Source organism: Sciurus carolinensis, chromosome 10 (genome assembly GCF_902686445.1).
Source record: "Sciurus carolinensis chromosome 10, mSciCar1.2, whole genome shotgun sequence".
NCBI classification, from domain to species: domain Eukaryota; kingdom Metazoa; phylum Chordata; class Mammalia; order Rodentia; family Sciuridae; genus Sciurus; species Sciurus carolinensis.
The window spans coordinates 751,038-893,583 of record NC_062222.1 but is presented as its reverse complement, the minus strand read 5'-3'; the positions used below and the strand labels follow the sequence as shown (position 1 = coordinate 893,583).

The 142,546-nt window shown below is 50.7% G+C and overlaps 2 protein-coding genes across 6 annotated transcripts; both read left to right on the top strand.

Annotated features, from left to right (window-relative positions):
• The first annotated feature begins 11,145 nt into the window (after positions 1–11,145).
• Positions 11,146–16,911, top strand: Mad2l1 (mitotic arrest deficient 2 like 1). The gene is given in 5 exon segments (XM_047567033.1): positions 11,146–11,293; positions 11,612–11,758; positions 14,265–14,397; positions 15,446–15,549; positions 16,174–16,911. Coding segments are annotated over 5 exon segments (630 nt in total). The 5' UTR covers positions 11,146–11,220; the 3' UTR covers positions 16,347–16,911.
• Positions 16,912–50,396: 33,485 nt separating this feature from the next.
• LOC124994892 (mitotic spindle assembly checkpoint protein MAD2A-like) lies at positions 50,397–126,339 on the top strand. 5 transcript variants are annotated; one of them, XM_047567196.1, is made up of 4 exons: positions 50,397–50,546; positions 50,832–50,978; positions 98,415–98,478; positions 125,874–126,339. In XM_047567196.1, the coding sequence occupies exons 1-4, from the start codon at positions 50,474–50,476 to the stop codon at positions 125,977–125,979; spliced, it is 390 nt and encodes a 129-aa protein (XP_047423152.1). In that variant the 5' UTR covers positions 50,397–50,473; the 3' UTR covers positions 125,980–126,339. The 5 variants fall into 5 exon arrangements, with proteins under 5 accessions (XP_047423152.1, XP_047423153.1, XP_047423156.1 ...); XM_047567197.1 differs by lacking the exon at positions 125,874–126,339 and adding an exon at positions 99,468–99,510; XM_047567200.1 differs by lacking the exons at positions 98,415–98,478; positions 125,874–126,339 and adding an exon at positions 58,656–59,224.
• Positions 126,340–142,546: the final 16,207 nt, after the last annotated feature.

Below are 142,546 nucleotides of genomic sequence, written 5' to 3'. Positions count from 1 at the left end.
GCGTCAGAGTCGATCAAAGCTGGCTCAACTCAAACGGGCACAGATGTCGGGCCCTCAGACAGCCCGTCCTCAGGCACACCAGGGTCCTCAGGCTTTCTGGGGCCCCACACTCACCTCAAGAGGACACAGAGCATTCTCTTCAGCTCCGTGTGGGCACAAAGCAGCCAGGCTTTGACGAGGCCTGAGGAGCTCCAGCCGCGCACGAGCCAAGGGCACGCTTCTCCTCTTCGCAACCCAAACTGCTTTCCAAACTGCGATGTGAGGCACCTCCTGCTCCAGAGATTGATTATCCCGGGGCCTCCCTGATGGAGATCAGATATGGTCTCTGCTCTGGACAGCACAGTCCGCCCAGGGAAAAAACAAGACCAAAGAGAGCAAATCTCTTTGTAAACAGGGGCACTTTTCGTCCCCATTCTCTGTGGACAGAGGCACACAGGCCCGCGCTCGGTGAGGTTCCGAGTTGCAGATCCAGGGGGCTCGCCAGGGTGCCTTCTCAGTCACAACCGACACATTTGCTTTCCCCACGTAAACCACACACCCGTGAAACCTCTGCCCGTGCCAGGAGTCGGTGGCCATGCCACAGACTTGCACACTGCTGGCCGTCCTGCAATGGCATCCCTGGGGTTCCTACTGCAGCAGGCACCCACTTTCCCAAATGCAGCTCCACCCCATGGCGGGGCTGACTGCTTTTTTTCTCCCCAGCCTTTGGCAAGCAGGCCGCTATTCGTGCCATTCCCTTGCACGCCAGGCTCGGGTCGTCCATCCAAAACCCGACAAAGGAGTCGACTCCTGTGAAAACCCGCCCAGAGCAGGCCCCTCTGCCTGTGGGACACGCTCATGGCCCTCCCAGGGCCCTCACTCCCTTTGTTCCTTTAATCCGCCCTGCATGGAAAGAGTGGCCATTCAGAGGCTGCAAAGACCCAGGCTCTGCCTATGTAAAGAACCATGCTGCCCGCTGACCATGAAGTCAGCACAGCCAGGCAGCCCGCGCTGGCTGAGCCGAGGTGCCCATCCTGAACCACAGGGCTTTCCACATGCTCCCTCGTCCCTCCTTCCCCCCTGCAGGTGAAGCCAAGCTGTCTTCTTTCGCTGGAGACTAAAAGGAGAAAGGCTTCCGAGCCCAAGTGTGCCAGTATAGTGCATTTGTGGCTCAAGTCAGGGTGCCCTTCGCACTTCCTTCCTGCCCCCAGCCTCATAGCCAGAAGCAGCCATAATGAGGCATCAGGGACAGTGGCTGCAGATGCAGGTGCCACAGGGACAGAACAGGAGTGTGCGGCTCTGTCCACACTCCAGGAGTCGGGCTCTGGCCATGGATTTCCCATCCCTTCTATGTTCTGACCTCACGTATTTCCATATGCACCGCTTTTGGAACCATGTCATGCAAGGAGGGTGGAAAACTCGTTGAATACAAAACCATTAATCCAAAGAGAATCAAAAGCAACATTTTGGTATTTAGGGAAAATTAAAATTAGTATGCATGAGATTCTGATCCTAGATTTAAAGAATTTCAGATTAATTGAGTGAAACATTAGTAAGACGTGCAGACCTCACAGGAGGCCATGTGGAGGCACCGGACGGACTCTGCTCACATGCAGAGCCACACCACACTCACCTGCTTGCTGTCACTCGAAAAGGCCCGACACTCTGTCGAGCTCATGCAACACAATGACACACTCCTGGGCACAGAAGGGCAGCACAGATGCAAACGTCCCTAGATGGGGAGAAAGTGCTCTGCTGAGGAAGGGAGGCTCCCAATGAACACTGGGCCGACTCAGTGAGTCCACCAACACCAACACAGGAGGCACACACAACACACTGGGTGGACTCAGTGAGTCCACCAACAACAAGAGAAGGAGGCTCCCACCCACACACAGGGCAGAGTCAGTGAGTCCACGAACACCAAAACCAGTGGCTCCCACCAGTAGCTGGGCCAGACTCACTAAGTACACCAATACCAAGACCAGGAGGCTCCTACAGCACCTTGGGTAGACTCGGTGAGTCCACCAACACCAACACCAGGAGGCTCCCACCACACACTGGGCAGACTCACTGAGTACACCAACACAACACCAGGAGGCTCCTACAGCACCTTGGGTAGACTAAGTGAGTACACCAACACCAAACACAGGAGGCTCCTACAGCACCTTGGGTAGACTCAGTGAGTCCACCAACACCAACACCAGGAGGTTCCTACAGCACCTTGGGTAGACTCAGTGAGTGCACCAACACCAAGACCAGGAGACTCCCACACACTCTGGGCAGACTCAGTGAGTCCACCAACACCAACACCAGGAGGCCTGCACCACACACTGGGCAGACTCTGAGTCCACCAACACCAACACCAGGAGGCTCCCACCACACACTGGGCAGACTCACTGAGTACACCAACACCAAGACCAGGAGGCTCCCACCACACTGGGTAGACTCAGTGAGTCCACCAACACCAACACCAGAGGCCTGAACCACACACTGGGCAGACTCTGTGAGTCCACCAACACCAACACCAGGAAGCTCCCACCACACTGGGCAGACTCAGTGAGTCCACCAACACCAACACCAACTCCAGGAGCCTGCACCACACACTGGGCAGACTCAGTGAGTCCACCAACACCAACACCAGGAGACTCCCACCACACACTGGGTAGACTCAGTGAGTCCACCAACACCAACACCAGGAGGCTCCCACACACACTGGGCAGACTCAGTGAGTCCACCAACACCAACACCAGGAGGCTCCCACCACACACTGGGCAGATTCAGTGAGTCCACCCACCAACACCAGGAGGCTCCCACCACACACTGGGCAGACTCTGTGAGTCCACCAACACCAACACCAGGAGGCTCCCACACACACTGGGCAGATTCAGTGAGTCCACCAACACCAACACCAGGAGGCTCCCACCACACGGGTAGACTCAGTGAGTCCACCAACACCAACACCAGGAGGCTCCCATCACACTGGGTAGACTCAGTGAGTCCATCAACACCAACACCAGGAGACTCCCACACTCTGGGCAGACTCAGTGAGTCCACCAACACCAACACCAGAGACCTGAACCACACACTGGGCAGACTCTGTGAGTCCACCAACACCAACACCAGGAGGCTCCCACCACACACTGGGTAGACTCAGTGAGTCACCAACACCAACACCAGGAGACTCCCACACACTGGGCAGACTCAGTGAGTCCACCAACACCAACACCAGGAGACTCCCACATACTCTGGGCAGATTCAGTGAGTCCACCAACACCAAGACCAGGAGGCCTGCACCACACACTGGCAGACTCAGTGAGTCCAACCAACACCAACACCAGGAGACTCCCACACACTCTGGGCAGACTCAGTGAGTCTACCAACACCAAGACTTGGTTGACAGGGCAACTGGGCACTTGCTGGGCCGTGCCCAGAGCATGTCCCTGGTGTTCACAGCACTGGTTGGGACAGAGTCGCACCAGCAGAAGGAGCTCCTTTGCCTTGGTAGCCTCCCCCCTGACCTTCTTGCTGTTAATTGGACACCCCTTGAATCACACGTTCCTTAGATTCAGTGCCTTCCGTTGGCACTGATGCCTCCCAGGATGCTTGGAACCCACAGCTGACCACATGCTACACAGGGCTCTAGGTGAAGGCCCAGGTGGTGACCCGATGTGACGAAGACAAGGAGACCACAGGGGAGCCCTTTGATGCTGCCACCTGGGTTCCAGTGGTGTCTCCCTGCCATGAACGCTAAGGACTTTTCCTGCTTTCCTTTTCATGGCCAGAGTGGGCACATGCTCTCCATTCCACTTCCCCTGACCACCGCCATGACCTGACGGCTCTCAGCACTGCTCAGCCCCCAGGGTCACACCACAGGGCTCAGCCACCACAAGGACCGTCTGTCACTGGGGTGTATAGTGTTTGGGTCCTACTGCTCGTCGTCACTCACCTGCCACCTTGTAGCACCAGGCCGAGACTCAGCGTGCTCGCAAGCGTCCACTGAGAAGAGGTTTCCACTCCTCTGGGGTGGCCTTGCCCTCCAAGCCCCCTGGACCACCGGCCAGCCCTTCCTCCCTCAATGCTGTGTCCCCACCTCCTGCCGCCCTCACTGCCTGCTCCACTGGAAGCTAGCTGGCCCCTCACTCAGCTTTCACAAAGCAGAATGAAGCCTCACTGGACCTCTCTGCCCCAGCCCACCTCCGAGGAAGGTCCTCTCTAGGCTTGCCCCTCATCTGCGCACTTGCTGGAGTTCCAGTGAAAGGTGACCGGGCAAGACCCACCCAGCCCCGCATGGGCCTGGCAGCACTTCTCTCCCGAGCCTGCCTGGCCTGCTGCCAGTGGCCTGCCTGTGATCCGCCTCCCTGCCCCATCCTGGACCTTTCCTCTGCCTGACCTGAAACCAGCAGAGGAAGACACCAAGCCATAAGCTGGCATCACCTGCACACCCACAGCTCCTCCATGGCCTTGCAGGTCCCGGCGCATCAGAGGACAGTCACACATCCAAGCATCTCCAAACGCCTCCCAAACCCCACCGAGCGGCATGTCCTCCAGCTGCCAGCTCACTGCGCCTGGCAGGGCTCCTCCCTTCCTGGCTGCATGACACCCACGACCTGCTGATGGGCACCTGGGTGACCCCACACCTCGGCTGCGGGGCGGTGCTGCAGGAAATGGGGCACGCAGGTGTCCTGTGGCTGACCTCCTCTGCGTGTGCTCTGACGCAGGGCCACCTCCTGGTTTTGAGGAGCTGCACGCTGCTCTCCAGGACGGCTGTGCTGGCCACATCCCCAGGGGTGCAGCGAGCCCTGTTCTGCCGTCCTCTCCAACACCGGCGGTTGCTTTTGATAACACTGATCTACAGGGGTGACCGGAATCTCATCCCAGTTTTCCTGTACATTTCCCTGATGGCTAACAATACGGAACAATTTTGCATGTATTTGTTGGGCACTGGTATTCTTCTTATGAGAAGCATCTATTCACATCAGTTGCCCATTTATTTATTTATTTATTATTTATTATTTATTTGCAGGCTGGGAATCGAACCCAGGGCCCTGTGCTTGTAAGGCAAGCACTTTACCAACTGAGCTATCTCCCCAGCCCAAGTTGCCCATTTTATAAATGGATTATTAGGAAAAAAAAAATTGTTACTGCAGGTTAACCATTCCAGATTTACCAGGCATTTTTCTACACAGATAACAACCAGTACTGCGCTAGAAGGATTTCAGAAAAATTAACTCATTCTAATTTTCAAAGACTTTTTGAATGAGAAAAAATGGTTTTTTAAAAGACATTCATATTACAGAGAACACGTTTGTGTGAACTATTTTTAAAAAATTCCCAACTGCACAACTGAAAAAATTGGTAAACAGATTTTTCTCATCTATGTAATTTTTCTAAACTACAGATTAGTTACGAAACTAATGAAAAGGTAGAACTCATTACTCTGATTGGCTCCTAAACCAGTATTGGCTATTTTTAACAAAACTATTGGCTATTTTTAACAAAAGAGTGAAAAAAACCTGCTTACTTCTTTGTTTTTGAACTTTAAATTTTTTAAAATGCATTACTTATTAATTGCTTCATAAGAACACATAATTGCACCAGAAAAAATGGAAATTTAATAAGCCCTTTTTAACAAAAACTTCGTATAACCGCTAACACTGGTAAATAGAAATAAAGAATCAACAATGTATTTTTTGGTTCAGAGTCTCACTTTATAACAAACCTTCAGTTTGATGACAAGAAAAAATTCCCCCAAACAAAACACCTGGCATTACAAGGTGAAGCATCAGACTTGCAAATCACTCCTTCAAAGATACTAAACCAAGATTCAAAAGAGGCAAGTTTGCCATTTAAGTCATGATATAGCTCCTAATAAGTGGGGTGAAATTTACTTTCTAATGATGTGGTAGGAAGCAGATTTTAAACAGGTCTTTATCTCATCTTTCTTAGTTTTTAACTATGTTTATTTTTTCCACATTTTTTATTGGTGTATTGCAGTTATACATATGGTGTGGCTTGTTATTACATATTTGTACAAGCACATAACATAACAATATGATTTGGGTTCAGAAGGAAATATGGGGGAAAATGGAGAATGATATTTTGCAATTTAATTATAAAGCATCTGAAAATATATACATGTACATACATGTGTAAACACACACACACATACACACACACACACACACACACGTATTCACAGAGCTACAAAATAAACCCCAGGTAATCAGTACATAAAATTACTGACTCAATCCTTGTCCTTCACTTCAAGTGAAAAATAAGAAGCAGAATAAGCCTAACATTTTATGACAAAATACTTTTATTTTTTACAAAGCAAATTCCCCAACTGACATCATTAAATTTCTTTCTTGCAAAAAGACTTTTTCTAAAAACCTGGGAGATCAAAGTCCTATTAAATCATCATGAAGACCAACATCCCCATGTTTCATGAGCTTTAGAATAAACTGCTTTGTTTCAAAGGTTGACTTCAAAAATAAAACAACCCCCACTATTTAATGGGTATGCGCCCGAGCCCATGACAAGAATGACCTGATCACCTAAAACTTTTCTTTCTCCATGAGAACAATTAACGCACAAATTCAACGTCAGTGAGAACACACGGCCCGTTTCTGCAGCTTTTGGCTGCCTGTGCGCACCTGTGTGAAGGACACCAGTCCTGCAGTGCATGAAGACTCCTCATCCTCACCTGCCAGGCACCAGGAGCCCCTTGGAGACAGGAACCTTCCCAGGGCAAGCTGCCCTGGAGCAGGGGCCCAGTTCTGAAGGCCTAGGCAGGACTGCTGTGTGCACACTGCCCCCTCCTGGCCGCTGCAGGGACTTGTGCGCTGCACAACTGTTGGTCTGTCAATGTTCTCTTCTCCACACCATGTGCAGAGGGTACTGAGGGTAAAATCCTTAGGCTTAAATCAGTTCTTTTTTTCCCCATAAAAAACCTTACAGAAGAAAAAGCATGTCTCGCTATGTTTTCAAATAGACACAATTTAATAGGACACTAGGTCAAGAAGTCTAGATGCTCAACTAAATCTTCCACTAACTAGACTTCAATCTTAGACTGACTATAACCACTTGGGAACTCAGTTTCCTCATCAATACGACTATTTAACTAGGTCATTACTGAAGTTCTTTCAGTATAAAATCCCACGTTTCTAGCTTTAAAATATATTTGAGTAAAATATTTTGAAAATGTTTCAACCCCTAATGAGCAATATAGGCCTGTTTCTATTTTTCCAGTTAACTCTTATGAGTGAGTGTTTAGCTACCAGCTCTGCTTTTCTTCAGAAAGGAAGCCTACACCCACATTCTCCCTTCCCAAAACACCTCAAGGAGGTTGCATCACATGGAGAAGAAAGTAAACTCACAGAACCCAAAAGAAGCCTCTGAAACACTCTGAAAAGTGTGCACCCTTTGGAGAGGAAGGGGTCAAGTCCAAACCCAGCCTCAAAGCTTCTGCACCTCATGTGGCCACCGGGAAGCGCAAGAACAGACGAGTTTGGGCAGCTTCTCTACCACAGCGTGGACGGCACCACCCTGGCCCAAGACCCCTCACTCTTCCTCCACCTCCCCTACCCTCAGCTCAGCTTCCCTCTCAAGGTGTCCTGTTCTGATGAATCCCTTCTTACAACCTCTCTGGCACCATTCAGTCCTGGATCTCAGCTTCCTACCCTGAATACTGAGGTATCTCTCACAGGTACTCCCTCAAACAGTGGCCTAAGTACCTGCATCAGAATCCCTCGGGGTACTGGTTAAACACCGCTCTTGGCCCATACTGCATCCAGCCTGTCCAGCAGAAGCAGAATACGAGTCCCGTGTGCCATTTTAAATATCCTGCTAGACACTTAAAAGAAAGGAAAAGAAGTGAAACTATGTTTTTAATCCAATGCATGTACATATATTTTGATTTGTAATCAAGTAGAATACATACTGTGAAATTTTACATTTTTGCCCTTAGTCTTTGAAATCTGGTACTTTGCACCTGCAGTTTATTTCAAGTACTTAAGAGCTGCCTGTCACTGGTGACTTATCAAATTGGACTGGACTAGACTCCTTGGGAAGGAGGATTAGGAGCCAGGAATTTTCAAGTACCCAGGAAATTCCACACACTCAATTCTGAGAACCAACACTCTAGACTTCCCTATACACAATCCATCCTTCAACCACCACTGACTAACATTTCAACCAAACATTCCTTCAGCATGTCAATCCTAAGAAATCCCTGGTACCTGCAGTTCAGTCAACTCAGATGGATATTCAAACTTCCTAAAAGTGGCCTCGCTCCTCCATCCTGCCTACTCTCCAATTAGAAAATATCTTGGGCTCTTCCATGAGTTTTCCTAGATGACCATTCAAAGGCTCAATCTTTCAACAAACACTTCTAAACATTTACAGAGGAATGCCATCAGTACGGCAGTAAGAGAAAATACAAAGAGGAGGTCACAGTTTAGACACACCCCAAGGCCAGGTGCTCACAGCCAAACTACATCATCCAGATTTCCCCAAAATGCTCTCTCCTAATCACAAAGACTCAAGCTTCATAGCCACGTGCTTGGCAGTAGGAGTCAGTGAAATAAGCTAATGAACTACAGACAAGTTTAAAAGCTGTTGGCCCTAACGATCAATCACAGTGTGCAAAAGACAACCACAGAAAAGGTCACAGCGCTTCCTCCTGCCTGTGCACACAGCACTTCCAGCCTCTGGACACACTTCCACTTGGCTAAGTCTCCTGGACACAAGCTTTCAGACTCACCCCAACCTGGTGTGACTTCTGACATACAGAGAAAACACAAGTGACCCTTTATGCAATTGTTAACAATGAAGGAAATTCTCTGAAGCAGCCTCACAAGGTGCCAAACTTCAGGTCAGGTTCCTACACAGTCTGGGGGTCCAAAGAAATCTCTGTAATGCTTAGGGTGACGACGTATAGGTTAAGACAGATGTAAGCCAATTAGGAATGGGAACAGAGAGAGTGAATTCCTAGCCAAAGCAAACCACTGCAGAACCCGGGTGGAAAGCCCAGAAGAGCCAGGAGGAAGAGGCAGTAGAGGGCCAGCGGGCGGTGGGCACAGGTCATGAGAAAGGCCATGTGTGAACCTGCTCATCTCAGGGTGGTTGGACAGCCTCTGAGCACCTGCGCTTCACACCCGCGCACACCACACAAAGCAAAACGCGGTGGCACCTGGGTAACTCGCCAGTTGAGCATCTGTGCCCCTGCAGTACCTCAACAGAAAAGGCACAGTAAATACTAGAGAGGATCTGCGCCCTCCATCGTGCTCCTGGGAGACCACCTGTTTTTAGCAATTCCTATCAATCAGGATGCTGTCATGCTGCACGTGACAGTCCTCCGAAAAAAGCCACCCAGGCTGGCAGGAGACAGAGGGGTCAAGTTACTGAAACAAAAGTAGGTTCCACGCTCTTCCACAGGCACAGCCTGTATGTCCTACCCCTACTGATTCCTTTCATCCCCTCATGCAGATACTTAATGCAACTTCCTCTACGGACACAGACTGCATCTTTTGTCTACTTTTAATCTCTAGATCTCCAAGTTATAGTAATAACTATTAGCATTTGTAGATAATTACAAATTATATTATCCTAAAACCCAAGAAATCTTTCCTGAAGTGCTGGGTATAGTATAAAGTTTCTTAAAGAGGAGGCAACTTCATAAGGACAGGTGAGTTCCATGCTCCATCACGGCGGAGCCAGAATCCTGGTCTGGACCCAACCTCTAGTGGAAGGATCCATGGACATCCCAAGTCCGAGGCCCCAACTTTTCCAGGTCTCACTGCTCTTCACACCCAAGTCTGATTTACACACACAGACTTAAGGATGTAAGGAAATAGTTTACTAGGTCACGACAGTCCAGTGAACCTGTTTTAACTCTTCAAACTGACCCAAACCTGACATGCGATGTATGGTAGGCAGAATTCTAAGATGGTTGCTCAAATCCTGGTCCTAGTGAGCACACTTCCCGGTGAGGGTGGGCAGAATATGAGGGGCTGTCAGTTCAGAGTTAGGTTCAGGGAATGGGAGAGTCTCTGACCTGATCTGATATAATCAAGTGAGCGTGTACAAAAGGGAGGACATCTCCCCAGCTTCATGGCGTGTGGTCTCTAAGGCAACGAGACCACAATGCAACAAACAGGGACCTGAAAGGAACCCACACCCCAAGGAGAGTTCCTCTGGCCTGAGACAGGGAGGCCTGGCTCTGACCAGACTCCTCCTGCAGGGCTGATCCCTGGGGATACTATGTGACAGAGCTGCAGCAGGCCTTTCTCACCTGGCTGAACAAGAGTCTGATAAAACTAAAGTTGCTCATTTAGCAGACAACGTTTTGAACTGCTTTGACAGTTAAGGTCTTCGGAAGCGGCCTTAGACACAGAACCTCCTTCACCCTGTGCAGACACCTATCCCGAATGCTAAGAGCAGGCTCCAGGGGCCCAGGACGCTGCCTCCTTCACCCCATTTAGATTCCTGTCCCAGCTGCTAAGAGCAGTCTCTATGGGCCCTGGACGCTGCACCTCCTTCACCCTGTGCAGACACCTGTCCCAGTTGCTAAGAGCAGTCTCCACTGGCACTGGACACTGAACCTCATTTACCCTGTACAGACACCTGTCCCGAATGCTAAGAGCAGGCTCCAGGGGCCCTGGACGCTGGCCCTCTTTCACTTCTTCACCTCCCTGCCGCCTTCCTCCCCAGAAACACTGCAACCCTGGAGCGCGGAGCCGGATCCCAGCAGCGGACTGAAATCCCCTGGACTTTGCCGTCCTGACCAGGGGCGCTGTCGCCAGGACCCTCTGCAGATCAGTCAACAGCCAGGCGCACCCGCCAGCGCCTGCGAGAATGGACTCTCAAGTTTGAGCAGAGGGCAGAAGGCAGAAGGCACAAGGCAGAGGGCAGGCGTGCTGCGTGGGCGGGGCCTGAAGGTTCGCGCGCGCTCTGGCTGGGCGACGTAAGGGGACCGGCGGAGGAGGGGGAAAAAAAAAAAAAGGCTTGGGATTTCGCGCCTGCGCAGTGCAGGCGCGTGGGAGGGGGCTGAATTGGGTGGCTCGCGCTTGCGCGTAGCCGTGGTGTAGGCGGGGCTTGGGCGTTCGCGCGTGCGCATCGCTGACGGTATGGGCGGGAGCCTGTGCCTTCGCGCGTGCGCAGCACACCGGCGCGCTGCGTCGTTACTTTTGAACCGGGTGGCGGGAGCCGCGAGTTAGTGCTGGCCCTGGTCGCGCACTCGCCATGGCGCGGCAGCTGTCCCGGGAGCAGGGCATCACCCTGCGCGGGAGCGCGGAGATCGTGGCCGAGTTCTTCTGTGAGTCGCGGGCGGGCGGCGGCGTGTGTGGCGGGCCGGGTGCTCCAGCGGCCCCGCGGGCCGAGCGCGGCCCGGGCGCGGCCGGGCGTTTCCGGGCGGAAGGGCCGCTGGCGTCGCCCGCTCGCCCCGCGCCGCAGGTGGGCTCGCCGGGGAAGCCTGCGGGCGGCGCAGGGGCGGGCGCTTCTGCCGCAGCGGCTCGCAGGACCCGTGCTGGGAGCGGGTGCCCAGACCGCAGGCCGCAGGCCGCGCGTTGCGCCTGCCCTGCCTCCGCAGCGCGCGCGGAGCGCCGGGCTCACCTGGGCGTCCCTCTCTTTCCAGCGTTTGGCATCAACAGCATTCTCTACCAGCGTGGCATCTACCCCTCGGAAACCTTCACTCGAGTGCAGAAGTACGGGCTCACCCTGCTGGTGACCACCGACCCGGAGCTCATCAAGTACCTCAGCAGTGTGGTGGAGCAGCTCAAAGGTGCGGATCGCTGCTGACGTGTCGGTGGCGTGCGGGGCCGTGTCCTGCAGCTGCCGGCAGTGTAGGTGGCGTGCGGGGCCGTGTCCTGCAGCTGCTGGCAGTGTAGGTGGCGTGCGGGGCGTGTCCTGCAGCTGCTGGCAGTGTAGGTGACGTGCGGGGCCGTGTCCTGCAGCTGGAGGATGCACCCGTGGATTGCCACGGAGGAGAATAAAGTGGTGTCCCACCAGGAACTAAAGTGCCCCCCCCAAAAATAGTGAATAAGTACTTCTGTTGCAACACCCAGTACGCTTTTCTCATTTGTAAACTGTTTCCATTTGGCTTTTTAAAAACTGTGCCTGTGATCCAGTAAGCCTTTTATCTGTCGGCATTCTCTTGTGAGTCGGTGCTCATTCTCCATCTCTTCCATCTAGAGTCCTTACTAGTTTTTCTTCCATCTTTCTCTCCACCTGGGATTCTTGAGTATTTTGTGTGTGTGTGTTGTAGGTGTTTCTCCCCATTTACTTTTCCAAAATATTAGTTCCAAAAAGTACTTAGTGACCCCCTTTTTTTTCTTTTGAATTTTTAAATTCATTGATCATTATTGTCTTCAGATTGTCTTTGTTTCAACATAACTTCATTCTTTATACTGTAGTTCTGTACTGATTTCAGTTTAAGTTGATCTTCAGTGAATGGCCACCAGATGGTGTGTCTATTTTAAGCTGCATTATGCCCAGGTCAGCTGTCAACCCTCCCATCACATCTGCAGGAGTGGATTTCCCCATACTTGTGCAGGTGGGGCTCAAGACTGACAGCCAAGGGAAGGTTTATTCCCTAGAATAGGTTTTCTCAAGCATAGCACTGCTGACATTTGGCCTGGATATTTACTTAGTGTGGTGTTCTTTTCTGTGTATTATGAGATGTTTAGCACCATCTTTGGCCTCTAGCCACCAGATACCAATAGCACATCCCTAACTCTGAGAACCAAAGGAGTGTATTGCCAAATGTGCTCTGGGGAACCAAGTGGCCTTTTCTTGGAAAGTCTGTCTAGTTGGTGCTGTCCGAATAGCAAGATTCTCAAGACCTCTGTTGGGGTGTGAATTGCATTCAGAATGGGGCTCAGGACTGAATTGCCCATGGTTGTTCATAGGGCTGCACTCAGATTGTTGGTCTCATTGCTGGGAAGGAAGCCTTGCCTAAGCTATTGGCTTTCTTGGGGGTTATTTCCAGTAACATTTTACCTTATGTTTGTCTAGATCTTTATTTAGCTTTTATTTTAGTTAGAATAGAGGAATTATTCTTCCGTAATGTCAAATTGTTGGTTGTTTTCAATTCTACTTCCTCTATCCTTTGAAGGACTTTGTCCTATTTCTTCTCATATTTTTGCTTCTCTGTTTTGATTTGAATTATTTCTGTTGCCTTTTTCTCTCTGATTTTAAAAGAATGCATTAGTGCTCACTCCAAATCCTTCAAATTACCACCCAGTCTCTTTCTTTTCAGTGAAATAACAAGTTGTTGGTATGTGCCAGGAATTGCAAAACCCGTGGAACAAATCTAACAGGTGCTTGTTTTTGTTCTTCCCACTGGAATGTTCTTGGTTTAAATAGCTATATAAAGTGGAATATGCCACAGAGACCCAAGTGGTCCCTGAGCCTAACACTCAACCTGAGGCTTCTCCTTTCACAGCCCCTGTGGGCTCTGTCATGTGCATAGCCTCACCAACAACTTTCCTGCAGTTGACTCACAGTCATACCTAGCCCAATTCAGGATTGTCTCCAAGATTGTAATTGTCCATTCAGAAATGTGATTGTAAACTTGGGAGCTACCCCTGGCGTGTGCCTCCCCTTTCCCATATCTACTTCAGTAAGTCTTTTAACAGTTTTACTGAGCAGTGTCTTCATCTCCACCAGCTTGCCCCCCTGCTGTCTTCTCTTCCTCCTGAGTTACTTGGTGTCCTTGACGCCCTGACACACCTCCCGGCCACTTTCCTCATCAGCCAGGGTGGCAGTTTATAATACAAGTCTGACTACACCATGCCTGCTTCACACCTAGCACAACCTCCCTGGTTCCTGAGGCTGACTTCTTAGGCTGGCCTCCATGGCTTTGCATGTAGTTCATCCTCCTTTTCTTCATTGAAGTGTGCTGGGCAGCTTGTGCCCTCTGAGGTCACATGCTCTTCCTTTTTAGTCTAGCCTGTACTTCCCTCTGTTTTGCATATTTAATGCTGCTAATGTTTAGAGCTAAATCTAGTTCTTCTGTCACCTCCCTAAATGGATTGTATGTCCCTATCGATGCTCTCATCCTCCTGTATCTTTCTCTCCATGGCAACCATGACAATTACACTACCCCCCAGCCTGTCCTCAGCACCCAGGATCACACCTGCTCCCAACACTGAACATGTGAGAAGTAGCTCGATTCTTGATAGGGGAGTTTCTCACAGTGGACTAGCAGCAGCGGGCATTGGCTGAGGAAGGGGAAGAGCCCAGGGAAGGGCTGCTCTGGAGCGTGAGGACACCCGGTTGTGTTGCAGATTGGCTCTACAAGTGCTCTGTTCAGAAGCTGGTGGTGGTCATCTCCAACATCGAGAGCGGGGAGGTCCTTGAAAGGTGGCAGTTTGACATTGAGTGCGACAAGACTGCAAGGATGACAGGTAAATAGAACAGGTTGTTCCCTCTGATGCATATTTTTGGAATTTTATTACCATATGAGTTGTAATTATATTGAACCATTTTCACAAAAGTATAGATATTAGCGACTCAGTTTTCTGTGGAAATTTCCTTTGCTTGTTTTAGTGCGTCATACATGCGTATGGATGGCATGCTTTTCACAGTGGGCTTTAGTCTAAATGGGTGAGTTTGAACTTGAATATCACAGTGGGATGTGCAGAGCCTCGTTGTACACTGGGTGGCCAGTTAGTCAGTTGCTCAGAGGTGCTTTCACTGAGGGGGATGATCTAGGCTATCTCCCAACTTAAGATGTAGCTTGTGGTGCTTCGTTTAATGTCACAAACCTTGTAAGACACTATAAACTTTGAGGCTCCTTACATGGGATGTGTCTCTGAACCATTTTTCATTATGAAATGTAGTTTGCTTTTGAAGCTTTTAATCTATTTCAGGATTTTTTTTTGGTAGTAGGATTGAACCCAGTAGCACTTAATCGCTAAGTCATATCCCTAGACCCTAAGTTGCTTAGGGTCTAAGTTGCTAAGGCAGACTTTGAACTTGAGATCCTCCTGCCTCTGCCTCAGCCTGGAATTACAGTCATGTACCACTGTGCTTGGCCAGGAAATTTTTTAAACTTATAAAAATTCTCTGATATTACAATTTAATATTTTATTTGAAACAATAGGGTAGATATTTAGGCATTACCCAAACTGGCAAGGTGATTATTCCAATTGAATGTATACTACTCATTTTTATTTTAATAGAACTTGAAGTGGTTGGCAGATTTTCTAGTCATCTCATAGTAAATGACCTGACTCCAAGACCAGCCCTAAGTGATGCTTGGATATATGAACAAAATCATCAGGATATGTTTCATGCCCACAGGGTTGTATGTCCTGAGGATACCTTTTCTTTTATTTGCTTAATCTTTTAATGCAGCACATATTTGATTTTGGAAGCATTTAATCAAGTAAATGCTCCTACTTGCTAATGCTTTAAGTCACTTGTTAAAACCTAAAATGCATTGATTGATTGGTTTCTTTGATAGTGCTCCCAGAGAGAAGTCTCAGAAAGCCATCCAGGACGAAATCCGCTCAGTGATCAGACAGATCACGGCGACAGTGACGTTCTTACCACTGTTGGAAGTTTCTTGTACGTATCATACCATCAACCGAGTCCCGTTTCTTGGGAACAGCTGAGCTAGTGCCTGCAGAGTCGCCCCTTGTTGACAGATGGTCAGGCCCTGTTGTGTCCTGTGTGTCCGGGCGCGCCTACTCTCTGGATCCCTGGGAAATGCAGAGGAGAGGCAGCGTGGCACAGCAGGCCCTCTTGGAGGTGGCGCTGGGATTCCTCCGCTTGTTGGTCTGCATGTTGCTGTGTGCAGCCGCGCCCTGCCTGCCCAGCCCGGTCGCTCTTCCTCAGACCTTCGCCAGGTGCTCCTCTGCCAGGCACTGTAGAGGGCACTGGCATGCTGTGACTACACCCAGGTGCTGGCTGTCCTGTGGCTTGTATTCAGAGTTGTCACGTGACTGTGCTCACTGTATCTTCAGTGACTTTCAACAAAATTTAAGAGCCCTGAATTTTTCTAGAGTAAAATAGAAGACTATATATAATCTGCTGAAGTAAATTTCCATTGATGGAAATAGTGATCAGAGACCAGGCTAAACTCTCTTTTCTAAAAGTGGGTAGTTTAGGGTGTGGCCCTGTAAGAGAGGGAAGGAGGGCATGTTTACTTTGGGAAAATGGCATATATAAATGATCTCATCTCCCATTCAGGTTCATTCGATCTACTGATCTACACAGACAAGGACTTGGTAGTACCTGAGAAGTGGGAAGAGTCGGGACCACAGTTCATCACCAATTCTGAGGAAGTCCGTCTGCGCTCATTCACCACCACGATCCACAAAGTGAACAGCATGGTGGCCTACAAAGTCCCTGCCAACGACTGAGGCGGGACGAGGCACCGCACTGCGAGCTCAGCCTGGCTTTGCTGGGGCCGAGTGACGCAGCTGACGACGAGTTTCAAGGGTGACTGTAGCTGGGGCCGGCACCTCAGGGAGCCGTGTGCCCAGCGACCTGCCACAGTTGTTGCAGTGAGGACGCTGCACGTGGTCCCGGCTGCCACAGGTCGTGTCCGTGCTGCATGGAATCCCCTGACGCCATCTCGCAGGTGGAGGTCTTTTGCTACCAAACTAATTACTCTTCTGGGTTGTTTTGGTCAAGTGATTGACTCAGAATATAATAGATATTTGAGTGTAAGATAATATAGCAACAGAGCACTGAACACTCAGAATCTTTGTTCAGCTCCTGAAGTGATGAAAAACTGCTTTACTGGGTCCTTTGTCATTTATTATATTGTACAGTTCCCACAGGGACAAATGCTGTTTGGTTTTAATATCTAACTTGAACCCAGAAGCAGTTGGTAAGTGTACTGTTTGATTCTTACGATGCAGAGCTCTCACATCCTCTGATGTTTGTGAATCAGGTTTCAAGTGATGATGGTGAATAAAGTCAAGCTGTATGTTTTAGATCTGTGGTGAGCATTCTGGTTCTGGGTGAGGCGCCCATGCCGCTGCGGCAGAGCAGTTCCTGTGGCACGCGGTTTCCCTGCTACTGGGCTGCACGCGGACGTGGAAGGCCCTGCGGAACTCCAGCCTCAAGCTGGCTGCTGGCTCCTGGGCCCAGCAAGCTCAAGGGAGCCTTGCTGTGCTGGCAGGCGCTGGGCATGGTCACCCTCGGGGCTCACCGGCTGTGGTGCCTTCTGTGCCTCGGCCTCACTGTGACTCTTCTAATGTCCTGCTCAGTTTGGCCTCACTGTCTCCTCGGCTCACCGTTCCAAGCCCTGTACCTGTGCTGACTCATGCCACCTCCTCCTGTGCAGCAGGCGCCCACCGTCACCACCGGTGCGGATCTCAGGTGGTTAGCGGCTGCTGCGCCCCACTGTGCAGAGTGCTGGCATGGGAAGGAGGCTGCGGAAAGTGCCGCAGAGAACCAGGAGCACCCACACGGGTCTGCCAACATGCCCTCTCTGTCCATCTGGGCGGACCCTCACCTGGGACCCAGCCAAGCCTCGGGCCCCCGCCTCCCCGAGTCTGTGCTAGCCGGACGGTGGTCAGCGTTGAAGGTGAGTGTCGCGAGTGCTGCTGAGAAAGCCGTTTCCTGAGAGCTGAGCTGCCTGGGAGCCTGGGGGCTCTTGAGAATGGTCGGCCACAGTGTCACTTCCTCTTGGGGATGCTGGTCATGCGTGAAGGGAAGTGACATTGTCAAGTCCAACGGAAAGCCTGGGTTTCTGACGGTGTCTCAGGCAGTGGCGCGTGGCCGTTGCTACACCTGAACCCTCCCTGCGTTGCAGGGACCGAGCGCACCTGCGGGGAGGAGGAGAGCAGGAGTGGAGCTTCACTGAAACGCGCAGGTGGAGATTCTGGGCCTCTCTTTGGAAATATATTTGAAAATGGTTTAGATGACAGTTACTTTCCAAAAGCATCAAATGCTTTGCTGATCAGCCTCTTTGCTAATCACTAGAATGTTTTCTTTCCCAGAGATTCACCAGTAGCAGCATCTTACATACTGCTGATGACACTCAGATGTCCTGTGTGGCGGACTAAGAATGACCTCCCCGTCACACATCTGGTTTATTCCAGTGCTGACTTTGCCTGTAGGAGCTCAGAACAGGGATGGATGTTCTGGGCCTCAGCACTGGTCTCAGGTAGGAGCTGGGAAGTCTTGCCTGCAGTTCACTCCACCGTCCCAGCACTGCCTTCCCTCAGCCCTCGCAGGGCTCGTGGACGGCCATGGGGAGATTTCCCGGAACATGGCTCATGGCACAGGGAAGTAGAGCCAGGCTCCACGCAGGGAGCAGAGTGCTGCAGGGTCCGAGGCAGGTCCTGCTCCTCCAGCGTCTGCAGAGAGCGCACAGTGACGCCACTCAGCCTGGTCCGTCTCGAGCCACAGTGAAAGTTCTGCGCCCAGTCTAAGTTTGGGGGGTAAGAGGGTTCTGGAAATAACTAAGGGCTGAGCATAAACTTTGATCATTTTTTCTCAGCTAACATTGTTAGGGCTGAGTTCTTAGATATTTGTGTCATTTGCATGTTAGTATTTTGGGATACTGAGGATTGAACCCAGGGGTGCTCTACCACTGAGCTACACTCCCAGCCCTTTGTATATTCTACTTTGAGGCAGCATCTCACTATGTTGCTGAGGCTGGCCTTGAACTTGGGGTCCCCCTGCCTCAGCCTCCCCAGTCAGTGGTCTCAGGTGTGGCCACACGTTCCTGTTTGCTGCCGTGGAGTTTCTGAGGAGCCAGTCTGACCTTCGTTGCCCCTTAAAGACACTGTCAGTTAAGAAGTAACATTTGGAGTTGCTGCTTTGTTGGTAGAGATAGAGCAGGAGGCTTTGGCCTCTGGCCCCAAGTGGACTTGTCCTTCTGCTTTCTACCACCAAGGCTCTTCTGGGGAGAGGTGTCTAAACCAACAGTTGGGGGAACTGTGACCAGCTTCCATGCCGCATAGAGCACAGAAGCCAAGGTTCCACGTCTGCTGGGCTCTGGACCAGAGCTGGACTGAATTGGTTTTGCCTTCCATAGGTAGAGGGATAAAGAGTGGTCCAGTAAGCCCATCGAAGTCTGAAACGAGAGTCCAGAAGGGACCGAGCCATGCCTGGTCTTGAGAACCCTAGGGCTGTCCATAAAACTTGGAACCTCCGAGGGAATGCTCAAGCAAAGATGGAAGCATCCTCTGCCAGCCTTGGCTGCACAGTGAATCAACAGCAAGCCTTTTCCTCATGACCCTCGGCCTCAGCTAGGAAGGATCTGTTTCACGCGTCTCATTCCCGCATTGGAGAGCAGCGGCCAGCCAGGGCTCCTGAGGCTCAGCCTCAAAGCTTTCGCACTGACATCTCCAACATTCTGCCAATCAAAGCATGTTTGGCAGGCTGACTTTGGATGGGACCAAGAGTCCAGTGGACCCTGCAGACAGCAGAACCTGTGGAGACTCAGGTCCCTTATAAAATGGGGCACCATTTGCAAATGACCCCCACACACTTTCTCACCTTAATTCACCTTGATTACGTATAGCTAACTAAACATGAGTCCGATGTGTGCAGTTGTTATACTGCGATGTTGAGGGAATGATGAGAAGAAATGTCTGTACGCTCAATATGGACAACGACTTCTTAAAAATAGTTTTGGTGAATGGTTGAACCAAGAGATGCAGAACTGCAGATAAGGAGGGGTGACCATTCTCCCACAGTGAGGGCTGGGGCAGCTGCCCGTGGTGGGGTGGTGCAGTGAGCAGGGCTTGGCAAGCTCTGCAGGTGGCCAGACTGGGCAGTGCGGCTTTGCTGGAGTGCTCGCAGCCCCGGCAGCCAGGCAGAGGTCAGCAGGCTGCAGGCTGTGCTCCAGCGCCTCGGCGGCCCGGATCTGGCCTGGGGGCGTTTGCCGGCCACGTGTGGGACCACAGGTGCTCCCTCGAAAGGTGTCCTGTGTCATCTCCACAGCAGCTCAGATCGCACGTCCCTCCTGGTTTTACCTCAGTTCCGTTTTCCCTGCAGCACACTGGCTATTTTTTGAGGTACTGTCTAGGAACTTCTTTGGGGAAGGGAGGTTCTTTGGCACGTGATAGGTAACAGACTCAGAATAGCAGAAATGATCCGTGATTCTGTCTCAGATATTTCCACCGTGTAACATGCACGGTGAGAGGATGCGCTGTCAGCACTGAAGTGCCGCAAGTTCAGTCACCACCTGTGTTTTGGAACATAGACTCAGAGTGTCGGCACCCCAAGGTGATACTCTGCTACACAGTTTTTTCCTGCGTCCAGTTGGCTGCTTGGTGTGTGAAGCTCTTCTCAACATGACGTCATGACAGCTGTCAGGCTGCCCTGTAGCTTCCGTGTCTTCCACACGTGGCACTAGCGTCTCATGGTGGCAAGAATTCCTCTTGACTCCAAAGACCACATTTAGCTTTTCTTAGGGGAATTTCTGCATTAAATACATCAGCTTTCCATGGCCACGTGCTGCCCAGGAGTGAGTGAGTCCCTGGTATTGGGTGGAGGTGGAGCCGCAGGGCCAGCGGACACACGCTGTGCTTCTCCTTTGGGTGGCCGCCGCCTGCCCCTGGACAGGACACTCTGCCTGGCTCCCTAGCAAGCATGACAGAGGAGTGTCCACAATGGGCCTCCTGAGGAGTCCCGGAAGCCCCACCACCTGTGAGGCCTGACCATGGGTGGGAGGAGCCCAGGACAGGCTGCCTTCGCCATCTCGTCTGGAGAATGAGCCGGGCGAGCTGACTTCACAGCCAGTCAGGGCTGTTCATGGAGCAACCGCAGTCTCTAGGGGACCAGATTTGGTTTAAGTAGTAAGTGACTTCTCACTCATTTTTATTTATGAAATCATACTTCAAGTTGTATTCTGTGAGGTTATAAAGAAAGTGAGAACTGCCGAATTTCAGACTTTGTTGTTTGTATTAAAGTCACATCTTTAGAGAGCGTTCCATTCTCCTTGATTGTGGCTTTGAAGGACAGCAGCACTCACTGGTGCTTAAAGCTTAAGTGGGGCAAATTGTCACCTCCATAGAGTGCACATTCTGCTCCTGTCTGCAGACGCTGGTGACCCTGCACAAGCCTTGGGAGGCGGGAGGGAAGCCATCAACTGGTCCTCCACTGCAGGGAACTGCAGGTGTCTCGGGCCACCTGTATGTCCTCTGCGTCTGACCAGCTCTGTGCCAGGGATGCCACTCCACTGCAGGGAACCGCAGGTGTCTCGGGCCTCCTATGTGTCCTCTGTGTCTGACCAGCTCAGTGCCAGGGTTGCCACTCCACTGCAGGTGTCTTGGGCCACCTGTGTGTCCTCTGCGTCTGACCCGCTCTGTGCCAGGGACGCCACAGCTTCTGTACTCCACCAGTTCACTTCATGTGTTTACCTGGCCATTTTGCCAAGCTGCCTGCATCTGACTGAGGGCTGCATTGTCTTGGAATCTCCCTCCAGATGTAGGCTGGACAGGCGCACTCGCCTCCAGGAGAGGAAGCAGAGGTCCTTGCTCTCTGGCGAGGCGTGTCCCCAGGGGTGTGAGACAAGGAAGCGGGCCTCTGAAGTGGCAGTGTGGTGGCATTAGAGTGTGCGAGGCCCGACATTCTACATCTGGAAGGCAGTCCTTGGGTCACTGTTCACAGTAGAGCACAGCTCTAACCAGGCCGCGGGGTCCAGCCTGTCAGTGTGCTTCACCCCCGGACGCCCGGCCCTTCCAAGTGAGCGGAGGCTGGGGCTCCTGGCGAGGTGAGACCTAGACCCAAATTTGGGCCTCAGAAATCACTTGATGTGGGGAGAGACTCAGGGAAGCGATGGAGCCCCGGATGAGTCCTCTGGACCAAGGAGGAGCCCAACACCAGTGCAGGGCAGGAGGGAGCAGGACGTGAAGGGCTCGCTCCGGAGGCGGGGCCCAGAGGACAACCACGAAGCCACCAGTGGGAGGGGGGCATCCTTGTGGGGCAAGCAGGGGCTGGTCTCAGATGAGACCCCAGTCTTCACACAGCCCCGGCGTCCAGACGGTGCAGAGCTGGCCCAGACCAGGAGCAGAGAGAAGCACTGCCCTCCAGCTCCTGCAAGTCTGGGGACGGTTGCTGCTTGGGATGGAGTGAGGAGGAAGGTGGGAAGGGGCCCCAACACGCCTCCCTCCCTCCACTGCCATTGAGAGCGGCTGCGAGGGGGAAGGGCAGGGTCTCGGCCAACACCCACACCTTTCCTGTGTGCGACGCGGGCCTTCCTCGGTCTCGAGTGGATCTCACTTCAGGTCGCATGCTGACGGGCTTTCAAAAACAATGGGTAGCTCACACATTGTAAGACGTGGTTCATCAGGAGATGGGTTACACCAGAGCTTTCACAGGCACATAGGAAATGACGCCCTCACGCAACTAGGTGAGTCGGTGACACCGTCCAGCGGAGTCAATTTGGCGCGGGGGACAAAAGAGTAGCGAGGCTCTTGAATTCGGAACGGTTTATTGATGAATCAGGAAACCTGGAACCTGGAACCTGGAACCTGGAACCTGGAACCTGGAACCTGGAACCTGGAACCTGGAACCTCGAACCTCGAACCTCGAACCTCGAACCTCGAACCTCGAACCTCGAACCTCGAACCTCGAACCTCGAACCTCGAACCCCAGCACTCGATGAGAGCCAGCTTATATCCCCCCCAGGAGGTGAAGGGTAGGGCTGACACCAATTATGCAAAGATTAGGTGAGGAGCTAGCTGCCCAATCATGGTAAAGGTCAAAAACGAGTAGGCACGATCAGGAGCACTCGGGAACACCTGTGCACGCGCTGTGTGCGTGGACTTAATTGGATACGGCCAATGACAAATCACCTGGGTGTGCTTATGTTAATCAACCTCCTCACCGCCGTTGTGATCAAAGCAGCCTCTGGCTGGCCACCAGGTGCCATCCCAGCGCCCTCCGCGCGGCATAGCCCCCAACAAGTCGGGAAGACCTCAGGCTAGGAGGGAGCAGGGCAATTCCTGACCCCGGCCAGGAGCAGCACAGAGGAGCTGTACTGTCCCCACCCCAGGGCTCCTAAGCCTCTCCTCCTGCCCAGTCTCGGGAGCTCTGAGGGCTTTCCACATGTCCCTGTGACGGACTAGCAAGGCGAGTCAGACAGCCCCATGACGTGCCTGGGCAGCACGGACATCCCGGTTCCACGTCCCATGACTGGTGGTGCCAGGAGGTGACCAGGGTCACTCACCAGAGGCCACAGAAGATCACCAAGACTGCATCAGTAACGAGAATGTCCCGAGCTGCACAACATGGAACTCTTCTCATTGCTCAACTTCCTCCTAAGCAAATCCCCGTCAAGGATAAGCCCACGGAAGTTAAGTACAAGTTCTGCCACTCCAGTGTGCGGTCGGCTGGGTCTCAGCCACGGTCTCGCCCAGACGCAGGGTCCCTGACTGCAGCTGTGTCCGGGTCCACTTCTTTGGTTTCCTCAGAATTAGTGAAGCTCTCCAAGGGTCAGACGTCTCAGAAGGAACTGCCGCTGTTCAGAGGTCATTACAGAGTCACGGTGGGTCAGAGAACGGAGCGGGAGTCTTCCTGGGAGGTGTGACTTGCCAGCAGAAGAGGGAGGCGCAGGACCTTGGTCCCTGTGCTGGGCGGCGGGCCTGAGCACTGCCAGCTTTGGGCAGCTCCAGCCTCACGTCGCCCCCCAGGCCCGCAATCCCCCAGACGGGGTGCTCCCAGGGTCTTCACTGGGTCATGGGAACAGCAGAGCGCCAGGAAGGGAAGCCTGGCCTTGGGTGGCTGCAGGACTGGGCAGGTGGAGGACAGCCACAGCTCGCCGGGCTTTAGGTGGCCGGCGGCTCTGCATGTCGGCTTTGTTTATATGTTGATCTACTGACTGACGCAGCTTTCACGTTATTCCAATTTCCAAAGTTTTTCTTACCAATGAACCAAATAACAGAGATCTACCTACTGAAAATGATCTTACGCCATTAACACTAGAAGACGCGCGTCCTGTGTTGGGGACCCACGGAGTTCCTTGAAGTCGACCTTGACACCCACTGAAGCACATGCCTGGCAATGTACGTTTTCCTTCTAGGAAATTCAACATGAAGTAGCAGACATCTGTTCCTGATTCGGAGCCACCCGTTTTTCCTTTGACACTGAAGACGTGGCTTTTTAAAATCAGGTTCTCTTCTCTCCTGTTTAGGTTCCATGTTCCGCAGGAGTCAGCCGTGGACGGCGTCCCTGGGATCTTGCGTTTCTGCTGTGGTTTCTCTAGACTGAGTGTCTCATCCACGTGAGGAGAAGGCTGATCCGTACAGGCTGTGACTTTCCGCCGTGGCCCTGGAGCGCCCTTCCAGGAGGAGATGGACCCCGGGGCCAGGCGTGTGGTTCTCAAGGGTGCATTTAGACATTCTGCTCATCCTGTATGTGTACGATTGGCTCTTTAAATATCGCTTTGAAATTGCATGTGTCTTATTCACTCTGGGGCTCCCGGCTCTCTCACTGTGTGCCTCCCTTGGGCCAAATGCCAGAGAGTTACATACATGTCCCAGCTGTGGTCAGCAGCGGGCAGAAAAGGGCAGGTCTGGGTGGCCTCCACTTTTTACAATCAGTGCCTGGGAAGCAGGGGTCCAGGGTGCCAGAATCGGGCGTGAAGTTCCACAGTGACAGTGGCCCAGGTAGAGCTCAGGCTGAGCAGGGAGTGGAAAGGGCTAGTCCAGGGGAGCCCAGTGCAGAGCCTGGTGTCTGCCTGGAGGTGTGAGCGGCATCCACGGGCCTTCAGCAAGTGGTGCTGCTGTTCCCAGCCTGTGGGAAGCCTGTCCTGGTGCAACAGGCGTCCACCATCAGCCCAGGCAGTCCGAGAAGCCTCCTGCTGAGAGCTGGGCATGGCTCTTAACAGGCTTGACGGGATGGTGGGAGCCGGCTCTCCTTACAGACGCGGCCTCACCCATCCAAGTGAACGGGGAGACGGGATCAAGGCGGCCGGGCTGGGCTGTGGCTGGTGCTGGAGCGCTCGCCTAGCACACGAGGCACTGGGTCCAGCCCTCACACCACACAGAAGCAAATAAATGAAACGGGTAAGGAAAGGAAGATGGTGGACGTGCTTCCGTGTGGGCACTGTTGGCCTGCTGGTACCTGTGCTGCCTTTCCTGTTTGATAGGTAGGGTGAAAAGTTCAGTGTTGAATGAAGTACGGGAAGGCAGACTCCTGAGGACCATACTGTGACCCCGGATTCCTATGCAGAGCCCTGTTGCTCCGTCCCCACACGTCATGACAGTGAGAAGGTGGCTGTCCACAGGCAGGGAGCGAGCCCTTACCAGAGCCCACCCCGGAGCTGTGCCAGGCAGGGCTATGCTGAAGCCGCCGGCCCGTGGCCTGTGGTCACAGCAGACAGAGCCTGCTGAGACGCAGACCTCGTCGCCCTCATTCCATTTGGAGGGTTTCCATTAGATTAAAAGAAAGAGCAGTGGCGTGGTATTGGCCTGGACCTTCCCTCCTTCCCCGTTCCTTGCTGTGGTGAAGTACCCACAACAACATCCCCCATTGCATTGTGCTGCTGTGTGGCCCGCACGCCACCCTCTCCAGAGTTCTTGGAGAGCAGACGCTCAGAGGCCTTCAACACTGGCCCCCGGCCTCTCCGCCGGGCAGCCGCCTTGCTCCTCCTGTCTGCTGGTTTCGGCCACCCCAGCACCTCCGGTAGGAGGACCCATGCAACCTTTCTTTTGTGACTGGCTTATGTCGCTTAGTGCAGGGTCCTCGGGTCCACCCTGCTGTGGCACGGTCAGAACGCCCTCCTTCCGCAGGCTGAGTTACACCCGTCCTGTGTGCACACCTTGATCACCCATTCACGCCCCAGTGACACGCTCGCTGTGTTCCAGCTGTGCGACTCTTGTGCTGTGTGCAGGAGTCTGTTGAAGAACACAGTCACCAGAGAGGCAGCCTGCAGAATGGGAGACAGTATGGGTCACCTCCCAGAGGTCTCACAGCCAGGACACAGAAGGAACTCAAAGAACTCGGCAGCGAAACTGAGCATTCCATTCACAAATGGGCAAGTGATCAGATCTCTTCTCAGAAGAAATACCAACGCCCAACAAATATATGAACAAATGCTCAATACCATTAGCCATCAGGGAAATGCACATGAAATTAGGATTATATCCGTAACGCCAGCTCCTCAGGAGGCCGAGGCAGGAGGACAGCAAGCCCCAGGCTGGCCCAGGCGACCCTGTGGCAAGATGAAGTTTGTAAAGCGGGCAGTGAGTGTGGCAGTGGAGTGCTGCCTGGCTTGCAGGAGATCCTGGGTCAATCCCCAGCGCCATGGCAAAACAAGAGCCAGGCTGAGGTCCTCGCTCCTGCAGTAACAGCTATGTAATGCTAGAGGGACGCGCAGGCAGGGTGGTCAGCACAGCCGGCCAGAGAGCAGTGTGCAGCTCCTCAAAACCAGGAGGTGGCCCTGCCGTGGGGTCCGGTTGCCCAGCGTCACAGCACGTGCAGAGGAGGTCGGCAGCCACAGGACACCTGCGAGCCCGTTTCCTGCAGCACCGCCCTGCAGCCGAGGTGTGGGGTCACCTGGGGCTCATCAGCAGGTCGTGGGTGTCATGCAGCCGGGAAGGGAGGAGCCCTGCCAGGCACAGTGAGCTGCAGCAGGAGGACACGCCACTCGGTGGGGAAGCCGACACCGCAGACAGGTGCCGCGTGCTCCCCCTCCTGTGGAGCCTGGAAGACGGACCTGGAGGAAAGCAGCGCTCAGTGCACCAGGGCTGCGCAGGGACTGCAGAGCAGAGGGGGCACAAGGCCGGTGCAGATGCCACGTCCACGGGAACCATCCGCCAGAGCCGATGGGATTTAAAAGCTGACAGAGCCTCTGGAGGCCACAGTCTCCTGCCCCCACTGGGCCTGTTTGGGTTTAAGGGGAGACGCTTCAGTCAGGTCTCAGAGGACCAGTGGTCTTACTGGGCCTGCCCACCTCCCAGGATATCCTGGGGCCAGACTGCTGCGGAGCCCCATTCCAGGGTTTAGTCCAAATCACTCAGGGCCTGACTGCTGCGGAGTCCCATGCCAGGGCTTAGTCCACAGCACCCAGAGCCTGACTGCTAGAGCCCCAGACCAGGGATTGGTACACAGCACCGGAGCCTAATTGCTAGAGCCCCACGCCAGGGCTGAATTCCACAGCACTCGGGGCCTGTCGGCTAGAGATCCAGGACAGGACTTACTCCACAGCACTCAGGGCCTACAACTAGAGGTCCATGCCAGGGCTTAGTACACAACACCTGGGCCTGTCGGCTAGAGAGCCTGCCCAGGGCTTAGTCCATAGCACCCAGGGCCTGACTGCTAGAGTCATAGCACAGGGTGTAGTCCACAGCACCCGGGGCCTCACTGCTACGGAGGAGGAGAGAGAGAATGAGAGTGAGGAGGACAGACAGTGAGAGTGAGGAAGGGAAAGAGAGAGGAGAGAGAGAGTGAGAGTGAGGAGGAGAAGGAGTGAGAGTGAGGAGGAGAGAGAGTGAGGAGAGAGAGAATGAGAGAGAGTGAGGAGGAGAAAAAGTGAGAGTGAGGAGAGAGAGAGAGTGAGAGTGAGGAGGACAGAAAGTGAGAGTGAGGAAGAGAGAGAGAGTGAGAGTGAGGAGAGAGAGTGAGAGTGAGGAGGAGAGAGAGAGAGTGAGAGTGAGGAGGAGAGAGAGAGAGTGAGAGTGAGGAGGAGAGAGAGAGTGAGAGTGAGGAGGGAGAGAGTGAGAGTGAGGAGAGAGAGAGTGAGAGTGAGGAGGAGAGAGAGAGTGAGAGTGAGGAGGACAGAGAGAGTGAGAGTGAGGAGAGAGAGAGTGAGAGTGAGGAGGAGAGAGAGAGAGTGAGAGTGAGGAGGAGAGAGAGAGAGTGAGAGTGAGGAGGAGAGAGAGTGAGAGTGAGGAGAGAGAGAGTGAGAGTGAGGAGAGAGAGTGAGAGTGAGGAGGAGAGAGAGAGAGTGAGAGTGAGGAGGAGAGAGAGAGAGAGAGTGAGAGTGAGGAGGAGAGAGAGAGATTGAGAGTGAGGAGGAGAGAGAGAGAGTGAGGAGGAGAGAGAGAGTGAGAGTGAGGAGGAGAGAGAGAGTGAGAGTGAGGAGGGAGAGAGTGAGAGTGAGGAGGAGAGGAGAGAGAGGAGGAGGAGGAGAGAGAGTGAGGTGAGTGAGGAGGAGAGAGAGTGAGGAGTGAGGAGGAGAGAGTGAGAGTGAGGAGAGAGGAGAGTGAGAGTGAGGAGAGTGAGAGTGAGGAGAGAGAGAGGTGAGAGTGAGGAGGAGAGAGAGAAAAGTGAGAGTGAGTGGGGAGTGAGAGTGAAAGTGAGGAGTAGAGAGTGAGAGTGAGGGAGAGAGAGGAGAGTGAGAGTAAGGGAGGAGAGAGAGTGAGAGTGAGGAGAGAGAGAGTGAGGAGAGAGAGAGAGTGAGGTGAGGAGGAGAGAGAGAGATGAGAGTAAGGAGGAGAGTGAGAGTGAGGAGGAGAGAGAGATAGTGAGGAGGGAGACCTGACAGTGAGGAGAGAAGAGGAGTGAGAGTGGGAGAGAGGTGAGGAGTGAGGAGGAGAGAGGAAAGTGTAGAGATGAGGGGGAGTTGAGGGAGTGAGAAGTGAGGAGATAGAGAGTGAGAGTGAGGAGGAGGAGGAGAGAGAGGAGGAGAGTAGGGAGGAGGAGAGAGTGAGAGGTGAGGAGAGCGGAGGTGAGGAGGAGAGGAGAGAGTGTAGCGGGAGGAGAGAGAGAGAGTGAGAGTAAGGAGGAGAGTGAGAGTGAGGAGGAGAGAGAGATAGTGAGGAGGAGACTGAAAGTGAGGAGAGAGAGAGTGAGAGTGAGGAGAGAGAGAGTGAGAGTGAGAAGGAGAGAGAGTGAGAGTGAGGAGGAGAGTGAGAGGGAGGAGTAGAAATGTGATTAGATAGAGGGAATGGCAGGGGGGCTATTCTTAAGTAGTTTTCTTTCGCTGGCTGATCACACTGCACCATTTGCTTGCGGGAGGGCTCATGGGCTTACAATCCGAGCCCAAGACTTGACTCGGAAGATTGCGGGCTAGCAATCTTTTTTGAAAATGCATGTGGTAGTGAGAATAATGGTGGCAGCCATAAGGCTGATGTGATGCTAATACTGTCCCTCTCCCCCTCCCCCCTCCTCCCTGCTCCTTCCTCCCTCTTCCTTGTCCTTGTTCCTCCTCCCCCTCCTCCTGCTCATTTCTCCCTCCTCCCCCTCCCTTCTCCTATCCTTTTCTTCTGCTGCTTCTTCCCTTCTGTCTCATTTCTATAAAATAATCTGATAGAATCAGGGATTGAAGGTGAAGAATCACCAATGGGACCCCAGGAGAATTCAGGGGCCTGTAAAGCTGTACTGTAAAACATCTGAAGTGCTTCCAGTCACCTCTAGCCTTGCTGACTCGATGTCATGAGATCTATCCCTCACTCCCACAGGTGGGAGCAGTGTCGTGAGCAGCCAGGTGGCTTTGGGAAGGAAGAGCTGTGGTGGGGTGGTGGAGACAGCCTTCAGAGGCCGGTCACACTGTGGGTGCCAAGGCCAGTGCTGAGTGGAGGTGGCAGCAAGGGGCCTGGATCAGACCTGTCTCTGACGTTTTGTTTTGTTGGGTTTTTTTGTACCAGAGATTGAAGCTGGTGGCACTTAACCGCTTAGTCACATTCCCACATTCCTAGTGCACAAAAGGATGGGATGCAGACCTTACCGGACTCAGAGAAGTCTTTTTTCATTCTAGGACTTGGGCACTGTCGGGCCCATTTTCTGATGCAAAGTGGCCGTTAGTTACAGAGGGGATTTTGGTTTTATAGGGTAGGACTAATTTTCCTTGGGGGAAGGTCAAGGATTAGGGCCCAGCATTCAGTATTCTCCCTTTCCTTTAGGGCCCACTGTTATCAGGAAAGGATTTGCTGGAGGTTAATTCTTGGCTAGTTTCCCTCCCTCCTCCAGAGCGGCACCTCTCTGTTTTTCTTTGGTGGCTGTCTTGCAGGAATATTTTCCATAACCCTTCTTTCCAGACACTGAAAGGGGAGAAAGAATTGGGGTGTCGGGTCAGATCTCGCTTCTTTGAGCTGAGAAGGAGTGAAGTGGGGGGACCCTCCTTCCAGAGTTCTGGAATACAGCATGGAGATCCCGGTGGGGAGGGTTTTGGGGAGTAGCCTTGAGGTCGTCCTGGGCCGGGTTCCCCTTCGTGGTCTCTGTGGGTCAGGAGGTGAGCAGGAGAATGGTGTCCACGTGTCTGGGAGGCCATCGGGGTCAGCAGGCAAGCTTATTAAGAAATGGTTCCCATACAGAATCAAGAGTGGGCAGGGGAAAGGTCATTACAAGTACAGTGAGATCAGGCGATCATAAGAAAGGGGACAATTAACTGATCTGGTGATACTAAGGGAATAACCACAGCAGGTGATGCAGCTGGGACCCTGTTGTCCTTAGGGCCTGGGACCTCACTCAGATTTAGGGAGCACTCTCCAGTGTTCCAGAGTGTGGGTCCTTGGGAGCATAGCAAGCAGGCTCGACCTTGGAATCATAGTTTCCTGGTGCTCATCGTTTCCACCCTGCTAGACAAATCATGCAAAACAAGAACAGAATTAACAGGATAGTTACAACCAGTAACCCAGCTCCATTTGTAGAAAAGTATGAAACAGGGTTCAGAGGAGAATGAGTTGACCCATTTTTCTTGATTTTTCCTTGGTTTTCTCTATCACTTTCTTTTCCAGTCCCCTGGCATGGGGTGTGTCTTCCAGCTTCCAGGTATTGACATTTCACCTGCAGGGACAGGATTCTCCTTGAACTCATCAGCTGTTTATGTCTCACCTGTTTCAGGTCCAGAGTGGCTGTTGTGGAGTTCAAGACAATATGCAGAAAACACAGAGAGAAGAAAGAAATTTGGGTGGGGGTGAAGTCAACAGATGTCCCTTGAAGCCAAAGATCCCAATGAGGCCTGATGCTTGAGAAGGAGAAAGATGAAGGGGGTGAATATAGTAAATTTAATTCTTCTCTGAGTGCTGTCAGGAAAAGGTGAAAGGCGGATGGAGAGGGGACATTGGGAACTTGGGGTGTGTGGCTCAGCGGCTCCCTCAGGAATAGCAGGAAGGTGGGCACTGTGGAGCCGGTGGGGTCTGTAGGGAGGGAGTGATGGGCGGCATTAGCAGGAACGAGCTTCGAGTTGCTCAGGTGCATCCAGGAGGGGTGGCCTTCTGACTTGGCTGCAGGGGAGTGGTTAAAACACCTTGAAGGGGGTCCGGTCCACTTTTCTGTAAGGCGGCTACAGGTTGGAAGGGAAGAGCATAAACTAGATCTCCTGTGGAAATAGGAGGGAGGGACCCCCGAGATTGGGGCTGGGAAGATTGGAGTGGGCCTGCTTGCAGAGGGCCGCCCTGGGGCGATCTAGGAGGGGTCTCAGGACCTCAGGAGGAAGATGGGTGACTGAGGTTGAATGGTGGGTGGGAGGAGGGGTGGCCCTATAAAGAAGTTCAAAGGGGCTGAGCATAAGGGGCTTGGGGCGAGGAGGGCCAAAGGGTGAACTTAATCCAGTCTGAGTGTCTATGGAAATTTGGTTAAGGTTGACTTCTATTGTCCTCCAACTTTCCTGAAGATGGGCGGTAGGGAACATGGCGGGAGGCTTAGTGGGGCGCACGGGACCAGATCCAGGCCAGTGTGTATTAAGAAGGTGGTAGTGGACCATTGTGTTTCATAACAATCTTCAAATACACAAATAGTTTTTCAGTTTGACCAAATCTCTGGGAAATGGTATGAACAAAATCTTAAGAAAGGAAACTACGCTTGAGATATGTTTTAGGGTCCCTCTAATCCAAAGTTTATACTTTAAGATGTCTTTTTAAAAGTTACATTTTTGTGAATAATGCTGTTTTGAATGTTCATGTACCCCTTAACTGCTTTTTAGGGAAACAAGACAATAGAAGACAAATGACTAAATGGTTCTCTAAAAGGCAGTCTCTTTCACATACGAGGGTGGTCTATTCTCAGCACTGACACACAGTGAAATAGCAGACTGCGTGTGGGAGCTGTTGGCTGCTCTCACGTAGTATCCACATTGTATGGCAAATAGGAAATAAGGCTTATAACAGATCTGGCTGTCCTAGGTATAAGAAGTTCTTTAAGATCCCACTGAATGCCCTGTGGGTGACCAACTGTGTGGACCCACATCTCACATGCCAGCACAACCTTGTCTTCTGGTCACATCTTGCTTTTCTGAATTATTTTGCATCTCTTCCAACCCATAATTGACCTGTTCTAAGTCTGTTTCATATGCTTTTTTTTTTTTGATACAGGGATTGAACTCAGGAGCACTCAACCACTGAGCCACATCCTCAGCCCTATTTTGTATTTTAGAGACAGGGTCTCACTACATAGGGGCCTCCCTATCGCTGAGGCTGGCTTTGAACTTGTGATCTTGCTGCCTCAGTCTCCTGAGCTGTTGTGCCTGGCCTATTCATATGCTTTTAAAACTAACATAACATATATTGAAAATACTAACAACACTGATGATTTTTCAAATAAGCTACTCCCTCATTCACAGTAGTTTTAAAGTGATATGGAAGGGCTTTCAGACATCTTGACCAAGTGGCAGACCAGATCCTACCAATGAGTTCCAGGTTTAAAGCCAAGTGTTTGTACCTGCCCAGATACCCAGTATAGGAAGCCCCTGACATCTTGAGTTTTGCGGTCTGAGTCCACTACTGGGTTCTAGAGTGCTTTCCTCCATTGTTAGAGTATAAGTGGCACAATGTACAATCAATGAATCCAGGATGACTTTGTTTATAAAATTCAGTTGACTGGACTGGGGTGTAGCTCAGTGGCAAAGACGTGCTTGGTATGTCCTGATTCCAGCACTGCATGCACGCACAACCGTACGAACAGTTCCAGGGCCAGCTGCCCTATCAGCAATGAGGCCATAATAAAGAAAAATAAAACCAAGGGAAAGCAATGACTTATAAGGAGGTTTTCTGTCAACTTAGCTGCTTTCTTCATCAAGAGCTGTCTATCAGAGGACAACCCCCTGAGGATTCTCTAGTTGAAACACTACTGCCAAGTGAGTTCTTAGCACTTACAGTCTCACTTATGCTAATGTCTTGGAATTCACGGAGGTTCCATGGCATTCGCTCAGACTCCCACTGATTCTTAGCAGGTTACTCACACCACAATCGTCTTCCTGCTTTCATGGAGTCGTTTCTCAAGGACAGTGAAGTAGAAAGATAATCTGGGTCTCATATTCACAGGCAGAGTTGGAAAGAGAATTTAAATTACTGAAACTTTGGTCTTGATTCCTGGATTTGTCCGTCTCAATAATTTCAACAATGAAGATCCAAGAAATGGTGATGCCTGACCCAGAAGGGGCCCACTGCTAGTGGCTTCTTATAACCGTCTCACAGCCAGCTCTTGTTCTGCTTTTGTTAGGGTGGAATCCATGCTGTGCAGGGAAGCACAGCCTACTGTGCACCCAACCTTGGAAGAGGGAAAGTGGCAGGCCCCTCCCTCAATCCCCCACTGTGGTATTAGCTTCTTGGTGTGGAGGGCCAGGCCCTGTGTCCCTGCTGAGGTCCTCAGTTCTTTTTTCTTGCTATGCTGCGCTATTTTGAGTACCACAATCCTTTATTTTAAGAAAAATAGGTTTTTATCAAATTCTTTGTACTGGCTTTGTGCTGCGGAAAGAATGGGAATTCAGCTGGAATGCAGGGCTGCCCCCAACACATGCTCGGCTTTCTGAATGCCTGAGAACCATCTTTGCTTGCAGAGTATGGACTATGATTTAGCAGGAGTTACATAATCATTGCTTTAAAATTCTTATAGCGATTTTCTTCTTCTTTTTTATAGTGTTTAACTATGACAGTAACAAATTCAGACAGAATGCATGATGAGATCGGCCAGTCACTCCCGAAGCTAGCAGTAAGTGGAAGGAAAAAGGCTGTAACCATTTCTCCCACGATTCTATCCCCTCCTACACACTATTTTTTAATCTAGATTGTTAATTTCCTCATTAGTCATTGGTCCAATTAGCCCGTGGGCTTCCACTACTTAAGGGTAGTTCCCCTGCTATTGGGGCTCTTTCTCTTTCTCTCGTCCTTAAGGGCAAACACTCTGCTCATCTGCTTAATAAAGTCTCTTGCGTGAGTTCCCGCGTCCGTAGGGGTTTTCTGGGTGCTCTCATTGGTGCTGTGACTTGGATGGGCTCTTCTACCACCACTTAGGTGGGTGGAATCCCATCTCATGCCCCAGACCCCGGATGCTGGTCTCACCTTCCATTTGCCCGGACGCCCAGTTCCACATCCACCACCGGCCTTCAGATTGGTGAGTTTCCCCTAGGTGGACATAAACTCTCCTCTGCTGACCTGAGACACGATCGTTGATCGTCTTGTGTCCTCAAGGCAGTTGAGGGGTGGGGGCTCCCCCAGCCACAACTTCTACAGTCACGGCTGACCCCCTAGTTGGCCTTATCTGTCGGGCAGGTCCCCGATCTTCATGGTGGAGAGTCCCTCTCTGGGTTGAGGCTCCTCTTCACTTTTCTTCTCAAACTTCCTGGCGCAGGTCCTCAACCCCCTCGGCTTTTGCCTGCACACACTGACAGGGGTGATGACTCCCCTCACTGTGCTGCCTCCCCATCTCCAGTCAACTAGTCTGTGACCTCAGGACGCCTTGGACGCCGACTCGGCTGTATCAGTCTCCACCATGGGATCTGGGGCCTCCATTCCGGCAGGTTCACCCCTGGGGTGTCTACTAGACAATCTTAAGCCCCTTCACCTGACCCCCGACCTAAAGCCACCAACACTCATTTGCTTGTGTAATGATAATTGGCCACAGTATCCTTCAGATAATCAACCCAATGGCCACCTAATGGTACCGTGGATCCCGATGTTCTACAGGACTTAAATGACTTCTGTGAGCGAGTTGGCAAGTGGAGAGAGATCCCTTACCTCCAAACGTTCTCTTTCTTTCTTGCACACTAAACCTGATCTTTGCTCTTCCTGCAAACCCAGACCCCTCCTTCTGGCTTCTCCTCCCCCTCCCAATCCCTCCTCCTCCTCCGACTTTGACCCAGATAATGAACCACCCCCACACCCGTCTCCTGTGGCAGAGGCCCCTCCGGTCCCTGCTCCTCCAGCTCCTTTGCCCTGTTCTGTTTCTGCTGCTGCCCCCCTGCCCAGCTCACCCAGTCCTCCGGTCACGCCATCCCATGCACATGTTCTAGCCCCCTTACGGGAGGTGGCTGGTGTGGAGGGAGTGATCAGAGTTCATGTTTCTTTCTCGCTTTCTGATCTTTCCCAGATAGAGAAATGGCTAGGATCCTTCACCTCCAACTCCACAAACTTCATTAAGGAACTTCAGTATCTCACTCAGTCTTATGACCTTACCTGACATGATATATATATGATCATGTCCAACTCCTAGACCCCTGAGTAGCATAGGAGAGTCTGGGAACAGGCACACAATTATGCGAATGAGCTTTACCAATCCACCCTGACCCACGCCATTGGGGCTGAAGCAGTACCAGATGGGGAACCCCAAAGGGACTATAACATGGGGACCAGGTGTCTGCGGCGGGACAAGTTCCAAACCTGCATCCTTGCATGTCTCCGAAAGGCCACCATTAAACCCATTAATTATGGTAAACTTCAGGAAGTCATACAGGACAAAGCTGAAAACCCACCCACCTTTCGGAGTTGCCTCACAGAGGCCATGCTCAAGTGTACTAACCAGGACCCCAAAACTCCAGTGGGATGACAGCTACTCATGATTAATTTTTTTCTCAGAGTTACCTGGACAAAAATGCTAAATTGAGGTGGTTGGACAGGGGGCCCTTTACCCGACAGCCAGAGGTTTTAGTGGTGGCATTCAGAGTGTATAATGGAAGCCAAGGAAAAAACCTAAAATAGCTAATGCTGGCCAAAGCCTTTCAGCCAGCTAGACCTGCCCAGCCGGCCACCACTAGGGACATGCTCGTTCCCAAAAGACCTCTAGGCCCATGCCTCAAATGTGGAAAAGAGGGCCACCGGACACAAGCCTGCCCCAACCCCCAGAAGGCTCCAGGAACTTGTGCAAAATGCCACCAACCAGGACATTGGGCAGTGGATTGCCCTGGTGCTCAGAGAAGTGCCAGCTCACCCTCGTCCACTTCCCCCAGTGACTTACTGGGATTGGCAATGGATGACTGAAGGGGCCCAGGACTTCTACACCTGACGACCATCACCGTCCAGGAGCCCTGGGTGACCCTACGGTGGCAGGCAGGCAGCTCCCTTTCCTTATGGACACTGGAGCCACATCTCAGTGCTGAGGGAGTTTTGGGGACCCACTTCCCCTGCCAAATCCTCTATTGTTGGGGTAGGGGGAAAACCATATAATCCCTTACAAACCCCTCCAATAAGTTGCCATATCAGACAAATTTGCTTCATTCATTCCTTTTTGATAATTCCTATGTGTCCCTCATGTTTGTGTGTGTGTGTGTGTGTGTGTGTGTGTGTGTGTTTCTGTGTGTGTGTGTGATTTTCCTTTGCTTCAGGTGACCAGTCTCACCAGACAAGAAAGAATTTCTAGTTCAATAAAGAATCAAGGTTATCTGCTTATGTACGTGTGCCTGGTTGAAGGGATTCTAGACCTAGCATATATGAAAATATTTTAGTAAACCTTACTTCCTATTTGCCATACAATTTTGAGCAGATTTAGCTCTGTGTGTGTGTGTGTGTGTGTGTGTGTGTGTGTGTGCATGTCTGTGTGAGAGAGAGAGAGCAAGATAGAAAGAGGGAGAAACCTGGAGAGACACACACAGGGAGGGAGGGGAGAGCGGGAGGAGGAGAGCACCCAGAACTGACTGCTCCCTAGGGACAAGGCTGGCCAGGAGTCAGAGGCCTGCAGAGTACTGTCATCAGCACCTCCATTTGAAGCTTACTCTTGCTTCAGCCTCTCCTGTGGACTCCTTGAGGTAATTCTGCAGAATCCATACAATTCAGATTTGTTGCAAGTGGGATTTCCAGTATTATCAGGGATAACTCCACTGGGAGTAGCCTGTTTTCCAGGTTCCTTTCCTTGTTTCTTCTTTCTCCAGGATGAACTTGTCTGCATGGTACAACTGCCTCGGGGCATTTGTCTCCTCTTGCCCAGGGTCCCGGGGACCCAATGTCTTCCAGTCTGTCCTTTGCTCAGGCATGATTGTGGTGGACATGTGACTGTGGGCAACAGTTTGGACTGGACAGGACACACAGAAGCCAAACAGAGTGTCCTGTAAAGTCTGGAGACATCAAGGGACAGGACTGCTGGACCAGACTTCTCCCTAGCGAGCAGCACAGATGTGATCTCTGGCTGCACAGGCCACTAGGAAAGGGTGGGGTTGCCTCATCAGAGGGGGAGGCTGGGTCTGGGGTGCTCTACTAGAGGATGTCCCCTCTCTCCTCTGTCACTCTGGTGTTGGCCATTGGTGTCCCCGTTCCTTTTTTTTTTTTTTTTTTTCACTTTTTTAAAATTTTGATTCATTGTACACACATGGGGCACAACTATCATTTCTCTGGTTGTACAAGAAGTAGAGTCATACCATTTACGTAATTATGCATGCACACAGGGTTTGTCTCATTCTATTTTCTTTCCTTCCCAACCCACTCCCCACCCCTCATTTCCCTCTACAAAATCCAGCCTTCTTCCATTCTTGTCCAGTTAAGTGGCAGAACCAGGAGCCCACCCTGGCCTCTCATCCAGCATTGTGAGCATGGCCAGTGCATGTGGGCATGTGCCACACTCAGTGTCCCAGGAAAGTCACACGAATAGGTTCCTGAGGGTATTTGGCAAAGAGTCACTCAGGCTCACAACTTGACTTCTCTGTTGGCTGTTTGGCTTAAGTTAAGTGAGTTAATAAGGTGCTGAGGTACTGGTGAGGAAAGTGCCCATTGCTGAGCAGCAGAAACTGACTCAACCTTCCAGTGTGAGCACATTTCTCTGAAAGGCTCTTGTTCTTCTGTGTGTCTTCGGCAGCGGCTGTCAGGGGCTAACGTCATTCTGTGTGGAATGTCAGGGATTCACAAGAACATGCCACCTGGGGTCCCACCATGTATCTGAGGACACACACACAATCATCTGCAGAGCTGCCTCTGGTGACAGCCCTCCAGAGTGAAGGGCAGTGGTGGAGGGCAGGGGTCAGGCTGGCCACGTCAGGCAGATCCCACGTTCAGCAACCCGACAGGACACTTGCGAAAGGAGGTGATCATTGGATCTGCCACCTGAACCTGTGATCACATCAGCTTCAGAAATTGTGTGTGGTGTGGGGTGAGTGGCATGCCGCTGCAGGGCTGCTGGAGGTTGACCAGGCGGAGGCTGTCCTGCAGTCCCCAGGCCCAGGGAAGAGCAGCACGCACACTAGAGGCGAGGGAGGCTCAGATGTGGGGGCGACAAACACTCTGGGCCAGGGTTCTCTCCCAGCCACTGCAGCGAACATGCCACTGGGCGGGAACAGGTGGGCAGCATAATCACTGCACTGATGGTCTCGCTTCCTCCCCGGACTGGAGTAGAAGACAGCCAAGAGGCTATTTCATGAATTGGGTGTTTCTGTGGGCTCCAACCCCTGCCAGGACAACCTGAGCACCCCAACAGCCCACAGACAGCTGCTGCCCAGTCCTGGTGGGTCACGCTGTGGGTCTCCTGCAGCCCTGTGGAGCAGAGGAAGGTCGGGCGAGGGCTCCTGGGGGATGCCCAAGCATGGTCAGCACCACTCCAAGAGCACAACTGCTGGAGGCTGTGCTCAGGTTGAGGCTCCTCCACCTCCAGCAGAGACCCACGCGCCCTGTGGGGTCTGAGTGTCCAAGCCCCCTCTTCTCCACCTCCTTGAGCACACCCAGGCTCTGCTCTCCTTTTGATTTGTATTTCAAGTGCTTAAGCAAAAGACTTCATCCTCTGGTATCTATTAAATCTTTAATCCTAGCAGAATGTGACAAATGAGAGCCAGCTTTGACCTTTGTTCTTCAAATTGTGCTTTAAATGACCCCGGGCAGCATCACTGCAGACCAAGCATCTATCTCTCAGCTCTGTTCCAGAGGGGCACAGGTCACCTAGATGTGATGCCTCCATCTAGCTGGGTGCGTGCAGGGTCTGCCCCGGGCCTGCCAGCTCTCACAGCGGATAGGTGCAGCTGTGACCTCTAGACCTCCATTTCACAGAGGGAATGAGAAAAGCCTCGGGCCAGAGACTGCCCTGGGGAGAGGCCTGAACCTCAGGGCCTAGAGAGGAGTGGGAAGCAGGAGAGGGCACTCCACAGGGGCCTCTGGACTGAGAAGATGATTCAGAAGTGTCCATGACTCCAAAAAGGTCCACTTCACAGAGGGAATAAGAAAAGCCTGGGGGGCTACTTGTGTGCCCAAGGTCACACAGCAGAGAGCCGCAGGCCTGGTGGCAAGTCCCTGGGTTACTCGACTCCAACACTTGGCTCTCCTGTGCTGAGCCTAGGGCATGAAGGCAGCAAAAGGCGACCAGGCTGGTGGGAAGCCATCAAGGGGCTCCTGCAGGAGGCCCAAGCAACTTGAGGGAGCCTAGGAGAGGCGGGAAGTGGGAGTGAGTGTGTGGGCACTCACAGGAGCATGGCCAGAGACTGCCCTGGGGAGAGGCCTGAACCTCAGGGCCTAGAGAGGAGTGGGAAGCAGGGCACTCCACAGGGGCCTCTGGACTGAGAAGATGATTCAAAAGTGTCCATGACTCCAAAAAGGTTCAGAAGTTTCCAGAGTAGGAGTGTACAATGAATCGGTGGGAAGATAATACATTTAGAGGCACCAAAAAACATTCCAGTCCACTTCATTGCTTCAGGCCCAGCTCTGGCCAGAGGGGCACAGAGCTCTGGGCCTGTGGACACCAAGGCCATGTGCTCTTCCCCCTCTCTCCCCATGGGACATGCTCTCCTCGATCTACCAGACAGCAGACAGGGCTGCTCCGCAAGGGCATCTTCACAAAGCCCACCAGCATGCACTCCTGCAGAACGCTGAGGCAGAAGCTGGACACAGGGCCCGTGTGGACCTGGAGGACAATCTGTCCAGGTGCTGGCATCTGTCCTGCAGGTAGAGGAGGCTAGCACTCCCGGCCCACATGCCGTGTCCTTCAGGGTGACGGCTTCGCAGCAGGGACAGGCTGACAGGGCAAAGCCCTGAAGAAGCTGCCACTTTGTCTCTGAGACCCTGAGTGTTTGGCTGCGTCCCTCATTGGCTCACTCACCCTCCTGCCTCCCTCCTGAACAGAACAGAACAGTGGCCAGCATCAGTGACCCAGTGTCAGCCCGCACACCGACATGTTCTGCACCTTGACCCTGACCTCCTCTGCCCTCCGAACAAAGGCAGAGTTTCCACAGGAGACATGGAAGAGCTCCTCTCAGTCCTGTGTCCCATCTGTCCCCTCCACCACTGTGGGGGGACCTGCGCCTCCTCTCCCTCAGCCCAGGGCATCCTCTTGCCACATCCCCACCAGCAGCTGATGGCCTACTAAGTGTCATCAAGTCAGTGATCTCTATGGCCATCCTATCACGGCCAGGCTGGGCCATGGCGTCTATACCACAGTGGCAGGTTTGCTGGGGCCCTCAGTAAGGTCCACACGCAAAACTGACATAAGAGTTGCCCGTCTTCAGGCTTTCAGAGCTTGGCCTTGGAAACACCACCTCAGGTAACTGGCCAGCTGACCTAACCCAGACGGAATATCCCATCAGGACCACACTGGATTTTCCCACAAGCGCAGGTTCAACAGCAAAGCTCTTGGTGATTGTGTTTGGGACACATTCTGACTTCACCACCCAACTCTCCAGGTACCCTGCAGCACAAGTGCCCCAATGCACCAAGTTCAGCACACCTTGGACCAGTGCTCCTGAGCCCTCCTGGCACCCAGGGCCTGCCTCAGCGCCTTCCCTCCAAACCCTGGGACCACATGGGAAACAGGGAGCTGCGTGCCCACCAGAATGGCTGCTCTACCCAGGACTGCCACTGTGTCAAGCGTCTCTGTCCCCAGTACTGAATGGTGGTCGCCAGACTGTAACTGCCGTGGCTGCCTGGGCCTTTACGGAGATGGTCCAGTGAGGCCATAGAGCCAGGCAAGCCTTTGGAGCTAGCAAGCTGACTGACAGCCTCTTTTCATTCTTGCACAAAACAATCAAAGCTAAACAAATGTTAATAGGCCCAATTTTATGGTATTAAGACTTGTTAATCAGCTGTAGAAAGTGACGTTTTCCTGGCCACCACTTCTCCAGCCCTGGTACCCAGAGTGCCAAAGTTGGGATGGATTATTTATTCTGTGGAGGCGTATACATGTCCCAACCCAGGGGCCTGTAAGGACTAACATGCAAGCTTTCTGAGGAATCTCCACACTGCTTTCCAGAGTGGTTGCACCAATTTGCAGACCCACCAGCAATGAATGAGTGTGCCTCTTTCCCCACATCTACACCAACACTTACTATTACTTGTGTTCTTGATAATAACCATTCTAATTGGAGTTAGATGAAATCAGGGTGGTTTTGATTTGCATTTCTCTAATTACTAGGAATGTTGGGGACTTTTTCATATATTTGTTGATCACCTGTATATCTTCTTCTGTGAAGTGTTTGCCCACTTCCTAAGCCCATTTATTGATTGGGTTCATTGTATTTTTGGTGTAAAGTTTTTAAAGTACTTTATAAACTTTGGAGATGAGTGCTCTGTTTGAGGTGTGTGTGGAAAAGATTTTCTCCCACTCTGTAGGCTCTCTTTTCACATTATTGATTCCTTTGCTGAGATAAAGTTTTTTAGTTTGAATCTATTCCATTTATTGATTCTTGCTTTTATTTCTTGTGCTGTGGGTCTTGTTAAGGAAGGCTAGTCCTAAGCCAACGTGATAAAGATTCGGGCCTACTTTTTCTTCTATTTGGTGAAGGGTCTCTGGTCTACTTTCTAGATCCTTGATCCATTTTTAGTTGAGTTTTGTGCAGGGTGAGAGATACAGGTTTAATTTCATTTTACTGCATATGGATTTCCAGTTTTCCCAGCACCATTTGTCGAACAGGGTATCTTTTCTCTATTGTAAGTTTTTGGTACCTTTGTCTAGTATGAGATAACGGTACTTATGTGGATATGTCTCCGTGTCTTCTATTCTGTACCATTGGTCTACCTGTCTTTTTTTGGTGCCAATACCATGCTGTTTTTGTTACTATTGCTCTACAGTAGAGTTTAAGGTCTGGTACTGTGATTCCTCCTGCATCGCTCTTCCTGCCCAGTATTGCATTGGTTATTCTGCGTCTTTTGTTCTTCCAGATGAATTTCATGATTGCTTTCTCTATTTCTATGAGAAATTTCATTGGGATTTTAATTGGAATTGTGTTAAATCTATATAGCACCTTTGGAAGTATGGCCATTTTGATAATATTAATTCTGCCTATCCTAGAACATGGGAGATCTTTCCATCTTCTAAGGTCTTCCTCAATTTATTTCTTTAATGTTCTGAAGTGTTCATTGTAGAGATATTTCACCTCTTTGGTTAAATTGATTCCCCAGTATTTTTTTTTTTTTGAGGCTATTGTGAATGGAGTTGTTTTCCTCATTTCCCTTTCAGATGCTTCATCTCTTATGAATAAAAATGCTTTAGATTTATGCGTGTTGACTTTATATCCTGTTATTTTGCTGGATTCATTTATGAGGTCTAGAAGTTTTCTGGTGGAATTTTTTTTATCCTCTAAATATAGAATCATGTCATCAGCAAATAGTGACAGTTTGACTTCTTCTTTTTGTATTTGTATCCCTTTAATTTCTTTGGTCTGTCTAATTGCTCTGGCTAGTATTTCAAGGACGATGTTGAATAGAAGTGGTGAAAGAGGGCATCCCTGTCTGGTTCCCGTTTTTAAAGGGAATACTTTCAGTTTTTCTCCATTAAGAATGATGTTGGCCATGAGCTTAGCATAAATAGCCTTTACAATGTTCAGGTATGTTCCTACTATACCTATTTTTTCTAGTGTTTTGAGCATGAAGGGGTGCTGTATTTTGTCAAATGCTTTCTCTGCATCAATTGAAATAATCATATGATTCTTAACCTTCAGTCTATTGACATGATGGATTATGTTTATTGATTTACAGATGTTGAACCAACCTTGCATCACTGGGATGAACCCTACTTGATGATGGTGCACTATATTCTTAATATGTTTTTGTGTGCAATTTGCCAGAATTTTGTTAAGGATTTTTGTGTCTATATTCATCAGAGATATTGGTCTAAAATTTTCTTTCCTTGATGTGTCTTTGTCTGGTTTGGGAATGAGGGTGATACTAGCTTCATAGAATGAGTTTGGAAGGGTTCCCTCCCTTTCTATTTCCTGGAATACTTTGAGGAGTATTGATATTAGTTCTTTTTTGAAGGTCTTGTAGATCTCAGCTGAGAATCCATCTGGTCCTGGATTTTTCTTGGATGGTAGGTTTTTAATGGCTTCTTCTATTTCATTGCTTGATATTGATCTGTTTAAATTGTGTATGTCCTCCTGGTTCAGTTTGGGAGAATCAAATGTCCGTAGAAATTTGTTGATGTCTTCTAAATTTTCTACTTTGTTGGAATATAGATTTTCAAAGTAACTTCTCATTATGTTCTGTATTTCAGTAGTGTCTGTCGTGATATTTCCTTTTTCATCATGAATTTTAGTAATTTGAGTTTTCTGTCTCCTTCTCTTTGTTAATGTGGCTAAGGGTTTATTTTACTTTTTCAAAGAACCAACTTTTTGTTTTGTCAATTTTTGGAATTGCGTCCTTTGTTTCAATTTCACTGATTTCAGCTCTGATTTTAATTATTTCCTGTCTTATGATGTTGTTCTTTTGATGTTGTTCTGTTCTTTTTCTAGGGCTTTAAGATGTAATGTTAGGTCACTTAGTTGTTGACCTTTTATTCTTTTCTTGAATGTGCTCCATGCAATGAATTTTCCTCTTATTACTGATTTCATAGTGTTCTAGAGATTTTGATATATTGTATCATTAGTCTCATTTACCTCCAAGAATTTTTTTTTAATCTCCTCCCTGACATTTTCTGTTATCCATGCTTCATTCAATAGCATATTATTTAGTCTTCAGGTGTTAGAGTAATTTCTGCTTTTTATTTTGTCATTGATTTCTAATTTCATTCAATTATGATCTGATTATGATCTGATAGAACACAAGGTAGTATCTTTATTTTTTTTGCATTTACTAAGGACTGCTTTGTGACATAACATATGGTCTATTTTAGAGAAGGTTCCATGTGCTGCTGAGAAGCAAGTGTATTCACTTATTGATGGAATATTCTATATAAGTCTGTTAAGTCTAAGTTATTGATTGTGTTATTGAGTTCTATGGTTTCTTTGTTTAGGTTTTGTTTGGAAGATCTATCCAGTAGTGATATAGGTGTGTTAAGTCACCCAGAATTATTGTATTGTGGTCTATTTGATCCCTGGAATTGAGAAGGATTTGTTTGATGTATATGAATGCACCATTTTGGGGGGCATAAATATTTACAATCATTATGCCTTCCTGATTTATGGTTCCCTTAAGCAGTATGAAATGTCCTTCTTTATCCCTTCTGACTAACCTTGGCTTGAAGTCCACTTTATCTGATATTAGGATGGAAACCCCCCCTTTTTTAACTGAGTCCGTGTGCATGGTATGTTTTTTCCCATCCTTTCACCTTTAGTCTGTGGATGTAATTTTCTATGAGATGGGTCTCTTGAAGGCAGCATATTGTTGGGTTTTTCTTTTTAATTCAATCTGTCAGTCTATGTCTTTTGGTTGATGAGTTTAGTACATTAATGTTCAGGGTTATTATTGAGATGTGATTTGTATTCCCAGTCACTTGGGTTTATTTCTGGTTTTTAACTTGACTTGGGTACTCCTTTGATTGGTTTTTCCTTTAAGGTTCCTCCCTTTGCTGACCTACATTGTTGTTTGTCATTTCCTTCTCATGAAATATTTTGCTGAGAATATTCTATAGTGCAAGCTATTTGTAAATTCTTTTAACTTTTGTTTATCATGGAAGGATTTTATTTCATCTTCAAATCTGAGGGTTAGTTTTGCTGGGTGTAGGATTCTTGGTTGGCAACCATGTTCTTTCAGAGCTTGAAATATGTTGTTCCAGGCCCTTCTGGCTTTTAGGGTCTAGGCTGAGAAAACTGCTGATATCTGTATTGATTTCCCCCTATATGTAATCTGATGCTTTTCTCTCACAGTCTTCAAAATCCTATCTTTATTTTGTATGTTAGGTATTTTCATTATAATGTGCCTTGGTGTGAATCTGTTGTGATTTTGTGCATGTGGTATTCTGTAAACCTCTTGTATTTGATTTTCCATTTCATTTTTCAGGTTTGGGAAATTTTCTGATATTATTTCATTGAATAGGTTGTTCATTCCTTTTGTATTTCTTTGCCTTTCTCAATCCCAATAATTCTTAAATTTGGTCTTTTCATGATGTCCCATAGATCTTGGAGATTCTGTTCATGATTTCTTATCATCTCCTTCATTTGTTCAACTTTATTTTTGAGAATAAATATTTTTCTTCATTGTCTGAGGTTCTGTCTTCCAGTCATCTAGTGTGTTGGTGATGCTTACCATTTAGTTTTTTATTTGATTTATTGTTTCCTTCATTTCAAGGATTTCTGTTTTGTTGTTGTTGTTGTTGTTGTTTTGAGAATCTCTATCTCTTTGCCAAAATGATCTTTTGCTTCCTGCAGTTGCTTTTTCAACTGCTTATTGGTATTATCATTCATTGCCGGAATTTGCTCTCTTATCCCATCCTTTGCTTCATGAATCATTTTAATCATGTATAATCTGAAGTCCTTTTCTGACATTTCTTCTACCATGCTGTCACTGGATTCTATTAATATAGAATCTAGATTTGTTTGGATCATTTTTTTCCCTTGTTTTTTCATGTTGTTCACGTATCTTCCCCTCTAGCAGTGCAGATCTGGGGTATTGCAGTTTTCCCCCTATAGGCTTATAGTGACCCTATAGGTTTCCAAAACCTCTTCTTTAAGGGGGTGATCAATATCAGTAGTGCCCAGTACAGACAGTACACAGTCCTAAACCAAATAGCCCCTATGAAGACATTAACAATATTGTCATAATAAACAGAATGAGTTCAATTATTACCTACAGTATAACAAATAGCTCTGCAATAAGGTCTGTAGTTTCTAATGGAGGACAAAGAGTATGGGGAGGGGTATAGGATATAACTGTTAATGGGATAAGAAAAAAGTATATAGATGTTCTAGATCATAAAAAGTGTGAGAGTGTAATCAAAAGAAGTTGGTTGTTAGCATGAGAAAAGGGGGAAAGAGACTGAGGAAACAGGTAAACAAAAGGAAAATAGAGCAATAAAAGTAAGAAATAAAAACTTTAAAATTTTCTAAAAGGAGAAAAAAAGAAAAAAGAAGAGAAAAGAATCTACACTCTAACAGTCAGAGTATTCAGACCTCCCAGTCTTCAGTAGACTGATGTATGAGAGTGCCTGACAGTGAGCTTCACGTCTCCAGCAGGCGTCTCAGGATGGGATTTGCCCCACCTAAGAATGGGAGCTACTGCTTCCAGGGTGACCCAAGATGGCCACTCTGGCTTCCAAATGTGTTGGCAAATGGGGTGCTGCAGCTCGGGGTGTGGGTGTGGTAGGCCAGGGTTCCTGTAGGTAGGGTATGGTTGGTCGGGCTGCAGGGTCCTGGAGATGTGACTTGGTCAGTCTGGCGGGGGGTCCTACAGGTCCTGGTTGTTGTCTCAAAATGGCTGCAGCCATGTGTAACCACATCTGCAGGTTCTGTGACAGTGGACTTCCAGGCAACAGCAGGCAGCTGGCAATCCACTGGGGGGTCTGTGGTCAGTCTGCTGGTTACCAGTGGATGATCAGCAGGTGGACCTTGGGTGGCGGGTGATGGGTAGGTAAAAGGCAAGCAATGGGCAGGCAAGAGGCAAGCAAATGGCGGATGATAGGCACCAGTCAGTGAGCAATCTGCACTCAAAACTAGTTGCTATGCTGGCAGACTGCAGGTGCTCACAGTGGACAAATAGAGTAAACAGCAGGGGATCGATAAGCAGCAAAGACTGCCTCACAAACAAACAGATATCCTCTGCTTGAAACCCAAGTTATGGAGCGATAAGGAATGCAGCCTCCCTCTAGTCCACCATCTTGGATCTCCCTAAGCTGCATAATTGATGATGAAATAAAAACCCTCCATGATAAACAAAAGTTAAAAGAAGTCACAACTAGAAAGCCTGCATTACAAAACATTCTCAGTAAAATATTTCATGAAGAAGAAATGAGAAATAAAATTGAAAATCAGCAAAGGGAGTAATTATATTAGACAAATAGCCAATCAAAGGAGCAACTAATTAAAATTAAAAACCAGAAATAAATCAAAATGGAAGGGAATAAAAATCCTTTCTCAATAATAAAACTGAATGTAAGTGGCCTAAACCCATCAATTAAAAGACATAGACTCAGCCAGGCATAGTGGTGTACACCTGTAATCCCATTGGCTCAGGAGATGGAGGCAGGAGGACCATGAGTTCAAAACCAGTCTCAGCTACTTAACGAGGCCCTAAGCAACTCAGTGAGACCCTGTCTCTAAATAAAACAGAAAAATGGGCTGGGGTGTGGCTTAGTGGTTAAATACCTCTGGATTCAATCCCCAGTACCAAAAATAAAAAACAAGACTGGCAGATTGGATTAAAAAACAAGAGTCAACAATATGCTGTCTTCAAGAGACTCACCTTGTAGGAAAAGCCATCCACACACTGAAGGTAAAAGGTTGGGAAAAAGCATATCACTCACATGGACTGTGTAAACAAGCAGGAATTTCTATCCTCATATCAGAGAGAGTGGACTTCAAGCCAAAGTTAATCAGAAAGGAGGGAAGGACATTACATACTACTTAAGGGAACAACACATCAACAAGACATAACAATCGTAAATATTTATGCCCCAAACAATGGAGCATCTATACATCAAACCAATCCTTCTCAGTTTCAAGAACCAAATAGACCACAACACAATAATACTGGATAACTTTAACTTGCCTCTGTCACCACTGGATAGATCCTCTATCCAAAAGCTAAATAAAGAAATATAGAACTAAAAAACAGAATTGATAACTTAGTCTTTTTTCCTTTTTTTTTTTTTTTTTTGTGGTACTGGGGATCGAACTCAGGGCCTTGTGCTTGCAAGGCAAGCACTCTACCAGCTGAGCTATCTCCCCAGCCCGATAACTTAGTCTTTACAGACATTTATAGAATAGTTCGCCCGTCAATGAGCGGATACACTTTTTCTCAACAGCACACGATCCTTCTCTAATACAGACCATGCCATGTAACCTATCACATGTGTTGGCATGCAATTATAATTACCTTTGTATACTTTTGGCATCTATAGGGGTATTTTCATAGGTCCCCTTCCATTGATATTTTTGTTTTTACTTTTTTCTTGATTTGACTTGATTTTTATCAACTTTAGCTATATTCTTTTCTATTTCATATATTTCTGCTCCTACTCATATTTTCCTTCCTACTACCTAATTTGAAAATAATGTTAATTGAGCTTCTTTCTGAGAAGTTATAAATGTTCATCTGAGTACTGATCATCCCAGAGATTCTTATATTTTAAGCTTTTACTATCACTTAGTTCAAAGCACTTTTTATTTACTTTTCTGGTGCTTTCTTCTGTGACCTGTGAGATATTTATAACTACGCCCTTTAATTTTGAAGTAGTTGACATGTGGGAGTGGGGTTCTATATTTCTTAAGGTGATTGATTTCTGATGTAATAAATCATGCAGGAAACATGCTGCATGATTTCAAATTTTAAAAAGTAAAGGAAATCTTTTTATATTGATTGTATTGGTTACATACATGTCAAAACTGATCAAATTGCATACTTCAAATATGTGCATTTTATTGTACTTCAGTTTTACCTCAATAAAGCTATAGAAAAAAAAATGTCAGCTTATAGTTCAGTTTTATCCACTAAAATAGCTGCCAGGCCTGAGGGGTCTGGTCAGGCCACGTGCACAGTCAATGCTGAGGGAGAGGCATACCCCCTTCCTGAGTATCAACAGGGAATCTGACCTGCAAGCATATCCTGTGTGTAGGACACGGGCAGGCAAACCGGTGGCCCAGGAGAGACTTCAGAGGACCTCAGTGTCCAACAGTCACTGGCCAGAGAAGTCCAGTCTGGCAGGAATTGATCAGTGAACAACTTGTGCGTTCCCGCCTGGAATGAGTCGCTCAGATACAGGGCTTTCACTGCTGGACATCATTCCAGAATGACTCCGTAAAGATAAAGGCAGATGTTTACACTTAACTGTTTAATTTTATTGGCAAGCTTCAGCTGGGTACATTCTGGAATATCTCAGGAGTTTTAGATTTATTTACATTAGATATTAATAAATTTTGCCCAAGTTAAAGCACACTGTAGTGATTTCAGAGAGATATTTTTAGGTGATACATTTTTAAGGCGTTCTTTCTGTTGCATTTTCATCGGATTAAGTGGTATACAAAAACAAAACAACAAACCCCAAACACACTGCTGCCTTCCTCTGTGTCCCCAGCTTCCCGAGTGAAACCACTGGCGCTGCAAGGTGTCCCCTCCGTGGGGTCTGCCAGAGCAGCTGCCTGAGCCAGGCGGGCCCCCGAGGGCCTCCGGGCGTGCCTCACAGTCCAGCTGCGGGCCGCCCAGCCGCGTGGCAGCCGCTACCCGTGGTGCGTGGCCCCAGCCCGCCGTGCCCGCCGCCTGCCGCTCGGTCCGGAGGCCCAGACACCAAGAAGGCAGAATGCAGCAGGGCCGCGCTCTGCGACCTGAAGCCCAGGACAACTCCCAGGCCCGCTGTTCTCAGCGCACACTCGAGTTCCGTCCCTGGAGGTGGCAGAGCCACTTGTCCTGTCCTGGTGGGGCGCGGAAGGGTGACTGTTGTGGGAAGTCACTTCTCTCCCACTCAGAAGACGAACGCCATCTGGACTAAGCCCCAGAGAGGAAGGCGGGGAGGTGGCAGGAGAGCGTGGGCATCAGTGTCCCGACTGCTGTTCGAGCTAAGTTCTTCAGCAGCTGCCCTGGACGCTGCACCGCACTCGCCCTGTGCAGACACCTGCCCGGTGGCCAGGAGCAGTCTCCACGGGCCGGACGCTGCTCCTGCTCAACTCCCTCGTCGCCCTTCGTCCCCAGCGCGGGGACACTCGGCAACTCTGGAGCGCAGCCAGCTCCAAGTAGCGGCCTGAAACCCAACCTGGTCCTGCTGTCTTGAGCAAAGGAAAGCGCCCCCAGGGGCCACCCCAAAGCCAGCAAGAGCCATTCGCAGCCCACGCGCCTGCGCAAACGGCCTCACAAGTCCAGGCAGAGCTGGGGCAGAGCTCAGGCCCGGCTGCGTGGGAGGGACCTAGAGTTCTCGCCTGCTGAGGGAGGGCGGCATTGGCCGAGCTCCGGCGTACGCGCGTGCGCAGGTCAGGTGGCGTGGGCGTGGCCTGAACGCTGGTGTCTGAACACAGCGGGTGGCGTGGGCGCGGCCTGAAAGTTCGCGCGTGCGCATGGCTGACGTTGTGGGCGGGGCCCGTGCGTTCGCGCGTGCGCGCTCTGAGCGCCCTTACTTTCGAATCGGGTGGCGGGAGCTGTGGGTTAGTGCTGGCTCTGGTCGCGCACTCGTTATGGCGCGGCAGCTGTCCCGGGAGCAGGGCGTCACCCTGCGAGAGAGTGCGGAGATCGTGGCCGAGTTCTTCTGTGAGTCGCGGGCGGGCGGCGGCGTGTGTGGCGGGCCGGGCGCGACCCGTGCGCGGCGGGGCGTTTCCCGGCGGAAGGGCCGCTGGCGTCGCCCGCTCGCCCCGCGCCGCAGGTGGGCTCGCCGGGGGAGCCTGCGGGCGGCGCAGGGCGGGCGCTTCTGCCGCAGCGGCTCGCAGGACGCGTGCTGGGAGCGGGTGCCCAGACCGCAGGCCGCGCGTTGCGCCTGCCCTGCCTCCGCAGCGCGAGCGGAGCGCCGGGCTCACCTGGGCGTCCCTCTCTTTCCAGCGTTTGGCATCAACAGCATTCTCTACCAGCGTGGCATCTACCCCTCGGAAACCTTCACTCGAGTGCAGAAGTACGGGCTCACCCTGCTGGTGACCACCGACCCGGAGCTCATCAAGTACCTCAGCAGTGTGGTGGAGCAGCTCAAAGGTGCGGATCGCTGCTGACGTGTCGGTGGCGTGCGGGGCCGTGTCCTGCAGCTGCCGGCAGTGTAGGTGGCGTGCGGGGCCGTGTCCTGCAGCTGCCGGCAGTGTCGGTGACGTGCGGGGCCGTGTCCTGCAGCTGCTGGCAGTGTAGGTGGCGTGCGGGGCCGTGTCCTGCAGCTGCCGACCGTGTTGGTGACGTGCGGGACTGTGTCCTGCAGCTGCTGACCGTGTCGGTAACGAGACGGGTCGTGTCCTACAGCTGCCGACCGTGTCGGTGACGTGCGGGGCTGTGTCCTGCAGTTGGAGGATGCACCCGTGGATTGCCACGGAGGAGAATAAAGTGGTGTCCCACCAGGAACTAAAGTGCCCCCCACCCCAAAAAATAATGAATAAGTACTTCTGTTGCAACACCCAGTATGCTTTTCTCATTTGTAAACTGTTTCCATTTGACTTTTTAAAAACTGTGCCTGTGATCCAATAAGCCTTTTATCTGTCGGCATTCTCTTGTGAGTCGGTGCTCATTCTCCATCTCTTTTCCATCTAGAGTCCTTACTAGTTTTTCTTCCATCTTTCTCTCCACCTGGGATTCTGAGTACTTTTTTTGTGTGTTGTAGGGTGTTTCTCCCCATTTGTTCTTCCAAATATTAGTTCCAAAAAGTACTTAGTGACCCCCTTTTTTTCTTTGAATTTTTAAATTCATTGATCATTGTTGTCTTCAGATTGTCTTTGTTTCAACGTAGCTTCGTTCTTTATACTATAGTTCTGTACTGATTTCAGTTTTAAGTTGATCTTCAGTGAATGGCCACCAAATGATTGGTGTGTCTCTTTTAAGCTCCATTATGTCCAGGTCAGCTGTCAACCCTTCCAACACATCTGCAGGAGTGGACTCTCCTATACTTGTGCAGGATTGGCTCAAGACTGACAAGGGAAGGTGTGCGCTCATTCCCTAGGATAGGTTTTCTCAAGCATAGCACTGCAAAAGTTTGGCCTGGATATTTATTGAATGTGGCCTGCTTTCCTGCCTATTTTGAGATGTTGCCTTAAACGTTAGAGATTTTCTTTGGACCCCCGGACTATTAGGAACCTGACCTGAAGTCTGCTTCAGAGAATTTCCTTCATTGTTAACAATTGCATAAAGGGTCACTTGTGTTTTCTCTGTATGTCAGAAGTCACATCAGGTTGGGTGATTCTGAAAGCTTGTGTCCAGGAGACTTAGCCAAGTGGAAGTGTGTCCAGAGGCTGGAAGTGCTGTGTGCACAGGCAGGAGGAAGCGCTGTGACCTTTTCTGTGGTTGTCTTTTGCACACTGTGATTGATCGTTAGGGCCAACAGCTTTTAAACTGGCTTGTCTGTAGTTCATTAGCTTATTTCACTGACTCCTACTGCCAAGCACGTGGCTATGAAGCTTGAGTCTTTGTGATTAGAGAGAGCATTTTGGGGGAGATCTGGATAATGTAAGTTTGGCTGTGAGCACCTGGCCTTGGGGTGTGTCTAAACTGTGACCTCCTCTTTGTTTTTCTCTTACTGCCGTAATGATGGCATTCCTCTGTAAATGTTTAGAAGTGTTTGTTGAAAGATTGAGCCTTTGAATGGTCATCTAGGAAAACTTCATGGAAGAGCCCAAGATATTTTCTAATTGGAGAGTAGGCAGGATGGAGGAGCGAGGCCACTTTTAGGAAGTTTGAATATCCATCTGAGTTGACTGAACTGCAGGTACCAGGGATTTCTTAGGATTGACATGCTGAAGGAATGTTTGGTTGAAATGTTAGTCAGTGGTGGTTGAAGGATGGATTGTGTATAGGGAAGTCTAGAGTGTTGGTCCTCAGAATTGAGTGTGTGGAATTTCCTGGGTATTTACAAATTCCTGGCTCCTAATCCTCCTTCCCCAAGGAGTCTAGTCCAGTCCAATTTGATAAGTCACTAGTGACAGGCAACTCTTAAGTACTTGAAATAAACTGCAGGTGTGAAGTACCAGATTTCAAAGACTAAGGGCAAAAATGTAAAATTTCACAGTATGTGTCCTACTTGATCACAAATCAAAATATATGTACATGCATTGGATTAAAAACATAGTTTCACTTCTTTTCCTTTCTTTTAAGTGTCTAGCAGGATATTTAAAATGGCACACGGGACTCGTATTCTGCTTCTGCTGGACAGGGCTGGATGCAGTATGGGCCAAGAGCGGTGTTTAACCAGTACCCCGAGGGATTCTGATGCAGGTACTTAGGCCACTGTTTGAGGGAGTACCTGTGAGAGATACCTCAGTATTCAGGGTGGGAAGCTGAGATCCAGGACTGAATGGTGCCAGAGAGGTTGTAAGAAGGGATTCATCAGAACAGGACACCTTGAGAGGGAAGCTGAGCTGAGGGTAGGGGAGGTGGAGGAAGAGTGAGGGGTCTTGGGCCAGGGTGGTGCCGTCCACGCTGTGGTAGAGAAGCTGCCCAAACTCGTCTGTTCTTGCGCTTCCCGGTGGCCACATGAGGTGCAGAAGCTTTGAGGACCCTGGGTTTGGACTTGACCCCTTCCTCTCCAAAGGGTGCACACTTTTCAGAGTGTTTCAGAGGCTTCTTTTGGGTTCTGTGAGTTTACTTTCTTCTCCATGTGCTGCAACCTCCTTGAGGTGTTTTGGGAAGGGAGAATGTGGGTGTAGGCTTCCTTTCTGAAGAAAAGCAGAGCTGGTAGCTAAACACTCACTCATAAGAGTTAACTGGAAAAATAGAAACAGGCCTATATTGCTCATTAGGGGTTGAAACATTTTCAAAATATTTTACTCAAATATATTTTAAAGCTAGAAACGTGGGATTTTATACTGAAAGAACTTCAGTAATGACCTAGTTAAATAGTCGTATTGATGAGGAAACTGAGTTCCCAAGCGGTTATAGTCAGTCTAAGATTGAAGTCTAGTTAGTGGAAGATTTAGTTGAGCATCTAGACTTCTTGACCTAGTGTCCTATTAAATTGTGTCTATTTGAAAACATAGCGAGACATGCTTTTTCTTCTGTAAGGTTTTTTATGGGGAAAAAAAGAACTGATTTAAGCCTAAGGATTTTACCCTCAGTACCCTCTGCACATGGTGTGGAGAAGAGAACATTGACAGACCAACAGTTGTGCAGCGCACAAGTCCCTGCAGCGGCCAGGAGGGGGCAGTGTGCACACAGCAGTCCTGCCTAGGCCTTCAGAACTGGGCCCCTGCTCCAGGGCAGCTTGCCCTGGGAAGGTTCCTGTCTCCAAGGGGCTCCTGGTGCCTGGCAGGTGAGGATGGGGGAGTCTTCATGCACTGCAGGACTGGTGTCCTTCACACAGGTGCGCACAGGCAGCCAAAAGCTGCAGAAACGGGCCGTGTGTTCTCACTGACGTTGAATTTGTGCGTTAATTGTTCTCATGGAGAAAGAAAACGTTTTAGGTGATCAGGTCGTTCTTGTCATGGGCTCGGGCGCATACCCATTAAATAGTGGGGGTTGTTTTATTTTTGAAGTCAACCTTTGAAACAAAGCAGTTTATTCTAAAGCTCATGAAACATGGGGATGTTGGTCTTCATGATGATTTAATAGGACTTTGATCTCCCAGGTTTTGAGAAGAAATCTTTTTGCAAGAAAGAAATTTAATGATGTCAGTTGGGGAATTTGCTTTGTAAAAAATAAAAATATTTTGTCATATAAACTTCGTCTTATTCTGCTTCTGTTCACTTTAAGTGAAGGACAATGATTTTGTCTATAATTTTGTGTACTGATTACCTAGGGTTCATTTGTAGATCTATGAATGTGTGTGTGTGTTTACGTGTGTGCACATGTGCATATGTGTGTATGTTTTCTGTTGCTTTATAATGAAATCGCCAAATATAAATCTCCTAAATCACCATTTTCTCCCATATTTCCTTCTGACCCCATGTCATATTATATCATGTGCTTATGCAAATATGTAATAACAAACCCCATGTTATGTATAACTGCGATACACCAATAAAAAATATGGTAAAAATAAACATACAATTAAAAATTATGATGCATGAGATAAGACCTGTTTGAAAAATACTTCCTACCACATCATTAGAAAGTAAATTTCACCCCACTCATCATATTAGCAGCTATATCATGACTCAAAAGGCAAATGTGCCTCTTTTTGAATCTTGGTTTAGTATCTTTGAAGGAGTGATTTGCAAGTCTGACACTTTAGCTTGTTATAATGTCAGGTGTTTTGTTTGAGGGAATTTTTTCTTTTTTTTTGTCATCAAACTGAAGTTTTGTTATAAAGTGAAAATCTGAACCAAAAAATACCTTGTTGATTGCTTTATTTCCATTTACCTGTGTTAGCATATATGAAGTTTTTATCGAAAAGGGCTTATTAAATTTCCATTTTTTTCTGGTACAGTTATGTGTTCTTATGAATCAATGAAAAGCTAATGCATATTTAAAAATTAACTAACCTATAACTTAGAAAAACTATAAATAGATTCGAAAAATCTATTTCCCAATTATTCAGCTGTGCAATGTGAATATTTTTAAGTAGTTCACACAAACGTGTTCTATATAATATGAATGTCTTTTAAAAAACCATTTATTTACTCCTTCTATTAAAAAGTCTTTTAAAAATAGAATGACTTGATTTTTCTGAAATCCTTCTAGCATGGTACTGGTTGTTACCTGTGTAGAAAGAGGCCCAATCTGGAATGGTTAACCTGCAGTAACAGATTTTTTTCCAATAATCCATTTACAAAATGGGCAACTGATGTGAATAGATGCTTCTCATAAGAAGAAATACCAGTGCCCAACAAATACATGCAAAATTGTTCCGTATCGTTAGCCATCAGGGAAATGCCTAGGAAAACTGGGATGAGATTCCGGTCACCCCCGTAGATCAGTGTTATCAAAAGCAACCACCGGTGCTGGAGAGGACAGCAGAACAGGGCTCGCTGCACCCCTGGGGATGTGGCCAGCACAGCCATCTGGGAGAGCAGCGTGCAGCTCCTCAAAACCAGGAGGTGGCCCTGCTGTGGGGTCCCGCTGCCTTTTGTCAGAGCACACGCAGAGGAGGTCAGCAGCCACAGGACACCTGCGTGCCCCATTTCCTGCAGCACTGCCCAGCAGCCGAGGTGTGGGGTCACTCAGGTGCTCATCAGCAGGTCGTGGGTGTCATGCAGCCAGGAAGGGAGGAGCCCTGCCAGGCGCAGTGAGCTGGCAGCTGGAGGACATGCCGCTCGGTGGGGTTTGGGAGGCGTTTGGAGATGCTTGGATGTGTGACTGTCCTCTGATGCGCCAGGACCTTCAAGGCCATGGTGGAGCTGTGGGTGTGCAGATGATGCCAGGCTTATGGCCACACACACATAGGGAGGTGGGGAGCCTGCGAGGTGCTGCTGGTGAGTACTCTATGGGACGAGCTCAACGGGCTAGAAATTCCAGGTAGAATTCCCAGGCTGGCCAGGCAAGGGAGAAACTCTGCCATGTTTCTTTGTTGCATTTGAGACCAAATTCCTCTTTTGAAGACCCTATCTTTGCTCTTCAGACCTAACTACTGATTGGATTGGGGCACATCCCTGATTGAAGGTAGTCTGCTTTGCTCAAAGTCATCTGGAAGCAACCTTCACAGAAGCATCTAGACCTGGGTCTGTCCGGACGGCTGGGCTCCTGCCCCAGCCAGGCTGGCAGGTACAACTGGCCATCACAGGGTCTCATTCTGGCTGGGCCCCTTTCTGACATCACTTCTGCAGGCAGCTCTGCTTGCTCAGCTGGCTCCACCAAATAGATCCAGCACTGGTCTGGGCTTTTATTTCATGGACCTGGGTTTGCTGCAGACCCACATTTCTGGATGGTTCTGTAGTCTGGAGAGCTCTGGACACCATGCCCATTCATGCCTTTGACCAGAACCTAGTTCTCCTCCTTGGTACTTGACTATGTTTCATAGGATGCAAGAGAATTTGAGACATCCTAGAGGACTGATTTTGAGAACATAACTACTTTCCTAAGGTAATGTCTGGGCCTTCATGGTTTGGATATATTTTGTTTTTCCATTTTTGAATGTATTAGCATTTACTAGGAGTTTCCAGTGACCTTTGCAATCTCTCCTCCAACAGCAGAACAAGACTCTCCAGTGCTTCACATTCCCACTAATTTTGGTTGGTTTCAATCTCAGTTTAAAATGTATGTAGTGTTCGTTTAGTTGAACATTTAATTCAGCATTTTTGTTTATGATGTTTGTAAATAAACTTGGCCTATGCTCTTTTGTCCTTGATTCTACCCTTTTCTTCCTCTGCCCATTTATGTGACTGTGTTGCTCTCTTCTGTCTTCTTACATGGGATGCCTGCCTGACTGATGATGCCCTTTGCGTCTTCATTTCTAGTATGTGCAGGCTGTTTGGAAAGGTGTGTCCAAACACTCCTCTCCTACTGCTTCAGCAGCTCCAGTGTTGAGGAGGGGAATTTCCATTATGGCCGATTCTGTATGCATTCTGAGTTTTACTAAGTGTTCTGAGACTTGACAAAAGTTTACAAATGTGGCTTTTCAAGTTTTCCACATATAAATGCTTTATTGAGATGATTTTATCACATCTTGCCAGAGAATGTTTTTTGAGATGGCTTCAAGGATGGGAAGATGTGTCTGCCAGGCTCTGTTCAAACCATCAGCACAGACTTGCTAGCTCCTGACTACTCAGTCTAACTGCCAATTGCTTTATCTATTTAGCCTGTAATACCCAAAAATGCCTTAGTAAGCTCCAACGTATGATCATGAATTTATCCTTTATTTCTTTTTTCTACCAATTTTCTCTGTAAGCCTCACAGCTATGTTTTGGTTCATATAGATTTACTATTGTATGATCATAAGATATTAGACTTTGTTCTTATTTTTTAATTGACAAGTAAAATCGTGTAGACTTAATGTGCATGTTGTTTCGATTATATGTGTACATTGTGAACGGCTACTTAAAACTAACTATTGTGTCCATTGCTTCACATACTTGCCATTTTCTTGTAACAGGAGCTTACATCTCCGCTCTCGGCAGCTTCCCAGTGCAGAACACCTCGCTTCTGTAGTCCTGTGCCAGACAGCACAGCCCCCAAGCTTTCTCCCCGCCTAATCCCAGGCTCCTTACTGACTCTTTCAAGGCTGCCTCTGTCTCGGGAGGCAAGGATGTGAAGAGTGCAGTGAGGGGCTGGGGTGATGCAGACAGTGCAGAGAGGAGCTCCTCCCAGCAGTCCATGTTGCCTGCAGCGTTTGGGGCAATTCTGGCTTTGAGAACCACGTGAACGGCCAGCACACTTGAAGAAGGAACTCATTAATTAAAATCAACCAGAATAAAGAGAAATTCAAAATAGAGCACAAATAGCTACCAATCACCCCCAGCTTATTAAACATGGAGTAGATAACCATACTGAAGGTGGCAAGGAAGCAAGATCTTACCTAAGTGACTTCGGAAAAGAGTATTTTTTTCTATGTATCCTAAAGCTAGAGACAAAAACCCATCTCTATATATTGTTCCACAGTTAGTAAATCTGTTTTCATAGGGTTAGAGTTCAGGAATTCTGGAGGTACGTAATATGTTTTGTAGGATTAAGCAAAATATCATAGATAATGCTGGCCAGGTGTCACTCTGAGAGGAACTGAAGGGGTGGGCCAGGAGAAAGCCCCTGTGATGATAGCAACTGGAGTGTGAGTCCTGGTTCTTAAGGGGTTTCGACATTTCTCTGCAGGTACGTGTGTGTAGACACATACACAGATGCGTGGAGGTGTACGTGTGCATGATGGGCACAGAAAAAGACATGGAGGTGCACATATATGTTTCCATGCATACATGTTTCCTCGGATGGTCCATTAAAGAACTGGAAGCAATCATGCCTCAGTTACGGAACATCTGTCCTTCACCGGGATCCTGGTTTCCAAATGCCATCCTCCCAGTCAGGGAGCAGGGTGTCCTTGAGAAGCAGCAGATTCCACAACTGGAGCAAGGCAAGGAAAAACAGACCTGGAGTGGTCTGTGGTGCTGGCAGCAGGGAAGTGTGGCGGGCGAGACCCGGGGCCCAGGGTTACACCACATGCATCCAAGATGGCGACTGGCAGAGAGCCAAAGGGCGTGCTGAATGCGCCTTGAGAAAAACAGGAAGCGTTTACCATTGGCTGTATGATAATCAGTTCGGCTGCTTAGCGCGTGGACAGGTATATCTTACATGTATGCTTGAGCTCGTGATCGCTTGACATATCTGATTACAATTGCTTATGCATGAGACTGCTGATATATTGAGGGTGTTATCCGAATAAAGCGGAAGCTACTTCCTAAACTTCTGAAGAGTATGTGTTGTTTGTCCCGCTGGTCGTCGGCAAGTGGCAAGTGGTGGCCCGTACGGGGAATGGTGAGCGCTCAGGTAAGTAATAAAGAAGAAAATTTTTCACTAGCACAGTCAACTAGCAGTCAACTAGCAGGTTTCCCTATTTGAGGAAACAGTAGCCTTAAAGTTTAACGGAAGGTTCCCCTAGTGAGGGAACGTGACGGAAGGTTGTCCTAAGAGACAGCGAAGGACGTCCTGTAGTAAATGAATATGTGTAAGGTGTTATTTGTGTTACCTTTTCTTGTTTGATTTCTGTTTGTTGTTGTGGTGATATGGACATTAGTTCATTTCTGTCTGACTTCCAAAAAACCAAAATTTCAAAACAGTTAAGAGAAGGGGAAAAGATATTAGAAACTGTAAAAGAAGAACAATCAAGTTGAGCTTCTGAAAGAGAAAGTAGATGTTCAGACCTCTGTGCTTCCGCCAGAGCAGTATTAACTCCAGAGAGTACAACCAATACCAACTTCAGTTGTCGGCCCATTGCCTAAAGGAACAGTGGGACTAGTTCTGGGGAGGAGTTCTTCTGCTTTAAAAGGATTAAATATTGTCCCTGGAGTTATAGACCCTGATTTTACAGGAGAAATAAAAATCCTTGCTTCTTCACCAAGAGGTGTAGCAATAATAGCTCAGGGTGATTGCATAGCACAATTGTTGGTCTTACCCAGCTGCCATGATTAATATCCATCAAAGAATATTATTAGGGGAAATAAAGGATTAGGTTCTACTGACCAAAATATGGTCATGTTAACATTGGATTTAAAAGATAGACCCATGACAAAGTTAGTGATAGAAGGCAAAAGTTTTGAGGGCTTATTAGATACTGGAGCTGACAAAAGTATTATCAAAATTACAGAATGGCCCAAAGCCTGGCCACTTCAACAGGCAGATCAGACTTTAAGGGGATTGGGTATAGCTTCCAATCCTAACAAGAGTGCAGCCATATTGAAATGGAAGGATGAGGAAGGTTATAATGGTACCATCCAACCTTATGTCCTTGGACATCTCCTGGTAAACTTGTGGGGGAGAGATATCATGGAACAGATGGATTTACATCTCACATCCGAGATCCCATACAGTAATCTAAAAGCTAATCAAATGATGTTAGCCCAAGGACACATATGGGGAAAAGGTCTTGGGAAAAATAGTCAAGGACCTACTTCACCCATTTTAGTTACTCCAAAACAAGATAAAAAGGGATTGGATTTTCATTAGGGGCCACTGAAGCAATTAAAATAACATGGAAATCTGATAAACCTGTCTGAGTCCCTCAGTGGCCCCTCTCAAAAGACAAATTAGAAGCGGCCCAGCAATTGGTTAAAGAACAACTAGAGGCCAGACACATCAAACCATCCACCTCTCCTTTCAACACACCAGTATTCATAATAAAAAAGAAATCAGGAAAATGGAGGCTATTGCATGACCTAAGAGCAGTAAATTCTATAATGGAGCCCATGGGACCTATTCAATTAGTATTACCTACTTTATCGACTATCCCAGTTAATTGGGCCTCCATTGTAATTGACATAAAGATTGCTTCTTTTCCATTCTGTTACATCCCTCAGACACCAAAAGGTTCTCATTTACTGTGCCCTCAATAATAGCTCTCCTAATAAAAGATATAAATGGATAGTCCTCCCACAAGGCATGGCCAATAGCCCCACTATGTGTCAAATATATGTAGGCAAGGCTATTGAACCCATATGCCTAGCAAACCCTCAACTTTTAATCTATCATTATATGGATGATATTTTGCTGGCTCATAAGGAAAAACCTGTCTTAGAGCAATGTTATAATTCCTTACTAAAGTCACTGGAAAGATGGGGCTTACATATTGCCATTGACAAAGTACAAATGACAGACACCAAAAACTTCCTGGGATCTATCATAAATGCAACTATGGTTAAACCCATAAAAATTACCGTTCGGGTGGACAAACTTAGAACTTTAAATGATTTTCAAAAACTTTTGGGTGATATTAATTGGATTAGACCTTACCTTCATTTACCCACCTCAAGTTTGGGCCCCCTGTTTAATGTTCTTAAAGGTGATTCTAACCCCCTTTTTAAGCGGGTGCTTACCCCTAAGGCTCGAACAGCTCTCAAGCTTGTTGAAACAGCTATGGAAAAGGTTCATCTTGATCGTATTGACCTAGCTAAGCCTTTATCATTCATTGTCTTGGCCACAAATAAGTTACCCACAGGAGTGTTTTAGCAAAAGGGTCCTATTCTATGGGTTCACATGAATTATGCCCCTAACAAGGTCTTATCTTTGTTTACTGAATCTGTGGCAGAATTAATCCTTAGGGCGTTAAAAGTATCCCTTTCCACCTTTGGATCACATCTCTCGACAATAACTACTCCATATATTACTGATCAGATACAATATCTTATTAATAATTCAAATTCATGGGCTATAGTCTTTACTAGTACTTCTGCTGTGTTTGATAATCATTTGCCATCTGATCCTCTTCTCCAATTTTGGAGTCAACATCCTATAATTTTCCCTAAAGTCACCCAAAAAGAACCTATTATAGGAGCTACCCTTATATTTACTGATGGATCAAAAATGGTATGGGTGCTATTACTATAGATAATGTTACAGAAACATTGCTGTTTAATACTCTATCTGCACAACAAACAGAACTATTAGTAGCTATAGAAGTATTCAAAACCCACCATGAGCCTTTTAACCTATTCTCTGATAGCAAATATGTTGTTAATGCTGTTCAAAATTTAGAATTAACTGGTCTGATTTCCCTCACCTCTACTATTACTAAATATTTACAATGCTTACAAAAACTTATCTGGGACAGAAAAGATCCTTTTTTTATTGGGCATGTTCGGGCTCATACTGGCCTTCCAGGTCCTCTAAGTTTACACAATGATTTAACAGACACGGCCACCAGAGACCCACACATCTTTAATACGCTTGAAAATGCAAAAACTTTTCATTCCAAATTTCACGTAAATGCTTCCACTCTACGTACGCGCTATAAAATTACTAGGGCAACAGCTCGGGACATAGTCAAGTCTTGTGCTAAATGTGCTACACTTATTCCTAACCCCTCGTTAGGAGTAAATCCAAAAGGGCTTCAGCCCAATCATATTTGGCAAGTGGATGTAACTCATTATTCAGAATTTGGAAAACTACAATTCATTCATGTGTCTATTGATACCTTTTCAGGATTTATTATGGCCTCTGCTCATACTGGAGAAAAAACCAAAGATGTAATAACACACTGTTTACACTCTTTCTACATCCTGGGGGTTCCCAAACAAATTAAAACAGATAATGGTCCTGGATATATGTCCCAGGTCTTTAAACAATTTTGTTCCACCTTTGGTATTCAACATGTCACAGGAATTCCCTATAATCCTACTGGAGAAAGCATTGTTGAGCGTGCCCATTTAACGCTTAAAAACATGCTTTATAAACAAAAAGGGGGAGTGGGGGCATCAAACAGATCCCCAAAAGACAAATTATCTGTTGCCTTATTCATCTTAAATTTTTTAAATCTCGATTCTGAGGGCCGATCGACTGCTGACCGTCATTCAGAGCCTAATAAAAAACATCTACCTCAAGTGCTCTGGAAGGACATTCTATCGGGACAATGGAAAGGCCCGGATCCAGTGTTAATCTGGACACGAAGATCTGTTTGTGTTTTCCCACAGGACGCACAATCGCCAATTTGGGTGCCGGAGAGATTGGTCAAGGCCTCAACAGAGACCCAAAAACAGGAAGAAGATGAAGTTGCTTCTCCCGCTGATGGTGTTGGCGATTTCTCACCAAGTTAATGGAGGAGACACGCGTGAACTATGGGGATAGTAAAGACGTGGCCCTATCCTGTACCCCTTACCAAATCTTCTATTCTATATCCTCCTATTTTTACAACAATTGGCCACATTTCTCCAGTCTGCTGTTCAATGGGGAAAAGAATGGTTTGGGTTTTTGTCTGGGGGAGGTCTATTGTGTGCTGTATCTGTTCGGTGCATATAGTGTTTATACAAAACGCGTGTACATGGGCGCAGAGAAACAGCCATTATTCGCCAAGCTCTCGTCGCAATTGATGCTGGCTCATCCCCCCAAGGCTGGTTAAATATGCTGGATCGGTAGTCAAAGACGGGTAAGATTCATGGGGAGCTCATACCAACCTAAGACAGGAAATGAGGGCTAGAGCCTCATTGTCCAATGACAGGTAAGGATGGTGCTCTGCCATGGACAACCTAAGATAGGCACGGTCTCTTTTATAAACAGAAAGGGGGAAATGTTGCGGGCGAGACCCGGGGCCCAGGGTTACGCCACATGCATCCAAGATGGTGACTGGCAGAGAGCCAAAGGGCGTGCTGAATGCGCCTTGAGAAAAACAGGAAGCGTTTACCATTGGCTGTATGATAATTAGCTCAGCCGCCTAGCGCGTGGACAGGTATATCTTACATGTGTGCTTGAGCTCGTGATCGCTTGACCTTTAATAGGATTGGATGGACATATCTGATTACAATTGCTTATGCATGAGACTGCTGACATATTGAGGTTGTTATCCGAATAAAGCGGAAGCTGCTTCCTGAACTTCTGAAGAGTATGTGTTGTTTGTCCCACTGGTCGGCGGCAAGCAACAGGGAAGGATGAAGATGCACCGAGGCACACGGGTCCACCAGAAGGGCAGCTGATGGCCAGATCTGGGGCACAGAACAGAACAATGTAGACAAAGTGGGTTGTGCTACAGAACGAATCTCCATGAGTCCACACTAACAGGGAGGGTGAACTCTCTCCCTGTAGTGAGAGTCGGCTGGTAAGTGCACAATGAAGACTAGTAGGCCACCTTTTGGCAAAGGCCACCACCATGGTTTCCAGTAAGAATCATAGTACATTTGAAAATGAGCATCTGGAAGTGTGAGAAACTGCATGGACACCTACTCTCAAAGTACCCACAAAAAGCAAATTCGTTTCAAGGGAAAACGTAGGAACTAAACAGTGGGGGACCCCTGGTAGACACCACCTTCACCAAATGTCACTCATGATGAGACCCTGTGGCTGGTGTCCCTGGGGCTAAGCTCTGATTGAGGCCAACTTCATTTCTGTGACATTTCTGCCAGGGTGCACACAGGAATTCAGTCCTGAGGCAGCACAAGCAGAGCCCCGGCAAGCGGAATGGCACTGAGTGTCTGATCTTCAAGTGCCAGGTTCTGAAAGATGGAGAGCAGGGGCTGTCCCAGATTGGAGGACACAGAGACATGACTGTAGTGTGATGTGATCCTGACTGGAATCCAGCATGACTTTGGGGGACAACTGTCAACATGTGAGTCACATCTGTAGGTTGTTTGATACCATCCATTAATGTTAGATTTCCCCACGTTGATCATTGTGCCGTAGTCAAGATGTTAGTATTTGTAACAGCTAGATGGAAGGTACGTGGTGTTTCTTCTACAGTTTTGCAGCAGTTTTTAGGGCTGAAAAGTACATTTTTAATTAAGAGAAACCAAATTTAATTTGAAAGAATTTTTAAAAATAGAGCTGAGAGCCATAATTGAGAAATGACAGAATGCCGACCATGAGAGAGTAATTCAGGACATGATGAAGGCTGGTGTGGCTTCCCAAACTTCCAAGGAGCAGATGAGTTGAGGTGAAGCTTTCTCTTTCAAAGCATGGCAAAAGTGTGCATCTCTCACTTTTCTGTAGGACATACATTATCTTAGTTTCCAAATATGGTGAACTACCAGGATGTGTGACGTTCATCAATGCTGGAGTTGTTCAGGATCAGCGTTGGCTGAGACCAGTGGCCACACCTGGTCTACTCTGCCACCAGATGGACTCCAGACCTTTCCCAGTTGCTCAGAGCCACAGCACTAGATCGAGCCACCAACTTAAACCAGTTGGAGTCACGTGCTTGTTTCAGGGAAGTTGAACTGTTAGGGGATGGACAGATCATAGTCCTCTCACTAGATCCACTGGAGGAGACAAAACCGTTGAACTGTTAGGGGATGGCCAGATCATAGTCCTCTCACTAGATCCACTGGAGGAGACAAAACCAAAGTGCAGATGACGTTAGCCTGTGGTGGACATGCGTGGCGAAGAAGCCTGCGTCCCGAACTGGGCCAGTCGGCCACTCCGCTGGCTTTGTGACTGTCAGCTGCACAGCTGCCCAGGCTTGAGAGGACCCGTGATCCAGGCAAGGCAGCCTGTTTGCTGAGGCTCAGTGGCTGCTGGTTCTCCTGCGCATTCTCTCCCCAACTTAGCAGGAGGGAGTTTCGCTTCTTAGCATTAGAATTGCTTGACTTTTAACTGAGAATACGCCAGATATATAAGCTGGCTTAAGTATAAGGAAGAGTTCTCGGGACTCCTGGCTGTGGCTAGCCTGGAGCGAGCTTTCATGAGGCTGGGTGCCGGGGTCCAGCCCTAGCAGGGGGCGTAGTGGTCACAGGTGATGGAGGAGGCGTCGGCGAGGTGGAGAACAAAGCAACACAGACTCAAGGAATGGATGCTAAGTTCTAAATTTTATTTTTCCCAGCCAGCATTTTATACATTAAAAGGTTGACAGTTACGCATTTTTCCAGAACAGAAAAAGATCACAAGGAAAAATAACAAAAATATCTTGTATAATCATTACTAGACCAGGCAATGAAGTATTCTAATTATTTTTAGTAATTGCTTACTTGTGATAACCTATAACTAAACAATAAGACATATTAATATTGCTTAACTAATCATAAAGGTTAAAGCAAGTTCAGCAGGGTTGAGTAAATGTCAGTTGTGTGGCTACTGCTGTGGTTAATAAGGGCTAGACAGTTTAAGCTAACAATAATATGACATCACCGTCCACTGTGTGAACTTAACATTGAGGAACTTTTTCTCCAGGGGATAGGTGGCCAATAATATTTACAGCATTCTGTAAATCCTAATCTTTAAGAAATTGAATATCTTGAACTCTTGTATGTATGCTTTCAAACCAGATTATAACATGTCCTGATTTTACATCTAAATATCCCGTGGGAGATAAAGGAGGGTCTAACTCCAGGGACCTTAGAGGCATCCCTCTGTAAGGATGTCATGGCTTTCCATTAATTAAATAAGCATTGTCATAAGGTGTTTTAACTGTAGAAACTCTATTTTCTTTATTTCTTCTGTATCTGTTAATCATTCCTGATGGGGTTGGAGTTATTCACCTACATACTTCAGGTCATCTGAGAGTAGTCAACAGGGATCGGCAGCTAGAATCTATTTTTGTATTTTCTCATAACATTCTTGGTTACTCAAAGTTTCATTACAAATGACTAAATCTGAAATCATTGTTCCATTAGAATTCTGGTTTTTATGTTTTAACCCTGGTTCTGTTAAGACCCCTGTTTCAGGGAAAACACATAAAATATTAATAGTAAACCTACACATATTAAACAAGCAAGGAAGGAAAGTCCGCAACCGAATTCGCAATACGATGAGACTTTGCAAACACCTTTATTACTCAGCGGAATCCTTGTCAAACACTGAGGGGAATTGCAGGTGGCGTAATAGATGGGGAGTCTGGGGCGACTCCCGAGGCTCCTACCAGTTCTCTCCTGCAGGGGCAGGTGGAGAAGATCACCAGGCACCTGGGCAGATTCACGACTGTGGGTCTCAGAATGGCCCAGCACCACTCTGCAGCCCAGCATGCTTCTCTCCACTCCCTCAAGAGGCCACTCCTTTGCAGCACAAGAACATTTTCTCCAGCTCATTTACCAAAACCCGCTCACTTCTGGTCTCCTGAGCTTCAGCTTCTTGTCCACTGTCTTCATCTTTGCCATTATCGTCACATTCATGAACTCAACACCATATGGGTGGTGCTGATGGCATCTTGCCATCGTGTCCCACAGCTCCACTCTTGAGGGGCACACACTGGCCCTGATGGCCAGCACCTCATTGCCACAGAAGCTCCCAGCATTAGGTTCTGGCACAGTTGGACCTGGTTGAACAGTTCTGTACACTGCAGTGTTGTCTCATGATGTTCCCCCAACCCTGCTCCTCTCTGTGTTCCCCAAAATAATGCCAGTCACCTCCTTGCATTCTGTTTCCCCACGTTCTTCCTCCTCTTCCCGCTTTGACTTCTCCCTTCTCTTCTCATGTACTGGTCTCACAAAGCCCCAGCTCTTCCAAAGTTATGTGCTCAACCCTGCCTGAATCCGAGCAGCTGGATTTAGCGGAGGAGAATACACCACTGAACACGGTCTCCAGTTGATTTCCCCTCCCACACTGAGAGGGCCAGCTCACACCTAATTCTCAAACAGGCACTCGATGAACATTTGTCAAATGGGTGGACATGAATTTGGATGTCCTTCAAAATGTGGAGCAAAGTTTCTAATAAAATATGTTTCACAATTCTATCTCCAAACTTCTAACTCCCTAACGGTCTTGACAGCATTAAATTCAGCACCTGTCACCAGCATGGTGTCTGAGCAGGGTCTAGCATGGTTGCTTGACATGCACACCTGGTTTAAGGGTGGTGGATGGAAGAGGCTTCTTCCCAAGATTCCTCCTTGCCCTGGTGCGTCTTTCCTGACGGTTCAGCCTCGCTGCCTTCCTGGTGCTGGGTGAGCCAGGTATATCAAAGAAAAATTGCCTTGATTAATTCACATAGCTAGACTTTAATATGCAAATCAAAGGCCTTAATTAACCTGCTTGTAAAAACTTCCACGAACAGCAGCATTGGTGTGGTTCGTTGTTGTTGTTTTGTTTCTTTTAGAACTGCTCTTACCTCTCCGCCTTCCCAGGCACACCCGAGGTTAGGTCTCATCCTGCACCTTTCCTTCCGGCGCCCCTGAACCCCCTGTCGGCGCCCAGACCTCAGCTCTTGTTGGTTCCCACCTTACTCTTGCTTTCTGCTCCCTACACACACGCGCCCCTCCCCCTGCCCCTGCCAGAGTCGGCCCTGGAGGGCATGCAGTGCTTTCTCAGGACCTTCCAGGAGCTTGTCTAAGTCAGAGGAGGAGCCTGAGAGGACCCGCGGCAGGTGGGACCAGAGCCCTTTGTCGCGCACCTCTCCATTCCTGTGCCGCCCTCTCTGGCCCTCCTGACAGGGCGGGTCCCTCTCTCCTCTTGGGCTGGGCGCTGCTGGAAGGCTCTTTCTCAAGCCGGTGCGGCTAGCTTCCTCCACTCTTGCTCAGGGGGCCTCTTCCCAGTGAGGTCTGCCTGTGAGGAGTAGAACCAGACCCAGACCCTCACCCTTCCACCCCGTCGCCCCGGGGCCTCTCCTCGGCATTCCGTGAGCACCCTCCTTGTCTCTGTGCACTCTCTCCTTGGAAGGCACGACTCCAAGAGGAAGCTTAGTGTCGATGTTTTCACTGTATCCTGAGTTCCCCGGAGAGCGTTTGGCCTTTTGAATGTGCTCCACAAATACTTCTTGCATGACCAAATGACCGTCTTGGAAGCCATGGGATGCTAGCGTGCCCTTTGGATTCCTATGACTTGAGATGAAGCAGTTTTGTGTGTGAAGGTTTTCGTGGTAAAAGTTGCCCTAGGTTACAATGATGTCACTGGGGGTCTGAATTTGCACATTGACAATGATCTTTAGAAATTTTTATATTAGTAATCATGGTCATCCTTCCAGTGTGAAGAGAATAAAGTTCCATTAAGAATCTGACAAATCTTTGTCACCATGACTGTCAGTGGCTGTTGTGCATCACTGTTAATCTATCTCACACATTTTCTAGACAATGTGTGGGTCACTTTCCAGATCTGGTCCTTGCGCTGTGCCCTGGTGACATACATAAGTCACTGTCCCAGCCACTGAGAAGTAATTGGCAATGCTGCTTCCACACTTAGAGGTGTACTGAAGAGTCATAAGGTCACTCTGCAGGCGCATAACATCAGGAGAAGACGGAAGCTTGGCGTGGCTGAGGCAGCGAGTGAGTCCACAGCAGCGGGGGAATGCGGGGTCACAGAGGGCCTCGTTCCGATGCAGGAGGTTAGAAAGGAACGGGGCAGACCTGGTGCAGCTCACTCCTCAGCAGCATCGCTCTGCTACCCTGTGGAGGACCGCAGACACACAGGACAGGGCCAGGAGACCAGAGGACAGCCCTGGAGCAGGTGGTGGCAGGACTCCTTCACATCACCGCTGGGTGTGCTGGGGGGTCTTGTGGGGCCTGAGCGGAGTCCTGGTCACCCCAGGCACTTCACCCGCAGGGGAAGGTGATGTTTTTCTGAGTCTGCAAGGCTTGATGTATAAGATTTTGTGCAGAGGAGAGAAAATTGGGAGCTTTATTTTGACTTTTTAAATTTTGAATAGACATGGATAAATGAAGCAATTGCCTTATAGCTTATAATTGGTTTGATGTGTTTGTTCTTAGAGATTTAGAGTGATTGTTCTCCAGAGAGCAACTGAAGTAATGTTTAAAATTGGTAAACATAAAAATTTTAATATGAACACAAGAGGAAAGGCTTTAATTAAGGCGGGGTCTGATAAATTTTCCTGGTAATGATGACTTTGACATCGTGACATTTCTCTGTGAGGATGATTAGAGACAAGAAAGGAGGCTGGTTTCAGAGAGTCACAGTGGTCATTACTGGAGACAGTGAGCTGTTGAGAACAAGCTCAGTTGTGACCTCCGCTCGCCACTGGGTACTTGATCAGACACCAGATGCAGGTGCCCGCTGCTCGCTCTGTTGCCATCTGCTGACTCAGTGTCCTGGCTAAAGCGTGGCTGTCCCTACTCCAAAGAAGATGGATGGTCCCACCTTGGCCGCTAAGCACAACCCATTTTTTAGAACATTCTGTGACAGCTTCCCCCAGAAATTAGACTGCAGATCCACCTGCTTGCTCACCGTATCGTGGATCATAAGAACAGGAGAAAACCCCATCCCTGAGTGTCCTCAGGAGAAGTGACTGAAGATGGTTTTTAAAGGGGAACCAGTAGTTTTGACATGGAGCAGCTATGCTAATTCTAGTGCAACCGGCAACCCCTGGAAAATCTCTTGCTTATTTCTCTTAGAGATGAACCCTGGTTAAGTAGAAATTCATATTTTTTAAAAAGACAGAGAACAAGAAGTATGTTATAAAAAGGAATCTTTTAAATTCTTATCAATAGAAGGGTGTGAGTAAATTTTGTTTTTTAAATTCACAAATGAAGAATATAGTTTTCCAGTTTGCAAGGAGCTAATATTAAAATTAAAAAAATTCTTACCAAATTGATCTCTAGCTATTTCTGGTGTTTCCCACAGTTTTATCGTGCTTTCTAATAGGGAAATTTTTGCCTTGGTTTAGGTAAAACAAAGGCTTCTTAATGTTTGGGGTGGGGTCTTTTCAAGCCCCACTCGGGGTTAGTCTCCAGGTCCCTGAAAGTTGGCTGGGATGAATGCCTGGTAGAGAGAAAGACCGACTTCTGCAGAGGCACACACCCTGCTCCTCACAGTTCCGCGCTGTGCACACGAGCCTGAAGGCTGAGATTCTGCAAGCCCTGCCATCTGTCCAGGAGGAGGCGGGTAACTTGATAAGCTCTGTCACAGGCTGGCCATCTGCAGTCCTGCTTCCCTATTTGAGCTCTGACTTCCTAGTAGGAAATCTGTTCAAACGCTTTCTCAGGTCACCCAGTGCTGTAGGCTGTCAACTATTTTAAAACTAAATCAACAGGGCAAGGTTATATTGGGAGAAATTCCCTGTTAAGCAGAGAAGGGTCCAGGTGAACGCTTTGGAAGGTTATGCCCGATTGCATAGAATGAGGTATTGTGCACTTCAGGGAAAAGATGCTGATAATTGGAGCTATCGACCCGTGAACAGATTGTGAAAAGTCACACTCGACACACAGAAACTGATTCTGAAACAGAAACGGAAACCGTCAGCGAGTTTCATCCCGGACTGAGATAAGCCTGCGGGGCCACGCTCCTGGGCGAGTGCTGGTACCACGCAGCCTAAGCAGAACGCGCTGCGGTTGAGTGACAGAAGACGACTTCCGCAAGCCCTGTGGCCCAGGTGCACCACACACCAATGTCCCCTCGATACCCAGAAGTGAATCGCTCACGAGACTCAGGACACACTCGCACGAAGGGCAGGCCTCTGAGAGCTCGTTCCATGGTGCGCCTCACAGAGGACCCATTGGTGTTTGTGTGTGAACTGGTGCCATAAAGATGGCAGGCGTCCCCCAGCCACACCACCCTCTGCAGGAGTCTGGGTTGGCTTCCCTGCTTGTGCTCATGAGCAGCACAGATGCGCCACACCGCAGGCCAGCCCGGATGCTCAGCCCTGGGAGAATCATCCAGGCATCTGTGGCTTCAGCACCAGAACCTACTCTGACTGGGGCAGCAACTGTGGGTCGGAGCCATCATGCCTAGCAGGGGCACAGATGGGGCGAGAGGACCACCGCTGGAGCCCTTCCCAGCCACTCTCCTGCCTCTTCCAGCATGAGTCTTGCTGCTCCCCTGTCTTAGTCAAGCTCTTTGCCGCTCTCTCTTTTTAACCTTCACATCTTCTAGGCCTCTCCTGTCTTCCAGAATCCCTTTCTGCCTGAGTGTCCCTTAATGACTAGGAATGACAGTATGCATCTTGTCCTCCTTCTAGACTCAGAGTGCCTCCAGGTGCACACTGTCATCTGTGCCTCATTGAGAGCCCATGTAACCCATAATACACTCAGTACATTTTCCTGAAGTCTGTCCTGGGGATGGCCTTCTAATTTCAATATTGCACTCACTGGGCTCCACCAAAGATGGCTAGTAGATTGCATTTGCCTGGCTTGCTGGAGCTGGCCACATGAAGACCTGGGAAGGGACTGAGCAGCAATGCCTGCACGTTCACAGGGGATGGGGACATGGTGACTTACCCAGCCTTGGCTCCCCAGGTCTGGGTCACCTTACCCTGACTTGGGTGCAGAGGGCTTCAGTTCCCACCTACACAGATCTGAAAGACCTTGCTGGAGTGGTCTTCCATGACCTTTCACAGCACGATACCTGCTTCTGGCTCCACTTCTGTAGGGTCAGTGAGTATTTAGACCAGAAGGGCAGACTCTGCTCCAGAGACTGGGATGTGGGCTGAGTATAGCACCAAATGCACATTCACTTTTGGGACAGGTCTTTAGACTTTGCATAAGACCATGCTTTAAGAATACAAGCAACAATGAATTTTGGCAAGGATGTGGGGAAAAAGGTACACTCATACATTGCTGGTGGGAAAGCAGTATGGAGACTCCTCAGAAAACTTGGAATGGAACCACCATTTAACCCAGTTATCTCACTCCTAGTTTATACCCTTGAAATCAACATACTACCGGGACACAGCCACATCAATGTTTATTGCAGCTCAATTCACAATAGCTAAGCTATGGAACCAACCTAGATGCCCTTCAACAGATGAATGAATAAAGAAAATGTATACACATACATACACACACACATACATACTCACACAAACATACACACACAGAGACACACACACACACGGTGGAATATTACTCAGCTTTAAAGAAAAACAAAATTCGGGCACTTGCTATTAAATGGATGGAGTTAGAGATTATCAAGCTAAGTGAAATAAACCAAACCCAATAAACCAAAAAACGGATGTTTTCTCTGATATGTGGATGCTAATTCACAATAAGGGGGTGGTGCTAGGGAAGAATAGAGTTACTTTATATTAGGTAGAGGGAAGTGAAGGGAGGGGACGGGGTGTGGGGGAAGGAAGGATAGCAGAGTGAAACAGACATTATTACCTCACATACATGTGTGACTGCATGACCGATGTGGTCCTGCAACATGTACAATCAGAAAAATGAGATTACACTCCATTTATGTATGATCTATCAAAATGCATAAATGCACTCTACTGTTATGCACAACTAATTAGAACACGTAAAACAAAGAAATTGAAAAAAAGAAACTGTCCCCACTTCCAGTCTGTACTGATGGGACATTTAAAGGTATCCAGCCTCTACAAGGAACCAAATCCATTGCTATGGACAGTGTTCCGAGTTAGTGTGTCCTCCCTGAGCACAAGCTGAGGAGCCCAGGGGTCCGTCAGGTGACCATCGCCTCATTACAGTCCCAAGCCTGTGAGTTCTGGCTGCAGAAGCGCCAGCAGCGTGCCCCATGGAATCAAGCGTGTTCTGTGGCAAGCCCACCACCCAGAAAGGACTGGGCCAGGGACAGGTGCCACAGCCTAGCGACCCGCAGATGTTCCGCTTCATGCAGAGGTCCAGCAGGCCCAGCTGCCGCTCCTCCAGGGTTGCTGGAGGCTCCTCCACGCCCACGTGGTTTCCCTCCTGCGATCGAAATCAGTCATGAAAAAAATCAAACATGAAACTTGGACACTTACTTACAAAGAATAGGAAAAACAAACGCAGGAAAAGTACAAAAATAAGCACAGAAATTTGAAATAATAATAGTGCATACAAACGAGTCGCTGGTCTCACTGAGCTATCAGTGGACGAAACAGAACATGTCCCTGGTCACTGGTGTGCTGTGGTCCCTGCTGCTGCTCTGCAGGGCTCTCCCAAGACTGCCGGTTCCGCCTGCCCTTCCTCTTCCCTTTGATAGGCAGGCAGCTTCTTACATACATTTGCTTGTTTTTCCAACTGTTGTTCGTGTAAGTCAGCCTAACGGCAGAATGATTTCCTCTTTTGAAGGTGTGTGCTACGTTCACAAGAACTTTTGAGGGGTTTTGGTATGGCTTATGAGGAGTGCGGTACAGGATTCATAAGGATCAAGCTTTCTTTGTGGACACACTGGCTGGTTAAATTTCTCTCAGGGACTCTGGGGAGTCACGGGGACACTGAAGGGTGACTCTCTGGGGCCACGCAGAGGCTGGCTCCCCTTCAGCTGGTGCACTAGGCAACCGTGGGCACCACTGCCCTGGCCTTTGCAGTTTTTTGGCCTGGACTTCAGCATGCAGACCCGGCCTCAGGTCCGCATGAGCACAGATCTGGGCACATGCTTAGCACCTCTGCCGTCCCTGCCCACCCAGCCTCATTCACGCTGCGCAGGCTGCAAGGGCTGACCTCTGCTCCCACCTGGAGGGCACTGTGTTTATAGCTGCATGACTTTGACTCCATCTTCTCTCCAGCAGAGTCGAGGGGGAGGGGGAGGCGGGAATCATCTTGGAACTGACCAGGTCTAGCTCTTCCTCCTGAGGACTGACCAGTGAGATGACAAGCTCACAGACATCCCAAGTGAACGTCTGCAAATGCAGATGGGTCCATAAAGTATGCTTTATGGGAAGCCACGGCATCTGCCAAGCCCCTTTCTAACCTCAGGACTGCTCAGTGGGCTGCGGTGCTTTCCGTGACAGCGGGCATGGCTTTGACTGCCACCGAGAGGCTGGAAAGATGGCAATCCAAGTGCCCTCGCCCTGTGGATGGTGGAACTCGTTTCAGGGTTATTTGGCGCAGGCATGCGTGCTTGGTCTGCCTCCCTTGTATCCTCCTGTTTAAATCCCGAGGGCGTTGGGCATCTGGTCTGTAAATGCATTTAAACAGGAACTGTTTCTGCATTGGAACTTGATTTGAAAATAGTCATTCAGCTGTCACTTGAATTCTGTGACTGTTTTACTTGGCGGTTTTCTTTGACTCACCAACTTGTTCTTCGTGTCACTTACAGTCTGCAGCTTTGCCTTTGAGTGTTCTCTTGCTGCCACAAATCTTCCCACTCTGCCGTCCCCATTCGAGTTCTGGGTCTTGCTGTGTGTGACTTTGACATCAGCTTCAATCTGCGCTGATATCTTGGTTGATACTGAGGGTGAATCCTGCCATACGCCTGGAGCCGCACCTTTATCCAGGGTGAATCTGTCACGGCATTGCTGAATGCTCAGCACCAACCCTAAGGCACACTTTTATAAAACTGGGTCATTTTTCTGAGACTGGGCCTTTGTGAAAACTGATGTTGGGGTGTGGCTCAACTGACCAGGTGTTCTCAGAGTGACCCGGGCAGTGTGTACCTCTACCTGACACTCCAGGTGCTGGGGAAGAGGTTTCGGCTTCCATACGACGCTTGCTCTGGACACAGCGGTCACACCACCTACTGCAGAGAGCCGGTGAGGTCCGAACAGTGCGCTGGGGTCCCATCTCCAGCAGAGATAGGAGGGTGTGGGCCTGCTCCCTGCTTCAGCAAGGCTGCCAGAGAGGTGCCTTGGTGCCTTCTGCTCCCTCAGGCTCCTGCCAGCCGCCTAGGACCTCAGTGGACTCTTGGGGACATGGCCTCCTGCAGTCTACTAGGACTGGCCAGTTGTCTAAGTCACGATGCCCCATCCAGTGCTGGACACAGTGCAGAACCCAGCTAGGTGTCGATGCAGAGGTCAAGAGCACCAAGGAAGCCCTAGAGAGGCGGTTTGTTCTTGAGAGGTAAGAGCCTGAGGGGCCACGGAGACTGGGGTTTCTGAAGTAAGGGACTTGGCGAGCTTTGGAGCAAAACCTAGGGCCGCCCTCAGGATGCACCGCCTCCTGTCAACACTGCCCGTGTTCCAGGTCTCTTGATGCCGATTTCCACCTGTGGTCTCTCTGATGTCTATTAGAACATCTGTAGACAAAAGTGACATGTTTTATGTGTGCATTATTTTAAGTGAAATTAAAGGTGTCAATCTGTATGAGTGTAGCGTCAGTCAGTGTGGGAGCAGCTGGGAGCAGCAGCCTTCTCAGGGGAGGGATTTCATAGGACAAAAAAATGAAGAAGAAGAAGAAGACAAAAGAGGAAGGGAACAGAAAAGTCCACAACTCTGTTGTTTGTGGGAGTTTTAGGAATTATTTAGACCAGGAAAATTAGCGAGTTTGACTGTTTGCAGAGTAGCAAAGATTTCCAGTGGCACCAATCACAGGAGGATGATCCCTGAGCAACAAGGACAGGGCGAATGGAACAAGCCCTGAGGAAGTAGCCGAGAGGTGGACAATTGACAGGTTAAAGCTACGACAGAGGAGGTGGGAAGAGGCTGGCGGTGACTGAAGTACCATCCACAGTTGTGCACGCAGGTCGTAGGAGTCCATGTGAATGTTCACCACATGCGGATGTGAGTAGTCTGTGCATAATGCCTGGAACGGCTGGAGTAGCGGAGTTCTCTGGGGAGGCGCTGAGAGGAAGAAGGTGTTCCAAGAAGGAGCACCAGGAATCTTCATAGAGTCCTCCTGGGTTTGGCCACATGCTCTTTCCTACCATCTTTGGGCTAGATGTCCCCAGGTTGGGGTAGAACAGCAAGGAGAACAGACCTGGAGACATGGTGCTGGGAAGAACCGGGGTTCCAGCATCCATAGTGGGAAATTGCTGGGTGCCCATCGGCAGCCTAGAAGGCTTCGGTTGGCAGGAAATCCTAATGCTGCCGAGACACAGCCCATCAGGCTCCGACAGGCTCGGCAGGCCAGGCGGACTCTGCTCCCTGCTCACTCACATAAGGCCCACGGTCCTTACAGGGGACAGAGACTCAGCCTCCCAACTGCAGCAACATGCACTGCCCACGGACTCACAGCTTCCGGACGTGTGAAGACACGCGGAGGAGAGAAAGAGCAGAAGAAGGGGGCTCGGGTTCAGGTGCCAGCCTGACCTGTAGAGGAAGGGAAACTGCATGTTGAGCGACGTGAGGACCAGGCGCCCGGGAGCCACAGCCCGTGCTCCGCGCCCCTTATCCTGGTGTTTCAGAACACCAGACAGAAGCTGACAGAAATCGAGGAAGTACGACAGCCAAGGCTCCAGGGCAGACTTGTAACATCCTCCCAGGAAACAGAAGAAATAACCCGAAAGACCAGGAGGAACACAGGAGACTGGAGCAGCAGCATCGGCAGCGTGAGCCAGGTGACATCCTCGGAGCACTCCTGGCACCTGGGGGGACCGCGAGGGTCTGCCCTGCGCGGCAGCACTGCCCCAGGGCCCTGAGGAGACAGGCAGAATCGACCAGCACCCTGGGGTGTCCCAAGTGAGGCAAGCCTGAGCGAAGCTTTCTGAAGGACCCACGATTCCAAAGAGAAAGCTCGAGAACAACTGTGAGACCACAACAGGCCGGCGCTGAGCGGCCCTCAGAGTGGAGCTGAAGTAGAAGTGTGCAGCACAGGTCAGAGAGGGGAGCTGGGCTTCAGAGGTGCACAGCACAGGTCAGAGAGGGGAGCTGGGCTTCAGAGGTGCACAGCACAGGTCAGAGACGGGAGCTGGGCTTCAGAGGTGCACAGTGCAGGTCAGAGAGGGGAGCTGGGCTTCAGAGGTGCACAGCGCAGGTCAGAGAGGGGAGCTGGGCTTCAGAGGTGCACAGCACAGGTCAGAGAGGGGAGCTGGGCTTCAGAGGTGCACGGTGCAGGTCAGAGAGGGGGAGCTGGGCTTCAGAGGTGCACGGTGCAGGTCAGAGAGGGGAGCTGGGCTTCAGAGGTGCACGGTGCAGGTCAGAGAGGGGGAGCTGGGCTTCAGAGGTGCACGGTGCAGGTCAGAGAGGGGAGCTGGGCTTCAGAGGTGCACGGTGCAGGTCAGAGAGGGGAGCTGGGCTTCAGAGGTGAATGGTGCAGGTCAGAGAGGGGAGCTGGGCTTCAGAGGTGCACAGCACAGGTCACAGAGGGGGAGCTGGGCTTCAGAGGTGCACGGCGCAGGTCAGAGAGGGGGAGCTGGGCTTCAGAGGTGCACAGCGCAGGTCAGAGAGGGGGAGCTGGGCTTCAGAGGTGCACGGTGCAGGTCAGAGAGGGAAGCTGGGCTTCAGAGGTGCATGGTGCAGGTCAGAGAGGGGAGCTGGGCTTCAGAGGTACACAGCACAGGTCAGAGAGGGGAGCTGGCTTCAGAGGTGCACAGCACAGGTCAGAGAGGGGAGCTGGCTTCAGAGGTGCACAGCACAGGTCAGAGAGGGGAGCTGGGCTTCAGAGGTGCACGGTGCAGGTCAGAGAGGGGGAGCTGGGCTTCAGAGATGCACAGCTCAGGTCAGAGAGGGGGAGCTGGGCTTCAGAGGTGCACGGTGCAGGTCAGAGAGGGGAGCTGGCTTCAGCCCAGTGGTGACGGAGCGCTGACATAAGAGCGCGGGAGTGAAAGGGCAGAACACCCAGCACCAAAGCAGAGATCAGTGAGGTGCCCTGAAGACCTCGCTGTGATTAGCCAAACCAATGCAGAGTCTCTGGAAATATCAACAAAGGTGAAGAACGTGTAACTAGGCTGGTCAGGAATAAAAGAGAGAAAACCCTGGCATGTGATGGTGTTGGGGTGTCACCACTGTGGGAAGCAGACATTACATTTGCGAGTGGGGACATCTTAAACCCCATGCCAGCACACGGCAACTCTCAAATGAAACAAAACTCCCTTCGAGGAAAGACAAATTTCCAAAACAGGTACAAGAATTTGGAGAATCTAAGTGGTCCAATATCTGAATTTATAGTTAAAATCTTTCCAGGAAAATTCCAGGCCCCTCTGGAGTCTCTGGTGAATTCCAGGAGCCCTTAAGGAAGAAATAAAACTAGTTCTACACTCGCCTTCTCTTTCTTTCTTCCTTCTCCTTCCTGCTTTTCCATAAAGTGCAGGGGAGGGAGAAGGAGCCCTTCCCACCAAGGAGACCAGGAGAGCCTTCGCGTGGACAGCAGACACGCAGCACAAGCCACGGGTTTCATGCCTCGGCGTGCACAGACACACTCCTTCTTCAGCCCAGCGTGTGAAGAGAGCACGCCACGGGCCTTGCGGTTCTGCAGGAAAGCAAGAAAGCCCACGGGATGCGTAAGCTCAGAAGCGGCGGGAAACTGGCCAGCGCAGCAGGAAAGGCGGCTGAGAAACATCCAGCAGCTACTCCCGACCAAAGAGCCCACCTCAGGCTTTCCGATAGCATTTGCGGCCACACTGCGCAGCCCGAGAGTGTGGAGGAAAGGCAGAGCACCTCTCCTGTGGCGGCACCAGCACCTTCCTGAGGTCTGGCCCGGGGGCGAGGGGGAGACCCAGACCATAAAAACTAGAAAGGAAATTGGAAGCTCCGCGCACACACTGCTTCGCCCAGCTTTTCCCTGCCGTGACCCAACGACCCGGCAAGAACCCTTAGAGGAGGAAGAGTTTCTTCTGGGTGTCAGAGGTCTCAGTCCTGGACCACCAGCTCCATGCCTAGGGGCATGAGGTCAGGCAGGACATGGAGGTGGGAGGGTGAGGCAGAGGGAAGCAGCTCAGGACATGGAACCGGGAAACACAGAGAGCTCTGCTCAACAAGGACAAAGTGTGACTCCCAAAGGCACCTCCTCCAGCCACAGCCCTGCCTGCAGTTACCCCCAGTTAAAGCCCGCCAGGGCATGGGCACACCGGCTAGTCGAGGCTGCCATGACCCAGTCATTTCACCTCCAGCCTTGCACTGCCTCCGCTGAGGTTCTGGAGGACACCACATGGGAACCATAATGCACACAGCACAGCTGTTTCTGTAGATCGTGAGGAGCCCACGAGGCTCCGGCTTCCTAGTGGACCCGGCAAAGCTTCAGGAGGCAATGCAGAGTGCACAGCCCAACCGCCGTCCCGCTCTCAGCAATGCAGTCAGAAGATGGAAGTTGAAACCCCACAGCTGAAAACATCAAAACCAGGACAACAGCATTCTTGGGATAAGACTCCTTGTCAACAACTTCAAATTTCTGGAAGAGTCACAGAACCCTGAGCTGACAAGAGAGACGCGGTAGCGATGGCCCCAGAGCCAGTGTTGTCACCCGTCACCTTCCCCAGCGGATCTGCAGAGTCCACAGGGCCCAATGCCGCTCCAGCAGGCTTCGGAGCTTGTCTGTTTTCAGAGGAAGGCAGCGTTATTCCAGTCGTATGTGGAAAAGGCAAATATCTAAGGAAACCAAGTTTGAAAAGGGGGAGTGGGACTGGAGACTTTCACTGTTAACTCCAGGCCTGCCGTGGAGGCCAGCCAGCCCACTGCAGCATGGACCCCTGTCGGAGGAGGCCAGGAGACTCCAAGCAGGCCCACAGCTGTAGTCAGCGGCTTTAGACATGGTGCTGGAGCTGCTCAGAAAGGGAAGGAGTGCCTTCTCAGTAAGCGGTGATGGGAAACCAGGTGTCTACTTGAAAAAATAAAAATGAACCATTACCCAAAAGTTGATGAACAAATCAAAGGAGCGGGATGGGGTGGAAGCAGGGAGGGAGGGGGAAAGTGCTGGGGAGTAATTTTGGCCAAACTATATTGCTATATCTTGTACAAGTAGGAATATGTAGTAACAACCCCCCATTATGTACAACTGTAATGCACTGATAAAAAAATGGGAAAAGTAACTTTTAAAAGTTAATTAACACCAGAAACAGAAGAGAAAGATATAATGTCAGTACATCTGGGGAAAGAAAGGAGAATCTGTCAGCTTATGTCACCTTTTTTTGTTCCTTTGTTTTCGTACCAGGGATTGAACCCACCATTGCTTAACCTCTGAGCCACTTCCCAGCCCTTTGTTATATTTTATTTAGAGACAGGGTCTCGCTGAGTTGCTAAGTGCCTTGCTAAGTTACTGAGGCTGGCTTTGAACTCAGTCTTCATGCCTCAGCCTCCTGAGTTGCAGGGATTACAGGTGTGCACCAACGCGCCCTGTAGGAAACACTTCTTGGAGCCCAGAAAACACTGCTCATGAAGAACAGTGAGCTGCACCCGCTTGGACCACGACGTTCTCAAGCGCTCCGGTGAGAAAGTGCTGTGCAGCACCGAGCCACGGGCCTGGAGAGTGTCACGAGGCCACACCCCATGTCCAGAATGCGTGGAAGGTCCATAACGAGATGACCAAATTTTTAAAAAGGACAAGCGATTGAATAGATATTTTACAAAGGAAAATGTACAGAGGGCCAAGACGACACAAAAAGTGCTTGGTGTCATTGATCACCAGGGAGAAGGCAGTGAAAACAGAGTGCACCACCCACACCTGCTGGGGCCGCTGGAGCTGGAGAGCACTTGCCAAGGGCTGGTGAGAAGGCAGAGCTCCCCGCGCTCACACCTGGTGTGGGAGGCTCCAGGGCTGCAGCCTTGGCAATCAGCTGTGCAGAACTCCATGCAGTTAGAACAACACTGCCCACGGCCCATGGATTCCTAGGTGTCCATCCGAGTCTGAGGTAAAGGTGTCGGCCAAGGTGTGTACACACTCCACAGCCACTGCAGACGCAGGCTATGGAACTTAAGAGCCACCTGATTTATTTTAGTAAGCCAACAAGGAAACAGTGCCGTCACGGGTCAGAAGTGGGATGAGAGAACAGAGCCTGGTGCTCAGGCCACAGGAGACATCCAGCAGCATGGAGGAAGACCACCTCGCGTGGCCGAGAGGAGCTGGGTGCCGCAATGCTTGCTGTGCACTCGGAGGCTGTGGCTGGGTTCAGAACAGCAGCTTCCTGTGCGAAGGTGGTAGACTGGGCAGGTCAAGCAGGAGCTTCTGGTCCCAAGCAAAAGCCCAGTGTCAGGAAAAGGGCGCAACTGATGTCATGCGAATTTGTCAAAGCTCTTCAAACTACACACGGGATCTGCTTTCACCACATGCAAAACTTACATCTGTAAAAACTTTCAAAGAGAGGCGTATATCTGTTTGTGATTTGCTGTAAAACCCAATTAAAACATTAATGTGACTGTGTGTTCAACCAGGCGCTCTGTCATTTGCACTGAGGTCTTGGTTTAGCATGGCTGTGCCCAGGACAGTCTGGTGCAATCAGGAGTAGAGTGGAAATAAGACCCTTTCCCTAGGTTGTTACACTGTGAAACGCTGCTTCTGTTTGGTGAAGATAAGGATGGGATCTGGTCTGCTGGGATCTGGTCAGGGATCATGGGCCTGGACCCTTCCTAAGGCCACCCCCATCCAGGCCACTGCAGAGCCCCTCCTGCTGCTCCAGCTGGTGGCTTCTCCCAGTTCCCTGCGGTGGGTCTGGAGCAGCTTCTCTCTCCATCCTTCTTGTTCGCTCTACAGATGTTGATCCTATGGTCAGGTGGCGGGCGGTTCTTGCGAAGTGTTAAGTATCTACTGGTTGCTTCAGAAACAGGAAAGGGCAGACAAGGCCCTAGCCCTCCTGGACTTCACGGCTGGGAGTATGTGAGCTCAGACCAGCCAGGTACTCATACAGTGCACGCAGTTAGCTCTGCACACAGCGCCACGAAGACCTAGAGGAGGCCGCCCAGGGGCACAGGAGCTGCTCCACCCAGCAGGCGGGTTCCTCCACCTAGCTGCTGATGGATGGGCTTGGGGCTGAAATCAAGAGGAGGGAAGCGCAAAGGAGGGAGGAGAGGAAGGTGGAGGGAGCAGGCCTCAGGCTGAGGGCACCATGTTCAAAGATGCCAGGAGGCAGAGCTGAGCGGAGGCAGAGCTGAGCGGAGGCAGGGCTGAGCGGAGGCAGAGCTGAGCGGAGGCAGGGCTGGAGACAGAGAGCAGCACAGGACAAGCCCAGGGTGCAGAGGCCAGCAGACCGCTTCAGGCCACTTCGGCCCGTGGCTACACGGTGGGAGGCCCAGGGCTCCAGGCAGGTGCCTAGGGGAAGACACCACCAGGCTTCCCCGCAGGCAGCCACTTCCGTCCCGTCTAGGAACTGGCTTTTCCTGCCAGACCGCAGGCTCCTGATAGCTTTCTGCCATGTGCTGTTGAACCCCGTTAATGCTTCTCCCCAGTGACTCTTGGAAGGTCTGGGAACACTTATTTATTTTAAGATAAATAAGGCATGCCATGTTTGCAGGACCCAGTGCAACTGTCGACAAATCTGTGAAGAGTGAAGAAAAGGGCGCAGAATGATTCCATCCAGGGACGTCCAACAGGATGATCCAACAGCCCTGCACAGGGTCATTGTGCTACATGGGAACATCACACACCCTGGCAAGGCCAGAGGTGGGGGAGACATGGGCAGCCACAGGACCAGGTGTAGGAACCTGAGTCCGTCAGCTCCTTCCAGGTGTGAGACCCTGGTCCCCAGCAGCAGGGAGTCAGGGCTGGGTAGGTGATCCTGGCACACAGAGGTAGGAGGTGTGAGACCCTGGTCCCCAGCAGCAGGGGAGTCAGGGCTGGGTAGGTGATCCTGGCACACAGAGGTAGGAGGTGTGAGACCCTGGTCCCCAGCAGCAGGGGAGTCAGGGCTGGGTAGGTGATCCTGGCACACAGAGGTAGGAGGTGTGAGACCCTGGTCCCCAGCAGCAGGGGAGTCAGGGCTGGGTAGGTGATCCTGGCACACAGAGGTAGATGCAGATGTGCTTTTAGGATGCAGGGTACTCTCTACAAAGAGCAATGGAATAGCATGGTTTCGAGGGGAACAGAACCCCTATCATCAAGGTGGTATATTTCCCTCCTTAACCACAGAACTGCAGTTGAGCTAGCAAGGAGAGGAAATGAGGGAGCTAACAGCTTCCTCTGTTGGTCACCGTAGTGAACACCAGGCCACCAAGAGTAGGGAGTGGTCAGGTGACCACGAGTGCTGGCCAAACGCAGGGGCACCTGGGAATTTACCTCTGACCCACCTTTCCTAAAGGACCACTAACCCTCTTTCCACATTATTTTATTTGTTGTGCTAAAACTTTCAATTAGATTGTGGTTGAGCCTTGAACTGAGGAATACATGTATAAAACGTTGAAAATGCTCAGTGGATAATTATCTGATTCTTTGAAAGTCACCTCTCTTGAAATGTTTTTTAGTGCACTGTAGTTATATATGTATTGATCATTATAGTTATATATATCATTATAGTTACATCTCTTATTATAGTTATGATTACAGTTACATCTGTCCTTACAATCATCATTATGATTACATCTATCATCATAGTCATATATCCTTATACTCATATCTATCATTAATCTATCAATCTACTTACATCTATGACCATTGCAGTCATCTATCACTGTAGTCACATCTATCTTACAGTTATCGATCATTACAGTCCCCCTATCATCAGAGTTACTTTATCACTAGAGTTATCAATCATTACACTTAGATTTTCATGGGATACCTCTATCATAACAGTTACCAATCATTACAGTCATCTATCATTATAGTTTCATCTCTCATTACAGTTACCTCTATCATCCCAGTTACATCCATTGTTACAGTTATCTATCATTACACTTAGATTACCATTAGAGTAACCTCTATCATTAGATATGTATCATTACAGTTATGGAGTATCAGAGCCACATCTGTCATTACATTACCTCTATCATTACAGTAATCTATCATTATACCTAGATTATCATTAGAGTTCTCAATCATAACAGTTACCTCTACCATCACAGTCACATCTATCATTGCAGTGATCTATCATTAGAGTTCATCATTACAGTAACCCAGCACTAGACTCACCTCAATCATTGCAGTATTCTATGATTAGAGTTCACCATTACAATTACCCATCCTGAGAGTCACCTCTACCATTGCAGTGATCTATCAATAGAGTCCATCATTACAGTAACCCATCCCTAGAGTCACCTCTACCATTGCAGTGATCTATCAATAGAGTCCATCATTACAGTAACCCATCCCTAGAGTCACCTCTATCATTGCAGTGATCTATCATTAGAGTCCATCATCACAGTTACCCACCCCTAGAGTCACCTCTATCATTGTAGTGATCTATCATTAGAGTCCATCATCACAGTTACCCACCCCTAGAGTCACCTCTATCATTGCAGGGATCTATCATTAGAGTCCATCATTACAGTTACCCATTGCTAGAGTCACCTCTATCATTGCCCTGAACTATCATTAGAGTCCACCATTAGTTACCCATCCCTAGAGTCACCTCTATGATTGCAGTGATCTATCATTAAAGTCCGTCATCACAGTTACCCATCCATAGAGTCACCTATATCATTACAGTGATCTATCATTAGAGTCCATCATCACATTTACCCACCCCTAGAGTCACCTCTACCATTGCAGTGATCTATCATTAGATACCATCATTACAGTTACCCATCCCTAGAGTCACCTCTATCATTGGAGTGATCTATCATTAGAGTTCATCATTACAGTTACCCATCCCTAGATTCACCTCTATCAATACAGTTATCTATCATTAGAGTCCATCATCACAGTTACCCATCACTAGAGTCCCCTCTATCATTGCAGTGATCTATCACTAGAGGTCCTCATTACAGCTACCCATCCCTAGAGTCATCTCTATCACTGCAGTGATCGATCATTAGAGCTCATCTTTACAGTTACCCATCCCTAGATTCACCTCTATCATTGCAGTGAGCGATCATTAGAGTCCATCATCACAGTTACCCATCCCTAGAGTCACCTCTATCATTGTAGTGATCTATAATTAGGGTCCATCATTACAGTTATCCATCCCTAGAGTCACCTCTATCATTGCAGTGATCTATCATTAGAGTCCATCAACACAGTTACCCATCCCTAGAGTCACCTCTATCATTTAAGTGACCTATCATTGGAGTCCATCATTACAGTTATCCATCCTTAGAATTACCTCTATCATTGCAGTGATCTATCATTAGAGTCCATCATCACAGTTACCCATCCCTAGAGTCACCTCTATCATTGCAGTGATCTATCATTAGATACCATCATTACAGTTACCCATCCCTAGAGTCACCTCTATCATGGCCGTGATCCATATTTAGAGTCCATCATTACAGTTATCCATCCCTAGAGTCACCTCTATCATTTCAGTGACCTATCATTAGAGTTCATCATTACAGTTACCCATCCCTAGAGTCCCCTCTAGCATTGCAGGGATCTATCTTAGTTACATCCATCACTGCAGGAACCACCTGTCATTTCAGGCGTGTGTCACTGCAATCTCATCTATGGTCACATTTATATACATGCCCATTCATTCCTTGTCATCCATACCATCTGTCCCACTTTAGTCCCTTACCTCCCATTCCCTCCTCTCCTCCTTCACCCCACACCCTTCCTTCATTCAACTGGTCTTCCTTCTGTTTACATATTCTTTTTAGTCCCAGATTGTGCTCAGTAAACTCCGCAAAGGTGGAACTTACTGTGGTCTTTTCATGAGTGTCCACAGCATCACTTGGTCAGCTTCAAGGTCCCTCCCCTTCCCCATCCCTCCTTTCTTCTCCAACTCCCTCCTCTGCTCCCCTGACCCCCTTTCATTTTCGGTCACTGCAGCTTCTGCCTGGGAGAGAAAACATTTGGCCTTCAGCTTTCTGAGTGTGACTTATAAGCACACTTTTCTCAGAAGAAGAAACACAAATGGCCCTCAGGTATAGGAAAAAATGCTCAAGATCCTTAGCAACCAGGTAATGATTTCACTGCACTGAGGTTTTATCTCACTCCAGTCAGACCAGCAAACATCAAGGATATAAATGATAGCACATGCTGTCCAGGATGTGGGGAATTGCACACTCACACATTGGTGGTGGGACTGCAGACTAGTGCAACCACCCTGGAGAGCAGTGTAGAGCATCCTCACACACTAGGGTGAACCACTGTGTGACCCAGCTGACCCATCCCTTGGAAGTGAACCAAAAGGACTAAAATCAGCACACGATAGCAATACAGCCACCTTGGTGTTCACAGATGCACGAATCACAACAGCCAAACAACAGAAGTACCAGGTGCCCATCAACAGACTAACGGATAAAGAGAATGTGATGTAGACACACAGTGGAGTTCTACTCAGTCATGAAGAAGACTGGAATTATGGCATTTGCTGGTAAATGGAGGGACCTGGGAACATGCAAGGTGACCTGGTGAATGTCTGTCCTCTGAAGCACATGATTTGATTTATTAACCCAGCTCTGAAGGGCAGCCTGGTTTCTTGGTTTCCACTCTCTTAAGGCACAGGGAAGGCTCCATGTTGCTCCTGAGGAGCAAGTGTGCACTTCAGTTAAGGATAGCATCTTTCCAGAGTCAGCCACGCACTCCTCCCAAGGTACAATAAACTGTCCTGATGGCTGAAGAGTCCGCTGAGTCCTAGGGTACCAAGTGATGCCCCCAGAGAGTTCAGGCTTTACCAGGAAGTCGTGGTGGGGGCACTAGGCTGAGAGCCCAGGCTCACCTGTGGCTTCACGGAGGTGAGATCCACCGCTTACTGGGACGTCTGGCGTTGGTAAGAGCGTCATCGACCCCCACCCAAGAGAGCGCGTGCTTCTTCTACTGCTCCCTTGTCTGAGAGCTAGCGGTCACTTGGAGACATGTGGCGACAGCCCGCCCGGGCTCCAGCTGTGGCTGGCGAGGCTGTGGTGTGTGCGCAGGACGGTCAGTGTCCTGGAGAAGCAGGACACTGTCACACACGGTCTCTGAGGATGCAGTCCAGGAAGCCGCCACTCCACACCGATCCCCACACACGGGTCTCCTGCCCTCTGCTCATGCTGTCGGCTTGTCCCTAGGCCTTTGCATTTTCCTCCTAAAGGACACAGTTGTGTTAGAGAAGTAGGTCACACAGTCTCAGTCTTGAAGTGTGACCTTCAGGCTGCAGTCTGGGGCCCTCGAGGAATCCAAGGCCCTCTGGGGGTGAGACCAAGACTCGTCAGAATGCTGAGACGCCTCTCCATCCCTGAGGCACGGGTGTTCCGCGGGCCGGATGAGGTGCGGAGCCACAGGAAGCTGGGCAGGAGCGAGGCCGTGCACCCCGCCACTGCGCAGAGCCAGACCCTGGGCGGACTGTGAGGGCGCACTCAGTTCCACTCTCCTCGGTAGGTTTTGTTGTGGGAAGTGCAGACATTTTTAAAAGATCTTTTGTGTTAATATATGGTAGGTTTATTGGTCTTTTAACATAAGTTAGCAAACATTTAAACACTTTCCCATCCCCTCCGAGCTCTGCTAGCTTGGCTCTGCCCGCTGAGAACTGACCGCTCGGGGTTTCTCAGCAGGCAGAACGATATAGCTTGTTTCCCTTAACGTGCCGTCTCCAGGGCCGTCCTTGTGCCGCATCCCCGTGCACTCCTGTTCAGGCTGAGCCGTGGCCTGCTGCCAGCCGGGCGTTTCCCTTGCCTGTCCACCTGCTGCTGCGTGGGGGCTGTGTCCATCCTCTGCTGCGGTGGACACCGCTGTGCTCTGTCTGCAGCACAGCGGCCATGCCCCTGGGCCAGCCGCCCCACGTCTCCCCAGCACCAGGCTCTCCTTTCACTGCTGCAGCCGGCACAGGAGGCCGGAGTGGAGACCACTCTGCATGTTGACGTCCTGGCTTCAGGTGTCCACCCAGACCTGTGTGAGGGCCAGCCCACATTGGTAACAGGTCACTGCCAGGCACACACAGCCCTTGCCCATCCCAGCCAGCCTTGCCCAGCTCCGGGTGCAGGAGAGTGGACTGCCCTGCACCTTAGCACTGAGCACAGCCTTCCCAGATCCCAAGCAGTGTCCCGTTTTGACCCCATTTCCCACCATAGCAGGCCTGTGACATGTGGCTTTGAAACGCACTGCCCCACTTCTTCCAGGGCTCAACAAAGCCTGCTCCGGGCTTCCCCCGGCTCCCAGCTGCAGGCCCGCGGGCTGCAGGGCCGCGTCTCCTCCGCACGCTGTTCACCTGAGGCTTGCTTCGCTCCTGTTTCTGCCATGATCTCACAGTATGCTTGTTTTATTTTCCTTTTTAAAAAATCAGGTGCTTTTATTGGGAGGACCTTCAGGTTGCCTAATCCACCCAAATTACCCTCCAGAAAGTTATGTTCTTCTGGCTTCGTTTTTGGAAGTCAGGAATACTGTGTGATTGCACTGAGAGGTCTGTGACTCCACCTGTTCCTCTTTAACAGTGCGTTTGCCTCCCTGAGACTTAGCAGACCTGCCCCGAAGCAGACTGGAAGTTGTGCCCTGACAATTGACATGTGGTGGTGTTTCCCAGAGCAAGCCTGGTAAAACAGCTTCCAAAGTAGACCAAAGTTTCAAAATGAAATAACTGTCTCAAGGTTCAGTCAGTAAAGCATTTTATTAAACTTGTTTAAGTAGATTTTTAAACTGCAGCACTTATATATAATACACATGCTGAATCTGTGATAAGAATTTCTTAAACATATTTCCCTAGAGCAGCCTGTGGTACTAAATATTCAAAGACACACAGCTTCTGGAATTCTTGACACCCACATTTTTAAAGATCACATTTGATTTCTCCATCAAGTTTTATAAAATAGGCCATTATCATATTTGGGGCAGTTTATGAAATTAATTATGGGCTCTGATTTGTAGTAGCTACAATATCATGATATCTTAAAGAAAGCTAAATTTTGATTTCTTTTCATTTTATTATTACCACAATCTCAAAAACATACTTTTATATATCAACAATCATAATAAATATGAAATTGAAATACTTATGCACTGTGGAATCTGGGAGTGTGGAGAAGGAGTCACAGTCTCAGCACAGAAGGGAATGAGGGATAACTTTGCCATGGCAACAGAGTCATACTTGCTCCCTGTGACGGTACCAAGTAACTTCCTGAAAGCCCTGGACACTTAAATTAGTGGAAAAGTGAAAGGAACATTAAAGTCTCATTACCCTAGATAGTGATTTATGGTTCAGATTTAATAGCCTGAATATTCTCCCATCTGCTTAGAAATATTTCTTCAGAGGTCCAGAATTAATTTTAGTGGTTCCAGTTTTAAGTATAGTTGGTCATTAACAGAACCACTTCTTTGGGGAATCCCTGAAGTTTCATGACTGATCTGCTCAGAAACAAAAACAAAGAGATGTTAACATCAAGGAAGTGAAGAGACTTTGGAAGGAGCTGTAAGTCCGCCCTTTTTTAAGAGGCCGCTTCTTCGTTTGTGGACTGCAGTGGTTCCTGGGGCCTCCTCCTCCTCTCCTTCTGATGAGCAATGCCCTATTCACAGCTGTCTCCCGGCGGGGAAAACACTGAGACTTGAGTGAGGGACATTCTCAGCTGAAAGGTATGAAAGTGTAAGTGGTCTGAGGCCTCAGCCCCTGGAGGTTCTCTGCCTCTTGGGAGTTTCGGTCCCATGGCCCAGGACAGTTGTCCATCCACTTCCTTTATGGGGCTGTTGAGGGTTTTCCGTGGCACACAAAAGACAGATGGATAAATGGTAGATAAACCTACTCCCCAAATGGTGTGTGTGTGTGTGTGTGTGTGTGTGAGATGATGCAAAGATGTGTGCACCCCACTGACCCTCCAAAATTTCAAATCTTAGAGTACCAAATGTTAGGCATTGTGCCCTATGACCTGCTGGTTATTCCAGTGGAAGGAAGACGTCATCTGAAATCCCACAAGCAACACTGGGTACTTCCTGCTGTGGGAAGTAGACCTCGTTTTCAGATCAGCCTCTGAGCCTGGAGTGTAGGTACTGTGACCTTCAGCTACTGCGGATGAAGTGTCCAGGGCCCAGGCTCAGCAGGAGAGAGGAACCTGAGAGCGGGACTCAGGCGGAGGCGGGCGGGCCTCCTGGCTGCCATGGGTACTCACTCCTTGAGCTCCAGCGGTGGCCTTGGGCACTGCCCTGTGGGAATTCTGAACTTCTAGGAGAAGGAGTGGAAGACGCCATCGCCATGGTGAGCTTGCCTCTTGAGCTCTCAGGGAAACTTCAGCTAGCCAGGGCCTGGGCAGCCAGTTGGGCCAAGTGCTAGCACACTCTCTATACGGTGAGCCTGGCCTTCCTCAGGCTCAAGGAGGTGCCCACAAGGTGCCCGGTGGAGGCCAGGAGCCCGGCCCTGTGCTGCACACCCAGCCTGGACTCCCCCTCTGGTTCTGCAGCTGGGTTTTGGGGCAGTCCTCATACCTGCCGCCTGGACTTGGGTGGTGGAGGCCACGCTTCTTCACCTGGGAATCCTGTTTGCAGCTCAAACCAGCTAAGCGATGGAACAGTAGACTGGAGGAGCGGGGAGGGCAGGGCTGCCAGGGTGTCCTCTCCACGCACGCGAGCTCAAGGTGAGACAGCTCTGAAAGTTTCAGGAAAACCTCAAGTGGGGTGGGTACGTTGAGTGCTTAATCATTGGTCTTTGTTGAAGGTCCTCGTCCAACTTTCAGGTTCTCATCTGAGAGCGAGTCACCACCGTCCACAGTGAACCTGTGCAATTTAGTCCACGTTCCTAACTTACAGAGGAGGCCAACGAAGGCCCTGGAAAGCAGTGACTTGCCCAGATGTCATCTGGACAGACTTCTGTGGCTTCCAGCAAGTAAGAGGTGCAGCCAAGGTCACTTTTCTGGCCCCAACTCTCCACCTGTGGCTCTGGGCCCCTCAGGGCGACAGCTGGGAAAGGAGAGCAGCTACCCTGCATGTGGGAGGAGAGGGCAGGAGGAACGTACGAGGGCACACCGTCAACTCCAAGACGCGGTTTTAGCATCGGAACTCTTTTCTGAGGATAGAGAATCACAAATGAAAAAATGAAAAAGAAAACTGGTCTATTCCTATAAACTTTGAAAAATAACCTGTTTTTTGTAGTCATCTTCCATATGCAAACAAAAGCCTTACAGTCCACCTAGCCCACAGATCATGCGCTGGCTGTTACTGTTGTTTTCTAAGTGGAAACATCATTTTTTCCACAAAATCCAATATAAGAATTGAGTCTGCACCTTGAGCTGTATTTTCACTAGGAAAAGTGGAACAGATATAACCAGATACTTCATCTGGCCTCTTGAAATAGGTGACACTTTCTAACATAAAAAGAATGTTCAGAAGTAAAGGAAGCTTTGACTGACAGGCTCCACAGCCAGGGCCGAGAGCCGAAGGCCCAGCCTCGAGAGACCAGCTCCCACCCAGCGCTGCTGTCCAGAGGTGCCATCTCCCAGGACTCTCCACAGAGGAAGGGTCCCAAGGTTTCACGTCCAGAGTTCAAAATGCAAACAGTGTGACTAGTCGTGATCCAGTCTATCATTTGTCTTTGCCAAGAAACCGGTTAAGAGATCTGAATTGGTGGTGAATGGCACATAAGATCTTGATTTAGAAATTAAGGCTATTTATTAAATCATGAGTTTGATTATGAAACTATATAAGAAAAAGTACTATATTATTAAAAGATTGCCTAAAATTACAGATTATACAACTTCTTCGGTACTTGATCTTTTTAATCAAATTCAATTAATGGAAACTTAAAAATGAGTCATTTGAAAATTCTTGCCCCAAAGAGACCAGAGTTAAAATATTTCTCAGGGTTAAAGGTTGATTTAAAAAGAAATTAGATTTCACGCATGAAGCCAAATTGGATTAGGGATTCAGAGGAAATCTTGCTTTGTCAAAACACTTTGTAATACAGAGATTACAATGGAGACAAGTGGAATGCTTCTGATCACCAAGTTCAAACGTGCACCTGTGTTTTGCACTCACAACCCATCATTCCCATATGTGCCCATTTTTGGTGTTTTACATTTAGAAAAATGTTAGCATCTTATTTTTCAGAGATAATATCCAGAGTAAAATCTGACAACTTCATAATCAAATTCTTACTTTCTGATGTAGCTGAACAATGTTTCTTTGAGTTTATTCTGGGCCCAAATATATTTCTGGGAGAAAGAGTATGAGTCTTGGGGTCATCAGAAAAGACCATGTATTGGTCAGGCACAGTGGTCCTTGCCTGTAATCCCAGCTACTGGGGAATCTGAGGCAGGAGGATTGCAAGTTCAAGGCCTGTCTGGGCAACTTAGCAAGACCCTGTCTTAAAATTTTAAAAAATTAATAATTTTCAAAAAAGACTGTGAGCCAGACTCCCGCAGAGTTTCACTCCTTTAAAGATAACCTGAACCCCAAACAACTGTGTCTCACGAGGGGCTCCTTAGCCCGAAGGCTCTGGACCTTAGACTCTGAAACCAGCTATAGCGGTGGATGGCTGCCTCTCGCTGGCTAGTGGGAGGTCACGTCCAGACTCTCTCTTGATGGGAAGCGGGTAGCAAGCTCACTGCGCCACACAGAGTGGGGAGCCCGTCTCTGCTCCGCTCCTACGTCTTTCCCAGCCTCGGCCGGGCCTGGCCTACGATGCCCGTGTGCCCTCTGCAGTCCCTCCGGTGTGAAGAGGCCAGCGTCAAGGAGGTGCGAGTTCAGGCATGGACAAGGGGAAGCGGGAAGGGGCCAGAGCAGGACCTGAGCAGGGAGGCTGCTCCGGCGGGAGCAGAGGGGCAGGAGTGGGAGAGCCTGTGGCAGCACTGGGGACCCGTCAGCCCAGAGCACAGCCGGGCCAGGGAGCAGGGAGCCGAGTGCGAGGGCCGCCAAGCTGCTCCCCTCCTGGAGGGTGGACAGAGCTTTCCAGTTCTGAGTGTGAGAGCTCTAAAAAACTTTAAGGAAGTGGTTCCTACACTTAAAAACTTCAGGAAGCTCATCAGAGCAACAAGGAAAGCAGCGGAGAGGGAGGCTGTGCTCGTGGCCCCGGAGGAGCAGGATGCTGCCTGGAGCGGCCACCCTGAGCGGCCACCCTGCCTGTGGCTCCCAAGGGGACACCCGGAGCACCGCAGCCAGAGGGCAGGGGCTGCGGCACAGCCTGAAGCAGGTGTGGAGCCAGGCAAGGGTCTGGGGAGGATGAGGTGCCCTGCTCCGGCCGAGTCCTGCTCGGTCTGGTTGCTGTCCTCTTTTGTCTTTTGTTTGGAGCAAACACTGGCTGTGCACGGTCCTCTGGAGAATTCTCTCAGTGGTGGCCCTGCCTGGCAGCAGCGCGGCCCGCCCTGTGCAGCCTGGTCCTTCCCTCTGAGAAGAGCTGATGGTGGACAGTGAACCCTGTGGAGCCCGAGGACACGGCCAAACACACTCCAGGCCCAGAGGTGGCTTCCCACCTGCTAGGTGTGCAGGGCTGCTGGTCACAGCCAGCCAGCCCTGCCGCTGGCTGAGGCCCCAGGCATGCCCGCCTCACCCACGTCCAGTCCAGTGCCAGCTCATTCACATCACTGTCCACCCACTGGCATCTACTGTGCTTGAAAAAGGTCGATAACCTGGTTCCGCAGAAAGAACAGACTGTTTTGGGAAATAGGAAACCTGTTTTTCACAAATCATCTAACCCACCACTTATAAGTTAAACCAATAATGTTTCCAATAGAGAGAGAATCGCATGAGATTCTGTTTTCAGACCTCACTTTGAGCTCTTTGTTCCGACTCCACAGATGAGGTCCAGTGAGGAGATATAGCTATGAAGCTGGATGGCAGCATGGCAGCACACTCAGCTGCCACGGTGTGCAAGAATCATGTGACTCAGAATCCTATCCGATATGTGCTCATCGATCTCGTGTGTGCTTTCTGAAAACTGGGGCAAAGTGATTTCAATAGCGTGAAGCTAGTCCCACATCTTATTTATTTTAGTTTCCTTTCAAAGCCGAAAGCCCTCAGGTTTGACCTTGTATTCTGGTCAGCACCAGTCGGTTGTGATGCAAACCTAAAACATTCGCTAAACTGAACTAAAAACAGACACACAGGGCAGCCTGGAAAACATAGGCTTATCTTTTACCAAGTAAGGTCCGAGGAACACGTTAAGAATGCTGGTCTTCAGGTGCTGTTCTAAAATAGCTCTGGCACAACGGCTGGAAAAAGCCAGAGCTCAGAACTGACTGAGCGCCAGCGAGAGCTTATTTTGCCTAAGTGCATAGATGATAATCAGATGGATTATTTTAATCAGAATTCCACAAGAGAAAACCAAAGCACATTCTTTTAAGTTTTCATAAAGTTGTGCCAGCTTTAAAGACAGCCTGCAAGGTGGTTCTCTGGATATCTACCACCTAGGGTCGGAGTGCCTTAGGAGGCCCCTGGTCCTGGAGCCTCAGGCCCACAGAGCTGAGGCCTGGACTCTCATCCTACACAGGGAGACGCCAGAGCCACTGCGGTCAGTTGTGATGGCCATGATCAGTCAGGTGAGAAGATGGCTCAGTGAGGGGGAACCACAGGTGTTGAGGTGAGCTCTAGATACTTCATCATACACGCCAGCATAATTTACTGTCATCGTTAAATTTAATAATCTTACTGTCAAAGACATCTTGCTTATTGCCTAAAAATATTCTGCATTCATAGAAACCACTAAGGATTAAAATAAAGGACAAGAGACATGAGGGGCACTCGCTATGTTGAAGCTTGACACACTTAAATCATCATGGCGAGCATTTTCATCAGTGAACGGGGGACAGGTCTTCACCCATCACCTTCCAACGTCCAGGGGAAGCCACTGTGTTAAAGAGCAGATTGAACAAGCACATCCCACTCAAAAGCACCACACGTCTGTGTGTTCTGAAGACCAGAAGCGGAGGTGGCCATGGCAGCAAACCCACGGAAGCCGTGGGCACAAGAGTGCTCTGCCCCAACCATCAGCGGGGCCCACGGGGCGACCCCTGCTCAGGGAGGACCTCAGTCAGCCAGGCACCCCCGAGGGGCCTCGGGAGCCAGCCAGAGCCCAGACGGAGCCTGACCTTCTCGCACGGACTGTACCCGGTGCACACTGGGGACTGGGGTGCTGGTTTACAACGGCAAACACGTTCCCTGTGCCCACAAAAGGCCTGTCTGCGGACACTCAAGGCATCGCAGGGTCAGAACTGGAGGTGATCCGTCTGGAGAGGCCAAGCCTGGGTGGTGGGAAGAGTGGAACCAGGCGCAGCAGGCGGGAGGGGGCACAGATGGAGCTCCAGGGTCAGAGCGACTGCCCAGAGTGTGCTGGACGCCATGCACTTTAAACCCAGAGACCTGTGCAGTGGGAGACCAGCCTTAGCGGCAGCGATCTTGGTTCATGAAATCCAGCAGGCGCAGCACAGGATGCAAGGTGCTGCCAGTAACAGGGCCTGTGCCGGGCACCGTGGGGACCCTGGCCCTCTGCTGCTCTGGCCCGGACTGTGCATTTACCCAGTGTTTCTGTCAATCTAAGACTGTACCAAAACATAAATACTTTAAATATCCCCATATTCTTGGCTTTCCAACAACTGTGAGATAGAGATCTTCAGATCTCGGGGTGTCTTTTCCTGGACCCAAAAGCTGCACTTAGAAGCTCCTTCCCACGGCCGTGGAACCCCGTCCCGCCCCCTCGGCCGGCTCCTTTGAGGGTCGGCTGTATCAGGGCTCACGTATCCCTCTCTGTGCTCCAGAGGGGCTCTCTGTTCACTGCTCTCCAGAGCCCATTGGAACCAGGCGCCGCGCCTCACGCCTCTGATCCCAGCGGAGGCAGGAGGATCGCAAGTCCTAGGCCAGCCTCGGCAGATTCATGAGGCCTTGTCTCAAAATAAAAGTAAGAAGGGCTGGGGGACCGCTCAGTGGCAGGGTCTCCCTGAAGGTGGGAGGCTCAGGGTCCATCCAGCCCCCGGGGAATGGGCGCTCCAGCCTCTCCAGGGCCTGCTTCTCCTAGCCACCTTACGGTAGCTCTGGGCGTCCGGAGGTCCACAGCCCTCAGAGGGAGGGCTCACGCGACTGCGAGAGCCCCGCGGGAGCTGGAGCACAGCACACGCCAGCCTTTCCTCTGCCTTTCCCGGGAAGCCTGGCCCAGGCTGCCTGGGCTCCGTCTGTCCGTCTGTGGAGCTGGAGCCACACAGTCGGGCTTCTGCACCACCCTCTTCTCCTCGAGGGACGCATGGGGCTTCACCCACGTGCCTGAGCACCCCCCACTGCCAGTGGTGCTCCCCTCTGTTGGGACCGGTGTGGAGGACAGACCTGCTCCTGGAGACAGAGGTCGGGCTCCTATTCCGCCTGCAAGCCTCCACCCGCGGAGTCCAGTGAGACGAGCGCTCACGCAGCCAAGCTGGGCGGGCTGGTGAAGCCGTGTGCGGTGTCCGGCGGCACTCAGCTCTGGGTCTGTGGACTCTGGGGCCCGCCAGGTCTGCTGGCCTCGGAGGAACAAGGACAGCCTGGCTTCTCCAGCAGGACGCGGCCTCCTGTCTCCATACACTGCTCCTCCAGGCTGCAGGGCTGCAGGAGAACAGTCGGGCCTGCGGGGCCTGGCCTCCTGCAGCTGCCCAGCCGGTGGGCACCACGCCTTCCCCTTGCAAGCTGCAGAGGTGTGCTGCGGCCCGCACTGGTCCCGCCTCAGTAAGTCACAGGTGAAGCCACCTTGCCAGAGTTTTCTGTGCGCGAATGAGTTTGCTTGCAGATTCGACTCCTTTGCCAGGCACAGAACTTCTTAGTCTCCACATACTCTTGATTCCACAGATGATATTATTCGAGGAATAAGCACGTTCCTCCTAAGTTGCCAGCTGTATGGAGTAGATGTGTTTAAACGTCCCGAGTGTTCCCCGTATCGCCTGCGGGATCTGTGGTCCTGCCTCCTGCCTTGTGGCCCTGTGGTTGGTACCGCCTGTCCCCATTCTCCCCTCTCACGGGTCTTGCTAGGGATTCTGAGTGCGAGGTCTCCTCGGAGGCCAAGCTTTCCCCTCAGCCTTCCTCTGCTGCTTCGCCTCTTCACTCATTTCTGTCTCTGTCATCATTACTCCTTCCCTCCTACGCTCTGGATTCAATTTGCTCTTCTTGATTTAGCTTTCCAAAGTGGAAACTCCGGGGTTTTAATTAAGATCGTTCTTCTTCTGACCTTTGTGTTGAGACCTAACATTTCTTCTCATCACGGCGTGGGCTGCATCCCACAGATTTAATGTTATAGTCTCATACTTAAACACTCATGTATTCATTCATATATTTCAGACTTATTTTTCTATTTTCCCTATGACTTCTAGGCTATTTATTTCTTAATTTTCAAATATTTGGAAATTCTCCAGTTACCATTCAGAATTTAATTTCTAGTTCATCTCCATTTAAGTCAGAGAATGTGCTCTGCATGATTCCGATCCTTCAAGATGTTTAGCAGCTTACTCCTGACCCAGTTCATGGCCTAATTTGGTGAGTAGTTTAAATGCTTTGAAAAATGGTGTATTCTGCAATCGCTGAATTTGGCGTTCTATGAATTCCAATTAGATTAGGCTGGTTAATAATATCATTCAGATCCATCCTATGCCCATTGATATCTTCATCTGCTTCATTTACAAATTTCAAGAGGGGTTGAAACCCCAGCTGTGACTATGGTCTGCGTCTTCTCCCTTTTCCTTCTGTTGGAGTCTGTCTTAAGTATTTTGAACCTGTTATTAGGAGAATGTGCATTTAGAATTGCTATGTTTTCATGATGGATTGATACTAGTTATTATTAAGCATTTTCTTTATTCTTGGCAATTCTTACTGACCTGAGGGCTCTTGTTCTGATGCTAGTGCAGCTACACTGATTTTCTTGGTTTTCTAACCCTTCTATTTCCAAGCTTTCCCCATCTTCGTGCTTAGATGATAGAGCAAGAGCCCATGGGCACTGGCTGGGTTGGGTTCTGTTTTCCGCTGGGCCTGAGGAATCCGGCCCATCGGGTGGTGTTTCCGTGAGCTGCATCTCTGTGGTTCCTGGACAGTCGCCGCGCCTCCTCCTTGCTGACCTCTTGGCTATGTTTCCTACGTGCGTCTGTTGTTCACGCATCCTTCTTTTCCTCCCCAGGTACCAGTTACGAGCACTCCAGACCCTCTTGTGTTTCAGGAGACGAGCGCGCTTTGCTGAGAAGGTAGGTTTCTGTCCCTTCTGTGTGCTCTGGTTCTGACGGTTTCTGCTGCCTGGTGCTGCTGATTTCTCCTGTTTCACTCACCTCACTGTTAACGCCCTCCGTTAGTTTCTTTTTTTTTTTTTTTTTTTTGACATTAACAACCATATTTAGAATTTTCGGTACTTTCCCTTGGTAATGGTAACTGGTAGTAGACAAAAAGCAATGAGCATGCAAAATAATTAAGCAACAGTATCAACCAACTCTTCAGTTAACATTGATAAACCATAATACTTAACAGAATACACATTCTCTTCAAATATACATGGACAGTTTCCATGAAAAACTATGTTCAGGGGACATGTAAAAAGTCTGAATAAATTTCAGACTATTGAAATCTCATAGCTGAAGCTCTCTGCCTAAAATTAAATTAGAAATTAGTTGTAGCTAAAAAGAACCAATAAAAATAAAATTAAATTTAAAAAAGAACCTGTGATTACCCAGTTTATGATTACCAAGCAATGCACTAATACTCATTGAAATGGAATTGATAAAAGTCATGTAGCTTGTGCATTTTTTTGTAGTTGTAGATGGATAGCATGTCTTAATTTTATTTGTTTATTCTTATGTCGTCCTGAGGCTTGAACCCACTGCCTCACACATTCAAGGCAAAGTGCTCTGCCACTGAGCTACAGCCCCAGCCCCTAGCTTGTACATTTATCAGTATTCAATATACCTTGTTATTGTGGAAAGAAAAAAACAAAATTAAGTGAAACCATACCAGAAAAATTGTAATGCTAAATCATTTAAAAATACTTTTTAAATTTCTTTATTTTTTCAGTGCTGGGGATTGCGTCTGTTAGATTCTGCATGGTAGGTGTGGGTCTCAGAGCAGTTTTATGTTCATAGGAAATCTGAGCTTATATCAAAATTCCCGAGCAGGGTTGGGGGACAGCAGGGAGGCTGCCCGGCTCCTCATATCCGTCACCCCCTCGGCTGTTTTCCTTTGCCAGTGACAAACTTACCACTGGATGGACCTGATCCTCGTGCCACCCCAAGAGATACCAGGGGCCCGACTGTGATAACCCAGGAAAGACTTGTCTGAGAGCTGTGCCTTCAGACGCACCTGACTCCCAGCTCTTGGATGGTCCATGTAAATGCTGTTCTAGTGTATCTGCTGCCTCCTCAGAGCAGCAACGGACCAGTGTCCACGCCTTCCAGCTCAACCAGATGCACACAGTGCTGGACTCCGGCCACCCCTCCCTCTCTGGGTGTCCAGTGTCAGCCCTGCTCCTGCCCCAGGTCCAGGTAACTCCCTCTGTGGGCACCAGTCTCAGCCCTTGTCCAGCTCCAGCTCCTGGTCACCCCTCCGTCTCCCTGCTGTGAACTGCCCCCTCTTACCACGCCAGCCCTGGGGCTCTCTTCCCTGCCCTCTCTCCTGTTGCCTTTCCTCTCCTTGTTGGTTTTACCCACTCTCCTCCCTACGTTAGCGATCCCGATTCTATTTCTTGCTGAAGCTCAGGGGACTACCTAAATGCTTTAAGCCTTTTTGAAATATGGGATAGCTTCTGAGATTAAGGTCTTTAAAGAACAAAGAACAAATGACATCAGGTTCCACAGAATGGAAGAGTAAGATTTAGGGCAGGAATGTTCATTTAAAAAGAGGAAACCCTGCCATTGATGGCCACATGTTTAACAAGTCACCGCAATCTGCAGCCCAAGGCAGGCGTGAAACCTGGTACAGACCCTGGAGCAGCACATGATGGACAGAGCTTCATAAATGAAGAAGTGGCATCCTAAACAGGTTAGGAGAGCTTTGCAAATGACTTTCTCAAGTCCTAGTGGAGAGTCACAGTCGCCTGGAGCCGAGGGTCATGCTTTGGTCATTGCCATATGCTTCAGTCTCCTCACTTCTTAGGAAAGATCGTTCTGAACTTGAAATTGCACTTTTATTAGGCCAGGCCTTTGCTCTGCCCTGCGTGTTGCCGGGCGTGCACCCTGCACCCTCACGCTGGGGTCTGAAGTCACGGCAGAGGACTGTGGCCGTCTTGTCTTCTGTGGAGCTCCGGTCAGGTCCTACAGTGAATCTTCCCATTCTGTCCACCAAGCATCTCTGGCTCTCTTCTAGGTCAGAATCACCAAACATTCAGCACCTTAAAACTTGGGAGGGTTACAGAGGATTATTAAAATGAAACACATGACCACCCCAACTTTTTAAAGGGTTATATTCTACGTATTTTCCCAGAAGAAGTGCCAAGGCCAGGTCTTCCACCATCTCATGCTTACAGTCATCTACAAGAGCAGAATACCCCAGTAAGAGCCAGAGCGTCTGCAGCCACTGTTCCACAGTGACTTTTCCTCCCCATTGAGACACAAAGCACTTAAAACCTAACAAATACTAGTTTGGAATCCTACAGCCCTGAACGTGAATGTTTGAAACCTTGGACATTTATAAGGCATGGAAACATCAGAATAGCCAGTGCATACCTAAGCTCACTTTCACGTGCCTGGGCTCAGGTAGCATGAGTTTCTGTCTGCGTCACTCAGCTGAGGTGCACCCTAGACGCAGACCATGCCTTGGCAATCCATGCTCCAAGGCTGGTCCCAGCATTCTGTCAGGAGGGCTGTGCTTCAGGGACAGCCAGACAGGCTGCAGTGGCTTTGTCTTGCACCCGCCAGAGCCCTTCTAGCAAAAATGCTGAGCGTGAGGTTAGGGTTGTCTGCATGACAGGTGCCACCCTGGTGGCACTCATAGTCCTGAGGATGTGCGAGTCTCCTGGGTCTCAGTGACCCCTCCTGCTCTCTCTGGGAAGCCCCGTTATGAGCAGTCACCCTCGGGAGCCAGGCTTGAGGGGAGGTGCTCCTTGCTGTCAGTCCATCTGGGTGAACCTGCATGTGGGCAGCTCTGCAGCACCTCAAGCAGACGCGAGCTGGACTGTTGCCGAGCTCTGGAGGGACTTGCACTTGCGGTTTTCTGCATATGTGTTCCCCTGAGTTGATTCAGTAATCCAATTTGAGATGTGTGTTCATTATAATCTAGCAACTTCAGCGGCTGCCAGCGCTTCCGAACCATCGGAGTGTGTTTGCATCAATGTCCTGGGGCTCAGGCCCATCCAGAGCTCCTGCATCAAAAGTTTCCTTGGCACTCATTTCTGCAGCCCACTCAGTCCTCCTGGGACCCTGTGGGAGAGGTTCTACCCAAGCATGTTTTATGAACTACAGAAGCTTCTAGTAGTCAGCACAGTGCAGCCCCTTGGCGTCCAGAGGACGCCAGAGTTTTGATTTTGCACATAAAAGATAACTGGAAACAACACAAAGGCAAGACTAGCAGAAGGAGCACAGACGGCCCCGATCTCACGCTGCTGACCTCAAGTCCCTGGTGTCTGCATTATGGACAGTGTGCAGAGAAAACCCTTGCTTACAGAACAGCCCCTCGGTCACCACTCATTAAAGACACCTGCCTTGATTCCTACGCGTGAGCAGCGACCTCCCAGGTCATTCAGAGGCACAAAGGACTTTGGATCTTTGCATCCACAGCAGGGTGCTCACTCGCGTGTTCCCACAGCTTCGCTCCACCATCCACACCACCGCCCGGCACCTGAGCACTTTCCTCCACACTGGCTGCATCACCCTGTCAGGTCATGCCCTCCACTGGCCCTCTTCCTGCTCAGGCACCTGTTTCACAGCAGTGAGAGTAAAAGCCTCTTCTGCTGAAGGCCCTTGAGCAGCTGGCCTAAGTTCACTGGTGGAAGCAAGAGGTGGAACAGGGCAGAGGATCGGGACTCACTTGCAGAACCAGGTCCAGGAACAGTCAGGACACAGGGTTGTAGACAGGCACAATATCAGCAGGAAAACTTCTGTATCTGTTTTTGGTTAAAAGCAAAAAAAAAAAGTAATCATGATTAACTTGGGAGTCATAAAAAAGATATTGGGAGGACCTCCTCATCTCACTGCCTCAGGGGCAGAGCTCCACAGGTGAGCTGCGGGGAAAAAGGAGCTCTCCAGGGTTCCCGAGGGACCCCAGAGCCATGCCAACCCTGCTGCAGCGATGTCTTCTTCCCCTGAACCCACTGGAGCTCAGTCCCTGATATCGCCTGCTTGGCACTGCTGAGGCCACTTGCCTGCCCGTCACCTGAGACTGGCAGGCAGAGCCACAGCTGTGGCCGTAGGAGAGGAAGGGGGCACTCCTGCAGACAAGCTGGTGGAACTGCATCTGACCATCAGACCATCGGGCCATCCTCAGACAGCTCCAATTAAAGAAAAATTATAACCATTCCCACTTGAGTCCTCGGCTGTAAACCTCCTGCAGCACTTGACATTAATGTGGAGAGATGTTGCCATCATGAACTCAAGACACAACTGAGTTGTGCGTGCTTTTGAATTTCAGTGGTTCAAGTCAAATCTTTTATTTTTAAACACTGAAGAAGGATCAAAGGATGGAAAATGCAACCAGAGTTTCGTGCATGTTAAGAACAGCATTTATTTTGCCTCTTGAGGAACCAACTGTCAAGTCGATGGAGCGATGGGTCAAGGCAGCCCATTCAGCCCTGCAGGTGCTCGTAGAGCAGCTCCAGTCTGTGCAAGTGCCACGGAGACGCAGGGAGGCGACTCTGTCCCTGTCTGCAAGGAATTCAGAACAGCATGGGAAGGAAGGATGGACACTATGGAATCAAAGGGCCGCAGAGTCCCAAATGAGGAGGCCTGGGTCGCAGAGGTTGCAAGCTGCTGGCAGGTCCAGATGGGGCCGGCCCGGAGCAGCCCTGAACCAGCAGTCCAAGGAGCACCTCGCCCTCCTGGTCCATCTCCTCCTGGCCGGGTGTCCCCTCACCGAATCCTCAGCTGCATCCTGCCCTACCTGGTGCCACCAGACCCCAGCAGGAGCTCGAGGCAAAGTCGCAAGACAGAGCTTGACGGCCGTGGTGCGCATCCCTCGCCTTTGTCTGGAGGCCGCGAGCTTCCCCAGGCCCAGCGGACCCCCGGCCATGACTAAGGCCAGGCCCTGTGCATGGCGTCTAGAACGGCACCAGCGGACTTCACATGCAGACGCTGGAAATCGAACACGGGCGTGGAGGCTGTTGAAGCGCTCTCATGTGAAGATAAAAGTTACTCCTGAAAGTCAGAGTCCCTAACCCGAAGCTAGACTTTACTAGAGTAGACAAATCATGTGAACCCCCAGGGAATCAGGAGTCAGTGGGAGTTCCAAGCACACGCCAAGGATGTGGAAGGAGACTGGATTTCAGACTCCTGGTGTCTGCGCGCACATCCTGCCACGCGCTCCGTTCCACGTTGCCATGGTGACTGGGATTCTGCCAAGGAGCTCTTCAAAGCAGCTTGAGCACCACACCTTGATCTTCACACCGACAGCTGCCTTCCCACGGTGCCAGGGCCTGGGATGCTGCTGCTCATACTGTGGATTGTAGCCTTTGTCACTCAGTGCTCGGTAGATAGCTGAGGAAGCTGTACTTCTTCCATCTCTTACTCACTCTGATTTGTATATTCCACACTTCAGCTCTGCTCTGTGAATAAGTGTTAAGAAATGTTACGTGGATTTATTCCTTTTAGATGTTCAGCGCACCTTCCCAGGTTAAGACCAGGAGAGGTTGGAAATAGATTGCGGATTCTCTCCCGTGGCCTCTCTTCTTCCACCACCCCCACCCCCGCCCTCGTCACCTTGATCTGGATCTCACTGGACTACAGCCATGATCACACAGAGATGCAGGTGCCGGAGGAAAAACCTCTACCCACGCCTCAAAGAACAAGCATGACTATGGAAAGAAGCTATTGTTCAATAATAAGAAATTAATGCTGATCAAAATAAGTGGGGGGAGAACAGAGAGGCGCCTACTAACATGAGAACAGAAACCTGCAGCTGAGGCAAGAGAAACGGGAAGAATCAAACCGCGATGCAACAGGATGCAAAGCTCCCTTCAGGCCGGTGCGCCTCACCTGGTACCACCACGGTGACACCTGACAAGTGACGCCCGATCTTGGTGACATCGGGGTGCTTGCTGTCTGGACTTGGAGCATCAGGCAGGACTGGTCTTGGCTAGGCAGCTGCAAGCTGTCCTGGGGTGGACGGGCTGCTCGCTGGTCTACAGAGACCTTGGCTGCCTTGGAGAGGGTGACTTGGGTCCCCCACAGGTGACTTGTGCCGTCCTAGCATGTTTCTTACTGGGCAAAGGCAGAGGGCCAGTGCCACAATCCAATAGCCAGTATTCCACAAGACCACTGAGTAGAAACAGGAGCTCAGATCTGGAGCAGACCGCGAGGCACATGCTGTCCTGCCTGACCCCAGACCTTGCAGAAATGTCACTAAGGATGCCGGGAGGACGTTAAAGTCAACCTCACCTCCAGGAACTAAAGGCAGGAGACAGTGGACACCCAGTGTGTTCATTTTTGCTGCTGTAACAAGTTGCCATGAGTTCAGCAACTTGGAACAATGCAGATGTATCACCCCACCCATCTATAGGTCAGGTCTTGGATTGGCTTCACCGGGTTCCCCGTTCTGGTTTCACGCGTCAAAAGCAAGATGCCAGTTGGCTGGTTCTCCTCAGGGTGCTCTGGGGGAACCCTCTCCCACACTCACTCAGGCTGAGGTTGAGGGCTGAGGTTCTGTGCGCTCCCAGGCCGCCAGCCAGCTCCTCCGCAGGACGGATGCACCCGCGCCTTCTGGTCCCCTTCCTCTTCCAAGCCAGCAGGTGAGCTGTTCTTCCTGTGCCTAAGCTCTTGCCGACCCTCTGCCCCACCTCTGTTGCTTCCAGCCAGGGAAAATCCTCTGCCCTCAGAAGCTCATGTGACCAGACTGGCCCTCTAGGTAACCCAGGACAGCCTACCTGTTTTAAGGAGCCTGATCTTGATTATACCCCAAACAATCCCTTTTGCCACACAGACACTCACAAATTCCAGGAATTTGGGTGTGGAGCTTGGGGGGCCATTTACTCACCACACCTGGGATCCCAAGGATCACCATCAGCTCTTCCCGCCGGCAGCCTGCAACAAGTTGAATACCAGTGACCCCACACTGTCCAGTCCCATGCTGGACTTCTCAGCTGCCAGCTGTGCATCAAGCCACGTATGCCGATAGGCACACAGGATGGCAGTCCTCAGGGAGCACCTGCTGACTGCACGATGGCTCTTCCTCTCTACCACCAAGACAGACACCCCACCCTGGGAGGGAAGGCCCCCTGCAAGACCACCCACGTTGCCCTGGAGCCTCCTGCCCGAGGAATGAGCTGGGATGAGACTCAGGTCTATTGCTGGAGCTGCCGTGCCCATGGCTGTCCACATTCACCCACGACCACCTACGGCTGCCCACAGTTGACCACGACTGCCTACGGCCACTGCAGCCCCAGAACCTGACACAGTCGCTGATTTGATAACCTCTGGCCAAGACCTGGACAGAGTTTCAGTGTCAGGGAAGACATGGACACCAGTTTCTGGACGGTTGGCCTGTAGATGGGTTTTAATGTATGGATGGCCTAGGGCTGGAGGGACAGTGGCAGTGACCAGCAGCAATGCGGCCCCACGGACGTCCACCCAGCACAGGGCCCTCGCCCGTGCTGCGCAGGTGGGAGCTACGGAGCCGTGCTCAGGGTCCTTCCCTTCCTGTGGCTGGTCTCCTGTGGTGCTGCTCCGCCTGAGCATCTGGGGTCCTGCTTGGTTCCTGGTGCCACTGTGGGAGCAGCCTGTGGCCTGTGCGCTTAAGCTGACCCTGGAGCCTGGGGTGGGGAGCCGGGAGGACCTCCCACTGAATGTCTGCGGCAAGTGGACAGGTGGCCATGCCTCGCCTCCTCCCATGTCCACAGTTCTTCTGGCCTCCAGCTTCCCCTCTCGCCAATGGACTCAGGTCCACCCTGAAGGCCTCCAGCCTCACCTCTCCCCAGTGCACTCAGGTCCACCCTGAAAACCTGAGCGGTTAAATTGCAGCAACTACATTGGCAGCAGGTGTTCACCAACCGCCCTCCACAACTTCTCCTCTCCTGGACCCAGAGCAAAACCGCCAGCTCCCACAGCCCCAGAGGACCAGCTGGGCCCTTTCACCAGTGCCTGACTCCACGTCCTGTCTGGAGGTAGGATTTGAATGGGAGCCTGGGTTTAGGAAGTAGGGAGTCGGAGGCACTCTGGGCGAGGGTGGATTCTAGAGGAAGCAGAGACCAGATGGGGGCTGCAGGGGTGGCCAGCCCAGAGAAGGGGTGCTTGTGCTGTGGGTACCCAGCTGCACCAGCATCTGGGAGGTGGCCATCTCTAAGGGAACCGGGGCACTGCTGGGATCTCCCTGTTCCCAGGCAGGGGAGTGCGTCCCAGGAATGACTCTGCCCTCCTCTTCAGTGGGCCTCCGGGCCCAGGACCCTGCACCCGCTCCCTCACGTGGCTCGTGGCCCATGGCAGGCAGCTCCTCGTTGGTCATCTCTCCACCCGAGCACCCGTACTCCGAACGCTCCTCCCAGGCTCGGCACACCCACGTGGAGGACGCCCTTTCCCCGTTGGCATGCCTGGCCGCTTCAGCCTCGCGCCCCGAGCTCTCAGGGCACAGCAGTCGCCCCTGCTCACACCCAAGGCAGGGCGGCCACTCCTCTGAGAGCGCATCTGTTTCGCATCTCAGAAAGCTTGCGAAGCCCAGCAGGCGCCGAGGAGGAGCTAGGTGCTGAGGTCGGACCCGGCTCCCCGCCGTCAGGCTGTCCCGCAGTCCTGATGGCCACCACGTGGGACTTGGCTCAGGCCACCTGGGGGGTGGCATGCTGGAGGGTGCTGGTGCACACCACGTCCTCTCTGCAGAGCCTGGCGGCTGTGCGGACACTGGTCCCAGGGAGCACTGTGTCCTGGCTCGTTTTATGGCCGTGGCTTGGACTCAGAGGAGCACGCTGGGTGAACTGAGTTTGCTCAGGACTTAAGTTGCTCTCGTTGCTAATGCACCAAGTGTTCTTGCTCCAAGGAAGGGAAGGTTACTCTCTTGTTAAGAAAACAAGCATTACAATTGGCTGGCAAGCCGCAGCTGGAATCAGTCATGAAAGGTCATATAAACAGGCACATGTTTTTGTAAGGCCTTTTAAAATGCAAAATGTCTATACATAGTAAAGTAATCCTGTGGTGATACAGCTGCATGTGAGTCTTGTACAAGTCAGTTTAATGTAGAAGAGATTAAACTAATTCAGGCTGAAAGTCAATCAACTGCACACTAATCTCCCGCTGAAAGCTCCCAAGTAGGGATTCAGTCTGTTATATTGCAACCTGAATTTTTGCAGTCACTGAAAAATGCTTAGATTAAAAAAATTGGTATGGTACTCTTGACCTTCACAGCCACTAGGATTTGGCTGAATCCTGTGGGAAGCCTCCAAGAGAATCCTTAACTTTCCATGGGGAAAGCGGCATAGCACACAAGGACACTGGCCCTGGAAAGTGCAGCACATTGGCCTTGTGGTCACTGCTGAGACTCTGGTAAGGATTCATCGACAGTATGAAATGTCAGCAGAACAGGGAAACAGAGTCTCCTGTAGCTCCACGGAGCCTGGGCAGGTTTCCACAGAGAGCTTCCCCCGGCGTCAGTTTCCAACACAGACGTTGTTTTGGCTTCATGAATGTGCAACCAGAGTCCCGGGGAAAGCACTGGCCCACGCTCCTCTCAGCGGACCGTGTTTATGTTTGGCCAGATTCTAACACACAGTCCTCTTCCGGCGGGGGCGGGGGGGGGGGCTTTGCTCTGAGTCACTGGTCTGGAATGCCCTCTGGGGCTCTGTGGGCTCTGGGCGCCCCCACAGCCAGCGTCCCCTGAGGCCCACTGGCTGCCTGTCCTCTAGCAGCCCTTCGGATGCCTGCTTTGTCACAGGTGAAGGGCTGGTTTTGCCTGAGTCCTCCCGTCTGCTCTGTGGCTGACACCTGTCCCCCTTCCTTGCTCTGACACTGCAGAGGCCTGGCGCCCCAACAGCCTTCAGCAAACACCTGCCGACCCCGATGGCTTTCCCCACTCACTACCTCACCTCCCGTCAACTCTGCCAGAGATTGTCTTGTTCATTAATTCCCCAAATAAAAATACTGAAGACGAATGAATCGAGACGGAATAATAATGTCATGATATTTGTAGTCCTGTGACCGTCTCCTACTCGAGTATTCACGGCTTCCATACTGCACGGAGAGCAAGATGTCTCAGTGTCCCCAGAACCAGCCTGAAGGACTGCAGGAGACAGCCCTGACCCTCCCCTCGCTGTGCGTGGAGGCGTGCTCTCCTCTCCACGTGGGCTGGCACAGGGGCGCAGGGAGCGCTGGGCGGCCCCTGGCAGCTCGTCCTGAGGCCCGACATCCAGGCTCGGCTCCCAAATCTAAGGCACATGACTCCCCCGGCTGGGTGCAGCGCCATGCTCGGGGGGCGTTCGGAGGCGAGTGCTGCAGGACTCGCCTGCAGGACCACCCAGGATCCCCACTCTCAACCTCCCCTGCTTGAAATAGAGAACCAGCGTCCCTTCGGCCTGGGCAGTGCCCACAGGATGGCACCTGCCAGCAGGCCTGCAGGTGATGGGGGCAAGGAGGACCAGGCGTGGAGGCCCAGGCCTCCTCCTGAGCCAATGAGACGCATGTCCATCGTCTGTCCATCTGCCCTTTTATTCATTTTGTCCCCTTTTCCTTTTGAATGTGATTCTTATCCAGAAAACGACTTGGGTTCTGTTTCATCTTGTTCCCACAGCGGGTTCTTTCTTGGCATCTTCACTGCGCTGCCGTGACGGTTCTCCGTCTCTCCTGTCTCAGTGAGCCTTCGCCTGCGCCACTATATTTCCCTGCAGTTGTTTTCTTTAAAATCTCTGTACCCTGGACCTTAGTCTGGAATTCTCCTTTCCCTTCTCTTTTCTAACCGCTCTGCTTCGCCTCTGCCTGGGTCCATCTCTACGGCCGCACCTCCCTTTTCTCAGCCCTAACAATGGTGCCCACGCCCCAGGAGGCAGACAGACATCAGAGGGAGCCCACCTGCAAAGAAATGTGTAAAATGTTTAAACCATCAAGGATGGTAAAGCCGGACTTCTGCCCTGAGTTTGGGCACAGACTCCACTGGAGCCCCACTGGCCTGGCGGCCATTCTGGGGACCTCGGGAACGCAGCTTCTAGAACCAAAGCTGCTTTCATCCTAGCTCACATTTCCTGGGTGATCTGCCAGATGACGGTCTGGACTCAAGGGAGCCGCACCCTTTCTCCTGGGCACTGGACCAGCCGCCACAGCTGCTTACTGGGCCGTTGTGGGAGGCTCGCCCCAGGCAGGCTCTGCTGCGTCTCGGCCTCCTCTCTTCCCAGCTCCAGTGTTTCTCCGCTGCGTCACGTCACGTGCGAGTGCTGGGAACTGGTCCTGCTCAGGTTGGGGCCCACACCATGGTGTCCTCTCTGCATTCCTGTCCAGCGACCACCGGGCTCCTCGTGATGATGCTGAGATTTTAACGGCGCCGTTCACAGCTCAGTGTTGGCCTTTCCTTTCTGTACTCCTTCGGGCTGTGTGTGCGCTGTGTCATTTCTCACATTTCCAGCTCATTGATTTCTTCTTCAGGTTATTTTGGAGTGAGATTTTAATAGTAGTAATTATACCATATTTTCATGTAAAATCCTCAAATTTCCACATTAAAATCCTCAAATTTCCACTTGCTATCTGTTGAGATTTGGATACAACATACCCCCCAAACTCCTGTGTTAATGTAGGTGTGTTCAGAGGTAATTAGGTTATTAGACCTGTTGCCTGATCAGTGATGAATCCATTTGAATGGACTGGGTGGGGTGTGGCTGGAGAAGGCGGGTGGCTGGGGCTGCCCTGGAAGGGCTGTCCACCCCCTCTGCTTCCTGGCCACCATGCCAGAGCAGCACTTCTCCATCATGCCCCACCTTGAAGTTCTGCCTCGCCTCAGACCCAGAGCAGTGGAGTCAGCTGACCGGGGACAGAAACTCTGAAACCATGAGCCAAAATAAACTTTTCCGCCTCCAGGTGGATCTTGTCAGGTGCTTTGCTCACAATGATGAAACCAGACTAACACACATCTGTTCTTACTTTATATATTTCCAATCTTTTTTCATGGTTGTGATAGCTTTGCTTACAACCCTTAGGAGACGGTGATGCTTAATTCCTTTACTGGTAATGCTGCTATGTCAGTTTCCTTTGCTGGGTTCATGACCCTCCTTCATGTGACCTGCAGGGCACCAGGTGGTCCTGTAGATCTGGCTGTCTCCGTGCCTCCATAACTGTTCTAGAAGAGCAAGACCTCTCCTTCTCTACTGAGTTTTCCTTCACACTACTCTGGCCTAGAAACAGGTGTGTGATGTTTGCCACTGCGGGAGTGAGAGGCAGGGAAGGATCCTGGCTCGCTCCATTCAGGCTGCTAGAGCGAAGCGCCGTGAACTAGCTCAGAGGCAGACTTCTCACAGCCCGGAGGCGGGAAGTCCAAGAGCAGGCAGTGCTGACTCCTGCCTGCTGAGAGGGCTTCCTGGTCCACCGCAGTGCTGTCTGCTGCGTCCACCCGTGGTGGGAGAGCAAGTGGTTTTTCTGGGCCTTTCTTACAAGAACACGAACCTCATGCAGGAGGAGGCTCCCTTGTAACTCAGCCTCTCCAAGCCACAGGGTCAGGATTTCAGCATATGCACGCAGACATTCGGCTAGCCTGTGGGGACTCAAAATGATGAACTGGAAACGGCAGAATCCAACTCAACGGTGCATGTGCGTGCACACAGAGATGTGTTCTAGAACATTTTTAACAATGAATGCTCCTGAAGAGTAAAGGTGAGATTTCTTCCATTATGTATTCATGTTACTTGAATTTCTACACACAGATATCATGTTTAAGCTTAAAGAAATTATTAAAAATTAAAACATGCACTTTTGCCGGGAGGGCACAGTTCAACACTGCAGGCCCGGAGGGGGCAGGCTTGGGCCGCCCCTCGGCTCCTGCTATGCAGGTCCAGACGGGTGGTCCTCGGTGCATGCCACTGACCTCTGTCAAGGGAGGGTCCAGGCACTGACTCTGGAGTTCCCAGCTGCTGCTGAGGACGTGCCTGGTACTTGAGGGCCAGTGTTATGGTGCTGGTGTCCGGAGGAGCGGCCGTGTTTGTATCTTAAAGCGCTCAAGTCCTGTCACTGGTTACAGCTTCCTCCTCTCACAGGCTGCAGGAAAGCTCTGCGCCAGGGCCAGCCCACTTCTAGAAGTGGACACCATCCTGCAGCAAGTCTGTTCTGCTCTCCTTCCTCCTTCCTGTGTCCCCAGTGTTTCCTCTTTCCTTCACCCCTCATTTATGTGCTTTTATTTTCTGTATTTTTGTATGTTCCCTAAAATCCTTTTTAAAACAAAGCAGGGTATAAATAACTGAAAGCTGAAGTTTGCAAAGCACACAGTTCCAGGGCGCAGTGACATTTCCATTTATGATCTAAATATTGCCAGTTATACTGCTGGTCCTAAAACCACCATGCCTTGATTCCCCAAGCCCCAGGGAAGCCATTCACCCTACGCACTGCGGAGCTACCAGGCATCAAAGGGCTCTGGAGGGAAGAGCAGCAGACTTTCCCATGGGTCTGCAGATGGGAGTCTCCGCGGGATCGCTAGGCAGGATGAAGGCCTGATTATCACGTGCAATAAACAGCAGGGAGTCCTAAGTTGTGGTTCATGTCGCCCCACCAGACTGCCATTCACTCAGACTCCATAGTTCATCTATGCTGCTGCTTCTGAGCCCCATCGACACACAGAAGAGTTAGTCGGCTTAAATAAGAAGCACATCTCCTGTTTTATTACAAGTACTCAGAGAGAGAAGCTAGAGCTTTCCACCACGTGCCTGGTTGAGAGGGGATGCTGGAGAGGGAGCCGCGCAGTGCTGGATCCGTGCCACTGCCCCAGCCGACCACAGAGTAACAAAGAAAAGGTGGAGAAGACCCCAGTCAACCCCAGTCAAACCAGGAGTGTTGCCACCCCAGCCCTGGAGCAGGGGCAGAGTGTCAGGCCCAGGGCGGACGCAGGGCGGGCATGCAGCTCCTCCCCAGTGCAGGGCTCCTCACTGGCACCCTGGGAGGAGGAGGAGCTGCTCCCCCTGCCCCGTTCCTTGCTCCAGGTGCCCCAGCCCCGGTGCTGGTCAGTCCAGGCAGCACTGCTCGAGCCCAGGGGAGGGCCTGCCCAGGAGGCCCTGCGCATCCAGCCACCACTCTGGATCCGGGTCCTGCTTCCCTGCACGCGTCTCTTCTGCCACGCTGCCCAGGGGCCTCAGACTCCCGGGCTCAAGCCATCCTGCTGCCACAGCATCCCGCCTCCCTGCCGCAGGGGTGGGAAAAGGGTCCACTGGAGGACACGCTGGACAGGTCCTCCCAGCTTCTAGAAGCCACGTCACTGAGGCCCAGTTGGCAGATGGGAGGCTGTGCTTATCCTATGCACCACGCCGTGAGTCGGGATGAGAGAGCACCCTGGAAAGTGCCCACGTCAGGACGCGAAGGACACGAGCATCCACCGCCCAGCGGTTCCCACACCCGTTACCACCCTGCTGTCCTCATTTTGTGGTAAGAACACTTAGCCTGAGACCCACTGGGTGGCTTGCCCTGGGCTCGGGCCATGTGGCTCTGCTTTTTTGGGTGACTGGTACTTGGTGCCCTTTCATGGCTCCCTCCTGTGCCCCCACAGCTCCCAGCCACTGCCGCGGTGTCTCTCCCGTGCAGGTGCTTGTGCAGCGTCCCTGGGATCGCGGCTACTTGCTTCACTCGGCAGGACACCCTCCGGTCTGGCAGGGCTCCCTCCTCACTGAGGATAAACCACACTCCCTTACGCGTGCACCCATGTGTGCTGTGTCCACTCATCCGCCAGTGAAAGTCCAGGTGGTTTCCAAGTCCCACCCAGGGACACGACGCTGCAGTAGATCTGAGAGCTGGGTTTTCCTGGGTTTTTATTTGGACCCCTCACATGCCGAGGCAGGACTGCAGGATCACAGGGCTGCTGTTTTCAGGACTTCCGGGAGCCTCCCTGTGGTCTCCAGCACCAGTGGCCCACCCAGAGACGGGGTCCGGGGTTCTGCAGGACCTCACTAACCCTGCTGACGTCTGTCTTTTGACGGGGCTGGTCCTCACAGATGGTCCCCTCTCGCTGGTTCTGACTCGCGCTTCCAGGACGATGCAGGGAGCCGAGTGCCTCTGCTGTGGCTGCTGTGGAGACACGTCTGCACAGGCGCTCTGGTGGGCTTCCCAAGGGGCCGTGTCCTCCCTGTGGAGCTCTGGGACCCCTTACCACGCGGGGCATTGGCCCTCCCCGACCTGTGGTCCCAGATGTGTCCTGGCCTCGCTGCCTGCTGCCCTGCTGGGGTTCCCTGGCCGTGCCGAAGCTCTGTGGTCAGATGCCATCCCCTAGGTCTGTGGTGGCCTTGGCATCACATCCGCAGCCTGATTGCCAGGCCAGTGTGGAGGTCTCCCTGCTGCTTCTCCTGGTTTTGTGGCTTTGGGTCGTGTGGGCCCATTTTCTCCTTGTGATTGATCAGTGCAAGTTGATGGTACAGATGGGAGGGTTTCTCTGGGGCCCTGCCACAGGCACCTCCCGAGCTGCGGCCACGTCCACCTCCCAGGCCCTTGCCGTCTCCCTCCCGCGGTCTGCGCCAGCCCAGGCGGGGTGGATCTGTGCACGAGGTACAGATGGGAGTCAGCCCGTTTCCCTGCAGTGTCTGAGGAGAACGCCCTTCCCTGTGTCTCCTAGGGCGTTGCTGACCAGCCAGCAGGCCGAGGGCTCACTCTGCTCTCTGCTCTGCCCACGGGCCCGCGGCCTGTTTCCTGCCAGGACCACGCTATTCTGAGTCCTAGGGCTCGGCACTGCAGCTTGTCATCAGCAAGTGTGACCCCGAGTTTTCTTCAGGTCCAAGGTGCTTAGACTCAAGAGCCCAGGTGGATTTTATTTTGACGGTACTGGGGAATCTGTAGATCCTTAGTCGGTGTGGGTGTTTTAACAGAGTTGCGTCCTCCAACACGGGGACCTAAGACTGCTCTGCACTTCCCAGTGTCTGTTCGTTTCCTTCACTTATGTTCTGTGACCTCAGTGTTCAGGTCCTTCACCTCTGCGGTGAGTTTCATCCTGTGCCTGTCTGAGATGACGCAGGAGCGATCAGAGATGAAGTGATGAGCTCAGGAGAGCTTCAGCCTAACCAGGGGATCCATCCCTCTGATGCAGTGATGATCTGACAGACTCTGACAGACGTGGTGCAGGGCGACCTAGACAGGTGGGTATGGAGGAGGAGGTGGCCCCGGGTGTCCTTGGGAGTCGGCGTCTTGTCCAGGCTTCTCTCCTCTGCTTTCTGGCTGTCATGGACCGCAGGGCAATTCTCACCATGACCTTCCACCACGCTGTTCCCCGCACCTGGGGCCCAGAGCAGTGCAGCTGGCTGACCACAGGTGGACCTTGGAAATCACGAACCAGAATGAACCTCTCCTTCTCCACACTGTTCTTGCCAGGTGTTTGGCCACAGTGATGAAAAGCTAACCCACACAGATCCCAAGGACCTTTTCTTTTCTTTCTGCAGCATCACCATGTAGACCATCGGGGACCCCTCGGGGTTGACCATATGTAAGATCTGGGGTCATGCGTAGGATCTGGTCTCGGCCCTCAGAAAAGGCTCTCTGCTTCCCTCCCGTCTAGGGGCTCCTGTTTCTTCTCACCTAACTGCGCACGCCAGGCCTCCAGACCTGGGCGGCCTGGTGGAGCGCGAGGGGGGGGCGTGTCACGGAGGGCGGGGGGCGTGTCACGGAGGGCGGGGGGGAGGGGCGTGTCATGGAGGGCGGGGCGCGTCATGGAGGGCGGGAGAAGGGGCGTGTCATGGAGGGCGGGGGCGTGTCATGGAGGGCGGGGCGTGTCATGGAGGGCGAGGGGCGTGTCATGGAGGGCGTGGGGCGTGTCATGGAGGGCGGGGCGTGTCATGGAGGGCGAGGGGCGTGTCATGGAGGGCGAGGGGCGTGTCATGGAGGGCGGGGCGTGTCATGGAGGGCGAGGGGCGTGTCATGGAGGGCGAGGGGCGTGTCATGGAGGGCGTGGGGCGTGTCATGGAGGGCGGGGCGTGTCATGGAGGGCGGGGGAAGGGGCGTGTCATGGAGGGCGAGGGGCGCGTCACAGGGCGCGTCACGGGGCGGGGTCAGGAGCGCAGGGCTGCGGGCTCCTCTCTGATTTGGGGCTTTCCATTATTAGTCTGTCCCATCTGCTATCTCTTTGTAATTAAGGCTGGAGGTTGTATGTGCCTAGGGGCTTGTCCACCTCCAGCAGGTTTCCCTGTCAGCCTGTAATTGTTCCTGGACATCTCAGTTTTTCTTCCATGGCATTATTTCTAATGTCCCCGCTGTCATTTCTGATTTTATTGGTTTGCACCTTCTGTTTTCCTGTCAGTCTACCTAGATGGTTGACGATTTTGTCTATCTTAAAAAAAAAGTATGCTGAGTCTTTTTAAATTAAATTTACTTTTAAACTAATACATAAAAACACAAACATTAAATATATATGTAAATGGGGCACCATGTGATGCTTCAAAACACTTAAACGTTGCATAATAAAGTTAAATGCTTCTATCTCCTCGAAGAGAGAGATTTCCTTATTCAAAACCCCTTCTTCGAGTTTTTGGAGACACACAGTACACAACGGGCAAAAGAAGCCCAGACTTCTCGCTCCTGCCTGGCCTTCCTTCAGCCCCACCCTGGGTGGCTGGCTTACTTTTCTTTCTTTCTCTTTCTTTCTTTCTTTTATTCTTCCTTCCTTCCTTCCTTTCTATCTTTTCTTCCTTCCTTTTTTCTTCCTCCCTCCCTCTCTCCTTCCTTCCTTCCTCCCTCCCTCCTTTCCTTCCTTCCTTCCTTTTCTTCCTTCCTTCCTTTGTTCCTCCTTCCTTCCTCCCCCTCTCTCCTTCCTCCCTTCCTCCCTCCCTCTCTCTCTCCTTCCTTCCTCCCTCTCTCCCTCCTTTCCTTCCTTTCTTTCTTCCTTCCTTCATTTCTCTCCTTTCTTCCTTCCTTCCTTTCTTTCTTTCTTTCCTTCCTTCCTTCCTTTTTTTGGTTCTTTTTTTCTTTCCTTTGTTCCTCCTTCCTTCCTCCCCTCTCTCCTTCCTCCCTCCCTCTTTCTCTCCTTCCTTCCTCCCTCCCTCCCTCTCTGTCTCCTTCCTTCCTCCCTCCCTCCCTCCTTCCTTTCTTCCTTCCTTCCTTTCTTTCCTTCCTCCCTTCCTTCCTTCATTTTCTTTTGTTCTTTCTTTCCTTCATTCCTCCTTCCTTCCTCCCCTCTCTCTTTCCTCCCTCCCTCTCTCCCTCTGTTCCTTCCTTTCTTCCTTCCTTCCTTCCTTTTCTTCCTTTCCTTCCTTCCTTCCTTCCTTCCTTTTCTTTTGTTCTTTCTTTCTTTCCTTCCTTCCTCCTTCCTCCCTCCCTCCCTCCCTCCCTTCCTTCCTTTCTCTATTTTGTTTATTTATGCTAATCTGGGGCTTAGTTTTCCTTTCTCTAGTTCCTTGAGCAGTGTGTCAGGGTTTTGTTTGAGATCTGTTCTTTACCTTAATGTAGGTATGTATTGCTATAACTTCCTTCTTAGAACTTTACTGCATGACACAAGTTTTGGCATGTTTTGCCATTGTTTTTTGTCTTAAGATATTTTTAAGTTTCCCTTTTAATTTCCTCTTTGATCCATTGGTTGTTCAGGAGTGTGTTATTTAATTTCATACATCTGAATTGTTTGAAATTCTTCCTGTCACTAATATCAAGTTTCATCCCATAGGGGGTAGAAAAGATAATGGATATAATTGCCACCTTAAATTTGTTAAGAGTTGGTTTGTGGCCCAACATGTGCTGTGCCCCTGAGCAGAAAGTGCTTCTGACTGCTGTGGATGAGTCTGAACAGGTCTGTTAAGTCTGTCTGGTGCATAGAGTGACTCAAGGCCACTGTGTCCTTATTGATCTTGTCTGGATGATCCGTGAAGCTTTGAAGAGAGGTATTAGGGTCTCCCACCCTTACTGCATGACTGTCTAGTTCTCCCGTCAGTCTGTCAACATCTGTATGCATTGTCACATCCTCTTGATAAATCAATCCTTTATCATCATATGATAGATAATATTGGTCGTGTTCCTTTTTATGGTTTGTATCTCTATTGAAAGTCTTTCTTCTCATATTGTTTCCCAAGATCTCTTTTATGGTTACCTGTGTTCTGCCATGGTTCGCTGAGCTATCTGATGACTCCTTTGGATTCTTTTTCTGGTCGTCCGCAGATGTCCGTCTCGTTGGTCGAGCGTGAACTTGCTTTGCTCCTTTGGTGGTGCTGTGCTTCCTCCAGATCTTGAGACTTCCAGGAGCTGGGGATGAGCCAGGCCCTCCGCAGAGGGCAGCAGTTTCCTCTTACGGAGCTGTGACTGAGTCAGCTCCGAGATGCCCAGTAATGCAAGACCTGCCATTACCTGTGACTGGCACCATGTGGTCCAGGAGCCACGCGCTGCCAGGAGAAGGTGAGTTCTGCAGGCCTGGACCCAGCAGGGCCAGGAGGAGGAGTCGTTGGACATTCACCCCAGCTGCTGCTGAGCAGCTGTCGCCAGACGCCTGCACAGCCTCCTGGAAGCCCTAGGTCCCTTGGATGTGGGAGGAAGGACAGGAACCTGGTGTGCACAGGGCTCAGCGTGGGGCGCCACCAGACAGATGAGGTCTTTCACTCCCACATTCAGACAAAGGCCCAGGTACCCCAAAGCCACGTCCCTGTGTGGACAGACTCATGAGAGAAGACCCACCAGCACAGCTCCTGACAAGCCACACGACAGACCACCCGCCAGCTCCACATATGTGAAAAGCCACAGCAGGGAGTGGGCGTCAGGACGGGCAGAGCAGGAGAGGCCACCTCAAGGACCCTCAGCAGGGAGTGGGCGTCAGGACGGGCAGGGAAGGAGAGGCCACCTCAAGGACCCTCAGCAGGGAGTGGGCGTCAGGACGGGCAGGGCAGGAGAGGCCACCTCAAGGACCCTCTGTTGAGAGCAGGGTGGTATCTGTGCTGCTAACTGTCTCAAGGACAAACAGGACTGCTGGGCCCCTGTGCTTACCAAGGTTGTTAAGAGATATTTGTCCGAGGAATGTGCAGTTGCCTGGAGACCTTATCCGTCAAGGACGGGAGTGGGGCTTAGCCCCGACTCATCTCCTACCTAGTTCACCCCTTCCCTCCTCCCTTCTTCCACTAGGACTGTTCAGTTCTGGCAGGACCCAATGAAAATCAAATAGATTGGCCGGACCCAACCAGAGGAGGTTTAACTGTTCAAATGTTAACCAATTAAAAGAACACTGCAAAACTGCTTGCCTTTGATTATAAAAACCCTGCTGACAAGGGCTTGGGGCCTCTCTTAGCGTCACTGGTTAAGGACGCAGAGGACCGGGTTCGAACTTGCTAATAAATGACTCTTTGCTGCTTGCATTGATCGTGGTCTCTGGTGGTCCTTGTGGGGTCTCGAGCCTTTGGGCACAACGTATGGGGGCTCGTCCGGGATCCCCAAGCCCACCCAGACACCTGATCATAGAGTCATAAGTGACACCTTCAGCCGGTGAGTAAGGCATTGCCGTGTGTTTTCTGGTCTGAATTGCCTGCAGGTTCTGGTTCTGGGCTGGCATAGTCCTGGTGGACGCACTATCGGACCCCAGCAGGGTCTCGGGAGACGTCCCCTCGACCCGTCGGGCGACTTGTCGCATCTGGTGACTTTTGTCACATCTGAGCAGTTTGTGCTGCATTCTGGCGATTCGTCGCATCTGGTGACTTTTGTCACATCTGAGCAGTTTGTGCTGCATTCTGGCGATTCGTCGCATCTGGTGACTTTTGTCACATCTGAGCAGTTTGTGCTGCATTCTGGCGATTCGTCGCATCTGGTGACTTTTGTCACATCTGAGCAGTTTGTGCTGCATTCTGGCGATTCGTCGCATCTGGTGACTTTTGTCACATCTGAGCAGTTTGTGCTGCATTCTGGCGATTCATCGCATCTGGTGACTTTGTCACATCTGAGCAGATTTTGCGCTGCATCTGAGCAGATTTTGCACTGCATCTGGGTAATTCTGTTGCATTTGGGTGACTCTCACATCTGGGCAGCTTTTGCACAGCATCTGGGCAGCTTCTGTGCTGCATTCGGGTGACTTGTCACATCTGGTTAACTCTTTGTCCCATTTGGGCATTGTGTTGCGCCTGGGCAACTCCTTGATATAATTGGAAATTGGTTTTTTTTGTTGACAAAGTACCAGCTAGCCAATTTTTGATTTAGCATGCTATGTGTCTGTCTGTTTGTGTATTGTACTATATGGTCTTTACTCTTGCCTTCTATTAAATTCTTCATTGTGTTAATCCAATCTTAGGCTTAGGGATACTCATTGCAGGGTACTTTTCAGTCCTTCTCCTTGTTCCTGAGAGATTTATTTACTCCAATCCCCCTAGGCAGAGAGCTCAGCAGCTCCATTCCTCAAAAATAGTAAGAAATAATGTTTTGTGATTTTCTGCATTCAAACCTAACCTGATTTCTCAACCAGAAAAAAAAGGGTTAAAAGAGTCCTGGGTGATCCTCCCTCCCCCCTGCCTGGCCTTGCTGAAGCCTGCATTGGAATGTAGGCTGCAGCAGTCTCAGCGGGAAAGGGGAGTAACCTGAAGATAAAAAAAAAAAAAAAAAAAAAAAAAAAAAAGGTGTTCGTTTTAAACTCCTGGGCCGCTACACAGAACTAACTCATTCTCTAGGATTCTTGTTTTGTTTTGTTTTTTTCTCTAATGCTGTATTTTTGAGCTCATAATTTTGATCCTGCATACCTAGGTTAATGATTTTTTTTTATCAGTTCTATTTTTATTCAACTAGAGTTTTTGAACATCTGTTACATTGCAATGGAGATTCACCTATAAAGTTACAAGGCCTTTGATTTTGTATTATTTGTATGTCGTGCTAATATCATGTTTTGTCTGTATCAAAACTGAGCGCTCCTAAAATTAAAATTTAAAAATGGATCCAAATACTTTTATTCACGTGATTTAAAAAGGTTCAATTTAAATTGGGTAAACTAATAAAAGTAAAATATCTTTAGAAATAACTTGCAAGTCTCCAGGTGGTCAAACTAATGAAATGTTGATGTTAAACAATGTCTAATATCAATTGTTTCTAGGACTTTTCTTCAACAGGAAAGAGACAGCAAATACTGTTCAGGACACTTGTCTGATATCTTGGTTTTTACAGAATAAGTGAATTAGAGTTAACATGTATGGGATTACTCAAATGTGTTTGTTGGTGACATCTGATTAATTTGCAAAGTTAAAATGTTCATTGTTAAATAACATCAAGTACTTTTAACTCCTTAAATTACATGGGGTAACATACTTAAACATTATTGGTGTTTTCATAAGTTGGTAAATTAAAAAGAGTTTAAAATTGCTTTGTGTCATTACTAAAAACAAGGTTATTAAAAGTTATGTTCTAACAGATAAAACCTCAACTCGGAGGGTGAGTGTTCCATCTGCTCCCTTACCACTTCCCCCTGCTCCCCCTCCAGTTCTGCTAAGCTTCAAGGAGCTCTTAGATTTGGATTTAGAGCTACCATCTCCCCTTTCACTGTGTTTCAATTAGAGTACTATAAACCACAAAGTATTTTATCTTGTTAAATCGGAGTAATTTGTCTAAATTCAAAAATTTCATAAGAGTTGTTTCAGAATGTGGACAAAAAGGGGTCAACAGATAGGAAAGAGAAAAATAAAAGGTTCTGGGTTTAAAAATATATTTAATAAAAAGAAAAAAAATGTTTCTGGGTAAGAAAGTGCCTGTGTGATGGAACACATGAGGGTCTAAGTAAGTGCTAAGAAAGTCTGTGTGTAAGTAAAGGGCAAGTTTCAACAAGTCTGTGTGTAACTAAGTTGGTTGTGTGTATGTGAGACAGCTAAAGCTATTTAAGGTGTTTCTTAAGGTGAAATACTAATGTTCTGATATAAGCCAAAGTTTAATCTATATGGTAAAATGACATGGTAAAAAAACAAGGATTTCTTAGAAACACTAATTTACTCTTAACTTTGTGTCTATTAAGTTTTATTCTTTAAAACAATTAGTCTTAAAAATTGGGGTTTATACAATTATGGTTAAACAACTGTTAAGAGTATTGTACTATGTTACAGAGTCTAAATTTTTCTTTAAAAACTAAATTTAGTAAGATTAAAGTGTCAAGGTAATCGTAAAATGGTCACTCCTTGTATATTAAATGTATTCATATTTTCCAGGTATACAAGTTTTTTTAAGCAGGAAATTTGTCAAGCTGCTATTCTCTAGAATAAACTTGTCTGTACTGGTAATATTAAACTTAAAGAGTACATTTTATTGGGGATTTATTTCTATCATTTAATGTTCTATTATGGGACATATTATCAGTAAGGTATATGTAAAATTGGTTACTTATTTCACTGAGATAAAAATTTAAATGTAAATGTATATCTAAGAGTTAGTGACAGCCTGATTTGTTTAACGGTTCACATTGTAAAAGGTAAAAACATATTGCTACACAAAAAAAAAGTTAAAAGCTCTCTCAGCCTTTCTTTGATTGATTCCTGTTCTGGATATAATGTTAGACTGTGTTAACTAATATTCATAGGGACTCAGAAATCAATATATGTAAACTTCTTAAAATGACATTTAAGAAAAAGTATAATGTACAATAGCAAAAATGGGACAACAATGACTGAGATTGGGGTCCCTGACTTCATGACTGTAGCATGTCTGGTACCTGGGAGTGTTCCTGTGTAGGAGCACAAGATGCCTAACTGCTGTGGCAGTAACCTCCCTGGGGAGGCTCTGTACAGGAGTCCTATCAGCTCTTACATTGATCTCAGGCACACAGTTCTTGGGCAGAAAAAAATTGTTTTGCTAGATAACCAGTGTTTCATCAGTTCCCTTCTCTAGTTCCTGCCCACCTTACAGTAACTTTGGACAGTGGACTTCTTTGAGAGCTACACGGGGTTCCTAACATTGCACTTTGCAGTTTTGGGAAAAAGTTATGTAGATGTTCTAGTCTCTGTAACTCTCCTGAAAACAAAGAATAATGCTTACATAGCCTTTAACCTAATAATAAGACATGTATAAATGTTGCTAACATAACTCTTTAGATCTGCATTTCCATCAGAGAACAGAGCTCCATCTGATCTCAGCTTAATCTTCAAAATCGGTGTTTATAAACCTTTATTTCTAATACTCCTTTGACCCACTGAACTTAAAAATTTGGTCATGCTGGTCATGGCAAAAGGGACAAAAATTAGTTTTAGGATTAGAACATTTTACTTAAGACTTGTGAAGAGCCCTGCCTTACCTGAGATAAGGCTCTGCCTCACCCTGCTACATGTTAGAATGACTCCAAAGTAAGTCAAGCTTTAACTCATTTAAAGTTGTGCTCAAAAGTTTGATGTTTGTTGTAAAGATTACTGTGATCTCAAACAGGGTATATAATGTAGAACTCAGCCAAAATTCAAGATAACTATTATACAAGCTAAATATGTTTTTACTCTTGCTAATTTCACTGTGTAAAACTGTGCCTGTTAGTATTTTGCAGAAGTAGCTGCTTCCAGAACATACAACCTAGGTAACTTGTGATAATAGGCCATCACCTTCAAAACAGATAGTATGTGGTAGTACTTTAATACAAGAGTAAATGACTGTAAAGTTATGGACATTAAAGTTAAAGCCCACAGCTCCCCACCCTATTCTCCCGGAGGAAGATCCAGACCCCCTTCTTGTTAACCTCCCTCCTTATATGCAAGCCCCTATTCCTCCTCAGGACCCAGGACTGCAGGCTGCAGAACAGAGAGAAGCGGCTGCAGCCGGAAATGAGGAAGAAAGAACTGGCTCGGGAGGGCTGGCAAGGTGAACTCGGAGCTGAGCCCAGCAGGCAGCCGGCCCCTCCCAACCAGAAACTCCAGATTCCACAATTGCTCTGCCACTCCGAGAAACTGGGCCGCCAGACAATGCTGGCAATCCCCGGCTTCAATATTGGCCCTTCTCTACAAGTGATTTATATAATCGAAAAAATCAAAATGCTAAGTTTTCCGACAACCCTAAAGACTTGATTTCCCTTTTAGATAGTGTCATGTTCACTCATCAACCTACTTGGGATGACTGTCAGCAGCTACTCCGGATTCTGTTCACAACCGAGGAACGTGAAAGAATCCAGATAGAGGCCAGAAAGTTGGTCCCCGGAGACGATGGACAACCTACTGTAAACCCTGACTTAATTAATGCTTCTTTCCCCTTGTCCAGGCCTCCGCGAGATTATGGGACTACAATACGGCTGAAGGTAGGGAGAGACTCCGGGTTTATCGCCAGACTCTAATGGGGGGTCTCCGGGCAGCAGCTCGTAAACCCACTAATTTGGCCAAAGTGTATTCAGTCATGCAAGAAAAACGGGAATCACCCTCAGCTTATTTAGAAAGATTAATGGAGGCATTTAGACGGTAATACTCCTATGAATCCAGAGTCCCCAGAGAATCAGGCAGCAGTAGTAACGAGCTTTGTTAACCAGGCAGCACCGGACATAAGGCGTAAGTTACAAAAAATAGAGGATTTAGAAGGGAAAAGTATTCAAGACTTAATGAGAATAGCCCAGCGGGTATTCAATAACAGAGATGCACCAGAGGAAAAGCAGCTTAGGGCTACTAGGGAAATAACCAAAGCATTAGCAGTAGCAGTGCAGGGAGGGAGAGCAGAAAAAGAAGGAAACAGACTCCCGAATAATCGACCACAACTTGGGAACTCCAGAGTGCATGATCTGGGTCGGAATCAGTGTACTTCCTCCTTACAGACAATGGTATACGGTGCTGGATTTAAAAGATGCCTTTTTCAGCTTGCCTCTAGCTCCAAAGAGCCAAGAGCTATTTGCCTTTAAATGGACAGACATTGATGAGGGTATCAATGGACAACTTACCTGGACGAGATTGCCGCAGGGATTCAAAATTCTCCCACCTTGTTGGACGAAGCTCTACATGAGGACTTAGGCACCCTCAGCCCTCAACCCTGCTGCACTGCTTCCTGACCCTGACCTGGACACACCCATACATGACTGCTCGGAAATCCTAGCCCAGGTTCATGGGCTTAAAGAAGACCTGCAAGATCATCCGCTGCTTGATGTAGATGCAGTATGGTTCACAGATGGGAGCAGCTTTCTACATCAGGGTCAAAGGTATGCGGGTGCAGCAGTAGTGACTGAGACAGAGGTAATTTGGGCTGAGCCTCTACCAATAGGCACCTCTGCCCAGAAGGCAGAACTGATAGCCATGACTAAGGCTCTAACGATGGGAAAAGACAAAAAAAAAAATTTGACTGTATACATGGACAGTCGTTATGCCTTTGCAACTGCCCATATTCATGGGGCTATTTACAGGGAAAGGGGAATGCTAACCACAGAGGGGAAATCTATTAAAAACAAGGAAGAAATTGTGTCCCTGATAGACGCCCTCTGGTTACCCAAGAAATTGGCTATCGTACATTTCCCTGGGCATCAAAAACCATCTGATCCAGTATCCAGGGGCAACTGCACTGCTTAGCAGACAAGGTGGCACGTGAAGTAGCCCTCCAGAGAGACTTGATCACGGTTGCTCAACTCCCAGATTCTGGCTCACGAACCCTCCCAAAAGACCCAACCTACACGGAAGAGGACTTATCATGGATTCGCCAGCAACCACTAGCCCAATGCTTAGATGGATTGGGGAAAGACTCTGAAAACTGGATGATACTTCCAGAACTGATGGGGCAGAAAGTGTTGCGCAGGCTCCACCAGTCCACCCACATGGGGACAAGAAAATTACAGGACTTGATGCTGCAAGCAGGAATTAGAATTAAAGGTGTGCAAAATAAGATAGAACAGATTGTCAAAAGTTGCAGAGTTTGTAAGTTAACAAATGCAGGATATAGCAAGTGGGAATCAGGAAATAGATTAAGGGGGGATAGACCAAGGGCATATTGGGAAGTTGATTTCACTGAAGTAAAACCTGGAAGGTATGGGTATAAATGTCTATTAGTTTTTGTAGATACTTTTTCAGGATGGGTTGAAGCATTCTCCACCAAGCGGGAAACGGCGCAGATAGTGGCTAAAAAGATTTTAGAGGACCTCCTGCCAAGGTAAGGATTTCCTGTGATGATAGGGTCTGACAACGGGCCAGCATTTACTTCACAGGTAAGTCAGGGGCTGGCTTCAGTACTTGGGGCAAATTGGAAACTGCATTGTGCTTATCGACCCCAAAGCTCAGGACAGGTAGAGAGAATGAACAGAACTTTAAAAGAGACCTTAACCAAATTAACCCTGGAGACTGGCGGTAACTGGGTGACTCTCCTTCCCTATGCCCTATATCGGGTGCATAATTCTCCCTATAAGATGGGACTCACCCCTTATAAAATCATGTTTGGGACCCCGCCTCCAATACTCCCTGATCTGACTGAAAGAAAAAAATGTAGATGATTTTGAACTTTTATCTTCCCTCCAGGCCCTGCAGAGGGCCCACAGAGAAGTCTGGCCTAAGCTCAAAAGTCTGTACGAGTCAGGCCCACCTCCTGTTCCTCACAACTTCCACCCGGGTGATTGGGTCCTAGTGAAGCGACATCGACAGAGCAACTTGGAACCACGGTGGAAGGGCCCCTACATGGTCATTTTGACTACACCCACCGCTCTCAAAGTCGACGGCGTTGCCTCCTGGATTCATCACACCCACGCCAAGTTGACTGAACCCCTTTCCGACATCGTGCTTCCTGCCCTAGACGACTCTGCCTGGAGAGTGGACAGGTCTAAGGACAACCCGCTAAAGATCAAGCCTTGCCGCCATAGACTGTGACTATGTTCTTGCTTTTGATTTGTTCTTTTGTTCTGGCCATAACCATAGCTGTAGCTCCAGTTTTTGGAGCCACCAACTTCAGCCAATATCAGCCCATTAAGCAGCAAGAATTAGAACAATAGAGACCCAAGATTGGCTCTCTAAATGTTCTTGGAAAGGGGGGATGTTGAGAGCAGGGTGGTATCTGTGCTGCTAACTGTCTCAAGGACAAACAGGACTGCTGGGCCCCTGTGCTTACCAAGGTTGTTAAGAGATATTTGTCCGAGGAATGTGCGGTTGCCTGGAGACCTTGTCCGTCAAGGACGGGAGTGGGGCTTAGCCCCGACTCATCTCCTACATAGTTCACCCCTTCCCTCCTCCCTTCTTCCACTAGGACTGTTCAGTTCTGGCAGGACCCAATGAAAATCAAATAGATTGGCCGGACCCAACCAGAGGAGGTTTAGCTGTTCAAATGTTAACCAATTAAAAGAACACTGCAAAACTGCTTGCCTTTGATTATAAAAACCCTGCTGACAAGGGCTTGGGGCCTCTCTTAGCGTCACTGGTTAAGGACGCAGAGGACCGGGTTCGAACTTGCTAATAAATGACTCTTTGCTGCTTGCATTGATCGTGGTCTCTGGTGGTCCTTGTGGGGTCTCGAGCCTTTGGGCACAACACCTCAGCAGGGAGCGGGGGTCAGGACAGGCAGGGCAGGAGAGGCCACCTCAAGGACCCTCAGCAGGGAGTGGGGGTCAGGACGGGCAGAGCAGGAGAGGCCACCTCAAGGACCCTCAGCAGGGAGTGGGGGTCAGGACGGGCAGAGCAGGAGGCAGTATAAAGCCCACACAGGCAGAGCATCTCACTAGAGGATGAAAAGACCTAGGAGACGTTGCATTTTTAAGACAAAAACGTCATGAAGGACCCATTACGGGAAAGATGTCTTGGAATTTTTAATTATTGTTACTGGAATTTAAGAGTTTTGTGGAATACCCGGAAGGTAAGATCGAGGCCATCTTCCTGTGAAACGACAGTAGGAACCAAACACCGAGGGGAAAGGTCAAACCCATAAAGCATGAATTCCCCAAGTTCAGGCCAGAACCTCGGGGGACACTACAGGGAGCAGGAACCACCTGGTCAGAGCAGCCCAGGACCAGCTGGGCCAGCGTACAGTCCTCGGCTGGAAGCCTGCACTGGGGTCACTCCAGGGGCCGCAGAGGCGGGGTGGCCGTGTGCACGCTCTGAGCAGGAGCAGGACCGCTCTGCGGCTGCTCCGGTGCTGGGCAGCACTCGCAGAAGCAGACTGGGCCGCCCCTCCGTCTTCCTGGAGGGGTAGAGCCGGGAGACAGACCAGCAAAGCACAGGGAACCAGAGGAGGCCCCGGACTGGACCCAGCAAAGCGGAAGGAGGGGGCCAGGTTGGGGAGCCCAGGCTGGAGAGGAGGGCGTCATGTGGCGGAGCTCTGGACCTCCCAGCCCACCGCAGGGTGCTCCCCGGATGCCAAGGGCCCGGGATCCACGCTGCTCACTCGGGGGACAAAAGCTGCCAACCACGCCACAGACTGGCTCCATCTGAGACTCAAGGTCGGGGCAGCCACCACCGTGAAGCCAGGGGCAGGCAGAGGGTCATGGGGGCCGTGGAGGAGCAGCTGACCGGGCAGCAGCGTGGATTTCCATGCGTGGAACAAGGACTCCCGAGGGCCGGCCTCAGAGGGGACCCTTTTCCAGCAGTTCTGATGAAGATCACAGGAAATCCTCGGGTATTTCGGAGAGTGGGAGGGGAACTTAGCTGCTGTGAAGCAGTTCCCAGAATGCGCTCCCTGGCTTGGTCAGGTGGCCTGAGGGGGGCAATGGCCAGCTCCAGCCTCCTCTGGTGCCCTCTCCGGAGTTCCCCGCCCCTGCCTGGGACCAGCTGCTTCACTAGGCTGCTCCAGGACTCTGGGGAGCACTTTCACCCTCCTGGCTTGCTGCAGAGGAAACAGAGAGAGCAGCTGGAGAGCACAGGAGGAGACACACAGAGCAGGGGATGGGGAGGGTGTGGCTCTGTCCCCAGGGCCACGCTCTCCAGAAACCCGTACCCTCTCCCCAACCTGGGAGGCTCGGAGGCCTGTCCTGGGTTTATGGAGGCTTCCTGCACAGGCATGGTCGATACCCTCACTGGACACTGGTGATCAACTCGGTCTTCAGCCCCTCCCCACCCGGGCCCACTCGGTTGGAATAGGAGATTCTGCGCCCTAATCCTGTGCTTGGCTCCCCTGGCCGTCTGCCCCCATCTGGAGGCTGCCTGGTAGCACGAGCATTAGTTCACACAGGGGCATTTAAGATTCCGAGGTACTAAGAGCTGTGTGCCCAGAAACAGGGAAGAGGGCCAGATGCATTTTCATAATAACACAGGAGTGAGCTCTTCAACATGTTAAAAGAAAAAGCCACCGTCCGAGAATTTATGGCTAGCAAAATTATCCTCCAAAAAAATGAAGGAGGAATGAAAAGCTGAAGTGTCACCAGCAGACCTTCCCTTAAAGGATGTTCACAGAGGCCTTTGAGAGAGACAGTGCAGGTCAGAGTGGGTGCACCGGAGGGACCGGAGCCGCCAGCAGAGGACAGGCCAAGGCGGGGTGCCCCTGGAGCCGCAGAGAGCTGTTCGGAGTAGTGGTGGCAACAAGCATGGAGCCCTGGGGGCGCCAGTGAAGGGCAGCCCGGGTGGCAGGCGGGAGGGAGGCTCCGGCTGGCTGGGGGAAGTGCGGCTTGCAGTGGCTCAGGCTTAGGGCTAAGTCAGGCTGCCACCTGGGCTAATCTCTGCGGGGTGGCTGCAAGACCACACGAGAGGTGGAACCCCCAAAAGTGCTGATTTTAAAAAAAAGAAGAGGAGGGAATTCTTCCATATTCATTCTACAAGCCTAGCCCGGTACCCAGGCCAACAGGGTAAGACAAAGAAAGAGCCACAGACCAACATCCTTGACGAACACGGAGGCCAAACCCACCGAACCCCCGCTCGTCAAGAAGATCCCTGGCCACCACGGGGTAGGGTCATCAGGGACCACGGGTGGCTCAGCACATGACAACTGACCAACATGGCCCAGCGTCACAAAACGAAGGACGAAAACCACATCATCATCACTGGACGAGGAAGACCACCTGGTGAAGCCCAGCACAGCCTCATGGTGAGAGTGCTGGCCACTTGAGAAGAGGCAGCCTGAGCCTGCGTGACAAAGAGGATGCAGAACACCAGCCAACGGCGAGGTCACGCCAAGTGTGCAAGAGCCGGGCTGCTTCTCTCCGAGATCTAGAAAGGACGAGGGTCCCACCTTCACCACTTGTATTAGACCTAGTGCCAGAAGACCTCCCCAGAAACCAGGAAGAGAAGAAAGAAATGGCACCCACATTAGTAAAGGAATCAAAATGTCACCGCAGACAACATGATCTTACAAAGAGCAAACCTCAGAGACACCACCAAAAAACAGTCAAATGAACTAATAAACAAGTTCAGCAACGTCGTTGAATACAAAATCAACTGCAAGACTCAGTAGCATTTCTGCATGCCAATAGCAAATCATATGAAAAAGAAACCAAGAAAGCAATTCCATTTACAACAGTGTAAATAAAATACACCTGGGAATAAATTTAACGGATAGTTAAAAGACAACTACAATAAAAATTAAAAAGCGTTGATTTAGAAAATGGAGTAGGACATACACCAAGGAAAACAAATAGACATCCTGGGTTTGTGGACTCTAACAGTCCACATCGTTACAATGTCCACATCACCCAAAGCAAACTACAGAGCCGAGAAAACCCTGTCAGGAAAATGTCATTCTTCAGAGAACTAGAAAAAGTCCTGAAACTCACACGGAACCACCAAATCCCCCGAGCAGAAGGAGCCAGGCAGGAGGTGCCGCTACTCCTGAATTCCCGGGCACCTCGCCACGAGGGCAGCACAGCCGCTCACATGGGCAGCAGCTGGCCGAGGCACAGGAGAGAGTGGGAGAGGCCACTGCTCACGGCCGCCCGCCTTGCCACTCAGGGTGGAGAGAGGACAGAAGAGTGCAGCCCCCTGCCAGTCACAAAAGTCTGAGATGTCGGACTCGGGACTGTCGAAGTACGAGGGGGAGCACAGCACGGGCTTCCGGGCTTTGGGTGAGCAAGGAGGTTTTTAAAGAGCCCCAAAGCACAGGAAGCATAAGCAAAACGAGATCACACCGAGCTAAAAGCCTCTGCACAGCCAAGGAACATCCCACAGAAGGGGAGAAAATACTTGGAAACTTCGTCCAAGGAGGGGCGGAGATCCAGAACGCACAAGCTATTCTATAAGCTCAATAGCAAAAAGCCAAAACCAACCCTTGGAAAAACCAACCCTTGAAAACGGGCAATGACCTAAGTAGACATTTCTCAAAATGGTCACCAGGAATACGGGGGAAAAAAGGTCAGCCTCACTAACCCCCAGGGAACTGCGGATGAAGCCCCTGAGATCTCACCTGGCCCCAGGAAGGATGAGTGGGAACGTGCAGCAGCCCCCACGGCATGGAAAACAGTGTGACTGAAACCCCAGCACCGGGTGGGTCTCAAAGGTGACGCCTCGATGTGTCCAGGAGACGTCTGCACCCCCAGGTGCATCGCAGTGCACAGAGCAGCCCAGGACAGAAACAGCCCAAGTGAACAAAGACAGTGTGGTCCATGTGCACAGAGGAGCACTGTCTCCTGTAAGAAAAAGGTCCTGTCACCTGAGACCCCGCAGATGGAACTGGAGAACATCACGCCAAGGGCAGTGCCAGACACAGACAAGTTCCACCTGGTCTCATTCATATGTGAATCCAGCGAGCGGATCGGGAGGAGGAGAAGAAAGCTGGTCAGCAGAGGCCAGGGCGATGGGGGAGAGGGCAGAGGCCGATCAGGGCCCCTGAGTCACAGCTGGACAGGAGCAAGATGCTGGTGTGTGTCGTACGGCAGGGTGGCTGCAGGTGCAGTGCGGTGCTGCGCGTTTCTACAAGGATTTCAAAAATTTTGGTGTGAAGACGTGATCAAGGTGTGAGAGGGCAGATGGGAGCCACTCGAACAAGGCCCAGAGGCAGAGCGGAGGCAACCTGCTTTTCCAGCTACAGTGCGGCCATCCTGACTGACAGGTCCACAGGCACCCGGGAAGGGCACCCTGGAACCTGCACCGCCAGCCAGCCCCGTCTCTGGCCGTGGACAGTGCTCCACCCCACGGCTGCCGAGTGCACGTCTCTCCGAGCTCCCCTGCACTGTTCTTGAGACAGACCGTGTTCCTGGCCAGAAGCCACACCTGTACCAGCTGTAAACAGAAGGAGAGCCTGCTGCCAGAACACAGCAGGATCACGGCCAGAAAGGTGGCCGGAAAGTCCCCAAATACCTAGAAACGCAGCAACACACATCTAAGTAGCACATGGATCAAAGAAGAAATCTCCAGAGGAGTTTTAGAATATTTTGGACTAAGTGAAAAGACATCAGAGTTTGTGGGGTTCAGCAGAGGCAGTGGACGTGGGTGTGCGCTCAGGTGATCGCAGGGGGTTTGTAGCATGGTGTGTGTGTTCAGGAAGAAGAAGGGAGATTTAGAATCAGCTCTCTAAGCTTCTGCCTTACATCAGCAAACAGAGAGGAGCGCAAGCCCAAAATCACTAAGCAAGCTGGAACCTGGGGACACAGTGGTCACATCGCCCAGTACAGGAAGAGAGCAGGCAGCAACACACTGCCCGAGAAGAGAGCGGGAGCCTTTGGAAACCAGGAGGAAAATGTCAGAAGAGGGGCCGTGGCAGCTGCGGGGCTCCCTGTAGAGGGGTCCTGGAGGGTGGGCGGACACCTAGGCTGTGGGTCCCAGCTCCGAGGAACGGTGGTCTCACCTGCAGCTCTGCCTGGGTTCTCAGTGCTGGGGATTTGACCCAGGGCTTCACACCTGCTGGGCAAGTGATTAGCACCAAGCTACACCCCAAGCCTGGGTTAAACTTGTATTTTGAGGCAGAGTCTAAGTAGCCCAGGTAGCCTTCAATTTGTGATCCTCCTGCCCCAGCCTCCCCAAGTAGCTGATAGCCTGGACTACAGGTGTGTGCCACTGCTCCTGGTTAACAATTCATTTTTATAAGCTGTAGGTAGTTCTGTACTACCCAAATGATGAAACGTAAAGCATCCCGTGTATATGAAAATACGGAGAGAAGTGGAGAAGTGGAAGCCAGAACTCCAGTATGCTACAGTTTTCCTTGAGCTCCACGAGGATCAGACTGTTGAGTGCTAGCCAACAGGGAGAAGAACGCTGAGCAGGCATCCACATACACTGCTGCTATTTCTCAAAAGTCGTCTGCCATATCTACCTGGTTGTGAGTGCCAGGCCCTTTCCAGCTATGCTGCAGAAAGTCATACTGCTCGGACACAGGCAGAAACGTGCACTGTAGCAAAACCTGGAAACAAGGCTGCTCTTCAAATCAGGGATCTGTGAAATCTTTTTTGAAAATTCATAAGGATGTTCATGGAAATACTGTAAAATAGTGATGCCATGCTATGGTGTAGATAATAGAAATCTGCCCCAAATGTATTATCATTAAGTAAAAGAGCAGATCCCCTTCTTGCCCAAGCAGATGGAGAGATATGGAGTCTGTACAGGAAATGGGTTCACTCGGTGTGGTGGCAGGAAACTCGTCACTGCCGTCAGGGTCAACAAGCCCTGGCCAGGGCGACCTGGCCAGTAGAGCCCTTGCCTCTGCCACTTCTGTCATAGAATACATCCTATGTCATTAATGTAACTCGTTTTTTCAGGTGTTACAAAGTCCAGGTGAGTCCAGCTTAAGCCTCTTTTCTATTTCCAAATTCAGAAGCCTGTTCTGTCCATCCTGTGCTCAGACCTGGGCAAGGAGGCCTTCAGGGGAGGAGGACCCTGTGGGCACCCCAAGACCCCTGTCCTCTGCGTGGCCTGCTGCTTCTCCCTGGACCACAGTGCTGTATGGCCCTGCCTCCTGGGGCTTCCACCAGGTCCAGTCTGGCCCTCTGGCACCCTCACCCGCTGGGCAGCACCAGGCCCTGCCTCACCCCTCTGGGGTCTTCTGAGTGCCAGGCGACAGCCTTTGTTCACATTTTCTCCCTGCAGCCCCTGGCCAGGGGCTCAAAGGCCGCCTTTCAAGCTCCCCCAAAGCCTCTTGAGGCCACTCTCCCTTTCTTCAGCCTGGAGGGAGAAGCCATGGACTCATTCATGCAAACCCCAGCCTCTGGCTAGCGTTCAGAGTCCTCCCGGCCTGGCCCAGGGTGAGGGAAGGCCAGGAAGATCAAAGCGCTCCTGCACCATGCATTCCCTTCCATCAACACTTCCTCTGGGACGCCCAGTCCCCTGTTTGGGGGGTGAGTCTGGCCGCCTCTGCGGCCTGAGAATGTGCAAGTACTTCCTGTTCTGTTATTCTCATCTTTCAGGCCTCAGGAAAAATGAAGCAAGGCAGAAAAATCCCCTTGCCCGTCCAGTGAGCGTGTTAATAGAGCTGGGATGGTGTCGCCATCTTTCCCAGGACCCAGACACTCTGACACACAGCCTCCATAGGCAGCAGCTAGCTGGTACTGTCTCCACAAGGTGGTGACGCTGGGGCCTCACCAGGAGAAAGAGTCGACATTGTGGCTTTCAATGTTCCATAGAGAAAGCACAGGCACAGAGCGAGTGTTTCAGGAGAAGAAACAATGGTGGGGCCACATCAAATGCCCCAGAGACTAGAAGAATGCAAGGGCCCCGAGGAGAGGTGCCTGGGTCAGCCTGGGGCAGGTCCTGAGGAGAGGTGCCTGGGTCAGCCTGAGGCAGGTCCTGAGGAGAGATCCTGGGTCAGCCTGGGGCAGGTCCTGAGGAGAGATGCCTGGGTCAGCCTGGGGCAGGTCCTGAGGAGAGGTGCCTGGGTCAGCCTGAGGCAGGTGCTGAGGAGAGATGCCTGGGTCAGCCTGGGGCAGGTCCTGAGGAGAGGTGCCTGGGTCAGCCTGAGGCAGGTCCTGAGGAGAGGTGCCTGGGTCAGCCTGGGGCAGGTCCTGAGGAGAGATCCTGGGTCAGCCTGAGACAGGTCCTGAGGAGAGGTGCCTGGGTCAGCCTGGGGCAGGTCCTGAGGAGAGATCCTGGGTCAGCCTGAGGCAGGTGCTGAGGAGAGATGCCTGGGTCAGCCTGGGGCAGGTCCTGAGGAGAGGTGCCTGGGTCAGCCTGAGGCAGGTCCTGAGGAGAGGTGCCTGGGTCAGCCTGGGGCAGGTCCTGAGGAGAGATCCTGGGTCAGCCTGAGGCAGGTGCTGAGGAGAGATGCCTGGGTCAGCCTGGGGCAGGTCCTGAGGAGAGGTGCCTGGGTCAGCCTGAGGCAGGTCCTGAGGAGAGGTGCCTGGGTCAGCCTGGGGCAGGTCCTGAGGAGAGATCCTGGGTCAGCCTGAGGCAGGTCCTGAGGAGAGGTGCCTGGGTCAGCCTGGGGCAGGTCCTGAGGAGAGATCCTGGGTTAGCCTGAGACAGGTCCTGAGGAGAGGTGCCTTGTTCAGCCTGAGGCAGGTCCTGAGGAGAGATGCCTGGGTCAGCCTGAGGCAGGTCCTGAGGAGAGATCCTGGGTCAGCCTGAGGCAGGTCCTGAGGAGAGATCCTGGGTCAGCCTGAGGCAGGTCCTGAGGAGAGATCCTGGGTCAGCCTGGGGCAGGTCCTGAGGAGAGATGCCTGGGTCAGCCTGAGGCAGGTCCTGAGGAGAGATCCTGGGTCAGCCTGGGGCAGGTCCTGAGGAGAGATCCTGGGTCAGCCTGAGGCAGGTCCTGAGGAGAGATCCTGGGTCAGCCTGAGGCAGGTCCTGAGGAGAGATCCTGGGTCACCATGCGGCAGGTCCTGAGGAGAGGTGCCTGGGTCAGCCTGAGGCAGGTCCTGAGGAGAGATCCTGGGTCAGCCTGAGACAGGTCCTGAGGAGAGGTGTGTGGGTCAGCCTGAGGCAGGTCCTGAGGAGAGGGGCCTGGGTCAGCCTGAGGCAGGTCCTGAGGAGAGGTACCTGGGTCAGCCTGGGGCAGTTCCTGAGGAGAGGTGCCTGGGTCAGCCTGAGGCAGGTCCTGAGGAGAGATCCTGGGTCAGCCTGGGGCGGGTCCTGAGGAGAGGTGCCTGGGTCAGCCTGGGGCAGGTCCTGAGGAGAGGTGCCTGGGTCAGCCTGAGGCGGGTCCTGAGGAGAGATCCTGGGTCAGCCTGGGGCAGGTCCTGAGGAGAGGTGCCTGGGTCAACCTGAGGCAGGTCCTGAGGAGAGGTGCCTGGGTCAGCTGAGGCAGGTCCTGAGGAGAGGGGCCTGGGTCAGCCTGAGGCAGGTCCTGAGGGGAGGTGCCTGGGTCAGCCTGAGGCAGGTCCTGAGGAGAGATCCTGGGTCACCCTGCGGTAGGTCCTGAGGAGAGGTGCCTGGGTCAGCCTGAGGCAGGTCCTGAGAAGATGCCTGGGTCAGCCTGAGGCAGGTCCTGAGGAGAGGTGCCTGGGTCAGCCTGAGGCAGGTCCTGAGGAGAGATCCTGGGTCAGCCTGAGGCAGGTCCTGAGAAGATGCCTGGGTCAGCCTGAGGCAGGTCCTGAGGAGAGGTGCCTGGGTCAGCCTGAGGCAGGTCCTGAGGAGAGATCCTGGGTCAGCCTGAGGCAGGTCCTGAGAAGATGCCTGGGTCAGCCTGAGGCAGGTCCTGAGGAGAGGTGCCTGGGTCAGCCTGAGGCAGGTCCTGAGGAGAGGTGCCTGGGTCAGCCTGAGGCAGGTCCTGAGAAGATGCCTGGGTCAGCCTGAGGCAGGTCCTGAGAAGATGCCTGGGTCAGCCTGAGGCAGGCCCTGAGGAGATGCCTGGGTCAGCCTTAGGCATGCGGGCTCCCCATGGCAAGCCCCGGCGGTGTCAGCTCACTAAACTCTCCCCCAGCATAGGTTCCCTCTGGGAATGTGGCTTGGCAGCTGTCCTTCTGATGCCCAGGCCGGTGTGCACATTGATGCACTGAAATGAAGAGAAACATGTGTTCCTAATGTTGGAAGGACACACAGGAGACTGTGAAGGGTGCTGCTCTCCAGGGACAAGAGCAGGAAGTCCATGGGGAGGATGAACTTTCACTTTCCCCTAGAAATTTCTGCTATGTTCAGGCATTGTGGAAATTTACTGAAGGATTCTTTGTTTTGTAAGGGAGCGTACAGAAAGTAATAAGTATTAAGAAAGCTATTAAGGTAAATTTTGTAGTTTCCAGAAAAATGACAAAGAGAAGGTGAAAACTTCATCAGGACAGGAAGCAGGAAGACGGAGCCAGTAGAGCGGCAGAGAGACCCCGAGTCTGGGCACCGGGCGAGGGCTGCAGCCGCCCTCTCGTTCAGGCCCCGAACTGGTGAGCAGCCATGGGGGTGGGCGGGTGGGGACCAAGCCTGGGCACCCACAGAACTGGAGCCGGTGGGCAGGCAGACCCACGGCCGCTGCAGGGAATGGACACTCTTCAGTCCTCAGGGTGAAGTTTTGCCTGTTGAGTCAACCTGAAGGAAGCCGCTTCGTGGTCCCTGGAAAGCCTCCTTAAAATCAGACACGTTAGTGAGAACACCCGGGGCGTCCTGCAGAGGCAGAGGCAGGAGTGTGATGCCCAGGGCCCCTCGACTTTGCTCCGGACCTGAAGAAGGCGGCTGCGAGTCTGCAAAGGGAGCTGCAAAAATCCACGTGGCCTGACCGGTGCAGGTGGCCCTCATGTGGGGAGCCGGCCCTCCGTGGAGGCCTCAGCTGCCAGGAGCTCTGGAGCCAGAGAGTCAGGACCAGGGCCTCTGCAGACCAGCTGCCCACAGGGCAGGTGTGAGCAGGGCCAGGAACCTGAGGACAGTGAGTGCCCGTCCAGGTCCCAGTGCACCCTGACGGCTGCCCCCTTCTTCTCTTCCCCTTGCTGTCCCTCTCTGAGTCGGGCCCCCGTGAGCCTGAAGCCTGATGTCTGTCCTGAAGATTCGTGTGCCTGCAGGGCTTCCACGCAGCAGATCTCGAGGGCCAGCGTTCAGAAGACTTGAGCCTGGTGACCAAACGTCAGCCTCGATTAAGAACGGCAGAACAACAGTCCACAAGTATCTGACAGCCCGCTCTCTCCTGAACAGCAATGCAAGACGCTGAGCACTGCTGCTTATCTTTCAATCAGGAAGGAATTCACAAATGACAACTGGTTGTTTGCAGGTCAGAATCAAGACAGCACGTACCGTTCATCAACCTGGAGGCTGGGAAGTTAAATTGGAGGAGAGACCGGGAGCAAGCCAGTGGCAGTCAGTTCCGCACGAGGTGTTTGCAGGGACCCAGGTGCTGACGAGACCCGGGGAGACCACTTGCACTGTCCACTGTGGACTCAGAGCCATCCAGAGGCTCTGTCACGGGCTCTGCCTCGGAGCTGGAGGTGGCAGCCTTGGGACCCGGCCGGCCGGCGCAGCTGCTCTGGACGCTCCCGGAGCCCTGCAGCGCTTTCCCAGCCTCCTGACCCCACCTCCCCCTGAAGGCCGCCTGGGGCTGGGGAGCAAACTGGGGTGGAGGTCTCGTCTCAGTCAGGGCCTAGTGGCAGATCCCAAGGGCTTCGGGTTGACAGCGAAGATGACCGTCCCCTGGCAGGAGGGCCACTCTGACATCCGTGGGCCATGGGCCAGCCCTGCGCTGTCCGAGAAGTTGATCAACGCGGCGGGTCCTGGGTTCCCTTTGTAGCATTCTGTTAGCGACTTGGATCCTTAGGATCCAACCGTCCCTCATCCCTTGACTGAAAGCAGCACCGAGCCAGCAGCCATGCGCTGCTTGTGGCCTCGTGCTCCGGCGTGCAGCCCGGCCGATGGGTCTGCTTGATGCACACGGACTCCAGAGCGGATCCTTCCCTCGGCCGTCCCTGAGAGTCACTCCACAGCACGCAGCCGGCACTCCACATGAAGGAAGCTGCCCGGGTCCTGCTGTCCTGGACAAAAGGGCCAGTCAAGAGACAGCTCGACGGGGCACACTGGCCTAGAGGCCAGGGCTCAGCCCTGCAGGCGGCGGCCCCAGCGGGAACCGGCTGGAGCGCAGCAAGCTCTCCCCTCCTAGCTGCCAGGTCACATGTGGCCCACCGGCTATCCACTGCTGTGGCAAACGCCCGAGGCAGCCGGCTCATGAGAGAAAAGGTCCAGTTTGGCTCATAGTTTCAGAGGCCCCAGGCCATGGCCACGGGCCACCATTCGGGCTGACGACAGGGCAGCTGGCATTGGCTCCCGAGGAGCAGAACATGGTCCCGTGGCTGCGAGATGAAGAAGGGAGGCAGGCCCTGTCCCCCTGGCACACCCTGGTGACCTGAAGATCCCGCCTGGCCCACCGCTGCAAGTTCCCACCCTCCAACAGCACCGAGCGGGGTCCAAGCCTCCAATGCTCCAGCCACTAGGGGCGCCCGAGGCCCAGTCTGTAGCCACGGCTTTCCTGGAGGTTCAGCGTGGTGCTCAGACAGCCCTCGGGGCCTCTTCCTCTCTTGACATCACCACCCCGCTGGGCTGGGCACTTGTGCCCTGAGGCTCACCCAACCAGGCACGCCCAGTGCAGAATGCTGGACACTGTGGCAGAGCTGAGTCAGAGGACAGGAAGGTGGGACCTAAGCTCAGCGCAGCCCAGGCACCAGCCAACCGACACCAGTGGAGAGGGCTGCGATCTCTGCTGCAGCCGCACACCGGGCGCCGCAGGAAGACACGGCTTCTGCAAGCAGCCACCACGGGAGCGTGTCCCCGAGGTCCAGAGGGCCAGCCAAGGGCCCGGGGCTGCCAGGCGCAGCCACCTCGTTATGCAACCCAAGCAAGGCTTCACTGCAGCTCCCACGCACGGTGACGCATGGACTGAGCGTGTTCACGTGTAACTCGTGAACCAAAGGTGGAATGAAGCTGCATCTCGCCACTGCCTCTCGTCCCGTGGAGGCAAACCCAGCACCCTCAGAAGTCGGCCTCCTGCCTCCTCTCCTCTGTCTGGTGCGGAGGTGAGTGTCCTTCACCAGGTGGGTTTGTGTTGAGCAGCTGTGTCCTCACACCTGGCTTTGGCAAAGGTGTGGACAGGGGGTCACGTTCCCATGACAACAAGGGGGTGAAACCAACCCAGAGATTAGGGCCCAGCGGGGAGCCCAGCGCCTGTGCCTGGGAAGCACCTGCCTCCCTCCCTCCTCCTCCTGGGACGCCAGAAGCGCTCCTCCTCCCACAGGATGCGCAGCCCCATTCCCAGCCTTCCCTTGGGAATCGAGTGCAGGCAGTTGAAATAGGAAGTACAGAGTTCCCACCACTGAAAAAGGAGATCGCTGGTAGAGCACGCTCTTCGTGTCCGCCCCGCCACTCCAGATACCATGCCTTCTCTAGCAGGCGGTCACACTCCACGTGGGCACCGCGGTTCCGAGATACCGGCCTCGCTCAGCCCCACAGACCACAGGCGACCCGCCAAAACTGGTTTTAAGCTGTCAATTGAGGCTCAACTTCGAGGGACAGAATGAGGCCGCTGGTCACTGAGCTGTGCCCACTGTCACCTCTGGGCCGGTCCAGATGCCACAGTGACCAGGCACGGGTTGGCCCCTTACCACAGTTTTCCAAAACTCCTCCCCAAACAACAGGAGCGAACTTTTCCGAACTTTGATCTGACAGTGATTCATGCCACGGCCGTTAACAACCTCGATCCAGGTATCAGACCGCCTTCCCCCAGGAGTGGCTGGCTGCTTAGCTGTGAGGCTGCCTGAGATCTGAGCCCACGTGGAGCAGAGATTCCTTCTCCAGCCTCAGGGAGGCGCTGTCCATGCCCTGTGGCCACCAGAGTGGCCTATGTAAGTATTTTTTCTAGAGTAAAATTTCTTTTTCTAAAGGAAACTCTGATGCTTTTTTTAAAAAACCCAATAAAATGACCTTTGTTCACTGAGCTAATGTGGTAATTCTGTAAAATTTAATCTATTTTGAAAAGTCATCTTGAATAACACACATTCAGGTAGATAAATAAGGCCAAAGTTGGGGAGGGGCCATTCTATCAAACCCTTCATTCGGTTTTGGCTCAACACACTTTCCCTGAGCTCTGTGCACAGCATCTGCCGTGAATGGCCCATGCAGACGGAGCTCAGAACCTCGCTCCTGAGTCACGCTGTCTTCTTCGCACCTGACGGGAACACCTGAAAGGAAGAGCTCATTCTGGCTCATGGTCTCGAGGTTCAGTCCGGAGTTTGCCAACCCTGATGCTCAAGCCCAGGTGAGGCAGGGCATCACGGCAGGAGGACGGGAGGGGAGTGAGAGCCGCCAGGGGGTCAGTCCCAGGCACACCGTCTTCCAGTCCCAGAAGAGCCTGGTTTGCAGGTTCGCTCCCTCTGGCGCCCCCCGCGCTGCCCCCAGGGCCTCGCACAGCCTCCCACGGGGCTTGTGGGTGCCCCAGCTCCTCCCATGGCCAGGCCGGGGCTACGTGGCAGCCTCCCCGCAGCGGAGCTGGAGACCGCGTCTGAACTCAGTACCCCGAGGCTCTGCGGCCCGCAGCCTCCCGTGCCTCCTGCAGAATCGTCTCTGGCGGGCACCACCCCACGCCCCTCAGACACCATCAAAGGGCCTCCCCCGGGGCCTGCCCTGCTCCCCAACCCCATCACCGTGCTCCCTGTCCTCTGAGAAGGCTGCTACTGGCACGTCATTCATCAGCTTTGTTTTTCTGAACATGGTGCTGTGGGAGACTCAGTATAGAGTCAGCCCAGTGAACTTGCACAGGTACAAATGGCACTTGAGAAACCCAGGAAGCCCGGCCTCAGATCCAGGTCTTTTGGGGCACAGCCCAGGGGGACGGGAGAGGCCTGGCCCTTGACTCAGGTGGGCAGAGCTCCGGGCCTCACCCTGGGCCAGGTGAAAGGGAAACGTTTCCAGCTGGTTGTGAGCAGCTGGTGTGGACAGGCGGCAAATCGTGCCCATCCCTGCGGCCATCACGCGGGTCTCACGTGTGCGGACCCGCTGCGGTTTGCGTCTAAGTGAAGCACGTTCGCACCAGCAATGGCCTTTGCTGACTGCAGGATCACCTGGGTGCCTGGTGCTGCTCCAGGAGCTGGGTGATCAGATGCAGATGCTGAAGCACAGCGGGAAGCACATCCTCCCTGGTGGGCTCTCCATCGAGAAGCAATCAATGCTTAACAGCAAAGCATGAACGACTTCCACGAGCCAAGAGGTTAGACACGTATTAAATGAAGGCTTCCTTTCACCTTAGAAAAGGTAGGAAAGCAGAGACTACCTTGTTTACCGGCTGCCTGTAAGGAGTGGACCCTCGTGTTGAGTCCTGAGCGAGACCATATTAAACCAGTCCTTGGTCTGCTGCCGTCTCCTTCCTCCCTGGATTCCCAAGGACAGTCCTCACCTTGAGTGAGGGACGCCCATCTCTCTTTTAGCAAGAATACTTCTTGGATACCACTTGGCCCCTCTTCTTTTGCCCTCTGGGGATTCACCGGGGAGCTGGCATCCGCCACCCTGGGGACAGTGTTGCCCCATCCCGCCTCCCTAGCCCTCTGCGCTCTCTTCTCGGTGTCCCACGTCTTCCAGGTGCTCATGGGCCCACGTGTCAGCAACATGAGCCTCCTTCTGCTGGGAGCCTGGCCTCACCCATGTTCCTCTTCCTGGTAATTGCGTCGCCCACCCTCCCGGCCTCCCAGCCTCTCCTCCCTCCCCAGCGGCTGGTTTCTCCTGGTCCTGGGACCACTTGCCTGGCTCTCCCTCCTCCCGCCCTTGGCTGCCTTCCTCCCACCGCCCCTCATCTCACAGCTCAGCAGCAGTGGCTGGCTTCCAGCCTCACTCCCGTCTGATGTCCCCTTCACTCCTCGGGGACAACTCCTTCTCCCACAGTTTGATCACACCGTCCCTGAGTGATGCGTCCACACCATCCTCGCCCACGGGAAGGAGACCCTGGAGAAGTCTCATGACACGATGGCTTCGTCTGCTGGCCCCCAGCTGCTGAGTGACCCTTCCTGGGCGGCCCCTCGCCAGTCCTGCCCCGCTCAGGGATCGGTGATCACAGACGTGCCGCGGCCCTCCTGCTCCTGCTTGGGTGCAGGACTCAGGCTCAGTCCAGACCTATGGCAGGGGCATGGGCACAGATGCCAGCCTGAAAAGCCGCCAGGGAGCCCCCGAGACCCACCACAGGCCTACGGGAAGCCCGCCTGCCCGCGGGGCCAAGGACAGCAATGCCACTGTACAGACGGGCAGGCCACTGCTGGCCGATCGGCAAACTCCAGTCCTCTGAGCTCACGTGGACACAAAGACCCGACATGGAGAAGAGCACATTCAGATTTCAAAACATGTTCGTTGGAACTTAACTACATAACTACGTGATACCCGCCCTCAATCACAGGAAAGTCCACTAACTGTGGAAATGGACACTTTTCTCTTTTCTGTGTGAGCATACAGAAGCACTCCACAGATTTTTATCCTAATTA

What these genes read in the sequence shown, in the direction of transcription:
- LOC124994892 (XM_047567196.1), top strand. Translation starts at nt 50,474, where the DNA reads ATGGCGCGGCAGCTGTCCCGGGAGCAGGGCGTCACCCTGCGAGAGAGT. An exon ending in GATCGTGGCCGAGTTCTTCT is followed by an intron (nt 50,547 to 50,831) that starts GTGAGTCGCGGG and finishes CTCTCTTTCCAG; the next exon opens with CGTTTGGCATCAACAGCATT. An exon ending in TGTGGTGGAGCAGCTCAAAG is followed by an intron (nt 50,979 to 98,414) that starts GTGCGGATCGCT and finishes TTTCCTCCCCAG; the next exon opens with GTACCAGTTACGAGCACTCC.